Genomic DNA, 131,301 nt, shown 5'->3' with positions numbered 1-131,301 from the left:
GCTCTTTGCAGCAAGCCGGGCTTGGAGCAGGACGTGCGGGAGGCAAAGGACTCCTCCGCGGTGACCCCCTGAAGGGATTCACACCCGCTAAGGGGGCTGGGAACTTGTCCCAGCGCTTTCCCAGTCAAGCTTGGCCCACTGAAAGGGATGGAGCACGGGGAGGGAAGCTGCGGCTGCACATCCCTGTGTGGCGGTGGCTGGGGCGCAGCAAGGGCCCTGCTCCCCCAGTAGAACCTGACACGGCATCCAGCCCCCGCCTGAGGGAAGTCGGTGGAGATGGACGCAGCTGCATTTCCTCTCACAAAGGGCTGTAAATATCCTTAACAAACCCTTGAGCTGTAGCTTCTCCCCTGCTGTGTTTAAATACCCTGTCCTCATCTGACATCTTCCTTCCACCAGCCAAATTTGGCTGATGTCTCTTTTAAGTGGTTTATATAACAAGTGCCTGTTTGCACCGCAGCCCTTGCTCTCCTGTCAGGAATGCCTGTGAGAGTCAGTTTGACAGAAAAGCTGAAATAAACTCAGGTGGAGATGGGAGTCTGGAAACAAAGCTGGATCCAGAATGTTCCTTCCAAGCCCACAGGCCAGCAGTACAGGCGTCACCATAAAAGAAATGATTCAAGGACACTTTTAAGGTACCAGAGAATCCCTTCAGAGCTCCAGGACACATATGGTTATGCATCCTGTGGCATTCCAACTCCATTTTTGGGAAAAATGAGAATCGGCTCCATTGCAGATGCTCTAAAATTTTGGGACAAGAGAACTGACAGGCAGATGCACAGAAGCAAAGCCCTTTCAGAGCATGTGTGGCTGCTGCATTTTCCTGCAGGCTGTTCCTCAGGAACTCACAATCATGCAATTTCAGATTGGTTTGGCTGAGATCTTACTGGGGAGGAAGTTGCAAGGTGCGCTTCCTGCTTTATAAATGCTATGTCCCAGCAAAGGGTGGATTTTGAGACAAAAGCCAGGAGTCAATTTAGAGTAAGTCTCTGAACAGTAACTAAATAGACCTTTGTCTGCATCAAACACACTGGAGTGTAGGGGTAAACACATGTTCAGTTACTGAGCAATGTAGTTTAAAAGCATAAACTGAAAGGACAAAGTATGCATGACAGAGAGAATTAAACTGTGTTAAAGCTTCAAGGTGAATGAATCACTTGCACTGTATTTTAGGGTGTTGATCTGAAACTGTTCTGAGCATGAGCGTGTCTTTGGCCCCTGGGCTGTGGAAGCTGCTTTTCAGAGGTGGCTGGCTGTTCCTGATGACATGCTGAAGCCCAAAGGCTCTGCATCACATGCCTAGAGGGAAAGAAGAACGTGAACTTCCATTATGCCAAAATGGTTGCAAAATATGTTAGGAAAGATGAGCAGACTGTTGTTTAAGCCAAGGGAGCCAGAGCCCTACCTACACTTATTCTGTCCTCAATTTCTCCAAGAGAGCAGATCTGAGAGTGAAAGGGAAGGCATGACTGCTAGCAGAAAACTGTGCTGGTAAATAATGATGTGTACACTCCACTCAGACTAGCTCTGGGTGATGGGCTGGCGGGAGCATCAGCAGTATTTTCACACCTGTGGTCCTGTGAGTGTACGTACTCCCTGAGTAAGATGGTGGGAGGAAAATGCTTATGTAGGCAAAACCCACTTTTAAGTGTGTCACAAGTCTCCTCCAGCATTTGTTCTAAAGGGTATAAATGCTGGTGCTACCAAGCAGAGGAGTTACATCTTTAGCTCCAGTGGCAGCAGCTAATGCTTTTAGTGCTGCAAGTCCTGGATTCATCCCTGCGGGATGGCAGCTGTTACATAAACAAGGCTTGTACAGTATTAAATCTTGATTCAAGATCTGGGATTTGCCGTAATCAGCCTGGACTGCAGCAAGAAAAGCACAGCCAAACCAAAGAGCCAGCGGCAGCTTCAAAGCCAAGGCCTGCAGACCGTGTGGGCAAGAGGCAACACTTGACAACTAGTTTTCTTAGAGGTGTCCAGAACATGTTCTCCTTCACCCCAAAACAAGCACCAGCAACAAATTTAAAGCAGTGCTTGAAACAAACTGACTTGAGTCATTTGAGCCAATAATGGAGTTGACCACGAAAACCAAGGCTCAGTTTGTGGGAGTGATGGTCTTTATTTATCCAACTCTCCTAATATCTCTTTCCCCGTAGGATCTGAGGACTGGATTCTGCCTCTCCAGGGAATGTGGAGCACGTGCTGCCCAGGCGACTTATAACTGAGCTGAACCTTGGATGGAAATAAATGGATATCCATTCAGGAAAGCTTCCAAGCTTGAGGAGCATTGCAGCACTAGTTTGGATTTACAGCACTGCAATTAAGACCAAAGTCTTAGCCACACAAAACCCTGTTACACACACAACTGTGAAGCAAAGATTTACTTGTGTGCTGATGGGATCCAAATGTCCAGCAAGCCCAGAAGACACTGGATGCACGGGTTGGGTGGGGAGCAAGGGGATGGGGGAGCAAGGGAATGGTGGCAAAAAGTTGCAATGAGATGTTAGGACAAAATATCTTAATTCAAGAGAAGTTATGGTATCTAATGGATTTGGTCATGACTTGTAATGAAAGAGCAAGAAAAGTCACAAATATACCTTACACATATTTAGTGCTGCTAGCACCCGAGTTTTTCTAAAAACCCCTGCTGCTGTGCACAGGGTCAGGGGAGGCTTGTGACTGCTGCCCTCGGAGCTGCCTGCAGCAACATCTGGTTAGACACGCCTGCTTATGCTGTGCCGGGCACCTCCCTGCCTGCTGGACCACAGATGCTTGTCTACAAGACAATGCATGCACCACCATACATGATTCATGCCTACCTGGCTCCATCCAAACCCACAGCACGGAGCTAATAACCCCCCCACATGAACGTGACCAAATCCCTCTCCCCCATCCCAGTCATAACTGCACACAAATGGGTTAGCAGGGTTGGAGCATGGAAGACCATTGCCATGAGCCAACATTTTCCTGGAACTCAGCATTTTCCATGTGGCTGCTCTGATTTTCAGGACATGTAGGACACAGGACTTTGTGGGATACTCAAGACCTAAGCAATACCCCAGGGGCCCCTCTCTTTGTAGCACAGACAATCTCTGAACTCCCACCTTTTCATTACTCCAGTAATGAAAAGTCTAATTTCCAGTCTCATTACACTTGCAGTTCTGCAAATGACTCATCAGACATTCATGTCCTTGTGCTTTATATTGCTTCGATGCTGAACAAGCTGTGTTGCTGATCAGCAACTGGAGAGAGTGGAGGCCAGATCACCCTGTACAGCAGGGAGATGTGATTTCACCACCCTTTCCCCGGAAAAGTACAGAAGAGGGATATAATGCTTTGAACCTAGAGAAAAGATGAATCTTTCGATTTCCTCCTGACCTGTTTTAGGCAGGAGTTCATTAATATCTTAATACACCTGTCCATTCAACTTTCCTGGAAACAAACTATACTTGCTCGATGTTTGTGCGGAACTGTTAGCAGTGTGGGCATTCACACTGCAATTGTGTTTCAGAGGATAAGGCTTCCAGGCTGATCCAGGCAGAGATACCACTCCAGGCTACAGCAGTACCACCCGTTGCCTTCCCTTCAGCTCATGTGGGAGGGTGAACCTTCCTAACCAAGCTAACAGTGTTTTGTTCTCAAAAGCTCCTACAAATAGCTGTGGTTTTGCAATAAATGCCTTTCAGTGTTGTTTTGGGTTGTTGTTTTTTTTTAGGATTTGATCATCCTGCTCTATTTCTGCAGCATTTATGCTTGTCGGAGTACAGAAGTAAAAGGTGCGATACCGCGCTGTATCACGCAGGGTAAATTTGATTTGTAATTCATCATTCAGGTTGGGAGAAGAGAACATGGAAAAAGTGCACCATCTTATTTGATATGCTGCTTTCTCTGGGCTTTGGGAGGGTGGGGTACAAATAACACCCTCCCAACACAATTAGCAGCAACTAATTCAAAACTAGTTGTTTTCACAGGGAAAAGTCAGCAGCTTGCAAAGCTGTTGCAACATTTAAAGTGTAATCCAGCGCAGAAAACTAGTTCTAAGCAGTTCATCTCTAGAGTGATTGTCCGATCTTTTTCTATAAACCTGATGATTCAGAGGACAAGATCCTCTGATTCAAGGCCAAAGTACTGCCCAGAGACCAGAAGGTGGTGCAGACCTATGCATGGGAACAAGTTGTGTGGTTCCTACAGTTTGCACTGCGCCCACGGTTAATGAGTAATCGACAGAAATTGGCAGCACAGGTCAAGCTGGAACATGCCTGCTCTCCCAGGCACAGCAGACTCAAGCCTTGGCTGTGTTGTACAGCTGGTTATTAGATGACGTTAGTGAAAAGGCCAAACAATGCTACAATAAAAAGGCTGGAGATGTGTCTGGATGAGCATTAACAGGCTGGGATGCATCCTAGCTATACCACTCTGGCTGTGGTAGTTACCTCCTTTTGGCTGTCCATTACAGCAGTGGCTTTGGTTAGTCTGCAGCACTAAGCATGTGGGGAGAAACTCCTCTAACCCCTCCCTGAGAATAGCTCAGGACTGTCCCCAAGCCACAGCAAAAGGAGAGGACAACAGCTACATCAGAGTGGTGTGTTCAGTTCAGGCTCTGGAGCTGGCTTTGGGTTGGCAAAGCAGCCATGGCTGGACCCATGCTGGATGCAGGCTGTGGCAGGGGAATTGGTTTAAACCTTACAAAACCCAGAGGTGGAGTCTGGGCATGAGGCAGGACGACCTTCGTATTGGCTCACAGGGACACGGTCACAGCACACTGAGGTGAGGGCACACTCTGTTCACTCCTGCCTCTGTGAAAACAGAGCTGTGGGCTTACCAAGGTGAAGGTGTCACTGCTTCCAGCTGTGTGGAAACAGCAGAGAGGCAGAGCAGCAAGGTCACTTGGCTGGCCTGTATTGGGATGTGGTTTTCTTTCAGCTGGCTGCTTATGTGGCTGTGCAGGGCCGGCTTGATGGTCACCATCATGGATGTACAGTGGAAAAACGATGTGTGGATGAAGCTGTGACAGTCCCATGTACTTATGCAGTGTGCTCCCTCCTGCTGCTCTCCCAGCCAGCACCCATAATGCTGCAGCTCCTCTGAGAAGCTCCTGGTTCATGAGGTGCACATCAGGCATGGACAAGAACCACCTCTTCGATCTTCTGGCAGATGATGAGCTTGCCAGTAGCAGTGTCTTCCCTCCCATCCCCCAAACCCTCCCCATTTCCATTGTGAAGTGACCATGTCAGCATCCATCCAAGGTCTCGGTGATGCTGTGATGACATCCAACCTTCCTCTGCTGCTCTCTCCTGCCCTAGGACACGGTTTGTGGGTGCCATTAGCTGTCTCACCACCTGCTTCCATCCTCTGTGGAGATGCTTGTTGATGTAGCTCAGCTAGTCATTATGTACCTCACATCTGCACCAGCTGCGCTCCTGGGAACACAGGATGTTTCCCTGGTGCCTGCCAATGGGTCCGTAAGGAAGGCAACACTGCAGGGACTGCCACTACTGTTGGAGTCAAGGTCTTTGTTTCCCCATGTGTTCTCAAGCCCTTGGGCTTTTCCATAGTGCACCCTCTGCCCACATCACATGCTACCAGGGAACCACCAGCCTGCATTTACCCCTGTGCTCCCAGGTGTCCCTCCAAGGTGCATGGCAAGGATGAGCCAGCCTCAGCGAGCACACAGCAAGCAGCCTGCAGGGAGAGGAGCTTTCCGTCCCACTGGAAACACCACATGCAGCATGAATGAAAAGGGCTTCAAAAAAAGGCAGAAAAATAATTAAAACTGCTGGGAGTCCCTGGTGGTGCCTGGAATCCCATGTGGCAGAGAAAAGGCCATCTGGGATGCCAATTTTGGAGCTCACCGGTGTGTACAGCCAGTTTTAGAAGCAAATGAGGACAACCAAGGTCAGAGAGCGTTGGGCCTCTGAGGCTGTCACTGTGCAGCTGAAAACTGGGAAAAAGGGGAAACCGCAAGTGAAACACAGCTCTGCCTTTGCTGCTGCAGCTGGTGGTGGGGCTTTCCCAGGGTGGCCAGGTCCCAGGGGCTGGCCCTACTGCACACAGGGGTGATGGGGGCAGGCAGTTGTTTTTTGGAGTCTCCTGCTTGGGGTTGCAGGGGAAGGCAAGCAGCTTTGTGTCCAGACAGCGAGGGGATGGAAACTCTGGGCAGCAGTGAGCAATTAGTAGAGCTTGGAAGACTTGCTTTGCTCTGTTGCTGGGGGAGAAAGCAGCAGATACAGTTGTCTCCTGTTTTCTCCCCCCAGGAAGAGCAGAACTGGTTTCCTGGGGGGTCCTGAGACAGCCCCCCTGAGTGCATCTTGTTTTGCTGAGCTAATTGCTTTTGGTTCCTTGGTAAGTCCTGCCTGAGCACCAGCAGCCATACTGCAATACCCAGGTCCCCATGTCCTTGGGAGCCCCACGCTTCCCTCCGTTAGCATGGATAATCCCAGCCCTCCCAGGGCTCTGTGTAGGTCTGGCACAGTGAATGGTGTGTGAGTACATGTGCCCTCAGGAATTCTTGGCCCTTCAGTGATGGATTAGAGCCACAGTGGTAGGAGGATGGGCCTCAGTTCAGGTGGCCACAGCACACACTCACATCTCCTCATTGCAACTGGTGGGACTATGGGAACAGGATGGGGGCAGGGTGATGGTGCTCAGTTCCTGGTGCGGTTCCAGCTTGTTCTGTGACCACAACTGTATCTCATCTCCAATTTGTGGCTCAGTTCCTCCTCCTTAAAAATCTGTGACTGCTGGAAACCATGTGACAGAGGCAAAGGAGAGTCATTGTACAAAAAGCAGAGCAAAGTCTCGATCCACTACTGTACAAAAGATCCTCCCCATCACTGAGCAGCATCTGTCTTCCTCTTAAAGACAGAAGATTGCACCAGTTTGAACTAATGGAAAATGTCCTGTTCAGACTCAGCTCGCTGTTGGAGTGAGGCACATGTATCAATCACCAGCTGCTCCTGCTTCGAAAGTACAGCAGCTCTTCGTGTAGGTGGGAAAAATGAGCTCAAGCATTGCACGGTCTTTGTGAATCCTGTTGCTGCCTCCTCTGTCTTTAAAGAAACTGGGCCTGCTCTCTGCAGTGCACTTAATATGGCTACAGTCTGATATGAATTAAGTCCAACTTGCAGTGTTGGTTTGTTGCTTTTCTGTTTCCTCACTGTGTTTACAGTGTTTTGCACAGAGATGATTTAAAATACATTTTACTGCAGGCATTTGTCAGCTCACACTGATGTCTGGTGACTGCAGGCAGAGTACAATTTAGGTCAAGTTTCTAGCTTAACACCTGCGTCACCTATAGGTAAGAGTAGATCTGGTGATGTCTCTGTGCAGGGATGATCCCTCTGCCATCCAGCTGCTGTGGGGAGAGTTGAGCCCTGCCTGTGCATTTAGAGCTGTGTGCTCTGGACTCTCTTCTTGCATCAGTGCAGAGTTACTATGGTCATGGTATTTTTGTGCTTACCTTTGCCCTATTTTGCACTTCACATCATTGTGGACAGCCCTTCAATGTCCAAGCCGGGTCTATGACACATGCCTCTGCCCAAGAGGTTGTTTGTGTATCTGCACTGCAGGGATCAGAGCAGTCAGGTTATCTCTAAGGGCCAAGGATCCAAGCTGAGTATTACAATCCTGCTAAGAATGTTCATTCCCATATATAGTATTGGCACTGCAGCCATGCCTGGAGTCCCTGTTTGGAAGCAGTGGCCCTGTGATGGGGACAGACAGCCCCAGAGGCCTCCAGCCCGTCTCTGACAGCATGCATCTCCTGGCTGGGTCAGGAGCTGCCTGACTGCCAAGGAGGCTAATGTTAGCACCGTGGAGCTAATAATTTCATTTTATTGCATTTCAGGTAGCTGCACCAAGCAAACAAGTTTGATAACTAGAAGGTGGCAGGTATCAAACCTTGTGACTGGTGGCGTCACCAGTGCTTCAGAGTGTGGTTGATTGCAAGAAGATGAAAAGAAGTAGAAATAATACATCTGTTAAGGGCACCCAAGCCAGCAGCCCAAGGAGAGGGCTGCAAACAAGTGGAGTCTGGGAAGCTGCTCTCAGGGACAAGGTATCTCAACTGCCTGCGCCTAAGACTCCCATTGATGTGACAGAAAAGTGGTGGGAGCGCTATGATGAATTCCTCACCATATCTTAAGTATAGACCCTCATCACATGGCTTAGCACATTGCATTATAACATTACTAATTACTCTGACTTGGAAGAAACAGAAAAATGAGCCTGTAATCCAAGAAACTTCATTTTTTTCTGGTTTCCAGTACATTACCTTTTCTTTGGTATCTATTACAGCTGGAACCAGCACATCTCGCTATCAGGAAAAAGGTCATTAATCAGTTACTTCCTTCTACTTTTCTGCAACCATGTGCATATTAAAGTTTGAAATATATCCTTGACAAATTAAAAGAAGTGTTGAAATGAGTCCATGGGAAACATAAGTTCAGTAACCAGATCTGTAGTGTACAACATCTGTCAAGATAATGTGATGTCCCACCAGCTTTGATGTTCCCCTGAGAAAGTTCCCCTTCTCTCTTTATTAATTAGATCTGAAGGCAGCCCCAAGACAAAGCTTTTCTAAAATAAAATTCTGGGTGCATGAGCAACTGAAAGGATCCTTAAAATGGCACAGCTACTGAACATCACTCAGTTCCCAGCCATCCCTGGAATGTGGGGCACCTTGGGCTGAGAGCTCTAACAAATGTGTCTTTCCTGTGGAGCTCCAGGCTCGCAGGGAAGGAATGGTTAAAGGAAATGTGCCCTCTCCTCTGAGCAGGGCCCTTGCAGGAAAGGCAGTGATCAGAGCACAGATAGCTGTGTCTTGATCAAAGCTCCCCCTTGCTTCTGGCAGATCCGGCGGTGGGAAGCAGGGCTGCCTCCTTCCTGAAATGATGCATCTGGTGCTGGCAGCAGATGGACAACTCCTCCTTCAGCCTCTCCTCCAGGCAGAGCTGGGACTGCTCAGGGAGGGGATGATGGAAGAGCCTTTTTCCTCCCCCGGCCAAAATGAGGGATGAGGAATAACCCTGCCCTTTGCCCCCACACAGGAGAGGGGAGCAGCCTCATCTTGGAGCAAGGGAGCAGGAAGAGAGCAACAGTTCCTGCTGGTGGCTGCTCTGTGTTGGTGGCATAAGGCCCCTAGGTGGAAGGGAGTGGAAGGATGGGCTGGAGACAGCTAGGGAGCTCTGGAAATGAGGCTCTGGGTCAGAGTGGCCAGCCATCCTTCTCCTGGGTATTTTTGCTGGCTGTTCAGAGCCTGGGAATTCCCTCCTTGCCCCTGGCAGCCCTGGGTTCCCTTCTCATGATGCAGGCGACACCAGGTCCTGTCCCTGTAACCCTCTGCATCATGGCATTTTCCTGCCCATCCCCACAGTCTCAAGGGTGCAGTTATGCAGCCCCATGTCTTGCTCAGCCCTTTGTCTTTCCAAAGGAGACGTCTTTTTCTCTCTGGCTCAGTCCACTCATCCCTTCCTGCAGACAACATTTATTATTGAAATGCAAACTGCTCTGGGCAACACTTATACCTGCTTGGGAAGGGTCATTCCCAGCATCTTCTGCTACAAGAATCTACATGGATCAAAGCTGGAAGAGTCAGCTGGGAAAACAGGAGCTACCTCCTCCCTTGTGCACCACTGGACTGGAAAAAAATCTGCTTGTAGGCTGCTGTCTCATTTCACATGGCCCAGTGCAGGGCCAAATGGGAGTGCGAAACTGTGGGTAGATCCTGGACTAGTGAAAGCTTTGAAGGCGAGGGATCCCAGACAGGGAGGTGTTACCAGTGTAGCAGTGTTGCAAAAATTTGTATGTGAATAAGGAACATAGAAAGGGCAAGGGAAGTATCAGTCTGCAGACTCATGAGCCTTGCTTAGGAAGAAAATTATCTCCTGCATGCTTATGCTCACACAGTCCCCACATGACTCGAGTGCTGGTTCCCTGCTCCAGCACTGTCCCTGATGGGAAATGCGTTTTGCTTTTCAGCCTTGAGCAGCTTCTGGGGTCATGCAGGGTGGCTGCCTCCAGGGGCTGCCCTCCCCGGGGGCTGGAGCTCATGTCAAGCCCATATGCCCACTGACTCATTTCCACCTCTCAGCAGGGTGTCCTCCCTGAGCTGACTGAGGAGCCTGCGCCTGCCATGCCAAAAGCCTCGTCAGTCTCTGAGAGTGACCAGAGAGATGAATCAGCAAAGGATGGAGCCAGAGCAATAGCGGCAATAGCAGAAGAGCAGCACACTCATGCCCTCGGATCTGCATGGTGGTTATCTGGGCAAGACCATGTCTGTTAGCTGGACATGAGCACCATTGCTCTGGGGCTGGTGTTCCTCCTCGGGAGAGCAGCTGGTGAGGGATGACGGAACCAGTGTCCTGAAAGGTGCATCCCATCACACAGACTTCATCCAAGAGCTACTTGAGGAGCCTGGAAGTAGCCATTGCTTACTGAGGTCATAGGGAGAGAATAAAACCATCGCAAGGGAGAGAAACTGGAGCAAGGCTTGTCAAGGGCCAGAAACTCAGCTAAAATATCCAGGGCAATATAGCCTACAGTCCAGTCTGTGTCTGTGAGGAGAGAGCCTGGGACAGGAAAAGCCCTGAGGAAGAAGTAAATTAGAGAGAGGTTTACCGTGGGACTTAGCTGTGCTTTCCCTGCCTCTCCTCTCATTCCAGGTGCCTGAGCTCCAGGCAGGGGAGGTCAGCGGCAGACAGTCACATAGATGACCTTTCTTTAAGCAGTAGGGCTATCCCTCCAGAAGACCTGCGCCACCCACAATAACCTGCTCAACTTGGCATTCCTACATGGTACCCAGCAGCACGGAATGACCATCCTCCAGCAGCACCCTTCTGCTGGACTCTATTCTATGAATGCTCTGCTCCTTGTAGTGGGATACACACATTCCCCTCCTGCCCTGTCTCCCTATTTTGGCATCTGAGGAAGTGATGGTGCAGCAGCCGCCTGTCTCATTGCACTTCCCATCTAACACAGGGGCAACATGTAACACAGGGCAGCTGTGCTACAGGGCAGCCCAGAGCTCAGGCAGCAGCAATGCATCCTCCCTGATAGCAGGTGAATGATGCTGTGCCCAGCATCTATCTCACTGGTGGAAAGGGCCACCAGGGAGTCCTGCAAGTGGCACCCGAGGGCAGGTGGAAACCCAGTGGGATGCACACAGGGTGGCCTCTTGTTTTTGGGTCCTCTTCTCAAGGCTGCCAACCCAGGAGCAGCAGAATGCCAAAGGAAGCCCAGCAGTTCATCTGGCAGAAACCCTCTGCTGAGAAGGACAGGAGAGGCTCAAATGAGCAGAGTGGAGGAATAGCCTGTGAGTCAGTGCCCCTGCTTTCAGCTTGGCCAAAGCCCAGGGTGTGGGAGGGAGTGATGTGGAATGGTCAGGATGCAGATTCTATCTGGCTTTCACGTTTGCTGACTTACTTGTGGTCTGCAGTTTTCTTTTTATCGGCAGGATAAAAGGAGTTCAGTGCTCAGGTAAATCTTGTGTCAGGCACAGAGCCGTTCAGGCGTGTAGGAGGGCTGGACAATGTAAGCACATCCCGGCTGTTGCCTACCCCTTCTACCGGGGCAGGCAGACCCTTCTCTACACCTGACAAGCGCACATCAGCTGTGCTGAGTAAGTTCAGGACAGCCCCCTGAGCCCAGACACCCTGCACCAAGGTTCATGGCCTGTCCCTGTCACCTCTGACACTGTGTAGGGACACCCCCAACCAAATCCTGCCAGCACAGAACGGGCGAGGAAGAGCTGAGTTTAGGTGCTAATTGCACCCCTGACCTGGAGTTCAGATGACATACATCCCATAGCTCTGCTGAGGAACCATGGGTGCTCCAAGGGCATCAGAGCTGCTGGCCACCAGGCAGGACATGTGAGGGGAAATCAACCTTGTGATAGATACATGGTTCCTCCATGCAGACCTCCTCATTGCAAGTCTCACCACCCTGACACAGGCCCCACTCAGCCCTGATGAATGGGGAGCCCCAAAGCTGTCTAAAATTGGACCAAATCTGGAGATGCCTGCCAAGGCTTAAGAATGCCTCATGAGCCATCGTCTACACAGGGGAAAGCCAGGGAGCAACCAAATGTTCACAAAGGACAACAAACAGAAAAGAGACAAGGGTTAAAAATGTAGGAACAGGGACCAGGAGGATGCCTGAGAAAGCAGAGCATCCCCACCACACTCGTCATTCCCAGAGCTGGTGGATGCTGCTACATGATGCTCTGTGTAGGGATATCCAAGGATGAGGGAGTAAGGAAAAGCCACAGTGTATTGGTCTTCCCACCCCCCTTTCCCAGCCACTGTGGGACAGTGGGATTGATGCACCTGCAGTCTAACCCAGTCCAGCCTTATTCCAATTTCTTGAGCTAATACAAATTTTAAAAGCTCCCCTGGAATTACATTGCTTTCAAAAAATGTTTGGCCTGGATGCTACTCACCTGCAAGTCCCCTGTGCAACCAAAGAGAAATGTGTGTCTGAAGCCCAAGGAATATTTATCAGGCTGATTCTGAGTTCAGTTCATTAGCAATTACCTTGATTTGTCTTCCCCTGCTCTTGCCAGTTTACCAGGGCAACGTCTTGGAAACTCGCTTCATTTGGAGAGAACAGGATGTAATTAGCCAGATAATCTGCTGATTCTCCTGTTGAGCTCTGTGTGCCACGGTTGGTCTCGACATGGGCAGTGGCTGTGCAGGCTGGATCAGACCTGATTTCTGATGCTGTTTATGCGCTTAGTGCTATGTAGGCAGGAAGGAAGATGCTGTCCTGCCCTCAGGCAATGACAAATCCACCTCTTGGATCATTCCTCAAGCTGTAACCCCTGGGGTGAAACCATCTGGGAGCTTTTGTTCCGGGGTTAGCTTCTTTGCCAAGGCAACAAGATTCCCAAGGGCATGCAGATACCTATTTTTGAAAAGGATGAGGATGATTTATTTCCCTAGGGCAGCTCATTTCTATTTTCTCACTGTGTCCATCCTTGCTGCTTTATTCCAAACCACTAGCTAAGGTCAAGCAACTCAGCTGCAAGGTGCAGCACAGCAAGGGCTCAGTCACAAGCTATTGGTGCAGATGGCACCACATAAGTAATGCCTGAACGTTTTAACTGGTAAGGGAAATTTCAGGGAATACCCGATGCTGCAGAGTCCTTCAGGAGACAGAGGAGACTGTTTTCTACTCTGTCAGTCCTGAACCTGCAATTCAAATAGTGGGAAGGAATGCTGCATGTTGCAAATTATACCCTTCTCCCCCTCACCAAAGACCCCTCAGCACTTCCACAGGGGCCATACAGGCTGCCTATGACACTGGGACAATACTGTAGGTCTACGATTGAGTTGTGCCTCCATTAACCTCCCCCCTCACCAGGATGGAAACGCCATACTATGTGCCTTGGGTTGGTAAGTGCACACCACCTTTCATCCTGGGGAAGGGCTCTACCTCAGCGGCAGGGGTGCAAGTGCCCTGTGTTTCTTTCTCAGATTACAGTTGAACTGTGTATGAGTTCCTTGAATCTCCAGCTGGTCAGTCAGTGGATAGGTGCAGAGTTGCTAGCAGATGAGAGCAGCAAGGACCAGCGCAGGGTGTCACAGATGGTCAGTTTACATGGAGCAAGGGACAAGAATCCAAGAGAGGCTGGTGAGGTGACAGAGCAGGGGCTGTGAATGCCTGTCCCATGTGGAGAAGGGCAGAAGCATAGCGATGGGGCTGGGCAGTGAGCACCAGGTCCTGCAGCAGCAGTGCCGGTAAGGGTCCTCCAGCCACCTGGCTTGGGGCTCTCCACAGCCCTCCTGCTGCCAGCCCCTGAGGAGCTCCCTGGGGAAGTCTCTCAGCCTGTTTTCCTGGTTTAAATGCAGGGGGTATCGTGCAGCTTTCTCTTGATGAAAAACGAGCAGGCAGCAGTGCTGTGTGAGCTGTGCCAGGTAAGAGGGACCGCAGCATTGTGACTGGCAGCAGGGAGAGAAGGGATTCAGCCGAGGGCAAGCTTTTTATGCCGATCTGCTTCTGAGGGCCAGGCCAATATTGAAGCGCATGAGGAGGGACACCCAGACCTGCATGAGGGCAGAGCCTGGGCTGGGGCAGGGGTGGCCAGGAGGACCAGGATCCACAAAGCTGACAGTGTCTGAGCAGACACCACCAGCTGCAGCACCCAAGCAGGAGCCACTTCGCTAAGCTGGGAGGAAGACAAATGCCATCCTCACCCCCAGAAAACACATCTTCTTTCCTCCCCCCCTCACTGGGAGGGTCTCCGAGAGGTCCCTCAGGGGCTATGGGTTTTGGGGATCACTCCAGAGCTGCTCAGCCCTCCACCCTCTGCCTCCTCGGGGCGTGAGGATGAAACCGCCGCTCCTGAGGCGCGGGCATGGCGGCCAGCGGCTGCCTCCATTTGGCAATGACGGATCTTCCCCATGCCGGTACTGACGGACGGGCTGAGATGCCCACCCGGGGAGGCACCGAGGAGCTCCTGGAGCTCTCCCCGGGCCCCGCTCTCTGCTAGGCTGCCTCACGCAACGCAACGCAACGCAACGCAACGCAGCGCAGCGCAGCGGGGCGCGGGCAGGTCCTGCCTCGCTCTGCCCCCTCTCCTCTGCGGGGCCGGGCTCCGCCGAACCCCGCACCCGCGCCCGCAGGAGCAGGGCGAACGCGCGCCGCCGCACCACGCTCTTCTGTCCCCGCCGAGCTCCCGTCGGCGCTTCCGGCGCGGCCCCGGAAGCGGAAGGTGGGCGCTGAGGCAGCGTGAGGAGATGGCGGCGCGCGGCACGGCGAGGCGCGGGCCTGGCGCCGGGGGGTCCCGCGGGCCCGACCCGCAGGAGGAGCCGCCACCGCCGCTCCAGGCGGTGCTGGTCGCCGACAGCTTCAACCGCCGCTTCTTCCCCATCTCCAAAGACCGGCCACGGGTGAGAAATCCCCCCTGCCTGCTGCCGCCTCCTCCGGGCCGCGGCCCCCGGACCGCCTGTCCCGGTCTACCCCGGAGAACAGACAGCTCCGGGAGACCTTAGAGCAGCTTCTGGTACCTAAAGGGGGCTGCAAGAAATGTGGAGAGGGGCTTTTTGCAAGAGCATGTGGGGACAGGAGAAGGGGGGATGGTTTTGAACTGAAGAAGTGTAGATTTATATTAGATATTAGGAAAAGATTCTTCCCTGTGAGGGTGCTGAGGCGCTGACAGAGGTTGCCCAGAGAAGCTGTGGCTGCCCCATGCCTGGCAATGTTCAAGGCCAGGCTGGACGGGGCTTGGAGTAACCTGCTCTAGTGGAAGGTGTCCCTGCCCGTGGCAGGGGGTTGGAACTGGATGATCCTTAAGGTCCCTTCCAACCCGAACCATTCTGTGATTCAGTAAAAGGCAGAGTGCTGGCTGGTGGTGATGGTCAGGCCCACGGTCATGGTGTTACCTGCTGCGAGAGCCCTGGGCTGGGCTGGGAGAAGGTGAGGTACCTCCAACTGCTCTTGGTAGATCCTGGGGTGTGCCTAGGTGCCAGCATCTGCCCAGGGCTCAGGCTGTCCCCATTGCCATAGCTTTTCGTGCCTTTCCCTGTGCTGTGGAAGCCTTTGGCCAGTTCTCCTTGCTTGTAAGAGTTTATATTCCCTGCTGGAGAGGCAGTGAGGATCTAATTGCTGCACTGGTTTGCTTTTCCATATGGCGGGGCAAACTGCTGTTTGCTTTTCATCTGTTGCAGATGCAGGAGTGGCAGCAGTTTTGGGCAGGCTTATTTCTAATAGGGGAAAGAAACAAAATCCTTGTCCTTGCAAGCAGTAATGGGTAAAAGAATATGGCCAGGAAAATGGATGGATAAAGCACTTTAATCATCCAGCTCGGAAGGCTATATGTTAAAAGAAAGAGCACTTCTGGAGAATTTAGGTCTGAACAATTATCTTACCTCATTTGCTGATTAAAAAAATGTTTCTGGTAGTCATAATTATACACACAAGCTCAGGCCTGAAACACAACAGCACCAAAAATGAATTAAAGAATAGTATGAGGTCACTCAGCTGTGCATCAGTAACTCAGTTTAAAAGTGTGGCTTGAATCTCGAGTCAAGAAAACTCAGGTCACTGTTGGTTAGAATTTTTTTCCTCTTGTTTAATTTTGGACACTCATGTTCCTGTGGCTTCGTCAGTCATGTCTGACAGGTTTTTCTTGAAGCAGTTAAAGCCTGAGTGAGGGAATCAGCACTCTGGGATTTATTTCTTCTCCCTCCCCCCCTCCCCGCCCAATGTCTCTCATTTATCTGCGTCGTCTTGAAGAGTTTTGTGTGTAATAACTTCACTTTTTTTATGCCTTTCTCTCTGAACTGAGGATCTGCTCCTATAGAAGATCAGAAACCAGCTCTTTCTCTTCAGACCAAATCTTTTTTTTTTTTTTTTTTTTTTTTGTGAAAGGTAATGGAGAAGTTACTTGTGTTATTTTCTTAGTTCTACTGATGGTGTTATATCCTCAAGTTGGAAGGGGCTGTTGCTGATGTAGAGGTACAGAGTATTTGTTCAGCTTTCTATATCTTTGGTTTTGGTTTGGTTTATTTTAGGCTCTTTTACCTATGGCAAATGTGGCTATGATTGACTATACCTTGGAGTTCCTAACAGCAACTGGAGTGGAAGAAACCTTTGTTTTCTGCTGTTGGAAATCAGCTGAGATAAAAGAGCATTTACAGTAAGAATCTCTTCTTCTTTTTAGCTTCATTATGGAAAGGATTCCTCTGTCATCCAACAAGCCACAAAGGTCTTGCTGATTCTTCTGATGAAAACTGTGTGCAAAAGATTCCCTTTCACCAGTTGTCTCCTAGCATACCTCAAAAAAGACCATTCCTCTTGTGATGGAGTGTGGTTGTGCAGTGTATTAAAAGGGTTGAGTGATTTGGGACTGCATTTATATTGGCATTTAACTTTTCTTGTCTAAAAGCAGGGGTTTCCTATGGGTAGCCATGTAAATCAGAGTACCACCGTTTGTGTTACACCCTGTCTTGGTACTCCGTGCAGCATATGGCAACAGCTCTCTCAGCACCTTTGCGTCTGTATGCTGCAGGTTTGCAGGCTAAAGAGAAACATGTGGTCTTTTCCCTGCTTGAGGTACTGCTTTCCAAGAAAAAAAGTTTGGGTTGTGTGTACTTTTTCCTTCTCCTTTGTCAAAATGTGGCTCAAAGTGGAGTTGGGCTTCCTAAGTTTCCATAAGCTACAGTCTCAAGGTCTAACCCTCTTCAGTTACCTGCTGTATGCAAATGAGCCTACCCAGGCCTGTCGATAGTGAGGTCATTGTAACAGGATTCTCCTTGCATTCACTTACAGATGTGGTGTGCACTGGGGCACTGTGTCCTAGTGTGTTCTCTACAGGAATATCCTCTTTACACTTCTCTGATATGTTTTCCCTCTTCCAGAAAATCCAAGTGGTGCCGCCACACCTCTCCCAACACGGTGCGCTTCGTGACTTCTGACCTGTACCGCTCCCTTGGTGATGTGCTGCGAGACGTTGATGCCAAATCCCTTGTTCGTTCCGACTTCATTCTCGTCACTGGAGATGTGGTGTCCAATTTCAATATATCCAAAGCCCTGGAAGAGCACAGGTAGGTGTTGAAAGAGTGTATGCTTGCCTGGTCTGCTGAGACTCTGGGCTCTAACACTCTGAAGAGTGATTTTAAAGTTCTGCCCTTCTGTTTCAGGTTGCGTCGTAAGATGGAAAAGAACGTTTCTGTGATGACGATGATATTCAAGGAGTCTTCACCTGGTCACCATGCCAGGTGCAAAGAGGATGACATTATTATTGCTATGGACAGTGCCACAAACCGTGTCCTTCACTACCAGAGAACCCAGGGGCTGAAACGATTCCGCTTTCCTATGGTACGTCTGGAATCTAATGGGTGGAAAAGGGCTGTGGTAGTGAAGTAGCCTACCCCAAGGAGGAGGTCCTCCTTGATTGAGAGCTGGGGAACTGTGCTTGCTGCTGCTTTTGGAGGAGCAGGTGGTAGGAAGTAACTCTTGGTAAACTGGCTTTTTTTTTTTTTTTCAACCTTTATTTGAGGCTTGATGAAGTTGTGCTGGGACACATATTTGGGGCTCATTTCAGAGTCTGAAGATGAGGGAGACATATTTCTCACAGTTCAGTTCTTGCATTTATTTCATTCCTTTTCTCTACGTGAAACGAAGGAGAATGATTTGTGCTTTTGCAGGAGTTCCCAAATTGGGATGCATATACTGTTATCATACACAAACCATTTTGAAGCAGCACTGGACCTGACACAGGCAGTTGAATAGCAGCATGTGCAAGGGTAGTACCTCCTCTTACTTCTACCTCTACTGTTCCCGTAATCATGTAGTAATTGCTCTGTAGGTGTCTGTGAAAGGCACTTTCTCCAGTTAGATGGGTGGACCTTTTTTTCAACTCAAAACTAAGGCAGTGATTATATTGCATTTTCATCCCTAAATCAGTAATCAGATTTTTTTTTTACCTTTATATGAAAGCATTAATCACTGTAGGAAACCAAAAAGGAAAAAACCCAAGACAAATAAAACCCATCAATGGCAGAAAAGCAACCCACAGCTGTAAAAATCCACAGTGGGTAGGGAAGCTATGAATGTTGCCAGGAGCCTCCTGGAAGAAAAATGATTGTTTGAAGTACAAGCTGTTTCTTGGAATACTGCAGTGTGTAAAGACAAGGGCAGTCTCTGCTGCTTGACACATAGGTCTGTGTATACCAGGCTATGCCTGCTAAGCTAGTGTCTCAGTATAGATTTCTCTGATCTTCAGAACTTCAGCTAGTTCAGAATTCAGCCAGTACTGCCCCTGGCTTATAGAAGGCTTTTGGGGTTCAGTACTGCATGAGGCATGTGGATCATCTGAATTTTTTCCTCCTTCAGAGTCTGTTCCAGAACTCGATTGAGAATGTTGAGGTGCGCCATGACTTGCTGGATTGTCATATCAGCATCTGTTCTCCACAGGTGAGCTCTGCCCATCTGAGGGTCCAAAATTCAATCTGAATTGCTCCCTTTGTCGTAGTGGTGTGCAGGGGGTGCATGTGGCGTGAGGGTAATAGGTTTGGAAATCAGAACTCCCAGCTATCCTTGGTGACTGAACAGAGAGCCTGAGTGATCATGTAGCGCTGCTCTGCAGGCTGTCTGGGTGCTCAGTCTGTATCTGGCATGCACAGCTCAAGCCCAGGCAGAACTAGGCAGTGAATGCATCGGTAGACTGGCTGATTTGGCACAGGATGAAGCTATTCTGGAAAATACGTGATTTCGCTTCGAGTATAGTAACTGGAACTGGAGCAGAGGTGATGGCTGTGCTGTGGAAAAGTGTCACTATTTGCAAGCTGGTAACATTCAGGGTTATTCCACCATAGGCTTGCTAATGTCTCTTCCACGTCTGAAAAAGCTGGTCTGCAGCCTTCCTTTGGGAGTGAAACTGCAAAGTGAGGCTGGGCAGATTGCTTGAAAATGCAATGTTTTGCCCCTTATGTAAACCAGAGTCTGTCCATAGTCTCCATTAGAAGGAGGAGATGGGACGGTCAACACTCCTAGGAGAAGGAATCAAAGCTTTATTCAAGGCAAGAGCATCACTTTCCTATACCGTGTAACTCAGCTCTCTGAGAACCGCTGAATAGCCATTAATTATCTGGCTTCCCTGGCAATGTGTTCTGCTAAGTATGTTATTTCCTTATATTTTATTCCTGGCAGGTGGCTGAGCTGTTCACAGACAATTTTGACTACCAGACACGGGATGACTTTGTGCGTGGACTGTTGGTGAATGAGGAGGTAAGGAGAGGGTTGTTACAAGGCAGATCCTATTACCTTGCGTTAGAAATGTATGTTAGAAATCTACTGATGTGCTCCTGTCTGTCTCCCAGGTCCTGGGGAACCAGATCCATATGCATGTAACAACAGAAGAGTACGGTGCCCATATATGCAACTTGCTAATGTATGAAGCTGTGTGCTTTGACATCATCCGGCGCTGGGTTTATCCTTTGACTCCAGAGATGAACTTCACTGATGACAAGAATCAGAGTTATACCCATTCTAAACACAACATTTACCGAGGAGTCGATGTTAGCCTTGGCCATGGCAGCGTGTTGAAAGAGAACGTACTCATTGGGCAGGGAACAGTCATTGGCAGCAACTGCTCCATAACAAACAGCGTTATTGGGCAGAACTGTAGGATAGGTGAGTACAACAATGGAGATGAAGCTTTGCCAGGAAAGGGCACAGTTTGTTGGGATTTAGTTTTTAAAGTGTGTTTGTCTCAGAGAGGATGATAAGTGGGTGCTGTTTGAGTTCTAATGGGAAGAAAGGAGAAGAACTTGGTTTTGCAGCAGAGGAAATAGGTTAAAGTTGTCAGGGTACCATAACGATGCTGAAAAGTGGAAGGCACTTCATGCAGACAAGTTGTTTCAGCAGTAGAGAATGCATAGCCTTTACTGATCTGGAGTTATCACCCCCCAATATCCTACAAATGAGGGACATCTGTCCCTGGTTTTGTGAGCTGTCTGGTACTCCTTCTTCCTAGTTTTGGCTGGACTTTTTTTGTGATTTAGTTGTATTTGGGCAAAACCAAGATGTCAGTTGTTACTGTAAACTGAAGTCTTTGTAGAGAACAAACAAATCTTTTAGCTTTAGATAAGTAGTGGCCATAAGCCCCTAAGAAAAATTTTCACCTTTCATCTAACGTCCATCGCGTATCAAGGGCACTGGGTTTCAGTAAGGTACTTTCTAGTGGACTCAGCAGTGTGGGAGAACAGCAACTGCCTCGCTTAACATATTTGTGCTTGGTGATGTATAACAGGTGATAAAGTCACTTTGGATGGAGCTTTTCTCTGGGACAAAGTACACATAGCAGATAATGTGGAGATCTGCCATTCTGTTATCTGTGATGAAGCTGAAGTGAAGGAGAAAGTAAAGCTAAAGCCCCACTGTGTCCTCTCTTCTCAGGTGAGCTCTATTCATGTCTGTTCTGCTTTCTGCCTTTCTCAGCAGGTTACTAGACTTACACTAGACCATACCAGAATACAGGGCTGCCACAGGCCTTTTTGCAGAGAGGGGGATAAGGTACTGCTCCCACCTTTTTCTTCCTTTTGTTTGGCTAGGGTAGTATGGTATGTGATTTAGCAGTACTGATGTCTTCAGTTATTCTTGTTAGTATACAGCTTGTCTTGAGCAGCTGTTGTCCCTGCTGGTGGAGGTACGAGGGGGCAATCAGCATATTTCTTCATTAAAATATGTTACATGTATTTGCAGGTAGTAGTAGGTCCTGGCATCACTCTTTCTGAGGGCACAGTGATCTCTCTGCACCCACCAGATGAGGAGGAAGAGGATGATGACCAGTTCAGTGATGATTCTGGTGTTAACAAGGAGGAAAGCAAAGTGAAACTGAAAGGTATGAGAATCTCTAGCTCCATGCACTCAGGCTGCGCAGGGGACTTTGCCTTCCATGATCTTTTGGGGTCTTTCCCTCCCCCATTCTAGACTCTGCAGTGCAAGGCTGGAGCTTTGTGCTGCATACAGCTTGGACCATGTGTGTTTTCAGTAGGGCAAGCAAGGATATTCAGCTCAAGTTGGACAATGAGATGTACCTCAATACTGCAGTAGTAAAATCTTTGGAGACTCAGCTGTTTTCTGTGGGTTTTTTTGTTTTGGTTTGGGTTTTTTTTGAGAGTAGGAGCTTTGTAGGAGGTAATAAGCTGAAGTTGGAATAGATGTTCAGTTCAAGGCAGGTTGCAAGATCTATGTCCTTGTACCTGGACTGTGTCCAAGGACTTTGTCCTTGTGAAATACTATTTCTACCAGTCTGGATTTGCCAAGGGATCTAAACATGGTCAGCTCAATGTTGCTGCTGTAGAGAGGAGTAAGTCAGTCACTTGTCAAGGCAAGTGAGAAGATAAAAGCTGAAATCTGTATGCATCTGCAGGAATCCCAGCTCCTTCCTAATGAAGGATATTTAAGGGGCAGTAATGTGCAAGTTATACCAGACTATATCAGGTTTGCCTGTAAGCAGATCTGGTACATCTACCTCCTAATCTGTTTCTTTTTCAGGTTACAATAAAAAGGATGTAGGCTCAGAGGGCAGAGGCTATCTCTGGAAAGCGGATGACAAGAATGAAGAGGATGAAGAAGAGCAGAGGCAGAGCCTGTGGGGTGAGGAAAAGTGTAGTATGGTCATCTGAGGATGGACAGACAAGCTTGTGTCACGGAAATTGGCTGAGTGAGATGCTGATAACTTTGCCTAGAGTGAGACCTGGGCTTTGTGAAGCAGTCTGGCTGTAGATATCACATGTGCTTGGAGGCAAGGTGAGAGGTGAAAGCAGATGGTGGACCAGATTCTCTCTCTTCCTGTGCTCTGTGGAAGTTGTTTGTTATATACTGACACACTGAGCTGTCTGTGCTGTGAATGGTGGACTATGTGATACCCTCCCTTAGAGGGGAATATGCTTTGGCTATTCTGGGTACTGCTGGCTTTCTTCCTGCCAGTGACAGCATCTGCTGACATTGCTCCATCATGAGTCAGCAGCCTGCTCAGAATGCATTTGCTTCTGTCCCTGTGCTTTGTTGTCTGCCTGCATACTTTTAAAAGTCCCATTATCCTGGTGGCAGCTGTAGCATTCCCTCTGCAGCAAATATAGTCACGTGGACCTATAAAGAGAAGCTTCCTTGCAAGGACAGATAGTTGCTGACTTGGCTGGGACACCCCTAAAACACCTGGTTTCTCATGCATATGACAGCTGCAGCTTTTGAGTGTTGAATGCTGCATCTTCTCTCCTTCATCAGGCCCAGCTCTGCATTCAGAGGAAGAGAGCGAATCAGACAGTGACCTGAGCATGGGCTCTGAGGAGCTGGACAGTCGGGCAGCGTCCCCTCAGCTAGATGACATCAAAGGTGAGAGATGGGCTCTTAAGAAGTATGGTGAGCTTGCAGATAATGCAGTGAGAGTGAGATTTGTGCTGCTTTCTTAGGTATATGGGAAAACTTGTGGATATCTATCTAGAATATGTTTCTTTCCTGATCTCACTTCCTGCATTTTCTACTTTTTTTTTTTTTTTTTTTTTTTTTTTTTTAATATTCCCTGTATTGCTGTGTGTTAACCCAAGGTAGGCAAGGATGAGAAGCTAGAAAAAGAGCCTCCATCTTTCTCACTCCTGATCACTGGACCTTCAGAAAAGTGACCTCCATGAGTTACCTGTTTAAATGGCAGTGTCATTGCCTAAACTCAGAAATAGTGTGAAGGTCCAGCAGAGTTTCCCTGTGTGGACAGCTCAGTGCTGTAATCATGCTGGAGAATTAAATGTCCTCGTAGGAGCTGCCTCTTTTGGCAGATACGTTTTGGTTTTCTGTTTTGTTAAGTTTACCTGGATTTGAGAGGGGCTCAAGCCAAACTGGGAATAAAAGCCCTTTTCAGGTTAAAACATCTCCCCAAAGGAAATTAAACCAATAAATTTTAGGTTTGAATTCACATCTTTAGGGGAAGATGAAGTTTTTCTGAATAGGAAAGGCTAGATTGTGAAAGTATAATAGAAACCCTGCTCTAAAAAGTTGCAAAGGTAAATAGGTTTGCAGTGGTTTGTGTGGCTAGATCAGTGATATCTAGGAGGTTGCCTCTGTGTGAATTATATTCAACTGTTTATAGTTGATGTGGGTTTGTGCTAGGTTATAAAGAACAAATAGACATTTGTGTCAGAATGCTTCCTTTAAGGGCATAGTTTCTTCAGTAATGAACAGTTTGAAGAATCTGTGCTTTTCCCTCTCATGTCTAACTGCCTGTCCTTTCTTTCATTAGTTTTCCAGAATGAGGTTCTGGGTACATTACAGAGGGGTGAAGAAGAAAACATTTCCTGTGACAACCTGGTCCTGGAAATCAACTCCCTCAAGTGAGTATTTCCTTAGGGATGCTGCCCCTTACGCTGAACAGTTGGGTTTGACAGTGGATCTAGAAAAAAGGAGAAACCATGTGAATATCCGTATATGATTGTTAAACATCAGTTTCATCAGTACAGAGCATGGGAAATGCAGATTAGAGATCATGACTGAATGCTGACAGGAGTTGATGGAAAGCACCAGCTGCTTCTATAGCATCCTTAGTGGTTAGGCTTTTCCTGCCCCAATTCTGCAGTGAGCGATTGAATTGCTATTAAGTAACTGTAGACTGAAAAGAGCAAGCCAGTTTTTGGCACAGACTGCCTGTAAGTTCATGCAGGGGCTCCTGCTCTGTGCATTGCAACATTCAACCAGCTGCCTGCAGCTGGGGCTGTGGTGTGGTGTGGCTTGTCCACTCTGTTTTTACAGCAGCAAGTCTAGAACACGTAATCAGAGTGCCTTTTACCTAGTATTTCTCAAATACAAACCTGTTTCTCTTCTCTTGTGCAACAATATTCCTACAACACTCTCGTAAATGTGAGGGTGCTGTCCCTGCAGCAGCTTGTTCCACTGTGATAGCAGATTTTCAGGATTTGTGGCCTTCTGCAGGGCCTGATGTAGTCCCAGGTGGTTTTATTGCCTGAATATTTGGAAACCCAAACAAACAAATAAAAAACAAGTCTGGAAGATGAAAATTAAACCTTCTGCTGTATCTCTGTGAAGAGATGTGGTCTGCAGAGATCAGATAGTGTGAAATGTTGGGGGGGTTTTGCCTTCTTCGTTGCAGGTATGCATATAACATTGGCCTGAAGGAGATGATGCAGGTGCTCAGTAAAGTGATCCTGGAGTTCCCACTGCAGCAGCTGGATGCAAACCTGGACTCCCAGAACTATTTCTCAGCGTTACTTCCTGTGAGTTCTGCTCCATCTGACTTTTTCTCTGGGCTTGCCTCCTAGTGTGTAGGTGTCTGTCAGGGTGCCCCAGGTAGTTCCTGGCTGAGAAGTCTTTTTGATTAAGCCTGAAGCCACTTGAACTCTTTGAGTTCATGAGCCTTTTTGTTGTCTATAGAAGTAAAAGTGAACTGAAACTATCGTACCTGCTCAGAACTCATCTGAGACTGTAGGTGTGGGGAGCTCTTCTTCAGTACCTGTGGTTGGTTGTTTCCTGTGTGTGATAATACAAGTGCATCACTTGCAGAAATAAAAGAAGGGGGATTGTCAGAGATGCCTTTACAGGCTTGCATTCCAGGAACCCGGCTCAAATCTATCATAAGTCCTGTCCCTGGGGCAGCAGGGAGTGCTCCTCTCCCAGGGGAATCCTTTCCAAGGTCTTTCTAGTCTACATAGTGAAATTGGTGCCAATTTTTTTCCAGCCAAGTGCAAAGGCATGATATTGTCATCTTTGAGTGAAGATACGGAATTCTGTTAATGTCTCTAAAGGGGTTGTATAATTGGGTGAGGGCAATTTCTATTTCCTGACTTAAGGGAGACAAAATAGGGTAGGGTCCGCTTTAAAAAGCGGGCAGTCGTATCTTAATGGTTTTGTTGATCCGAGCTGGAGCCATTGTAGTATTTTTGTCTCTTTGCTGTAGCCCATTTATATATTTGGATTTGCAGACTCTAAAGGTTGCAGAGGTGATCTTTCAGAATGAATGGATCTGACACTTGTTTCGGAAGGACTAAGTTAACTTTTTTAGGAGATGGAGCTAAAGAGGAACATTAGACATCCTCATAATACTTCCTCTGAGGAAGTATGTGCTTTCTATTGATGGGGAGGGGTGAAAAACTAATTCTTCATTATGTAGGTGTAAGCATGGCACTTAATTCATCTCCTGGACGTGTAGAAATGCCTTCTGTAGAAAACATCCATGTGAACTGATCTGTTCATCAGATGGCTTAGTGAGATTTTGCTGTTCGCTCTGTTGAAATTCTGCTTGCTTTTATTCATTTTTCGGTCTGTTTTCTTGAATAGCATGTGCTGTCCTGGGAAGAGAATTGAAGGAGGAGGACTGAAGAGATGTTTAGAGCAGGTGTTAGAGTCTTAAGTGGAAAGCAGTACCTCTGGACAACAGGTTGTATGGAGTTGGTAGCTGTGTAGGATGGTGTTGTGGTGTTTTTTCTTTGGGTTTTGTTGTTGTTGTTGTTGGTTGTTTTCCAGCTAGGATATGGCATCTCTGTCTCCTAGGTTGGGCTTCTAATCCAGCATGAGTAGGACAGGAGAACTTCACTGCAGCACCCAGTCAGAAGAGGTTCTAGTCTGGAATAAAGGATACTGTACAAATGCATAATGATTTGCGTAATTGTCCAAAACCCCTTAGAAGCTGAAGACAATGGAAGTACCTGAAGAAGAGCTTATCTCTGGGTAACTTTGCCCATATTTATTTCATCAAAGAAAAGTTGATGCTCATGTTTAACAGCAGAGACAGCACATCAACTCACCTTTAGTGCAAACCAATAATAATCTGAACGTAATATTGAGGGTGACCATGCCCCATGTCATGGTCAAGTGGAATTTCTCTAAGCAGAGAATTGTGTGATGTGCATTTATGAAACCCAAATTATCCTTAGATTTATCATTTATCAAACCCATTGACTGTTGTGGCAGCCTGTTTCTCCAGGTGCTCCTTTGTAAAGAACAATCAGAAAGCTTCTTTGAGACTCCTTCTCTGGGGCAGTTTTGTGCCTTGGTGGTTTTACTGTGTGCAGAATTGTGCTGGCTTTCGTACTAAAACCGGCAGGAAGGCAGTATCCTGGTGAAATATACTTAATTTTCAATTGCACGCATGATGTTAGTCACTGTTACAATAACCCAATGCATTTGAGTTGATATGCCTCTAATGGAGGCAGTGAATCAGCCCTCAAAGGCTTAGAAAACAGATATCGATGGTCTTCCTGGCCAGCAACTTTGTGTATTTACCAACAGTGCTCTAAAGAGAAGAGACCAGTTCTTCAGGCAGAACATGCATGTTTGTACAGCACCTGAAACAGTGGCTTTTCTGGAACTTGTCATTCTGTAGTTAGTAGAAAGTACACTCCATTAACTTACAAGCATTTACTTACTTACACCCTGGGAATCCCAAACACTAACTTGGTATATGTTAGTATATAATGAAAGCATGTAGCTGAAGTGTGTAGCTATGCAGGTAAAAATGCCTCAGTCAATACTGGTATTAGGCTGAGAGCTGCTTATGACTGTTTACATATGGCAAAGTGTGATTTTGCACAAGATGGGAATATTTGCATTCTGAAAGCGATGAACATCAGAAGCCCACTGAATTTTACAGAACTGTTTTATGTTTCTCACTCTCTTTGTAGCTCAAGTCTAAGAGATGCTGAAGGAAGATGGGTTGCTTGTGTAAGAGTGATGGTAGAGAGGTCCCAGCAGCTCAGGAGGGGAAACTGTGGAAATGCCATAGTTATGATGTATAGTTTGACTTGAAACCACAGTATGTGCTCTGAGATGCTGGCCCCTGAGCATGAAGCTCTTAAGTCTTGCAGCAATTTTAGAAAACAAGCATCCGGTAAAGGATATGCCCATGGGTATTTTTCAGATGAAACATGGAGGCTTGAGAAATACAGCTATCCACTTCGATGTATGTCAGGCATCTTGTTCAGCTCTTGTACAAGTTGTAAAGCAGAGGTGGTACAGAAAACCAGACCTCTGCTGGAACTGTAGATGTGGTTTGAGCAAACATGGCTGAAGCTGCTGATAAACTGAAGGCTGTGCTTCTGTTGTCACTGAAGTAGCATCAAACTGCTTATATAGGTGAGGATGTCTAAAGGGAGCTGGGGGAAGCAATATAGCAGTTTAGTTTGCGGAGCTGGCCACTGTCTGCACTGCTGCCTGGCAGCTAGCATGTGTGGTGCATCTCTTCAGGTTTTCATTAGGGAGCCTTATTCTTTTGTAATATCATGCAAACTCAATAGCTTCTTGTTAGAATTGTGTCCGTTCACGATTTAAAGGCTTTAACAGAAAGGTGTTACAAAGAACTAACTTGCTAGTAGCTTTACTACATTTGAGGTGAAGAATTCCAAAGGATAATAAAAATGCAGGAGGTGGTTGCAGAGGAGGGACGAGTGTTTAAGATTAAGCATGTTGCTGAAGACTTTCTGGAAATACACTATGCAACCCTCAGTTTTTTTGTTGTGACACCATGATGATTAGGATCATTCTGTGCTCTTACTATTGTTCCTTGAGCCAGTCGATGTACTACTATACAGATCAGTTTGTTTGTACTAATCCCCTTCTTAGTTTCTACTTGAGGCATGCAAATTCTAGCATGGTCGCATAGCAAATGTGTCTGAAGAGGTGATGGAGTGTAGCACTGTGGAGTAGTTGAGCACTGTTTCCTAGTACAGGCTACCTTTGGTAGTCCATGCTAGCCTGGGTTCCAGCTCCACTGCGTGTTCTGGAGCAATCCCTCTGGTAGGGCTATTGCGTGTTAACAGTTGTCATGGACGGAATAATGCTGACTAACCCTGGATGTAGGTGAGTCTGAGCTTCTTCAATTACCTGTTTCCCTTCAAAACAGACCAGGTGTGTTCTGTAAGAAGCCATTATTGAAGGCACAGCAAAACAGTGTATGTGTATGGGCATGCCAGGGATGTAGTTGCAGGAATGCCTGCTGTTGAACTAATCTGTTTAAAAAGATATGGAACTCTGATTTAATTTCCTACATTGTTTATGTAGGATGGTCTGGTCATGATGTGGCCAATGAGGAATTTTTGTATCCTGGTTCTCATACCTTTTAAAATTGTTCTGGACAGGGTCTAAGTATCTTTATTACCTCCTTTCCCAGATTCAGGTAAGTCTGTGCTGATTTGCAGAGCTTTCCCTGCTGCTTGCTTTCCAGATGTGTGTAACAAGTGAAAGAGCTGTGGGGGACTCAGGCAGAAATACTGTTTGATGAGGCAGCACCAAAATCATTAAACTAAAGACTTGATAAAAAAATAAGCCTTGGAGGAGAGAACTGAGATCAGCTAATAGTGTAACAACTTCTTGCCCTTCACCCTTCCCACCCATTTCCTGCAGCAGACTCCAGGATCCAAACAAGGCTGTAGGTGTACAATAAATATGTGACTTATACTTAGGGGCTGCTCCACTGTGTTCCTGTTTTAGGGGTGGCTATTTTGCACTGTCCACTTCTACTCGGCTGGAGTAGAAGTGTCTTTTTCTTTTTTCTTGTTTGCTGTTCTGCTCTGAAGGAAAGTTCCAGTGAAATGTCAGCTGCTCTGTGGGGGGAAGGTTTGAGTAGCATCTATGTACCTCTCCTTATCAGTCTGCTGTAAAGTGATTTTCTTTGAGTACCAGGCTCCATTAACACATTTGTTGTGATAATCAAGTATTCCATCCAGAGAAGCAAAACCGAGAAAGCTAACAGATATCCTCAGAGCGTCTTAATAAAACCAGGTCCTGTCTGCACATGTGAGACAGCATCTGTTCTATGGACTGAGCGGGGCAAATATATTAAGTGGTCAGCTGAATGGTTTCTTAAAATGCTTCCCTGTGTCAGTTTCTTAGTGCAACACAGCTGAGGAACAGGGCTGAGTGCACACATCCATCTCCTAGCTCAGGAACTTTTCTGTGTTTTTCCCCTGCAGCTGTTGAAGAACTGGACCCCATTGTTTAAGAACTACATAAAACGGGCATCGGATCACTTGACTGCCTTATTTGCCATTGAGGAATTCTTCCTGGAACATGACAGTCTCTGCACATCGATAGCTAAAGTGAGTATCTGCTCCCAGCTCTGAGGATCTTGTTTTGCAAGTTCACAGTGAAATTCATGGTGGTTGCATAATCGGCCTGTCTGCTTTAGAGGAGAGAATTTTGGGGTCTCAGTGGAGAGGGCGTATAGAAAATCTATAACAATTGCTTTAAATAAAAAAAGTTCTGTGTCTGCCTGTGCTTCTGAGGGAGCACAGCTGAGTGTGAGTAGCAATTGCCAGCATGCAGCCTGAAGGGAACTATTATTTTGTAGTTTCTAACCTAGATGCCCTTGTTGTGTGACACTGAAAGAGGTGAGGCCAGAGGCCTACTTTAGGAACAGCTTTACTTCATTTGTCTCTTCATGGTCGTTGGGATCATGGTCATGCCAAATGGCTTATCCTTCTTTAGAGTGCAAAATAAGCGAAGCTGGGAATAAGGATGGGATTTCTTTTTCAGGTGGAGCTAGTTATGAAACTGGGAATAAAGGGGAGCTGATGTGGCTTATTATCTATCTCCCTGCTTCTGAGGGTTTTCAGTACCTTCCTCCTCACCCTCCTTTACAAATATTTATCCCTGTGTTCTTTCTGCCCTATCATACTGAGCACATTTGACTTGGACCACAGCAGTGTCTCAGGAAGCCTCTGTCTCTTTTGGAGGAGCTCTCCTAGAGGCTGCTTAACTCTTGGTTCCTTAAGAAAGAGTAATCCTCATTTCTGCTACCAGTGCTTCTGGCTAATGGCAAAGCACTTAGGACTGGAGCCAAAAGCCTTCAGTTTGGTCAGCCAAAATGTCCTTGAATTACAGCAATTGTTTGGCATGTGTCCATTGTTCTAGGGGCCTGGGTTTCCCTGGAGGCTGGGAATTGAAGTGATGCTTTATATTTGGAGTTGGCAGCCAGCTTTGTCAGTGCTCTGCCGCAAGGAGACCCAACTGCAAAGTGCCTGCTCTGCCTCAGCACAAAGGCACCCTGAGAAAGCATGATTGTGTCTTAGCCTTGCTGCGCAGGAGTTGGAGCTGATGAATGACCAATTGCTTTGACACCTGCCATAAGGCACTTCTAAGAGAACTGGCAGAAGGAGGGAGCTTGAGGCAGAGCTGGAGAGCTTGATGCTCTTCTCTGCACATGTCACCGTTATGCATATGTAGGCCTGCCTAAGAGGTGCTTGTTAGATCTGCTTTGGGAGTGGGTTTTGGATGGTTTAAAAGAGAACTTAAGTTACATCTTGAACTGACGTCCTCTGTGGCCCCTTACTGCCCACAGCTCTCAATCATACCCTGTATCTACAGAGCTGAAGCTGATGAGGCTTGAACTTTGACTCATTATGTGTCACAGCATCTAACTGTCAGGAACATAAGGCTTGGTAGGAGAAGCACAGTTATTTTTAACAATAAAAGCAAAATTAAGCAGACTGAGTGCCTTCTGTTGAAGGTAGAGCTGGGAGACACAGATTATGTGCAAACATTGTACTTGGACATGATCTAGCCCCAAAAGAGTTTATAGAGAGCCCTGTTGCTCTTTCTTCATCGATGCAGGTGTTGATGACATTTTACCAGCTGGAAATTCTGGAAGAAGATGTAATTCTCAATTGGTTCTCCATGCGGGACACGTCTGACAAGGGAAAGCAGCTTCGTAAAAACCAGCGGGTAAGTCCCAAAGATGTTCAAAGAGGCAGGATGGGGAGGAGGGAGAGAGGGGGAGACAACAGCTGCTAAAAGAAACTTTGAGTGGAGTTTGGTGCCACTGTCACCTTCTGTGGAGCAGCTGCCAATACATGGTAGGACACTAATGCACCAGTGCACTAAACACTAAGCAACACAACTTTGTTCTCCAGAAGAGACGTTTCTGTGCCTTCTGCCATAATCATCCTGTTTGGATGAGGAATGGAGTTAGTAGGAGGAGGAGATAGTTTTTAGTGGGGTCTCTGTAGCACGAGGCCAGCACTTTCTGGAGCAGCAGCATGGCTTGTTGAAGCCAACACCCATTTGAAATGGGCTTTAGGCCAGTGCCCTGTGTGCTGGCCCCATACAATTCCTTTGAAGCTTTCATTCCTGGCTCACCAGTCCCTTCGCATATATTTCTAAGCGTTTGCTTTACTGAGTGGTTTCATTTGGCTTGTGTTGCAAGGAGCGTATAGACTTCCCCCCTCCATCAGGCAGAACTTTGTGCTGCAGTTTGGCTGAGCCCTCTCCCAGTCCTCCTCCCTGGATCTGGAAGAGGAGCAGGGGAAAAAAGCCATCTCTGAAGGACTCCAGCTTTGTTTAAAACCTTTGCAAAGTCAGCTCTTAGTATAGGTCAGCAGTGCTTTCAGCTGCTTATTTGAGCTCAGTTAAAAGGTAAAATGAGCTGCCGCCTTTATAGCTATTTCTCAGGGAGTAGGTTTTTCCCAGCAGAGTTTTCCAAGCATGTCTCATTTAAGTTGCAGCTGTCATCTCTTCTCCCTCAAGTTCTGAAAACTCTTAAACTTTTGCCTTTTTGTTGCGGGGATTGTCTGACTGGAGGAATCTCCCTCAGGAATCTAATCAGTCTGGGTTTGTCCACAGCATCTCAGTTGGTTTTCGTCTAAACTTTTGTCTCTTTCTCTCCCTCAGTCTGCCTCTGTTTCCATGTCTCCTAGAAACACTCTTTCTCTTTTTTGTGTGTGATACTGGTGCTCATTGACATGGTGTAGTTGTTGAGTGCTCCCCAGCATCTGTTTGGTGTCACTTGTCACCCAATTACATTTCATTGTCTCTGCAGCTCCAGAAGTTTATCCAGTGGCTGGAAGAGGCAGAAGAAGAGTCGTCTGATGGCGACCAAGACTGACATGGTGGCTTAGCATGAGAAGAGGCACTCTCACTGCCTTTCTGGGCCAAGTGGGCAGGGCAAGATCAATGCCAGTGCACGGTGTGTAGATGTAGGGCCTGACATCGAAGTGACTGACAATCCCATCATTACTTAAGTTGTGTGTTCCCAACTTTGCCACTTCCCTCCCTCACTTGCCCAGTGGCACCTTATCTTGGATGGTTGCAACCCAGCATAAAAACCATAGGGAAAAGCAGGAGGTGGTAATACCTAGAATCCCTTTGGAGCCCGGATATGATATAATATAAGCTATCCTTTGGGAGGTCCTTGTTACTAATACAAAGGGAGCAAATAGATGCAAATGCATACAATGCCCTTATAAATCTAACCATGGGGGTTGTGGAAGAATGGTCATACAGCTAAGTTATTTGGAGTCATTGTTGCTTCTGGACCTAAGAGAACTCCTGCTGAAGAGACACTGGCAAGGTTGGTGAGTAGGAGCATGTGGATTAGGATCTGGAGTGCAGGACTGAGATTCAGGAGTTCGTGTGCCAGGAGAAGATGCAGTTGTCTGAGGATGCCCAAGGCATTTTGCAGCCTAGAAGGCACTTCTGTGATCTTTCCAAAAGGGAAAATGTCTTGCCATCTGCTGTGCTAGGATCTAACACAGGGTTGTACAGTAGACCTGGTAAAACTGTGTGTTTCCCCCTTCTGCAGAACGGGATAGTATGTGCTCAGTTCCCCTGCAGGGGTTTGCTAATAGTGGATGTGCACTGGTCAGTGAAATGCTGTATGGATCACCAGATCTTAGACGTGATCTGTCTTCTGTGCGTCCCCAGCTTAGCAGATGTTTTAGGAAAGTGTTTGTTTTATAAAATGGGAGCAGAGGTGCCTGGCTCCTCCTGCTGCACCAACTACACTTGTGTTCTGCTCTGGGGCATTGACTGCACCAGCTGCTTTGAGGAGGATGCAAGTTGCTAAATTCTGCTCCAGTGTGAAAAGGAGCAAATGGTATTTCCTTCAACAGCATGTGCTTCATGTTTCCACATGATTTCAGTTATACAATCATGTTATTCAGTTGCTTACTTCATGTCCTTTTGTTTATTTGAAAACTTCCCTCAGACAGCAGGGAAAGTGCTGCAAACCCACTGTAAAGTTCTGCAGCCGCAGAGCAACTCAGCATGCAGCAGGGAACAAGTGTGCCTCTGGCACTTTGTTGCCAACACAGACAATGCGTGGCAGCAATAAGGCCTTTAGGAACAGCTTCTTGGAAGTGTCACTATGCTGTGTTCTTCCCTGCTTTCCAAGAACAGAGGGGGAAAAAAGACACAGTGAGAATTGGCTTGTGCTCCCAGGTGGGTTATTTGTTGGATGTGCTGACCTTGCCTCTGCCCCTTCAGGAGGAGCACGGAATAAATCCTTTGCAGGGGGAAATGCACTGGAGCTGTCCACTCAGGATATTTACTTGGCCGTTCTGTGGTGCCACAATTGTCAGTGAGGGGACGGCATTGAATGCTGGAGACCAGGGATACTGCCTCTTAAAAACTGATGGTCAGGCAGGACGATCTTGTGCACTCACACTATCAGTCGCCAGGATTGTGCATAAATGTGCTTGTTTTCTGACATTGCAAACTCAGTCTCGTAAATGTTGGGGAAATAGTTGGTATCTGAATTTTCTGTATCTGCCAATATTGAATTCAGGGAGCAAATAAAAACTATCCTGGTGTTACCAGCTTGTTTGCTTTGTTTGACTTTGAATTGTTTGTCTCCAACTGTGGCATGTGCCTGAGCAGGGTTTAAGGGGTAAGCAAAATAACTCATCACTACTTTTTCCTCAAGAGATTTTAAGCACAAAATAGGCAGGTAGGGAATCAGCACACCACTGCATTGCTGTAAGTGTGCAGTGATCACTCATGACCTCACTGTTTACAAGTAGAGAACACTTTATTAAAACTTCTGAATATAGAATCCTGGAATGAGCAGGATTTGGTTTTGTGCAGGATTATATTGCAAAGATTAACTTTTAAGTTACCATGATGAGAATTAGTGGGAATGTTGGCTGTTAGGTACTGTGTCGTGCCCTCCTCATGCTGGGGAGTAAGAACTGGCAGAGAGGGGAAAGGACAGCTACAGGGCGCTTGGTAAAACCATTTACAGACCAGCTGCAAGACTTGGTAATTTTAAAATCCCTTGGGACATCTTAAGTAATTTTTTTTTTTTTTCCTTCTACAGTGTACAGATGGCTTAAAAAATGGGTTTAACATGTAGTTCTGTAAATGTCTGGATTTTGCCAGAGGCTCTTGATTCTTTGTGCCAAATAACAATTCCACTTTTGTTTTTTCCATATTCCCTCCTCCTTTGCTCCATAGTAGCCAACTTCTTCATGATGTGAGCTGCTTTTTTATCCAGGGGATAATGTTCTGTGGACAGATATCCTTACCCTTCAGGCCTTGGTGGGGTGGGGCGTGGTTTTGCTACTTTGCTGGGATAGAGTAGCAAAAAGGAGACAAAATAGGACTCTTGATATTCTCCAAGATGGAATTCTGGCATGGTGCAGCATCCTTATGGGCAGGTAAGTGTAGACTTTTTAAAGGAGCATAAATTGCATTGCTTAAGAATAGAGTGGGCTTGATGCTTTTTATTGCTTTCAATCAAGATTTATATTTGGCTTGAAGATTTGAAATGCCTTTGAGAGCAACCTTGATTGTGCAATCCACTTTTTTGAGCAATGCAAGCATAAAGTATTTTTATTTTTTCTGAGGCCATAGTAGTCAACTGTCTTGACTTCCCATCTGATGAGGATGGATGGATGGATGTCACCTTGTGTTCCTGTATCAAACCTATAACTTCAGTTAACAAGTGTGCCTTTTAGAAAAAGATAGTAATTTTGTGTTGCTTAAAGGTGTAAATGGTGGAACTTGAGTACATTCGCCTCTGCTTTGCGCTGTTCCGGGATGCACTAAAATGTCTGGAGTCTGTTTACTCTGTAAGGAGAAGCAATGCTATCAGTGCTGCGAGTTTTTAAATGTAGGCATAGGCCAACAGGCTGTTCAGAAACTCTTGTGGACCTGGAGTGCTCGGCACAATCTCCTACCGCTAATTTCTTTGGCTCTGTGTTTAACCTCCATTCATTAGAAGTGAGTCATACTTCACAAGACCTCTGTGAGCAGTTAAATCAATCTGTTGATTAAGTCTATTCAATCACTTGGCCTGTTCTAGAAGAAAAGACAGCTGTAGCAATGAGACTTCTACACACTGGGGGTGTGTGGCACCCCTCCTCTGGGCTGCATGTGCTCCCTCAGGAGCTCAGCACTTCAGAAAATTGCCCTTTTGGTAACAAAGGTGTCTAACGTACAGGCTCCAAGGTGCATCCACAGCTGTGTTGGGAGGTGGGCAAGAAAGTGGCCTGTCAGGGGAAAACTATAATTCTTCCACACAGGCACAGCTTTTGGGTCAGGGAGGTGTTGCAAAAAGACTCAGGTTATCTCCATCAGGGTTGACACAATAAGCAGCAGCTTAAACTAAACTTTTCCATTCCTGACCTGGATTCTTCTTTCCAGGTACGCCGGCTTTTACCTCAGAACTCTGAGCATGAGGAAGTGACAGTCTTCCAAGAGCTGATGTGGAAACATGAGAAAGCCTCATGCTTCTTACAACTTGTGCTTACCTGAGGTCTTCCCTTGATTATCTTTTTTTCTTTAATCTCATGTCAGAGTCTTCACCCAGTCAGGCAGGTGCTGCCTAGGTAATTGCTAGCAGCGCCTAGAGGACTCTTTCATGTATGAGAAGGCTATTTGGCTCATGCCAGCCTGCCAGCCTGAGGAGCTTGGCTCTGTTCCCTATTAGATCTCTCTGGCTCCTCTTCTTACAGCAGGTGAGTGTGTCGCTGAGGGCTGGTGATCTAGTCTCATGCCCCATGCAGGCCCATGGTGTGATTCTTCCTTTGCATTTGTTCCTTCTAATCCAGGACGTTGCAAGGCGGTTCTTGCCCTTCCTGGTGGTGGGTGTTCCCCAAGCTCTGTCCACTCCAGCTTTGCTCTCAGCCACAGCTCCATGAAACTGCCAACAGAGATGGTTCCTTGGCACCCCTTGGGTGCTGCTGAGGTTTCCAGAGAGGAAGACAGCCAGCCTGAGACTGCTGCAGCACAGAGGCAAGTCCTAGGGGCTGGGGTCACAGTGCTGATGACTTCAGGGAAGAGAGTTGATGGGTTCCAGGGAGAGAGAGGATGGGGGATAAACCACAGAGCCAGGGGACTGTTGGAGCAGATATGTGTGCAGTTGAAGAGGCATCGTGTGAGGAGTTCAAAGGGGCCTGGACATGGGAGGACAGGGTAGAGCAGGATACACCTCATGTTCTGTCATCTGTACTTGAGGGACATGTAGTTGTATGAGAGTAGAGAAGACTAGGAGGTATGTGGAAAAGGACCAGGGCTGCCAAGTCGGAAGGGGAGGCTGGGGTGGGTCCATGAGAAGCAGTGGAGGTTGCAGGACGCAGGAGCACATGTGGCACAGGAGTGACCATGTGTGTGAAGCAGCATCAGTGGGTGCAAGGGGTTGAAAGCTGAATGGGGATGGGAGCCTGGAAAGGGTATATGGATGCATGCCGGCTAGGGCTGGGAATGTGGGTGTGTGAAGTATGTAAGGCAATATATAAAGGGATGTGGATATAAAGTAAAAATCTGAACCTATCCACAGCGAGCGGGGCTGTGCATGGCTGGGAAGGTGCTGAGGGGTGCAGTCCCAGGGGGGAATGCACCCGGAAGAGATGTGGTGCAGCAGGAGCAGCAGTGGATGTATAGCCCTGGGAAGAGGGGAGGAGGGGTGCGTGTGGGGGCCAAGGGCTGATGGGGGTCAGATCTAGCCGGTGGGGGGGTCGCATATCAGTGCGGGATCCAGACTGGGGCAAGGTGCGGGCCTGTAGCGCGGCAGGGCTCTGGGTAGAGGATGTGCGGGTCCGTGCCGCGCACACGGTGCCCGCTGAGCCCCGGTCCACGCTGGGGCCTCGGTCGGGGCTGGGTGCGCGGCATGGCCCCGTGGGGCGCCGGTTCCGGTTCCGGCGGAGCCTGAGCCGGGGCGGCGGGCGGGCTGCTGGGCGGGGGAGGAGCCGCCGGAGCCCGAGCTTGCGCTCTGGAGCCGGGCGGCGCTGGGACCCGGAGAACAAGGGGCGCGGGAGGACTGGGCGTACGGAGGCCGCAGCCGGGCCGGGGCGCGGGCGGGGGCCGGGCCGGGCCGCGTGGGGGCCGGGGCCGGGGCGGCGGCCGGGGGTCGCGGGCCGCGGCGTGCCGGGGGCGGAGGCGCAGAGGCGGAGGCCTGGTGGCCGGGCAGGGGCGCCATGGCGGCGGCCGAGACGAAGATCATCTACCACCTGGACGAGCAGGAGACGCCGTACCTGGTGAAGCTGCCGATCCCGGCCGAGCGCGTCACCCTCGGCGACTTCAAGGGCCTCCTCAACCGCCCCAACTACAAGTTCTACTTCAAGTCCATGGACGACGACTTCGGGTGAGCGCGGACCTGAGCCCGGCCCGCGGGGGGAGTCCCCCGTGTCCGCGCCTGGAGGGCGGGCTCCCGCGGGGCCTGGGGGCGTCCTCGGCGGGGGGAGCGGGCTGCGTGTGCCTGGCTGGGGGAGCGCCCCCCGGTGCAGCGGGGCTCGGACCCACGGGTTGGGGGGCGCCCTTCGGGACTGGCGGCCCCTCTCGAGCCCTGCCTGGGGAGGGGAACCCACATGCATCCTCCACCCCCGTTGCCTTGGAGGAGGCGGGGTGGTGTCCCCCTTGGGCTTTGTCTAGGAGGGATACACGACTCTTGTGTGCGCCCTGTCCAGCGGCGTGTGCACCCCCTGTTACCTCAGTTGGGGGGGCTGATGGTGATACCCCCCGTGCACCTTCTCTGGGGCTGGTGGTCCCTGTATGGTGCCTCAGGGCTCAGTCCCCCATCCTGCCCTTCCCTGATGGCTCTGGGGGAAGCTGCCCCTTGTGAGCTGCTCTGTGGGGGAGCTGGTGGTGTCGTCCATGCACCTTTTCTAGGGCTGCACCCCCGGGTCTGCCAGAGGCACCTTGGAGACCATTGCCGCACCAGAGGATCACCACTGCTTGTGATGTCTGGGCAGCACATTGCCTGAGAGGTTGTCTCCCAGTGCAGCCCCCTGTGGGGTGCATAGGAGAGGCATCCCCCTGCATATCCCATTGGGATTGTCATTCCCCATATAAAGGACCTGGGTATCTCCTGCTGTGCCTGCCTGGGGAGGGTGCCCCTTATTCCCTCCACCAAGAGGATGCAGGGGCAGTGCTCCTCTATCAGCACTTCCCAGGGAGTGGATCTGGGACAGTTTTGTTCTCTTACCATCCATTTTGGGGAGGGCCATCCATTTTGGCAGCTTTGTGCTGTGCATGTCATCTTTAGGAACAATGGGGAAAGGGGACCAACTTTCTCCTCCCCTGCCTCCATGGAGAAGGAGTGAAAGGTCTCCATGTGCTGCTCATCTCTGAGTAAGGGGTGTGTACAGGACCTACTGTACCCATGTATGTGTCCCATCCTCAAAGTAAGATGTCCCGGGCTTGATCTCTGGGATGGGTCTGTATAGAAGAGGGGTACAGCCTCACATCCCATCTCCTGCGGGGCAGGTTTCTTCCAACGTTGGTATTTTCATCACTTCTTTTGTGATACCCTTTGATTCCTTCCATCACGTGTGGCTGGTTGGAGGTGAGGAGGTGTGTTCTGTCTCGTTTGGACGGCTGTACTGACTCATCTTCTGGGGGGAGACCCTGCTGTCTCCTGCCTTCGTAAAGTCAGTGACTGTTCTGGGGAGCAAGTACCATGTGAAGCCAACTCTATGTTAGACTCTTTGTCCTCACTGTTTTGGCTGGAGTCTTCCTACATGTGACTCTCCTCTCGCATTTTGAGGACCTCTGTTTCCATCCTGGGAACACAGCTTCTCTTGGCTTCTACAACATGTGACTCTTTTCCATCCCTGTCTTTGGTATTTGAGAGAGTTGCATGATCCTCCTTCCTCTGGATTACACCTCCCTGAAGATTCAGTGTTTACAGTAGGTCTTGTGTGTGGAGGCTGGGACTGCAAAAAGCCTTCAGTTTTATAGTCTTCCTAGTGTCTTCTTATTGCGCCAAATACCTCCCTAGGCTGTGATTTTGGCTTGTACCCTTCATTGAACAGGGCTGGGCCTGTTCGGGGCTTGGATGGAGATCGGTGTGGCTGCCTCTGCAGGGGTTGCTCTTTCCTCTGCAGCCAAATTATCCCAGTGCCCAGGTTCCCGTTAGCTTGGGAGGTGCCAGCTTTCACATGAGGCTTGAAATTTGGAGTCACTCCTTTGACCACAGTCTGGGACGCTTTGCCTCCCTAAATTCCTCCTGACCCAATGGAGAGCTTTAGTCCTCAGAAGCTTCCCCGTTCTCTCCAGGCAAGTAGAAGCCTCCAGCCCTCATTTTCCATACATTTCCTCAGCAATATCAGTTGTCCGTGAATCGTTTCCTGTCCCTCAGCTGTTGAGTAGTGTTGGGTGCTATGAAACAGCTGCCTCTACCCATCTCGAAGGGGACCGTGTTCATTGGTGGGAGAACTGACTTCTCTGTGCATGCTGTTTGTAAACAAATGCTTTGGGATCCTTTGAAATGTTGTTCTTGAAGTGAATTCAAACTTGTCTTGAATGAAACATTGCCATGTGGGTGGGAGAGTGTCTGCATAACTATAAACAAAGTTTAGTAATAAATAGCAGTGTCTCACATTGGGAAGAGGGGTCTGGTGGCAGTAAAGTTCTGTGCTGTGCCTTTTCATCCTTCTCTGTTTCTTTAAGGCTCCACAAGAGGAGGCAGATGGTAGATTAATGAAACTCTACAATAAAGCAGCATAGAGAGTTATTGTGGATGCTAGCAGGGAGATGGGAAAATCACTCAGGAAGAAACAGCGAGTTTAGTTGCGTCAGAAATGCATGGGATGAGGTTTTTGTTGGGACTGATTCAGATAATTCTTCTGGGAAGTGTGAACCTCTCTGGAAGGGAAGGTGCAGCTGAGAGGGGTTGGAGGCTGCATGTGGACAGCCTTTTCCTCAGGGAAGTCCTCTGCGATGAATTGTGCAGTTAGAGCAGCAGGTAGCAGGGCATTGTATGAGACAGAGAGGAGAAGGGGCATCCATGGTGGCACCATGAGAGGCTGTTAGGAAAGCTGTCTTTGCTCATTTCCAGAGAGCTGAAGAACATGCTGGTGGTTGGCTGGAGCACTGGGAAGGGAACAGCCAGAGCAGTCCAGCTGCAGCCTTGTCTCTGAGAAGCCCTGGAGCCCCAGGCACCACTTGAAGTAGAATCATAGAATCATTTAGGTTAGAAAAGACCTTTAAGAACATCGAGTACAACTGAAATATTTCGTGATCCCTGGTAACTGATGTCCAAGACAGAGCAAGCCATTGGTTTGCAGGGACCAATGCACGGGGAGACAGGGCTGGACGGTCAGGAGGCACCTCAGCTGCTTGACTGTAAATGCATGGGCAATTAGCGAAAATCAGGAGGAGATTAATGATGGCTGTATTCAAAAGCTGTGTGCAAAGAAGGGCATTGCACTCTCACACATGTATCTTGGTCCCTTCCCTCAAGATGCCCTCTGCCCAGCATGGAGGATGGTCTGGCTTGCACTGACAGTTTCTCAGCTGGGCTGTGTTTTGTCAGTTGGGCAGTGTATAGAAGTAGCACCTAGGGTAAAGCGCCTTTGTGAAAGACATGAGCTATTAACAGTGGATGGCCTGTTCAACAAGGCAGCTGATCAACAAAGAGGAGACCTGCAGATCTGATGGCTCGTGCTTTTCATCAGTGATTGGACCTTTTGCGGGATCCCTGTGGCATAAGGCTAAGTTCTCACATCTTGTTGGGAACAGAGGCATCTCACCTTCCAGGGTCAGCTGGAGTAAGATGTGGTCCAATGTTTCCTCTCACCTCTGTTGCCCAGACTGAATCTGTTTCTCCCTCTTCCTCCTCTTTCCAGGCTGTAGATCTCCAGCCTGGCATTCCTATCCCCAAGGCAGTATTGCAGCTGCAGTCTTGGTGTGTGGGATTTTTCATTCTTTTGTTTATCTTGTTAATATTTGTTTGCTCTGAGAATCAGGGCCGTGATGGAGCAGCTTCAGTGTTTACATCTCCTTGGAAATGTGAACTGAGGCTCCCCTGGGTGGCTGCGGAGTTGTCAGGCTATGCCAGGAGCTAATCCTAGTCAAAGTACTCAGCCCCAAATTAAGAAGACCCCAGAATGGTGTCACCTCTAGATGGGAAGGAGGAAAAAAGAGAAGATTTCATGTACCTGAGCTTGGGGAGAGGAGCTTTGAGCAGGAAGGCTGCAGGTTTCATTGCCTCATGTACCCGCCATGTAGTGGGTTACAGCCACAGAGAATCCAGCCTGTGCCCAGTGCTGCAGAGCAGTAACACAGAGTGCAGAGGTTTTGTGCCTTTGTTGGCTTTTTGTATTGCTAATTCCAGAACTGGGGACATGCGGAGGAGCTAAGGAGACTGATAGTGGAAGTATGGCAGTGCATAGATGTACTACACTCTTCCTGGACCTGAGATACTTTGTGTGGATATGCCTGGCTGTGAAGTGTGGAACTATCCTTAGCCTGCTAACCTCACCCTCATTAGAGAAGGAGGTTTGTTTCTTTGTCTACAGCTTGAGTCTTTTTTATTCAACATTTTACAGGTAAGATCTGTGTGCTGCTCAGCAGGAGAGAGCCTTAGATCAGTGCAGTGCTACGACTGCTCATGAGGTGTATGTCCTCCATCAAGGGTTTTCATGGAGCAGACTTTAATTTCTGTCCTTCTCCACTGGGCCACCTCTCATCTTCTAGGCTAGAGAACAGAAAGACCTACTTCTCTTGCAAGGGGACTATCTCTTCCTCCCCATGTCACCTACTTGTTCAGCGTTGCCGGGAGGACACCAGTGATTTGATTTGAGGTACACTGGTGAGATGGCAGTGCTCCTCACACCGCTGCTGGTTTCTCCCTCTGGCAGATCTCTATTCCAATTTTAACTTCAGAGTTGTGGTGGGTGATTTGTAGGTCTCAGCTGTCAAGTGCAAATTGGTATCCAACTAATCACTAGCCCAGTATCTAATCCAGACCTGCTTAATTATCACCTGCTCTCCAAAGCTGAGTATGAGGCAGTGATTAGGGCGATGCTTTGGAGGCAGAACAAAGCGGGCGCTGCTGGAATTCCCAGCGCAGGGGTCAGATGCCGTTGGTATTTGGCGACCTCATCTCCTGCACATGTGCATGGGGAAACGCGTTGACGTTCACTGAAAGGCTGAGTGATTTATTTTTATTGCAGGGTCTTTTTGAAATTGATGCCAGCAGTGACTGTCCTGGCTGGAAGAGTTTGGAGCTGGGGAAGGGATCCTAAACTTAATAAGCAGTGTCAGTCCCTAAGCAGTGGTGAGCCTCTGGCATGGTGCCGCTGCCTTTCCTGCCAGCTCTTTGTAGCATGAGTTGGGGGAGTTGTTTTGTTTTTATTTTTGGAGCTTTTTATATTTATTTTATTTTTAATTTGAAACTTTGCTGTCTGCAGAAGACCTCTGCTTGTCCCATGCCCCTGGTGGAGAGTGCTTCCATGTCAGCGTGTTTTTCATGCAGGGAGAGGTTAGCAAGAGGTCTGTGAGTGAAAGGGCTTTCGAAACTCCATTGCATGCTCGCCTCCTTTGTGGTGCTTCTGTCCCAGTGACAGCACTGGTCCTGCTGTGAGGTGCCCATCTCCAGTTTCTGGCCAGTCCCTGTCTTTTCTGTGCAGAGGGCATCACTTTGCCATGTGAGAGGCCACAGCACCCAATCTGTTGTGCTCCCTACTCTGGAGGATGCAGGTTCCCTGCCTGCTCATGTGAGATGTGCTGCCCTCGTTAGCTAGGGTCCACCAGAGGTTATTTTTTTGACATTTTGCATGTAGGTTACTGCAGCCTGTGCTTCTGTCTCCTGGGCTGCAGAGGATTTGGCAGAGAGCTGATAACCACTATCTGTGCTTGTGGTGGGAAGTTCCTGTAATGCTGCTCATGCTGAGGGGCGGCCCATCGACACTGGAGCTGATGGTCCTGGCTGTAGCTGCTGCTGGAGGCTGTTTTCAAGTGTCGTGGTGGTGGTGGTGGGCTGCAGCAGTGCCAGGGCTGGGGTGCAGATGGAGAGGGTTGCTTGGTGTTATTCGCCCCTCCACTGGGTTGTATTGCCTGCGCCTGGCAGTGTGTGTCCTGCTGTTCAGACGCAGCTATAACTCACTCCGTAGGTGTCCGGCTTTCTCTGTTGTGGTTGGAGCTGTGCTCTGAAGGCCACATTGGATGGCAGTCATAGCCTGGTTTCTTTGCCCAGGGGTGGCATTCGGAAAGCTAAGTTAGCCAAATCGGGCTGCAGACCAATTTCCCTAAGGCCTTGTCTGTACTATGCAAACAATGAAGCTTTACAGCAGCTATTGAACTTGTTTGCAGCTAGAGCTGGTCCGAATTTCTTTTTTTACTGGATGTATTTTCTCTCAAAATATGGTGTTATGTTGAAGCCAGCATTTTTCTTGGAGAGGTATTGTTTTCAATTATGTTTTTGATGGGAATGTTTCTTAATTTTAAGCATCTCTTGTCATTTCTGGAAAAAAGAGAAAGAAAGGTCAAGAAACCTTCACTCATCCATGAGAATGCAGCTGTTTTGATGCAGTTCTGTGTTTTGAAATCACTTGGAGTACTCTGGTCCTCCAAATTCCTGTACAGAGCAAAAATCTACCTCGATGTCTCAGGAATTGCCATGAAGTAAATCTGTGTGCCCTGACTATGGTACAGCTGTGTTCAACATGGCTCAGTCTCTGAGGTCAAGGCCAAACACCGTTAAAAGTGGCTCATAAACCACCATAATCTGGGTCATGACCTGAACATTGTTCATTGTTACGGGATGGTAGTGGTGGCCCCACTGCTCAGTCTTCTGGTTCCTGCTGAAATACAACTTCTGAGAGTTTCATCTAGAACTTGGCCCTTCCCAAATCCCAGACCTTGGCTCACCTGCGGAGTGAGTATTGGATCTTCTGGGTGGTGGCATAAGGAGTGATGTTCCTTCCTATGTGGCTGTGGTGAAAGCAGGATGGGCAGCTGGGCAGGCAGTGTTTTGTAATGGACTCTGAGAAGGAATATGCTGGCTTGTAGGGATGGAGACCCAAGGCCCATGTGCTTGGAGCACTGAGCCTTCAGTAAGTCCCTCTTCTCCAGCATGCTCCTGGCCTCCTTCACCTGTGATTTCCCCACCTGGTCTCCCAGCAGTCAGGGATGTATAGGTCTGCAGCCTTGTGGCCTGAACTCTTGAAGGCGGAGGTTGTTATTCACCACCATGCACGTGGGGATGCTCAGGGAAGAAGGGTGCTGTGCATATAAGCAAAGAAAATCTGGTTTTCCCCACAGCTTTTCTGCTGCACGGATGTGTTTGGCTTTGGTCCTCTCTCAGGGCGGGCACCAGGCCCTCCATTTAGACTTGAAGGCTGTATATCTTAGAGGTGTGGGGAGCATAGTTAGAATTCCTCAAGTCCTTTTTGAGCTCATGATACTCAAAGTTGTGGGAAGCCTCTTGCAGTTGCTGAACTGTTCTAAGCTGAGGGTATCTGCTGTAATGAATGCTACTCCTCCACCCTTGTCTGCATCCAAATAGATATAACAATGTTGTGGTTTAGGATACTTGATCTGTGTAAAGGCCCATGAAGGAGCTCTGGGCTTGCAGAACACAGCAGTGACTGCGCCTGCAGGAAGCTGCCTTCATGTTGTCACACTAGCTTTGCACTGCGCTGCACATCTGACGAGGCAGCAGTAGGGGCTGTGTGTTTTTGGTGTTTCCTATTGATTTCCTCCTCTCTCCATCCCTTGTTTGTTATTCAGAGCCTGCCCTTCTGACCTGTGCTAGATGGATGGTGGTTTTCCAGAAGGGGGATGTGGCACCACGTGGCTGTGTTACTGTTTGTCCTGGTGGTGCTGGCTTGTTAGGCAGCAGCTGGCAAGTTAAGTAAAACTTAATCCTGCTGGTGGCTGCCGTTGGAAATTTTTTGACAAAATCCTTTTGTTAAGGCTTTTTGGAAGGCGTTGAAGTAAGGTACAAATCTGGGAATTAGTCTAATCTCTGTAACTTTGTCTGCTTCGTCCATGTGCTTATCTATGTAATGCCATGGTGGCCTTAAGAGAATATGTGAGCTCTTGGGCCATGAGTGTCACTGTCTCCAAGGACTGCATTAGCTGAAGTATTAGTATCTTCCTGAGCCCCTGCTCTGCAGCTCTTGGTTTCACTTTTTTCCATCACTGTGTTGTTACTGTTACAGCACTAATATCGATTCTGTCCAGGAATGGGCTGGAATTCTCTGGAGGCCTTGGCAGGGAGAGATGCCTGCTGCTGACCTTCCTATGCTGTGTGATTCTGTGTTGCAGTGGAGGGTTGGGACCATTGTGGTGGTTGTATCAATTATTTATTAAAGGAGACGTGCCAGAGGCATTGTTTTTCCAGTCACAGCTAGCTGTTGAAGGCAGCAGAAGCAGCATTTGGGTGCCCTGCTCCACCAAGTCCTCTGTGTTGGTTGTCCCCTCACTGGGGCATCTATTGGGTAAAATTTGCTATCTTGCAAGAACTGGAGGAAAAGAAGATAAAATGATCAGTGACTGAACACTGTAGAGGGAGCTCATCCTCTGGTCCTGGTTGAAGACATGCTGAAGGGGAGAAGGCTTCCTCGCGTGACTTGGAGCAGAGATCTGTTTCTGGGAGAGCTGGCACCGGCCGCTGTGTGGGAAGGTTGTTCCTCTGCTGGTTATTGACCTGCCCCTAGGGTTTGGAGAGGAATTTATTTGCTTCGTGGCCTCTCTGATAGCTGGCAGCTGTCTCTGTGATAGGCTGGGAGTTCCTGGTCTGGGTAACAGAGACCGTGGGCTTTTCCTTGTTTTCTGAAAGCTGGCAGCTCCTGCCATGTACAGGCTGGTTCTGAGGACAGTAAGGGTTTGCCAGAGAGGTCTGTGTTTTGGGAGCTCTGGCTCTACTGATTATCATAGTGGGGAAGCTGGTGCTAGCGCATTAGCCTGTCCACTCGCTGGGCTTCAACTTTTTCCCTCAGCATTGCTCTAACCTATTCTGACCTGCTTGGGATCCATGGTCCTTTTGTGTCTCACCATGTGCGAGCAAATAGGTTGTGCTCTGTACACTGTGCCCTGCCACCATTGCTGCCAGCCAGAGCAGCGTAGGGAGTGTGGGGACAAACCTGGCTTTGTGGCCTGACGGGATAAGCAGGGCAGGGGCAGGGAGAAGGCTGCTGCTGTGCTGATGGCTGTTAGCTGGTCGGCCCAAGGCGCAGCAGCTTCTCAAACTGCAGCTTTTTTCAGGAGCTGTGATGGATATGCAAACTCTGTACCGCTGTTTGCATATGGCTAACGAGCTGTCCCAATTCATTCAGCCCAGCCTAGCCCAACCAGTATTTTAGTGCCATTCTCAGAGAGACTTGCCTGTGGGCCCAGCAGAGGCTGTGCTATACTGGAAGCCTATATAGGGCCTTAATGCAGGAAGTCTTGGCATTGCACTGTGTTCATTTGTATTTTTTCTTACTGACTTTTGTAGCTCTGAGGATGGGAGACTTTTTGGATCTAGCTGCACAGCTGAGTCCCTGGTGGCAGACCTCCCAGTTGCCTTAGACCTGGAGCTGATAAATGCACCTTTAGGTCCTGAAGGGGCTTCTGTGAGATGGATTTTCCTTCCAGAATGAAAATGTTTTGTTTCAGCTGGGGCCAAAAGTTGGGTTAGTTTGGGAAAACTCTTAAGATTATTCCTTGCCCTGCCATCCTGGAGGCAGCAGAGGACTTCCAGGGTGGCAACATCTGCTTCGGCTTAGGATACGCTCTGGGTTTCCTTGGGGCAGCTCTGACTTAATGTAGAGGAATGTAACATCTACACAGGGTGTGCACGTTGAGTCTCTTGTGTCTGAGCTGGGTCAGGCTCGCGCAGCGTGTGTCTGTGCTTCTGAATCCCGCACACACAAACATGGGAGCCTACTGCAGCAGTCTTTTTTGATGCACTGTTATTGCCAATGTGGCATCTTTCAGTGCCTTCATATTACATGACTTTTGGTGTAGTCGGTGCCTGTGCTCTGGTAGGAAGCTGCATGGCACATGTGCTTTCCCCTGTAGGGGGGTGCGTAGACTTGAGGTGGAGGCTGTGTCTGGCCATGATATCTCTAAGGACCAGGTGAGCTCCTGGTCAGTCAGCACATGGTGCTAACACTGTTTGTGGTGACTTTACATGTGACTAAAGGAGAGGTGCTTTGATGTCAGTATCAAAGTCAGGGTCTTGTAACTTACCAGCAGATCCACAGACATAGGAAATAGCCCTATTGCAGTAATAATGTGTGATGAGTCTTTCTGGGCTGCTGTTGGGAATAATTTATGTGTAGAGTGACCAGTACAACACAGTTACTGAGCTCATGGGATATTTACAGACTGCAGGCAGGTTGTGCTTCCTTCCACTGCACTTCTCCATCCTTGGCAGCTGTGGCTTTGAGGCCCTCCACAAGAGGAACACTTCATGTTACATGTGATGGTGACTTCTGGAGGTCACTGGCCATTATCCAGTCTTTGGAGCAGTTGTCAGAGATGGCAGGTGGGAAGGTTTTGAATGGTACGTGATAGTTAGGCCTGGGAGTTCACGGTGTCAAGGAAGAGCAGCAGCTCTGAGTTGGACTTGGTCCTGCAGAGGAGGACCTCTTCTGTCCTCTTCTAAAATGTGGGGAAACACCCTCTTGTTGGAAAGGCTGCTGATCCCTGGTGCAGAGGTGAGCCCTCGTAGGATCTGGGCTAAGTTCTGTACATGGCACCTCCTGCAGACTCTGGACTAATGCCGGCTATCACTTATAGCTGGGCTGGTGAAACAGAAAAGCCTGTCTGCTTGCAGAAGATGCTTTCCTTCCAGATTGAGACCATGGCCTGTGCCCCATTTCAGTAAATTTCTGACAGGTCTTTGGAGGAGTCCTAGGCAGGTGATGGTCTCCTGACTGCCTAGATACTGCTTTGTCCAGTGGAACATCCATCAGATGTCAGGAGGAGTGCCATGGATCAGGGCTTTCAGAAGGAAAGGAAAAAGAAGTGACTATTTTCATTGCTGAGAGTAAACCAGCAGCAGGGTGGAGACAGCTCACATTTTCCCTGTTTCTTGGCTAATCTGATTCCTCTTAATTTACAATAATTGATTGTCTCCTGCTTTATGGCTCTCATCTGCTTTCTGGACCTCTAGTTGAGTGAGTTGTGTGCCAGCACGTTTGGTTTGGTTATGACTGGAGCATCTTTTTGTCTCTTTCTTCCAGCAGTTCAACAGTATTTGTTTGTTTACTGGGTGGTGGGCAGCTTAGCTGGCCTGGCAAAGGATGCTTGGTAGGAGATTGCTCCTTGTACTGTTTAATGGCTTAGCCCTGCGTTTTGTAAGGAGTTTGCTGAAGATGACTGGTATTAGCTGAAATGGATGAAGTATATAAAAGGCTACTAAAATGTGCTCTATTGCTGTCTCTCTGTACGGAGCTTTCCTGTGCCATTCCTTGACACCATCCAAAGCAGGAGACCAGGTGAAATGGTCTTTTCTCTGCCTTTGATTGGTTTTGTCTACTAGTAGACCTGTGTAGGAGCTGGTAAGTTCTTCCTGGCTTGCCACCTATTCGCTGAGGGTGAAGCAAGTATTTCCGGTTGTGCCAAAATTTATCCAGAGCCCAAAGGTGCTGTCCTAGCAGTGGTCAGAAATTGTTGTCAGCGTTCAGGCCCCTCATGCTGTCTGCTGCATCCTGAATTTTAGGACCAGAGGGATGTAGTATCACTGTTTGCCCCTTTTTCAGAGTGCTGCAATAGGCTGGGATCAGGTACAAAGTTCTTTCTTTGCCACCATGTGACTGTTGTGGCTCTGAAATGCGCTTCTTTGCATGAGTCCTTTTCATTGTCTTTGGCAAATGTTTTGCAGCAGAACTTAGTTTTGAGCTTTATTAGCTCCCTGTTGGCTTTATAGGTTCTCTGTATGTTTTACAGACTGAGTTAGCAGAGATGTTGCTGATGGTAGCCCAGCTGGATGTGAAGAGTAGGTGCAGTCATCTAGAGCCTGTTATTCTTCAAGGCCCCTTCCCACCAGCTAGGAGGCTGGAATGGTTTCCTTGTGAGACTCTAGCAATCTTTTTTGTGCTAGGAGAGCGTAATGTGAGCTGGTCAGTGTCTTGAGGGTAGGACATGTGTGGAGGCTGCTTTGTCATCTCCTGGTGGAGATATGTCATTAAATACAAATTAATTGTTAACGTTATGGGGGAAACAAACCTTACTCCTCCTTCCCACAGACATCGCCTCGGTGTGTGCCTTCCCAGGCCTTCTCTGGAGGAGGCTGGCCAGCAGAAAGGTGCACCAAAAGCAGAGGGCTGGTGCAGGGCAGTGCTGCTGTGCTGGCAGCTGGGGACAAGGGGGTGCTGGCGAGCAGACTGCTCTGCGGCAGCTCCCTGCTTCCCCAGGTGTGGAAGTCCAGGCTTTCAGATTTTGTTTCCCACTCTCCCCCTCTTCCCGTTTCCCCCCTCTTCTCCTCTCCTTGCTCTCCTGCTGAGTTGATGCTTTTCCAGGAATGAGCTGTACTGCTGGCCCAGCACATTCCACAGCAGCAGCGCTTTCTTGGCAGGAGTCTCACTTGCTGTTAAGAAAAAGCAGGACTGACTTGGCGTCCCTCAGCTGAGGGCCAGAAAAGGAAGGCCTGGTCCTACCTTACTCATGGTAAATGCAGAGCCTTCACGGGCATCATGGCCCTCTCCCTTGGCTGTTGTGTATGCATCAACATCACACTGTCTCCCCAGCAGACCTTGGAGCCTTTTACAGCTCCTTGCTGTTGTCTTAACTACTACTACTACTTGTACGGGGTCCTGGGCATTGCAAGGGCTGTTGCTTTTCTAGCCAGCCTAGGAAGGGGTGAGTGACTTCTGTGGAGAGTTGCAGGGAAATCCCTGAGGTCACAGACTCCTCATCCATAAGCTTCTTGGTAAGGTAGTGTTGAGGCCTTTGTGTTTTGCTACCAGCAGTGGCCGGGTAAACCCATTTTCCACCTCTCTGCACAGTCCCTTTCCCTCTGTTGGCTTCTGTGTTGCAGCTCTGTGTTGTGGGCTCTCCCTGCTGCCCGTGTCCAGTCAGAGCTAAGTGTCACAGCAGACCAAGCCTGCTCCAGTTTGCTTGCTGTCTCTCAACATTGATTTACCCTCTTTCATATGCATGTCTCCAACTGGAGAGAAATTTGGGCCTGTTTCCTATTCCACCTTAAATATAAGCCCAGCTTTTGGTCACCATTGAATCTGTGGATTTGTCTTGGTTCCCTGAAGGTCATTTCTGCAGATGTTTAACCTCAAATCCATCTTTCTCACAATGAGTCCTTGCACTTGTCTTGTGTCCTTGAGTTGGGCTGTGCAAGCTCTTAGAGTTAGCTACCAGGGTGAAGAACCTGGCTGGGCTTCTGCTGGGAGTTCCTGTTTGTCCTGATTTCCAATTCAAAGACACTTAAAGTGTCACTGAAGCTTCGGGGGCCTGGAGAATGCTTCCTTTGATGATGTCTCTAAATGTCCTTCTGGTGGTTGGAAGCATCGCTTGGGCAGGGCAGGATTAATTAGTGTGGAGGTGCCTGCAGTCCTTGTGCAGCTTCCTCCTCCCATGGGTCGGAGGACAGGCTTGTTGGGCTTGTTCGCAGAGCAGTGCTGCAGCCAGATGGTCACTCAGTGATCAGGATGAGAGGGGCTGCCACAGCCCTTGGGCTGGGTTCGAAATCAACCAGCAGCTTTGCTCGAAATCAAAGTCTGCAGCTTTGCTTTGATAAGTGCTGCTCCCAGGCAGGCCTGTGATGTCAGGTGGCTCATTCCTAAATGCCGTTCCTTTGGACTAGATGGATAGGAAGTTTGTCGTTTGGCATCTCCCACCCAGGGATACCTGTAGGACTGAGCACAGGTCCACAGAGCCAAGTGTCTCCTGGACAGGGGGGCTGTAGTTGTCCTGGTGTACATCCAGTGGAGTGATTGCAAATGTGTTGATGAGGGGTTCTTGAGGAAAGCAGTAGCCATTTTAGATGTCTGTTCAGCTCCTGGCTGACTGATCCTGCAGGGGAAAGCACAGCATGCTTGTGGGGTGCATGGGGAGGCAGTGGTGAGCACTGTTGAGGGAGGCTGTAGAGATTGCAGCATGAAAACGAAAGATGGTGTTCCTGTGCTTTCATTCATGGGCACTATGTCCCCACTCCTGGGCAGAGCTGTTAGTAGCTTGAAATGGGGTGACCTCCTCCCCAAGCAGTCCTTGTAAAGCTCCCTTGATGTGTTGGGAGAGCAGAGGTGGCCTCTCCCGCTCAAATGCAGAGCTGTGTTATTGTGTTAGCAGGACAACTGGTTTGTAAAGACAGTGCTGCAAGGGAGCTCACGTTCACACGGGGTGCAGGGGCGATGGGAAGACAGCAGCTCCTCTGGGAGCAGGGTCTGACAGAGCTAAACCGCCTACAAATCTATGTTTCCCTTTCTATCCTGTGCTACAGCATAGAGGAGCAGTGGAGAATACCCCATCTGGGGGCTTGGGAGTGAAATTAAATGGAAGAGTGATGGTCTCTGTTCACACTCCAAGAGCCCTTCTCACCCCAGAACACCGTGCAATTTGTACCCTGTGTATTTCTCCTCCTCACACAAAAGGTAAAAATACAGTGAGGAAGACCCAAAGAATGCCTTGGCTTACTGAGACATACAGCTCAAATCCTCTAATCCTGTTTGATGCGTGCTGTTCGCCTGCAAAGCCCAAGGTCTCGCCAATACATGTGTGATTGCTGGTGTGTGTATTCTTTGGTTGGGCCTGTAGCCCTTGGGGGGATTGTATCCCCACAGGAAGCACACATGTCATATCTGGGCTTAACAGACAAGTAATTCCCATCTGAAATCCTAGCTGTGTCGGGGAATTGCCTTGCCCAATTTTCTCTTCTGGTGAAATGGCTGCAGAGCTCATCCCTGTGGCCTCAGCATTTAATCTTGCAGAAGAGAGGAAGATTTTGCTCTAGAGCTAGGAGATGCTCACATTGGGATAGTCACACATGAAGGTGCTTCCTTTTGCTATGCAGCATTATTAATCTATACACTCATTTGGAGACAAGTCATCCCTGCCCTAAGGGGTGTGTACTACAGGTCATGAAAATGAGATCACATTTCTGGTGTGTAAATCCCCGAAGCTTGTGCCATTGGGTAAAAGGTCTCCTGATGGTTTTCGCTTGCTTGTTTTCTTCTTTTGCAGGCTGTAAGAGATAAGAGGCTGTTAAGGTCAGAAGAATGACCTACCTAATCTGTGCACTTTTGGGAGGTTATAATAGAGGATTAAGTTTAACATTGAATTTCTGGGTTTTGCAGTGTTGGAAAAAATTGTTCTGTAAAGGTTTCCTCTTAATAATTGAATTAAATGAAGGAAAAGACCATTTTTTCATCTTCTTTCTACTAGCTTTACATCTTTTTAGCATGAAATTGTCACTGCTCAATTGTCTTCTCAATCTTTGCATCCTGTCTAGTAACAGACTCCTTTTCATCCTGGCTATCAAGCTAATATGCTTGATGGGTCCCCTTCCCTCACCTCCTTTCTTAGTACTGACCCCCCAGTGCCAGATCCAGTTTTTGTGATCCGTGCCACATCACATGGCTGCTTCTCTCCGAGCATCTTCCCCATTGTGAGCCCTTAGATAGGTAAAGTTGGGGGCAGGTCTGACAGAGATGGGCAGCAATCGCTGCTGAGCTCTAGCCTGCATCCAGAGCTGAGGTTCAGATCCTCCTGCCAGAGTCTTTGTCTGTGCCTCTTGGATTTCTTCTTTCACTGGGCTTGTGTTACTCCATACGAGTTCTTTGCTGGGACCTCACTATAGTCAGCAGGTTCCACTCAGGAGAGACCAGCGCTGGCTGAAGCTAGAAACTCCCTTGTATCCGCAGCCTCGCCCGGGCTGGAGGCCACCAAGGGGAATCGGGGAGGTTGGGAGCACAGCAGCTGCGCTTGGTAGTGTCTGTGCAGCCCAGGGTCTCTGACACAGCGCAGCCGTCTCCAAGGCTTGGGGTTTATGGCCTCCTTTCTGTCCTGTGCATGCTGTCTTGTTTCCCCACCTTCCCTCATTCCTAGGACATGACTCTGTGATATAAAATACCCTCTAATTTCCTGAAGCCGGGTTGGGGCTCCCTGGAGAAGGCAGCGTCTGCCTGCCTGTCCTTCGCCCGCCTCTGCATCCTTGTTCCAGGCTGCCAGCTGCTCCCGCTGGCAGGGAGCAGGGGGGAAGCTGGGAGCGTGGCATCTTCCCAAGCCGTGGGGAGAGGGTCTGCTGGCTCTTCCAGAGGAGCTGGTGGGAGGGTAGGGATGGAGCCAGGGTGTGAGCTGGGTTTCCTCCCGTTTTCCTCCCTGCTGCCCCTTCCCTTCCCCCAGTTGCATGGGAGCAGATGTGCTGCTTGTGTCAGCCCTGGCAGCCCCCTGTGCACATCCCAGCTGGGCTCCTGCGGCAGCCAGAGCTTTGTCCCCTCCTCCTCCTCCCCCCAGCTCGGCCAGTCGCTGGGGATAGGGATTGAATTATCCACCCTCTCGGCCTGCCTCCTCTGTAACCCTCCCTCCTTCCTCCTTCCTCCCTCCCGCAGGTCTCTTTGTTGGAAAATTCAAGGCAGATGAATGCTGGGGAGCGCTGGGCCTGCGGGCCAGGCGCTGAGCCTACAGCTTGGCCTCAGCATGTCTGCCTGCCCCAGGGACGGGACAGGGGCCGGCCAGCACCTTGTCTGCCGGGTGATTCTGCATGCGGAGCGGCAGCGCTGAGGGAACTGGACCCACGCTCGCCAGGGCAAGGCATGGGCTGCCTCTCCATAGAAGGGTTTTTCTTGGCCCCTGTTCTTGGCCGTGTGGTGCCCAGCCCCCAGCAGGACTCAAAACATGGGAAAATCTGAAACCAGGCTGCCCTGGTGGATGGTAAACTAAAAGCAGTCCCTTTGAAATTGGCCGTGGGCAGATGTTTTCCCTGGGCTATGGTGGCTCCTGCCAAAAGGAAAGGCTTTTAGAGAACCGAGAGAGCCTGAGCTCCTTCTGGGTCTGCTCTTTTGGGATTCCCGGGTTCAGACCCTGTCATCTGGGGCTCTTCCCAGCACGTTCGCAGGATGGTTTTCCCTGCCAGCACATCCATGGGGCAGTTCCTTCTCATGGCTGCTTCCCCATGCATCCGCGGAGGAGAAACGTGGCACTGCTCACAGCTCCCCCAGAGGCTGCTCGGTTGGCGGCTTCTGACGTGAACCTGCGGTCTCGTTCGTGTGAGAAGTGTGACTTGAAGAGAGTGGTGAGAGGTGGGGGAGGAAGGCTGCAGCTCAGGGTTGAGGCTGAGGCTGGAGAGGAATGCAGGGCATGAAGAGCTGGGATGGGATGAGGAGTGACAGACATGAGCAGGACTGCAGAGATATTCCTGCTCGGCATGTGCCCAACTCCAGCGCTATCAGTTTTTACTCTGTAAAGTCTAAATATATAATCCATTGTGCTTTGGCATCTGGGTGATAAATACCGGTAAATAATGTAGTGGCTGGGGAAGGAGAGAGCAAACTGCTCTGGGGTGGAGCTGACCCCTGGGATGTCTGGGGCAACAGTGGGGTAATAGGAGTGACGAGGGACCTGCTCTCAGCACAGAGAGAGCTTGTTCTGCACTGGGCATTGCAGTGGAGGGTGGGTGGGGAGTCTTGGGGGTTGGTTTCGTCTATCCCCAGAGTGGAATAGTTCATTTGTGTACTGAGAGTGGAATAGTTCATTTGTGCTTAGCAGTTGGTCACCCTGACCCTGCAAATAGATCACCCTGTCCCTTCACCCACAGGCAGGTCTCTGTGTCCCTGAGCAGGCAGCACACAGCACTGAAAATTGGCTCTGCCTGAAGTTCTCTCTAGGAATTGGGTGAAGTCCAGGCTGCTGGCGACAGCATGAATGGATGCTAGTGCAGCCAGGCCAAGTGTGCGTGCACTTGGAAGTGAGGAGACAGCAACTTGCCTGCATCGGAAAGGGTTGAGATGGGCATCAAAGAGGACAGGTCCTGGGGGGATTGCCTGTGTTTGACACTCAGCCTAGGCTGCAGGGGCTTTCGGCAGAGGCTGGCATAAGGCACGCTGAAGAAGTATTAAGCCAGCATGGTTTTAATCCATCCTCACTGCTCCTTTCCTGCTTTTTCCTGCTTCTCCATCTGTGCAGGAGGAATTAACGCACATCCTGGGAGTGGATTAGACTGCTCAGATTGTGACCTCCTCATCTGTGCCTTACAGGGAAGGATAGCATTTGTCCAGTCCCTTTACTGGCTCTCTAGTTTGGGCAAGGATTGTGAATGCCAGCGGCCAGCAAAGACGTAGCAACATGCTGCCTTTCACCCCATGGGACAGCCCTTTGCTGAGCGTGCGTGACACTGGAGCAACCAGTGCGGCTGGCAGGGTGGAGCGAGCCTGCTCCCCGGGTTTTGGCTTCCCAGCCCTGTTCATTTGCCTTTTGCTGATGCCTTGCGAGTGTTGGCAAGCTTTGCTGCCCTGTTCTCAGTGGCAGTTTGGGCAGCTGTTGGTGCAGCAGGGAGTGCAGAGTTTCTGTTTCTCCAAGCCGTAGTGTGCTGGGACTCGATGGCAGTGCCTGGACAGCCCAGCAGTCTGGGACAATGGGTCACAGCTCTGCATCCCACAGTTGCATCCTCTTCGATTCTTCGTGAGTTGGGGACTGGCCTGGGGACTCTTCAGAGCTGTTGATGGGATCCCACCTCTGTGTACTCTGTTAGTTACTTATAGGCTTCTACCTTTTAATATATTATTTCCCTTGGTTTCACATTTGTTCTTTTGTTCTTTGTCTGTTGGATTCTTCCCCCCCCCCCAAAAAAAAGAAAATTACTCACTGTTTCATTACTGCATTATTCTTTTTAAGCACAATATACATCAAGCTACCTTAGATATAGCTTGGAAGGGGAAATTAATATCACAAACTACGTTTGAGATATTTTTGTATTTAATAAGAGTGCTTAAAATGTCATTGAGTAGAAAAGAAAATGAGCTTGTTAAAGCCTGTTTTACCATTAAATTTGATCAAAGATGGTATTAATTGAATCCGGTGAATTAACAAGTTGTTTTGATTGCATACTCAGTGTGGAAAAAGTATTTAGGTGCCAGTGATATGTAAAATAGAATAAAACTTCTCTCTAAAGAAAAATGATGCTTTTACTATTGGGAGGGAAAATTATCAGTAGTCCCTCCATTATGAAGACTGACAATAATGTAGCTGTTTGTGTAATGCAGGAACATGACATTGTGGCACAACTGTAAAGCTTGAAGTGATGTTGAAATATTATGTAGGTAGTTAAAAAGCAACAGTAACATTTGGGAAGCAACATGTTTAGTGTATTGCACTTTCATCTATTAGAAATCTCTGGCATAGGTTGTGATTCTTTCAGATTGTTATAGAGAGGTTTAAATTATGTATTTATTTAGAGAGAAGCAAACTGATGGAAGTGTGTCTGCTGGAAATGCAGAGACAAAGCAGTCTAGGAGGTTCCTGGAGTGTGTGGAAGATAACTTGCTGACACAGCTGGTGAGGGAGCCAACTAGGGAAGATGCCCACTGGACCTGTTGTTTGTGAACAGAGAAGGACTTGTGGGTGATGTGATGGTCATCGCGGGCACAGCGAGTTTTAGATTCTCCTGAGCTGGGAGATGGAGACAGGGACAGGAAGCAGAATGACGCCCCCGTAATCCAAGGGGAAATGGTCAGTGACCTGCTATACCACTTAGATACATACAAGTCTATGGGGCCAGATGGGATCCAGCCAAGGGTACTAAGGAAGCTGGCAGAAGTGCTCACCAAGCCACTTCCCATCATTTACCAGCAGTCCCGGCTCAGTGGGGAGGTCACAGCTGACTGGAAGTTAGCAGATGTGACACCTGGCTACAGGAAGGGCTGGAAGAAGGATCCAGGGAACTGCAGGCCTGTCAGTCTGACCTAAGTGCTAGGGAGGGTTATGGCACTGATCATCTTGAGTGCCTCCATGTGGTATGTACAGGACAACCAGATGATGAGGCCCAGTCAGCATAGGTTTATGAAAGGTAGGTCCTGCTTGACTAACCTGATCTGCTTCTATGACATGGTGACCCGCTTAGTAGGTGAGGGAAAGCCTGTGGATGTTGTCTACCTGGACTTTAGTAAAGCCTTTGACACAATTTCCCTCAGCATTCTCCTGGAGAAACTGGCTGCTCATGGCTTGGATGGGTGTACGGTTCTCTGGATGAAAAACTCTCTGGGTAGCCAAGCCCAATGAGTGATGGTGAATGGAGTTAAATTCGGTTGGTGGCCAGTCACAAGTGGTGTTCCCAAGGGCTCAGTACTGGAGCCAGTTCTGTTTAATATCTTTATCAGTGATCTGGACAACTGGATCGAGTGCACCCTCAGTAAATTTGCAGATGACACCAAGTTGGGTGGGAGTGTTGATCAGCTGGAGGGTAGGAAGGCTCTGCAGAGGGATCTGGACAGGCTGGATCAATTGGCTGAGCCCAATGGTATGAGGTTGAACAAGGCAAAGTGCCGGGTCCTGCCCCTGGGTCACAACAACCCCATGCAATGCTACAGGCTTGGGGAAGAGTGGCTGGAAAGCTGCTTGGCGGTAAAGGACCTTGGGGTGCTGACTGATGGCTGAACATGAGCCAGCTTGTGCCCAGGCAGCCAAGAAGGCCAATGACATCCTGGCTGTATCAGCAATAGTGTGGCCAGCAGGGCCAGGGCAGTGATCATCCCCCTGTACTCAGCACTGGTGAGGCTGCACCTCGAATCCTGTGTTCAGTTCTGGGCCCCTCACTACAAGAGAGATATTCAGGTGCTGGAGCAGGTCCAGAGATGGCCAACAAAGCTGGTGAAGGGTCTGGAGCACAAGTCTTTCAAGGAACGGCTGAGGGAACTGAGGCTGTTCAGCCTGGAGAAAAGGAGGCTCAGAGGGAACCTTATTGCTCTGTACAGCGACCTAACAGGAGGGTGTAGCGAGGTGGGTGTCGGTCTCTTCTCCCAAGCAATAGGACAAGAGGAAATGAACCCAAGTTGCGCCAGGGAAGGTTTAGATTGGATATTAAGAAAAATTCCTTCACTTAAATGGTTCTCAAGCACTGGAACAGGCTGTGCAGGGAGGTGGTGGAGTCATCATCCCTGGAGGTATTTAAAAGATACGTGGATGTGGCACTGAGGGGTATGGTTTAGTGGTGGATTTTGCAGTGCTGGGTTAATGGTTGGACTTGATGTTATTAAAGGTATTTTCCAACCTAAATGATGCTATGATTCTGTGATAAGCATCTGATTTTATTTTTTTTTCTTTATTGATTAAAATGTGAATTGGGGATAAAACAGCTGGATGCAAATGGGAGAGCCTGTTTCTCCCATCTCTTCTCTCCAACCTGCCAGTCGTAGCTGTGGGCATAGAAAGCCGTAGCCCAGCAGCAGGAGGAAGCTGCTGGTTCTTTCCCTACCCAGTCTCCAAGCCTGGGCTGCCTGTCGTTGGGTGCAAACACCTGCCTGGGAAAGTCTCCTTTTCTTCTCAAGTCTTGGACCCAGCTCTGACTGCCTCCTCTCCCCTCTACAGGGTGGTGAAAGAAGAGATCTCTGATGACAATGCCAAGCTTCCTTGCTTCAACGGCCGGGTGGTGTCGTGGGTAAGCAAGCCCCTTGCTTCAATATCTCACTGCCTGTTTCTGCCCTCCCTGAAAACCACTGTTTGGTTGCACAGTGCCAAGTGAGGCACGGGGACTGCTACATACTGTCGGTGTGCTGAGTGCTAATGAAGCTGATGAGCTGGATTACCACGCTCCAGTCCCTCATCTGGAAAGGGGCTGCATGGTGCTGGGTCCCCCGTGCCAGGGGAGATGCAGGATGCCTCTGTGGAGAGCTCGCGGTAACCGATGGCTGGCAGAGGCGGTGGTCCCAGCCTGTCTGCAGCATAACCCATGTGCCCCTATGGCAGGGTCAGCTTTCCAAGAAAAGTTCTGCTCCGGTGACTGGCGCAAAGGGCTTAAGTGACTTTAGTGCTGGTGAAGTGGACTGGATTTGGCTGCCCTGAAGACTAAAGGTACTGCCTGGGCAGCTGCAGGACAAGCTTCTCCCTCTGTGCCATGCCATGCACATGCTCTGTCCCCTGCTCGCATGCCTCCCTCTGCCCCCAAGGGGACCCTCTGGTGGGGAGAGGGTATTCAGTCTCCATAGTCCATTATCCCTTTTCCCCTTCTGCTGAGCTGCAGGTTGTGCTGATGGGGACGCGTGGATCTACACCAGGAGAACCAAGAGGCCACCAAATACCCCCTAAACAGTGAAAATCCTCAGCAAATCAGGCTGGGTCAGACCTAATGCTTCTTCTAGCCCTGCATCAAACAGCTAGGCCCCAGCTGGGGGACTGTGAAGTGACTGTGTTTCAGGAGGGAGGGCAGGGGTGATGGGACCAAGCGGGTGGGTGCCTTGCTGCCGCTCAGGCTCCCGCTGGGGTGCTGGCAGCACGCAGGGTGGTGTCCTGCCCGGGTACCCGGGAGGAGAGGGCGCCCCTGGCTCCGCACAAAGAGCCATATCCCCAGCGCGTGGACGCCTGCCGCCCTCCCTCTAGCGGTTATCAGGCCCTTCTGGAAACAGCCTCTGTCCCAGCTGCTGCTCTGTCTGCCCTGACACATCTCCTCACCTTTCCCTTTCCAGCTGCCTTTTTTTCCCCACCTGCTTTATGGGGAGTCCCAAAGTCTCTGAACCCTTTCTGTTGCTCTTTTTTCACCTGGTGTGCTTTTCCTTGTAGTCCACGCATCCATGTAGCTGCTGGCTTTCCTTGTAGCGGCTCTCTGGTTGCTCAGTGTGAGTGGCACAGCTCTGGTGCAGCTCTGTCTGGTGTGACCAAAGTACGATGCTGCTGCTCTGTCGTGCCGGCTCCTTGAGGGGAGCTTATGCCTGGAGTTAGCACTGACCGATACTGGCTCTTGCGCATGAAGGGTGACAGCAGTCTCAGAGACCTTTATGCACAGCTGATGATCCCTTTTTCTATCTCTGCTGATAGCCTCCTTGTCCATGGGTGGTTTGGGGGCTGAGGGGTAAGGGGAAACACTCGCTTTACTGCTTCTGCCAGACAGGCTGGGATGAGGCTATTTTAGGAACTTGGTACTAATTTTAGCTATAGGGAAAGACAGGAGCTTGGACGCAAATGTCTATTTCCTGACAGTGCAAGAGGCAGGAAAAGAGCAGGGTGCTTATCAAAGCCTTCCCTGGAGGAAATCTCAGCCCCAGGAGTGTTAGAGGAAGGCAGCATCAGTCCCCCTGCCCAAGAATCTCCCCTCTCCTTTCCTCCTCACTGCTGTTTGACAGCTGCCTGTGGCTAGTTTGCTCTGTCCAGATCTATTTGCATGGTTTTGCCTTGAAATCTTCAAGCATAGAGCATTATATGACTTTTCCCTGGACAGTGCTGGCCATGTCAAGCATTTCTTCTCCCCTGTGCTCCCAGGCAGTGGCTGCTGGAGCAGGGATGTGGCCCTCAGGGAGTGGGATGTGTCTTGGGAAGGTAAGTCACCAGGAAGGTGCCAGAAGCAGAGCTGGGCATGTGCCTGGGGCTTTCCGGAGGGAGGGAAGCCCAGCGAGTGTGAGACAGGAGCTGGTTAGACAGTTGTGAGAGCAGGAGCTGTTGGGCTTGTCCTGGGGCTTGTGGGACGGGCTCTGCAGCTTTTGACACCCCAGGGTGCCCTCTGCCCTGTCTGCTGCCTTGGCTGTGGATTTTTCAGGGTTGCTCTGTCTTCCTTGCCCCAGCTGCATCTCTGTGCCTGTTCCCAGTGACTCCCTGGCAGCAGACCTCTCTCCCCCTGCCCTAATCATGGCCTGTGAGGTACACACACACCCTCCTTTATCATGGTTTCCCCAGTTCTTGAAGGTGGGTTCATCCCAATGATGCTGGGAAGCACTCAAGACCTGTGTAAATGGGCTGTGTCTCCAGCACCTGGCTTGGCATCTGCTCCTGTCTCCATGCAGATGTGGTCACCTCACCAGCAAGCAGTAGAGCTGCCTCTGCATTTGTACTGGGTGTTATGGTTTGTGCAGCAATCAGCTCCTTTCTGGCCTGTGTTTCATGTTCCTTCTATCCTGACCCACAGTGGGCATTCCTCACCTCTGATAGACTTGACCTTTCCTGTGATGGCTGATGGTTTGGCAGTTGGTTCGGGCGCACAGGCTGAGACTTCACCTCTGTCCTGGTGTCCTCACCTCCCTGGACTGGCTCCAGGCTGACCCACAGCCTCTTTTGTATAGGGCCTGGGCTATGTGGTCCCTCCCTGACACTGGGAGAGAATCAACCTTCCTGTTTGTCCGTGCTGTGCAGGGGACAGGTGTGGGGCAGATGTGAAAAGCACGTTGGAAGTGGGGAGAAAGCAAACCTGGATAGGGAGCTCCTTTGAGCTATCCTGTTTCATCCCAGTGGTGAGCCCATTCTTCCCAGAAGAGGCTCCACCTCATTCCTTGAGCCCTGAAATTGGTGGTTTATCTTGGATCCAGAGGCACAGATGTAGGTGTGCCTGGGCTGTCCCAATGCATGGCTGGTATAAAGAGTTCCTGGGGTTTGACCCTTGAATTTCTGCACTGGGGAAACTGTTGAGTCTCCCAGAGGTTGGCTGGGGGTAGTGCCCAAGACAGTTAACTGGGCACAACCTGAACGTTTGTGAAGTATGTATGGAAGCTGGAAAATGTTGGAGTCTCTTTCAAAGCCAGTCTCAGTCCTGAGCTGGTAAAATTGAGAAAAGGAATGACTGGTAGCTGCCTCTTTTGATGTAAGAACAACCAGGGAAATCCATTCCTTCCTACAGGACATGTGCTAAAGGTTACCTGAGTGGGAAAATTGTGTGGTATGAGTGTGCAGATGATGTCAGAGTCTCCAAGCAGGGCTGTCAGCCACCCGGATTCACCGCTGGGTCAGGGATTCCTGAGCCACAAATAGCCGGTGTCTGGGAAGGTGGTGTGGGGGAATGTTGCTACATGCTTGGCGTGTTCCATACCCGCTCCTGGGCATCTGCTGTTGTCTGCTGTCAGAGAGGAGATCTTGGGCCAGGCAGGCTTTTGGCCAGCTCGTTTGGCCACTCTCGTAAATGTTTTCCCAGCGCCTCAGCCATTTCATTCTCTGTCTGTCATCCTTCCAGCTGGTGTCTGCAGAGGGTTCCCATTCAGATGCCGGCTCGGTCTGTGCTGATAACCAGACGGAGCTGCCACCCTCCATGGAGCGCACAGGAGGAATTGGAGACTCCAGGCCTCCCTCTTTCCAGTAAGTTACCTGGACACCTAGCCTGGTTTCTGAGGGACTCAAAGTGACTGCTGTAAATCCAGACCAGAGTCTGGGACACTCCTACCCAAATTGGCAGCTAGAGGGGAGGAGGATGGGGCTGGGAGCAGATTTGAAGTGGAGCTTTGTTATTCAACAAGCAAGGGCATGCTGAAAATAGTGCAGGGAAGTTGGCAAGAAGCTGGCACAGCTTCCTCCCGTCCCTTGCCCTGCACTCATAGATGTGCTGTGGTTGTTCCCCACCACTTCTACTCCTGTCTCTCAAGAAGCAGTTGGCTGATGGCTGGAGGCTTATGCTAGCCAGCACAGAGGTAGGGAGCCTGCTTAAGTTGTTCCTACTGGACATATTTGTTCCTTGTATCTCATTGCAGCCCTAACACTGGGGGGAGTCGAGAAAACTTGGACAATGAGACAGAGACGGACTCGGTGGTGTCATCCCAAAGGGAACGACCTCGTCGGACAGATGGCCCTGAGCACGGTGAGTGTTGGTAACACAGCAAGAGCTCTGCAGGGCATGGCTGGGTCATGGCTCCAGCTGTGGGGCAGTGCTCTGCTCTGCAGAACCATCCCAGCTTAGAAGTGCTGTTCAGTGATCTGAGGCCATAGCCTCACACTGGAGGCAGAAGCTAACACATATGTTGCATCAGAACTTGGTGTTGAAACCTTTGGGGGCAAAGGAGATGTGTCCTGTAGAAGCCTTGAGAGCAGGAGGCAGCAGTGCCTCAGTCCTTCTTGGCTGAAAAGCAGAGTGTGCTGTAGCCTTGCCACTCCATGCTGCAACTTGCTCTGCCAAGGAACCAAGAATGCAAGTCTTCCATGAGTTTAGCAGCATTGTTCCTAAGTGGCCCATCAGCCCCTTGCCCATTCTATAGTGATAGAAGAGGTATCCCACAGAAGATGGATCTAATCCCAGGGTGGACTCAGAGGACTCAGATCTGGCTGGCACCAGATGGGATTTTCTAATGGACAGATTCATGTTGAGAAGGTTGCTGTGAGCCTTGTGTAGCAGAAGGGGTTTCCCTGTGGCCTGTCTTAAGCACATAATGTCTTGTCTTTTCATAGCACCCAGGGTGAATGGGACAGTAAAGGGAGAGCGGCGCCGAGACCTGGGCGGGTATGAGAGCTCCTCCACACTCATGAGCAGTGAGCTGGAGACCACCAGCTTCTTCGATTCAGATGAAGATGACTCCACCAGCAGGTAGGAGAGCTTGGGTCCTGGAGGAACACTAGTTTCCCCTATCCTCCCAACAGAGAGAGATGTCTTTGTAAAGCACAGTAATCCTGGGCTCCAGGGTCCTTGCTCAAGTCTCACTCAGCAGCCCTCTCTGCTATTGTCTGTCCTCCACGGACATGTTCTGCCCCTGCAGTCCTCTATTCCCTGTGCCATTTCTGTGGCTCCCTTGCTGCCAGAGCCGCCACCCTGGCAGCAGCAGATCTGACTCTTGCTTTTGCCTCTAGGTTTAGCAGTTCGACAGAGCAAAGCAGTGCTTCCCGTCTAATGAGGAGACACAAGCGACGCCGGCGGAAACAGAAAGCTCCACGCATTGAGCGGGTACTGAGGGGCTGGGTATCTTGGGGAGGGCAGTGCAGGGCAAGGTGGGCTGGCTGGTGGATCTCTCCACTCAGTGCTCCAGGGATGGTCAGGGATTCTGTTGTGTTTGCTGTGGGCACAGCTGGGGACAGGTGGTGTCCAAGTGCTGAGACTTCATAAAGTGCTGTAAACCTTTCCCAAGCCAATGTAGGCTTGAAATCTGGGACCACAAATCTTGTCCTGTGCAGAGGTCATAAGGGCAATGGCTGATGCCCTCTGGCTCTGCAAAGCTCCCAGCGTAAGGCTGGAATTGTGGGTTATGGCTGTGGTGCCACAGGGAGTGTCAGGGTGCAAAGTAGAGGGAGCTGGGGCGCTGGGAATGTTACTGAGGCACAGGAGGTCATCTCGTGTTTCACTTATGTTTTGCAGTCATCGTCTTTCAGCAGCATCACAGACTCCACCATGTCCCTGAACATCATCACAGTCACACTGAACATGGGTGAGTGGGGAGTGTGCATGGAGCCTGCAGTCCTTCCAGAGTGAGACTGGGTGGCGAAGAGGGAAGTCGGAAGGGCGCAAAGAGAACACATGTGAGGAGGGGTGAGGAGATGGATTCTGTAGGAAAGTGGCTTGTCTTGAAGCACTGTTCTCTCAAGAGTTTCTCTGTGTCCCAGGACATTTCTCTGAGACAAGGGCGCAAATGACCATCATTAGCATGTGGGTTGTCTGAGGTTAGGGCTGCTTGTGCCTTCTGCTTGATGGTGTCTTACTTCTTTCTCTTTCCATCTCTGCAGAGAAATACAACTTCCTGGGCATTTCTATTGTGGGACAGAGCAATGTGCATGGGGATGGAGGCATTTATATTGGCTCGATCATGAAGGGCGGCGCTGTGGCAGCTGATGGCAGGATTGAGCCAGGAGACATGCTCTTGCAGGTACTTCACACCCACAATACCATCTTTGGGCCTGGGAAAACAGTAAGAAAAGACCCAGAAGCCTCCCTGCACACTTTGGCAGGCTAAACCCAGGAAGCTGTGCTTGGAAGAGGGAAGCTGAGTCACAGCTGAGCTGAGTGGGGAGCTCAGCCTCTGATCACATCTTAGGGACTCACCTCTTTGCATTGTTTGCAGGTAAATGACATCAACTTTGAGAACATGAGCAATGATGATGCTGTGCGAGTGCTGAGGGAGATTGTGCACAAGCCGGGGTAAGTACTTGGGGTGTTTCTTACTTCCATGGGCAGTTGTACAGTGTGTGCTTGGGGTGTGCGAGTCATGTCTTCCAGTCACCTCTGACAGTGGCTCTGCAGAAGCTCAGAACTTAACATTTTTGGTGTTGTTTTGATTCCTGGGTTTTCATTCCCAGAGCAAGAATTGCAGCCAGCAGAATGGTGGTGAATTGAGGTCTGTGCCCCTCTTTTTTGTGGGGATACCGTGTCACCAGGGGCATCAGCAACCCTCAGTGGGGTTGCATCCTTTTGTCCATGCTGCTAAGGAGATCCAGAGCTGGAGGGCGACAAGGGCACTTTACTGGCAGCTTCTCCCTGTCTTGCAGGAGAGAGCCAGCATACAGCATCCACTCATCACGCAGAGGTTTGTGCCACTGGGCTCTTGTTCTAACTCTTGCCTTTTTGTTGCAGGCCCATCACCCTGACCGTGGCCAAGTGCTGGGACCCCAGCCCCCGGGGCTGCTTCTCGTTACCCAGGAGTAAGTGGATAGCTGACCCACCCTTAACGCTGGTGCCCAGCTCATGTGAGAGCCCTGCCTTAAGCACTTCATTGGTGGTTGTCTTGTTCCTCCCCTGTGTGTGTGACTCCATGTGGCACTGAATTGGGGTTTGGTGGGTTTTCAGCTCTCCTATTAGGAGGCTGCTATGTCCTATTCTCAGGCCAAAATGCCCATAAGCCCAGCCCTCCTTCCCACATCACGCTGGGGACGCGTTTCACTGGGGCAGGGGGGTCACTTGCTCGGGGCGCCAGAGGAAAGAGAAACCCCTGCCTTGAGCCATAGGGGGATCTCTCCCTCTGCACCTGTCCTGCTGACCCTCCCTCTCTTCTTTCTCTCCCAGTTGCTCCCCAGCGGATCTGGGCTGGGCCAGACTCTCCATGCTCCGATCCGGGTGAGTCCCGGCAGATGCTGGGAATGGAATGGGCTGTGCTGAGTCCCTGTCCCTCCCCAGAGGCTGATTTGATAAGGGGATAATTTCTTATAGCTGCTGACTGACTCTTTCTTCAATGCAGGTGAGCCCATTCGGCCCATTGACCCGGCAGCCTGGGTGTCTCACACGGCAGCGATGACCGGCACCTACCCAGCGTACGGTATGAGTCCATCCATGAGCACAATCACTTCCACCAGCTCCTCCATCACCAGCTCCATACCAGAGACTGAACGTAAGTCCTTGTGCCTCCGTGCTCCACCCACTGCACAACTTCCTCGCCTCCACTGTGCCGTAAAGGGAGCAATACATCTGCTTGGGGACAGCTGGGTTGGGCAAGATCTGCCCTGCCAAGGGACTAGGAGGGAGGCAGCTCTCACCAAGCAGGCACTTGGATCAATGGAGTTCTGCCTGAGTGAATTAATAGCACATTTTTCAGCCTTCTATGTAAGGAGAGTAGAAGAGCCTGGGTGCAGTCTGGGGGCTGTGGCAGGTGCAGAAGAAAGGCTCAGAGCAGCCAGGGGTTAGCAGCTATGAGTGTAGGACCAGAGGGATTCAGCTTGTCCCTGGAGCAGTTGCCCTTCCAGACTGCAGATAGGGCAAGATGGAGGGGCAAAGAGCTTTGCAGTGTGGCAGGGTCCTGCTGAACACAGGGCTCTTCTGGTTGCTTTTTGAAGATCTCTGGCAATTCTGGTATAGAGAGCCCTGAAGCAAGGGCCTGGGAAGCTCAGATGGGGCAAAAAGCCAGGAGTTTGTTGTTCGTTTGTGAGGAGCAGAGAATTCTCTTGATGTGTGGTGTAGGCTCAGTTGGCAGCCTGTGAGTCTCAGCTGCTTGGGACTGTCTGGTAGGAAGGAGACTCTGGCCTGGGTTTTGCATGAAAGGAAATGGCTGACCTGAAGGATAACGTTGGAAGGCTGGAAGGGGAGTTACACAGCGTGTGCCTCAAGGATGTTTGCAGTGTATTGTTCCCTGACCCATTCCTCCTTTGTGTGATGCTTCCATGCAGCCCTGTTGTCTTTTCTGTCCTCTCTCATCTCTGCCTCCCTTCCTTCATCCACACCACAGGCCTCGATGACTTTCACCTGTCCATCCACAGTGACATGGCCACCATTGTCAAAGCCATGGCCTCACCAGAGTCAGGCCTGGAGGTGCGTGACCGCATGTGGCTGAAGATCACCATCCCCAATGCCTTCATTGGTAAGAGACTATGCTGCCTACAGCCGAGGCTGGGACTGGGGAATGGGTGGCCTGTTTTCCAAGCAGATGCCAAGCGAGCATCTCTGTCACCATAAACTAACTGGTTGACCAGATCAGAGTCACAAATTGAAGCTTCAGCTGTGCAGTCCATTTTCAACTTCTGGCCCAGTCTTGGTTCCAGCGTGGCCTGCTGCCTCAAGGGCCACTGTCTTTCTCTTGCTGTACTTAACTCAGTGTTTGGTGGCAGGTTCGGATGTGGTGGATTGGCTCTACCACCATGTGGAGGGCTTTACAGACCGTCGTGAATCCCGCAAATATGCCAGCTATCTGCTGAAGGCTGGCTACATCCGACATACCGTCAACAAGATCACCTTCTCGGAGCAATGCTATTACATCTTCGGGGACCTCTGTGGAAGTATGACACTTGGCATGGAAAGGAGGGAGAGGATGGGGAGGGGTAGAGGTCCTGCAGAGCCCTGCTGACACAATGGGGACATAGTTACAGCTGTCGCCATCAGGCTGGGCCCCTTGTTCTACAGAGCCTGTTAGAGAGTGAAGAAGTATATCCCAGCTTCTTTGTCATGCTGCTGGGGCGGTGAAGTTGGAAGCAGAGTTGACAGCGTTGTCACCTACTATGTGATATTTTCTCCCAGGCAGCCTTAGTGGAGTCTTAGTCTGTACCGACTGTCTCCAGGCTCTGAACTTCCAATGGTGGCAAGGGGGTGGTGTTCAGACAGCTGGGTTCTGCTTAAATAAGAGGGATGGAGGAAGTAATTGACAGGGTGAGCTGTAGCTCTGATGTGGTCCTTTCCCACCAAGCTGGTCTCTTTTGTTAGACTGGCAGCTTGGACTTGCACAGCCTGGTTGTTGTCCAGCCAGGAAGCACAAATGGTTACACTGACAGGGAGAGTGCCAACTTCTTGTGTCTCCTCATGGACCCCCTCCATGTTCACCAGCAAGCGTGAACAGGGAATTTCTTGATTACATGTGGTTGTCTTTCCACTTGGATTAACCACTTTTCTCTGCTTTCTTGCAGACATGGCGAATCTGTCTCTTCACAATCATGATGGCTCCAGCGGTGCCTCTGATCAGGACACTTTGGCTCCGCTCCCCCACCCAGGAGCCGCACCCTGGCCTATGGCTTTCCCATATCAGTATCCACCTCCTCATCCATACAACCCCCACCCCGGCTTCCCTGATCCAGGATACAGCTACGGAGGGGGCAGTGCAGGCAGCCAGCACAGTGAAGGTGAGTGAAAAGAACTAAAACACACCTGCAGGTGGCCAGATGCCTTATTCAGTACAGGGAAGCAGCAGGAAAAGGCAAGGTCTTGCTTAGGCTAGGCCATATGTGTGGTGGGAGCCAGGGCAAAAGCCCTCTCAGAATGGTTGTGGAACTTGGAGCTGAAAAGAGACTGAGAGCATGCACTGTGCTGGTGGATAGCTGTGCTGCAGCATGCTCTAGTACTCTCTTGGCTAGAGGAGCATCCTTTCTTCCTGACTGGTCTGAGCTGTCACCTAACCTTGCCTTGTGCTTATTGCAGGGAGCCGGAGCAGTGGTTCCAATCGCAGTGGCAGCGAGAGAAGGAAGGAGAGAGAGAAGACCGGGGAGTCCAAGTCAGGCGGCAGCGGGAGCGAGTCGGACCACACCACGAGGAGCAGCATGCGGCGTGAGCGCGCAGCCAGCGAGCGCTCGGTGCCAGCCAGCCAGCACAGCCAGCGCAGCCAGCACTCGCTGGCTCACAGCATCCGCAGCCACCACAGCCAGCAGTCGTATGGGCCGCCCGGCCTGCCCCCTCTCTTCAGTCCCCCCATGTTGCTGATGCCTCCACCACCTTCAGCCATGGGACCCCCTGGGGCGCCACCGGGCCGTGACCTGGCCTCTGTGCCCCCCGAACTGACAGCCAGTAGACAGTCCTTCCGAATGGCCATGGGCAACCCCAGTGAGTTCTTTGTGGATGTAATGTGAAGCGCCCGTCCCTTGTCTGTCTGCTGCCCTCCTTTCCCCCTCCATCCCCGTCGTTTGTCTCCTAGGACCAGCCCTGGCTTCACCCCTTGGTTTTTTGGTTTCGTTTTGTTTCGTTTTTCCCTTTATTCCTTTTCGTTACCAAGACAAAAAAAGAAATAAATGAACTAAACCTTGATTCTAATCCCACCTCGAGCGGGGTGGACAGGCCTGGCAGGCCTGCTGGGTGCCGCCAGTCCCTCCTGCCACCAGACTTGTGTATTGCCGATGGTAATTCCCTCCTGCTGTCCTCTCTAACCCCATTAATCCGCATCCGTCCCAGCACCCTGTGCTGCTTGCCCGTGTGTCACTGCTGCCTCGGTCCTCCCACCCTAAACATCTCTTCTTTCTTTTCACCCTTTTGTGTTTCTTCTGTCAAGCAGCAAAGAATTACGGGGTGTTTGACTTTCTCTGAGCCTGCCGCCCATAGGGGGGAGAGCTGGAGCGCGGCGTGGCCCGACAGGAGGACACGGAGCTCCAAGGGCGCTGGGCACGCGTGGCGCTGAAGATGGCTTCTTTCCTCCTCCTTGCGAAGACACCCTGCCCTTCCTGCAGCCCTGAGAGGGGAGCAGGGACCAGCCTTCCCTAAGAGTTTCAAATCCCCTTGTAATTGCCTTTTGGCTAATGCGTGAATGTTGCAGGGCTTCAGTGCCTCCAGGCAGCGGAGAGATGCTGCCAGTTCCCTCTTGCCTTCCTTCTCTTGCCCACACGCTGGGCCAGGTCCAAGCCTGGCCCTGCCTCATCGCAGGACCCTCTTTCACCTTGCCCCTGTCTTGGGGCCGTAGCTCTGCATTCAGCCCGGAGCTGTGCTTGGTGCCTGTGCACAGTCCTGCACAACTCAGGGCCCTTCACCTGCCCTTGGGTACTTGGTGGGGTTTAAGGGCAGAGTTCTGCTCCCTCTGGTCGCTCTTTGCCCCCCTGCCTGCGACACGCTGCTGCCTGTCCCGTTTGTAGGGGCTGTCCCATGCCTGGGGCAGGCGGTTATAGCTGTGGCCTTCTCCTTCCTGCTGTTGAGCAATGTGACATCTTTAGGGGCCAGCATGGACGTAGAAGATGAGAGGGGCACAGCTGTTTTGGTTTCGTGCTTTGGGAAAATGTGGATGTTCCCTATATGTGCCCTATGAAGCATATGAGTCTGCCTCCCCTGTTTCTCAGTACCTTGAGTGCTGCTGGCCTGGCTGTTGGGAGGGATGAGTTTCTGGGACGGAGCTGGGATGGCCCCGCTCACTCTGGGCTGTGAACTGTGCGCAGTGGCAGCACAAGCTCTCCAGGGAGGGCGGCAGCAGCCTGGACTGTGCCTCTGAGCTCAGGGCCTGCAGATACACTGGGACAATTGAATCCATTTGCTCCAGCGCTCCCTACCCTTTTCTTCCTCTTCTGGGTACTCAGAGACATGCCCTGGGTTGGGGGCAGCCCCCTTCCCATGCCCAGGTACAGTACATGCACGGTACAGTACAGACACGCTCCACCCTGCTCCTGTTGGTGCTGGTGCCCGGCGCCCTCTCCTGCTGCTGCGCCGTGGCTTTCTCTGCAGGCGTTGCCTCTGTTTGTCCTTCCTCTGCGGTTTTTAGATGCTGGAGATTAAATATATTTTACTCCTCTGGGGTCAGTGTTGCCCCTGTAACACCTCTGCCAGCTCTCACGTGCCATCAGTTCATCTCTTCATGACCCCTAAAGCCTCTCCTTTCTGTCATCCTGCCTGGAGTTGCGCTCTGCCATCCATCTATCACTGAAATACAGGAAAATAACCTCTCCATTATGGAGGACAGGTTAGAAAGCTGACATTACGGTACAGGGGGGATCGCTCTGCCTATCGTTCACACCGAGAAGGGACAGTTTACAGCTTACATACATTTATTATATATATTTATTCATCATCATTCCTCAAAGTGCCCACCCAATTCCCATTACTCATTGCATGTGATAATCTGGGTAGATAAGGCCGCGGCGCAGGCGCTGTGAATTCAAGGAATGGTCTTTGGGCGCTGTTTCGGGAGAAATACCCGCACTCTTTTTACCCTTTTATGGAAATCCCTTATTGAAGAACATTGGAATACTTGTTTAGTCTCGGCAATTAACTACATGTTCTTGTTTGGGCAAATTCGTGACCCTGAGAGGCTTCTTCAGCTGTTTTCTCTTGCAGCTGTTTACCTGTTTCTCAGGCCTTATTGAAACGAGGAAGGCCCACATCCATTTAAAGGAAAACATCTGGTCCTCTTGTTGCATGCCTGCCTTATCTTGAGAGTCCCTGTAGCCTTGTCCATGACTATGTCTCTGTACACAATGCAATACTTGTTTAATTCGGTATCAATTCCCCCCTTTGGAAGTATTAGCTATTTCTCAAATTACTTCCACAACTGTTTTTCTGTTTCCCTCTTTGCACATCCTGTACAAACAGGGACTATTAAAATTGCAACTATTATCATAGTAAGGTAGCGAACCATTCCTTTAGGGACCACGCTCCAAAGGATTGTAAAATTTTGTTTAACCAATTAGTTTCGGCAGAATATGTCACTGCCTCTGTCTACAGCTTTGTTCTTTGTCCAAAAAGTAGGATGCGTTTGCTGCTTCCAATGTTTTAGTCAAATTTTCAAAATGCTCTATGACTCGAGATCTTTGACTTAAATCTATGAGAGATTTAAGGAAATGATACCCCATGGGATAGGTTCTCCTGCAGCATGAAGGATAGGTAAACAGTCTCTCTAGTTAAATTATGCATTTACCCAACCCCCTGTACCAATTTCAGGATCAAGTTATCTCTTGGTTGGCTCGCTGAACAGGCCTCTGCAAATAGAAATTAAGCGATCCCAGTCAATGTCTGGTCAGCTTTAGGCGCGTCGGTCCTGTGGCTTTGGCGGCCCATTCTGGTGTCAATGAAGGTTTGACCCAACTGTAATGAACCCATGTGTCTACTCCCTGTACTTCGACGGCAGCGTTAGTTGTCAGCAATACCAGGTATGGTCCCTTCTTATTTCTTGAAGGGGTTCTTTGATCCAAGTTTTGATGTAGATGCAGTCTCGGGGCTCGTATTTATGAGCAGTAATGTCCAAAATCATGGGTGCCACCAATACAATGTACCTGTGGAGAGAGGACAACACCTTCCATGGGGACAGAATGTATTGGTTAGGTAATGATCTCCAATAATCTGTTCATTTACTTTCTGTGATTTGATGTGGTTGCCCATATAGTATTTCATATGGGCTTAATTTTTCTTTTGACACCGGTCTGACTCTAACTCTTAACAAGGCTAGAGGTAACACATCTGGCCATTTCAGATATGATTCTTGGCAAATCTTACTAATTTGTTTCTTCAAACTCTGATTGATTCTTTCTACTTTCCCACTAGACTGGGGCCTCCAAGGGGTATGCAAATCTCAATCCCCATTACCTTGGATAGATTTTGTACAATTTCAATGAAATGTGAAGCCCTATCAGATGGCATTGCTATAGGTACCCTAAATCTTGGAATTATTTATTTTAACAACATTTTTACTGCTTCTCTGGCCTTATTGGTGTGACAAGGGAAAGCCTCCAGCCAACTAGAAAACACATCTACTAGTTCCAATATATACCTGAGCCTGTTTTGCCATGGCAAGTCTGTAAAATCTACTTGCCGTTAGTGTCCTGGACAATTGTCTTTCTTTGTTTTTGCAGGTGGGCATCTTTTAGCATGGTAAGAATTGTTTCATAAGCAAAGTTCACACTTCTTTACAAGAGTTTTTATAATTCCCACCATTCACACACTCAGAACATGGAGTTTTAAAGCCTCAGTCATTGATTCTGTTCCCCAATGAGTTGCCTGGTCTTTTTCCTCAGCTATTTTTCTTGTAAGAGGCTGAGGAATTATTACTTGCCTGTTTGGTATAACCCACCATCCTTCATTGTTCTTCTTGGCTCCTAATAGCCTTCCCAATTTCTCATCCTCTGTTTGATATCTTGGAACTTCATTATGCAAGCACTGATACTTATGGGGCAATATTAATGAAAGGTCCATGCCTGCAGCTTCTTTGGCTGTTTTATCAGCAAGGCAATTGCCATTATTCACTGGAGTATTACGTAATTGATGTGCCTTGCAATGCATTATTGCTACTTTCTGGGGTAGCTGGACTCCTTTTAACAATTCTTGTATTATTTGTCCATATTATAGGGAACCCCTGAGAAATTAATAATCCCCTTTCCTTCCATACGGCCCAATGGGCATGAACAAAGAGCAAATTTTGGCTCTGTCCACATGTGAATGGTTTTACCTTCTGGCAATTCCAAAGCTCTCAGCAGCGCAATCAGCTTGGCTTTCTGCACTGATGTGGTGGGGGCCAGGGCTTTGCCCTCTATTACCTCATGTTGGGTTACCACAGCGTATCCTGCTTTCCGGTTTCCATTTTTCACGAAGCTGCTACTACCCACAAACAGCTCCCAGTCCATGTCGTTCGAAGGGGTATCTCATAAGTTGGTACGAGTGGAATACACCTGCTCTCAATAGTCTGTAAACAGTTGTGAGTCAGTTCTCCTGCTTCTGGGTCGGTTGTCAAAAACACTGCTGGGTTCAAGAGGTTAGTTACTTTCAATTCTGCATCCTCCTGTTCCAAAAGCATGGCCTGATATTTTAACATCCTGCTTGGGGAAAGCTGATGTCTGCTTTTCTGTTCCAGGATGCTTGTTACCATGTGAGGTACAAATACAGTCAACTTTTGTCCCAAAGTATTCAATAAAATTTTCTATTAAAGGCTCTAGTCCTTTCCTTGCTTCCAGTTTGATAGGATATTTTTTCTGTCTTACCAGTCTGGCGTTTGGTTTCAGATGAATAGTTACTGGTTCCACATTTCGTGATCAGCCCAGGGCTCCAGTAGCCCATACCAGTGGAGTGACTGTGTTCTCCACTTCCTCTGGTATATCCAGCTCAGTGGATGGTTTCTGTAACATAAGAACTTGGGCCTCCACAGCCTTTTCCTCAGGGATATGTATCTGGATTTTAATTTCTTTAATCATAATTTGTGCATGTAATTTACTCAGTATATCCCTACCCAATAATGGCACGGGGCATTCAGTCATGTAAGGAAATTGATAGGTCAACATCCATTTGCCTATTTCAAAGGTTGAAAGAAAGGCCGGTTTTCTTTCTGCCCTGTGGCGCTAATGACTGAAGCCGTTTATTTGCTTAATTGTCCTTTGCAAGTATTCATAACAGAATAGGTAGCTCCTGTATCTGCAAGGAATTTTACCTTATCATTTCCCAACCTAGGTAACCAAGGGCTCTGTTGGGGAGGGTTTTGAATCTTCCCCCACTCCTCCTTAGTCTTCATCTAAAATCATTGTTTTTGCCGCCTGTCCAGACATTTCACTAAATCCTTGGTGTCTATTTTTACCATGAGGGCATTCCCTCTTCCAGTACCCCCTCTGTTTACACATCGCACACTGATCCTTTTCTAAGGGAACTCACACAGTCTGTTCACAAACATTTCCATGTAATCCTTCCCTCTGACCTTTCCCTCCCAGGCTGTTCCCCCCTTTCCTGGTTTCCTGTGTGATAGCTACAGCCAACAATTTTCTTTCCCTACACTTTTCCTTCCTTTCCCTCTGCCTTCCAACAACCTTTCTGTTATTGTATGCTTTCCAGGCTGTCTACAGCAGTTCCTTGAGAGCCCAAGAATCTGTCCCTTCCAGCTTTTGCAGCTGGCATTTAATGTCTGGATTTGATTGACCAATAAAAATACAAGATAACTGTGCTGCATCATCTTCTTTTTCAGGCTCCAAAGCAGTATACTTCCTAGCTGTTGCCATAAGTTTTTAGTAAAAAGCAGGCGGAGTTTCCGCTTTCCCCTCTACTACTTGATGTAATTTTGACCAATTCTTTGCTTTAGGAATCACGTTTCATTCCAAACAAACTCAACTGTTGGTACCAGGTTAATAAATACCGCTGGGCCGGAGTATTTGGATCCCAGTTAGGATCTGTGGAAGAAAAGTGGTCGTCCACTGACCCCTGCTGGGCCCCCTGCAGAAGGATCCTTTCTGCCTCTTGCTTTTGCCAGCACCACGCTTTTGTCATCATATGTCACTAAAGTATCCAGTATTACCTGTAAATCATTCCAGTCTGGATCTTTTGTTCTAATAATCGTCTCCATTACCTTAGAGACTTGCTCAGGATCTTCCCTATAGGTCCTGGCTAACTTTTTCCAGGCTCGTAAATCTGACACAGAAAACAGCATCTTGATAGTCACCAGTCCCTTCGCCCCTACTCCCTGGTGTAAGGGAGCTCGAATGTTTAGGGGAGCACTTCCCCTTGTTCGCCTTGCAATGAGGCTAAAGCTTTCACTCCCAGCATAGTGGCTTTCCTCCCCCTCTGAGCCTGAATCTGCCCCCCACCCTCGTTCCCTTTGCCCTACTCTACCTTTTTGCCCAACCAATAATTCCACATCCTCTTCTTCCTGCTTATATTTAACACACCGCCTACCAATACTACATGCAGAACATCTCTTGAGTGGTTTCTTCTTACCCTTTTCCAATGCTAATAATATGGGGTCTTTAGGTATATGCATACATTCCTTTCACAAATCTGAACTGTTCTGCAAATCAAAGAATAAATTCATCTCACTTTCCCTTCCCTCAGCAAAACAGCATCAATTGCAAAATTGTAACACAATCAAACAGTCCCATTAACAGGCCATTTCTTCTGACCTTCTAACTTATACAGTGGCCACCAGTGATTACAATATTCAATGAGCAATTCGAGATCCCTTCTCCCAGGGATTGCGAAGATTGTCATGCACCCATTATGATGCCCGAAATTGCAAAACCTGATCTGTACTCTGGGCATCCCTGTAGTAGCATACAGCTTTACCCAATGCTGGCAGCAAACCTGTACCAAACCCTTCTAGCCCAGCACTGCATATTATCACCAAGAGCAACTTATGTGCAGGCAAAAACCTTAAAGTAATGTCTTTACCTGTCTCCCAGAGGGAAATGTGCAGAGTATTCACCAGACCAGGGAATAGGAAAATCTCCCCAAAAAACTTTGGTGTGCGCTGGAGCTCTGGCAATTCCTCTGGTCTGCTGAAATCCTGACACAGGTTCCCATCTGGGTCACCAAAAACTGTCACCAAAATCTGGGGAATAATCTCTCCATCCAGAAGGATCATCCATCCAGGTTAGAAAGCCAACATTGCTTTATTATGGTATATAATATATTATATAATACTTACAGGGGAGATCACTACGCCTATTGTTCACACAATGAAGAGACAGTTTACAGCTCACATACCTTCATTATATACATAATCACTGTCATTCCGCAAATTGCCTACCCAATTCCCATTACTCATTGCATATGGTAATCTGGGCAGATAAGGCCACGGCGCAGGCACTGTGAATTCAAGGAATGGTCTTTGGGGGTCGTGGTGGTGAGCTGGAGAGAAACGCTCTCACTCATTTTACCCTTTTGTGGAAATCTGTTCTTTAGGGATATTGGAATACTTGTTTAGTTTTGCCAGTTAACTACATGTTCTTGTTTGGGCAAATTCGTGACCCTGAGAGGCTGCTTTAGCTGTTTTCTCTTGCAGCTGTTTACCTATTTCTCAGGCCTTATCGAAACGAGGAAGGCCCACATCCATTTAAAGGAAGACATCTGGTCCTCTTGTTGCATGCCTTCCTTAACTTGAGAGTCCCTGTAGCCTTGTCCATGACTATGTCTCTGTACACAATGCAATACTTGTTTAATTCGGTATCACATCTGTTGTATGGGCTGCCCGGACTCCCCCCTCTCTTCAGCCCCCCCATGTTGCTGATGCCTCCACCACCTTCAGCCATGGGGCCCCCTGGGGCACCGCTGGGCCCTGACCTGGCCTCTGTGCCCCCCGAACTGACAGCCAGTAGACAGTCCTTCCGAATGGCCATGGGCAACCCCAGTGAGTTCTTTGTGGATGTAATGTGAAGCGCCCGTCCCTTGTCTGTCTGCTGCCCTCCTTTCCCCCTCCATCCCCGTCGTTTGTCTCCTAGGACCAGCCCTGGCTTCACCCCTTGGTTTCTTTGGTTTGGTTTTGTTTCGTTTTTCCCTTTATTCCTTTTCGTTACCAAGACAAAAAAAGAAACAAATGAACTAAACCTTGATTCTAATCCCACCTCGCGCGGGGTGGGCAGGCCTGGCAGGCCTGCTGGGTGCCGCCAGTCCCTCCTGCCACCAGACTTGTGTATTGCCGATGGTAATTCCCTCCTGCTGTCCTCTCTAACCCCATTAATCCGCATCCGTCCCAGCGCCCTGTGCTGCTTGCCCGTGTGTCACTGCTGCCTCGGTCCTCCCACCCTAAACATCTCTTCTTTCTTTTCACCCTTTTGTGTTTCTTCTGTCAAGCAGCAAAGAATTACGGGGTGTTTGACTTTCTCTGAGCCTGCCGCCCATAGGGGGGAGAGCTGGAGCGCGGCGTGGCCCGACAGGAGGACACGGAGCTCCAAGGGCGCTGGGCACGTGTGGCGCTGAAGATGGCTTTTTTCCTCCCCCTTGCGAAGACACCCTGCCCTTCCTGCAGCCCTGAGAGGGGAGCAGGGACCAGCCTTCTCTAAGAGTTTCAAATCCCCTTGTAATTGCCTTTTGGCTAATGCGTGAATGTTGCAGGGCTTCAGTGCCTCCAGGCAGCGGAGAGATGCTGCCAGTTCCCTCTTGCCTTCTCTTGCCCACACGCTGGGCCAGGTCCAAGCCTGGCCCTGCCTCATCGCAGGACCCTCTTTCACCTTGCCCCTGTCTTGGGGCCGTAGCTCTGCATTCAGCCCGGAGCTGTGCTTGGTGCCTGTGCACAGTCCTGCACAACTCAGGGCCCTTCACCTGCCCTTGGGTACTTGGTGGGGTTTAACGGCAGAGTTCTGCTCCCTCTGGTTGCTCTTTGCCCCCCTGCCTGCGACACGCTGCTGCCTGTCCCGTTTGTAGGGGCTGTCCCATGCCTGGGGCAGGCGGTTATAGCTGTGGCCTTCTCCTTCCTGCTGTTGAGCAATGTGACATCTTTAGGGGCCAGCATGGACGTAGAAGATGGCCCCACTCCCTCAGGGCTATGAACTGCACCTGGTGGCAACAGAAGTTCTTCAGGGAAGGAGGCTGCAGCTTGGACCGAGGCCTCTGAGCTCAGGGCCTGCAGACGTGCCAGGAGCCAAGCATGATACAACACAGACACACTCCACCCTGCTCCTGCTGGTGCTGTTGGTTGCTGCTCCTCCCGGCGCCCGCTCCTGCTGCTGCGCCGTGGCTTTCTCTGCGGGCGTTGCCTCTGTTTGTCCTTCCTCTGTTTGCAGTTTTTAGATGCTGGAGATTAAATGTATTTTACTCCTCTGGGGTCTGTGTTGCCCCTGTAACACCTCTGCCAGCTCTCACGTGCCATCAGTTCATCTCTTCGTGACCCCTAAAGCCTCTCCTTTTTGTCATCCTGCCCGAAGCAGAGCTCTACCTGCCAGCTATCCATCCTCCACCCCCTGATATCAGCACTTGTGAGCTGCCGCCAGCCCCCCCCTACCTCCCGATGCCCAGCAGCAGCCTGCCTCACCACTGCTCATGCCCTTGCCCCCCCCACCCGCTGGGTTTTATAAAAACAAAGCCAATCTCCTCGTTTTTATTTATAAACACACTTTTACTGGACTCCTGCCTTGTGGTGGTGTTTTGTTTGCCTTTTCCCCCAGCCTCTTTCCTGTCCTCCAGCCTTTCACTCTGCAGCGATTCCAGCACTACAACGGAAGGGCGCCCTGTGTCTGTTTTCCAACCACCTCTTTCAGAGGTGCCGAGCGCCGCTGCGGCCTGAACACGGGCCAGGCTCGGCCTCCTGCGGCAGCTGGGGGCCCGGCCGCGGGCGGTGCGGACTTTCGGCTCCCCCGTTTCCCGCTCCCCATTGCGGACAGAACGAGGGGCAGCCCCGGCAGCGCTGGTGCAGCCGCCCCGGCGGCGGTGCAGACCGCGGTAGCCAGCAGCCCCGTGGGAGCGCACGGAGACTTCAGTCCTTCGCGGTGGAAGAGCAGCCCCTGCCCGGGCGCCCCGCTGCGCCCTCGGGCGGTCCCCCCCCGCGGGCCGGCAGGGGGGAGGCCGCACGCCCGGCGCTCTGCTGCTGCCGCTCGCTCCCCTGTCACGGCGGCCATGCCGCGTCCCACCGCGGCCCCGAACCACAGCTCCCAGCGTGCACCACGCCGCAGGACTACAGCTCCCGCGGGCTCCGCGCGGCACCAACCTTTCTCGCCCCCGCCGAGCGGCGCCGCCGGCCGCCCAACCCCGCCCCCCCCCCCCGCGGTGGCGCATGCGCGGCGGCGGCGGGGCGCGGGCGGGGCATGCGCGGCTGCGGCTCTGCAGTGATAGGGGGGGCGCGGAGGGAAGGGGGGGTGGCAGCCGCCATCTTGGGCGCTGGGCAGTGAGCGGCGGCGGGCAGCGGCAGGTGAGTTGCTCCGAGCCCTCCTCCCGCTCCCCGCGGGGGGTGCGCACCGCTTCTCTTCTCCCGGCGGCTTCCCGCGGCGGGGCTCGCGCTGCGGCCGCGCCCGGGCGGTGGCCGGGGTGCTGCGGCTGGCGGCTCCCTCGGCGGCGCCGGGGGCGGGGGTCCGCGGGCCTACCCCGCGGGGCGCGGCGCGGCCCTGACAGGCCCCTGACAGGCCCTGACACCCACAGGGGGGTGCTCCTGCAGGGCGAGGGTCCCGGCTGGCTGCCCCCGGGGAGGGGCACGCGAGCGGCCCTGGAGCCGCGCTGGGAGAGAAGCGGGGCTTCCCTGGGACGGCTTTTCCTGAGACCCCTGTGGTGGGGAGCCGGGCGACCCCAGCCCCGCCGAGCCTGGCTCACCCGCTTGCATGTTGCTTGGGGTTGAAGGGTTTATTAATTGCTTCTGTTAATCAGCTAGCTGTCTGGCATACGTGGGGTGACAGCCTTGCGGTGCTGAACCGAGTGACGGTGAGGACGGAGTCAGACTCTGTGTGGCACAGAACGCCAAGGGAAGGCTTGCACTGATGTGCTAGGTCAGCCTGAGCAAAGGTCTTGTCATTGCATCGGACAGGAACTTCCCCGAAAATGATTTGCCTGTGTTATGGATATAAATGTGAATTAGCTGGGTCATGGCTTGGCTTCCTCCGTGGAAAACCTGCTGAGGTAGAATGTAGCGCTGCTGATGGTAAACTGTGCTTGTTCTGAGGCTTAAAACAGGCTCTTATCCAACGGCTCTTCTACATGCATTTCCACTTCCATTCTTCCCTGGGCTAGGTTTTTGGATTCAGTAAAGCTGCACAAAACACAGCCTGTGTTTATCATCCAGTGCAGTTGACTTCTTTCCCCACTGGGAAATGACTTGCTTATGATCTAGCATTCTACCCATAAGCTGTGTGATTCCATGATCTGTTTTCTGCTTGCTTTAGTATGACAAAGCTGCTATCAAGCTTTAGCCTCAGGCTGCCAAAATCCAAGTCTGGAACTTTCCCAGATAGGTGAGTCTGGATGGCTTCTGGGGCTTGGAAGCCCAGGTATTACAGGTTTCTGACTGCATACAGGCTCATGTGGTGTCTTGTTGGGCAGCGTTTGCTTGAACGCTATCAGAGCTGTAGCTGCTGGTTTTTGCTATTGTAGAAGCTGTACTTTTCCCTGTGAGTTTTGCCTGGAGGGACAATCTAATCTGAAGAGATGCTGCCAAACTGTCTGCTTCCATATTTTCCCTGTCAGAAGGGAGGCATCACTCTTCTATAGGAAGTGCCATGCTACTGACATCTAGTGACAAAGATACCTGGCCTTCTTTGGGTTGCAAACTGGCCATGTTCTAGGGAAGAGCATTTGAGATATTTTTTGAAGGGGATTATGGCTAGCTGCTTCCTCCTCCTGAGAGAGCACAACTCTGGCCTTTGAAGAGTTGAGTCTTGGGGCTGTGAAGGGTTATATCTTGAGTTCTTTGGAACACAGATGACTGGAACTCGTTTGATGGTATCTCTTTTTTGGAATGGGAACAATCACTAAACAAAATGAGCTTTGTAAAGAAACTTCCTGTGACCCTAGTTAAACTTTTCTTGTATCATCCCTGCATCAAGAAAGATAAACCCAAGACTGTTGTTTGCACCACAGTGTCTTGCACTGGTTTTCTAAGCTTGTACTACTGAAGGCTATTAGGGTATTTAAAAGCTCTTCTTAGGGTTACCTGGCGGATGGACAGAAGTATAGCCTGGGGTGCCAGAATATAGTTGATCTGTATGGCAGAGTCAGCCTCTCTCCTTTAGCGAACGACCTACAGAGTCAAAAGTTGCCAGCAAGCCATATATATTATTTTGATCTCAGCAAGAGGTTGGCAGCTTAGCTAGAAGCTTGCAGGTTGAGGCACAGGATGTGAAATGCAGTTATCTGCTCTACAGTAACAGGAGGGAGAGAGAAACACTAGGGCACCTAGACCACTACTGGTCCATAGAATATAAGCTCTTACTCAATGCTCAGTCCACACCTCTAACCTCTTCTGTTAGAAGATGAATGGAATGCAAGTTACTGTTCAGGTTTCTAGCTCAAGAGTGAAAAGCAAGTAGAAGATGCTTCAGACTGACTTTAAAAGTGCTTTGGAAGAACTAGTAAAAATGGAAGAAGGCATTAGGGCTTCTCAGGTAAGGTTGGACTCCAAATAAGGTGGAGAGGTGTGTTAAGTATTGTTCCTGTGATGTTTTACTAGAATAAGGGAGCTTTTCATGTTTTCCTGTGTCAGTATTTGTGTCTTGCTACTCTATAGACTGGCTGTGTGCAGTATGGCACGCAGAAGTAGACCGTAGGAGGAGAGCCTGGTAAAAGCTGAACGTGCTTCTCTTCCTGCCCACTGGTTGTGGGGATTTGTGGGATTGGGTTTAAAATAGGAACAGTTTCTTTGAAACTGATGGGTTTATCTCAGTAGTTCTTTAGCTCACGGTATGCCTCTTAATTAAATTATGCAGCCTGTCTTCCCCAGGATGAAGTGATTGCAGCTGCTCTTGTTGAAAAGCAAGTGCAGCCCATGGCCTCATGGAAGGCGGCTAATGCAGCCCTCTAAGCAAAGCTTAGATGCTTGGATTAGCTGGTGGGGTGATGACATCGTTGTAAGCCATAAGCCTTCTGGTTTGATAATGGCTAGCCTGAAAGGACTGGTTTTCTGAATAACTCCAGTTTGCCAGTGCAGCCTGACTAATCCCCCTCCTGTTTCAGTTGTTGTGGCTTGTCCAAGATCATACTGATTTCTGGAATGCAGAAACTGTTACAGTTGGTGGTTTACCCTCAGCCCTCTGGGCAAGAGCTGCAGTACCACTCGTGGCTTCTTCCTGGATGGGAGCTCTAGCAGCTAATGTACCTTGAACTGCTTAGTTAGCTAAGCTCATTAATGCACAGAAGTCTTACTTACTGTTAAGTCAGAACTCAAACTTTCTTTTAATAGACTACTAAATGGGTTGGTTGCTTTACACCAGCTTATTAACTGACTTGTGATTGCTTTTCCTAGGTGTGCTGCATAGAATGGAGAAATAAGCATTCCTGGTTTTAATCAAAGTGATGTCCGTACTGTGGAAAGCTCCCGGCCCCTTAAGGGGAGTGACAAAGCCCAAGTAGCTGTGTCTTGGGCTCACTACCGATCATCTTGTGCTTGTTTGTATTCTGTACTTGATGGCACAGGGAATGTGATGATGCTAACAGTGTCTCACAGTGAGGCTGTGGCCAAAATGGCTTCACAGGTGAGCAGGAGTCCTGACAGCTCTGCTGATCAAGCCTCAGTGAGTTGCTCTGTCAGTGACCAAGTTGAAGGCATCTTCATCTTTCCCTGGACTCTCTTGGTTATGGTCTCAGCTAACCTGCTGCAGACTGGCTTCTGGGGCTTCGATATGTCGTGGTTTGCAAGAGAGATACTCCCTAATGCACATCACTTGCACAGCGTGAGCAGGGACATGACTTGAGTATGCTAAATTCTTTTAAGAGGGTGTGTGGTACCATTTCCATCATTGTAGATCCAGCTAATCCTGCTGCTTTTGAGTGGTGTAAGTGCTGAAATGCATTCAAATCCACATCCCGGTATTTGGCTTTTATACATGTTCTTTTTTGTAGCTGCATGTTTTAATGTTGTTACTTTGTCACAGTTGCTATAAAGGTGTATCTTAATGCTCTGACTTTTACTTGAGTGGGAAAGCATTTCCATGTAGCCTTAACTCTTAGTGGGTTTATAAGAATGTCTAAGTATGTGGTCTGTATTTGATGCTCTTCATGATTCTTTTTCTTTCTATTTGTGGGTGCAATAGAAGTTACGGGAATGCAAGTACTTGGCAGCAGGGTAGGAAGCCTTAGGTATTTGTAGGAGCAGCATTCAGATGTTGGAGCTCACCCCTACCCCAGTAGCTAGCTGCTTGAAGAATGCTGAGTGTATTGGGAGAGGTCTGTTCCTAAACTAAGGTGATTAGTCACCATTTGGTGTGAATTCAACATACATGGGGTCTTCTCTGTACCTTAACTGGAATAAATCCACCCATACTATAACTAGAAAACAGGGCTGTAGTGTGGGGTGGGTTGCCATATGTTCAAGCTAGTGAAACAGAAGGAGCAGAGCTGGAAAGCTCTGGTAATGCAGTTCCTAGACCATTAACCCAAAGGCTTCGGCTAGAGTTGTCTCGTTTTTCAGACACTTAGTGATCAACAGTTGAAGAAGCTATGGGCTTTGCTTTTAAACTATGTCTTGCAATCAGCTATTAGCCTGAGGAAACTCAAAACCAGTGTAGGGCAGGCTCCCTAGAAAAGGCTGACTGTGGAGAGGAGCAGAATGAGTCATTGAAAGCTGATTGAGCAATGCTGTGAGCTTTCTGACTCACATTGCTTATGCACAGTGAGCAGATGAACCCATCTCCTGTGGTGGATTTCATGTTCTGGGGCCTTCTGATTCCAGCAGCCATGAGTCACTGAATGACAGTCTCTAATTAATTTGGGCCCTTTTCCCTGCAGTTCTTAGCCATTGCAAGCACTAGGATCTTTCTTTTTCAAAAAGAAAATTAGAGGAAATTACAAGATCAGAAAACAAAACTATTCATTATTTAAAATGTGTGGAAGATCATACCCTAAAAAGAAGATCATACACTAAAACCCTCATTCTGGTTGTAGTGTAACCTTGAAATTCTTGAAATACTTGAAATGAGTCGGTGAAACTTGTACGGAAACACAAATGAGGATCAAAACAAAGCAGGCTTATTTTCACTGCAGCCACTTCAAGGAAAGCCATTGTCATCTTAAAGAGCCATTCTTCTTGCTAAGCTTTAAGCAACTTTCTTTTGCATGCTGCCCTTTGTATAGATTTCCTATCATCTGTTCATATATCTCTGGGCTAGTCATTCCACCTCTTGAGTATCCATCTGTGTGGACACGCTCCCATTAGCTGATAGAAGTATCTCCGTAGTGGAGAGGCAGTGTGGTTGCTCTCATCTTGTGGATCTTGTGCCTGGGAGGCATGTAATGCAAGGCTAGAGCAGAAGACTGGGCTGTTTTCAGTGTTCCCTGAACTTCCATCGTGGGCAAACTTGGTGAAGGCTGGCTGAGAGAACAGCGCTTACTGGCTGCCATTTCGCTGGCTGTGCTTGCAATGCTTGGAACTCTCAGGGTGCTGGACTGCAGACATTGAGCAGAGCAAGGAGCATCTGCTTATAATTGAGTTCAATATCTTATGCACTTGAGACTGCTATGGTCCCTGATGTCATTAGTGGGAATGCAGCAAGAGGTTTATACTGCATGTGTCCTTCACTGCTGCGGAGACCTGACAGGTTGCTGGTGGAGTTGGATTAGTCATCTGAAACCATTTCCTTGTCTCTACTGTCCTTAGCCCACATGGCTTTGCTTGGTACCTGGAAACACTTTTTCAGTTGTCTGATGCAAATCAAGTTAGGTAAATTGTGCTTAAATATGAATTCAGGTTTAATCTGCAGAGCTGTAGAACTGTGGAGTTTTCCCAGGCTTGAGAAGAATCATAACTGGTATGGGGGCAAGCCCCTACTGCATGTGAAATAATGCTAGTGCATATCTCCTGGGTATATTTAAGCTGGTAGGCTGCCATTCTAAAACAAACTGGCAGAATGGTCCTGATCCTGTGGCTAAATCTGTAGTAAGTGAAACTGCCACCTCAGGTGTTAGGCAGGGGTTCGCACAGCATGGAGCCGGTTCCTTTTTGACTTGGAGCAAGTTGCTCAATACAGAGTTGCGTTACTGGTGTAGCACAGGTAGTACTTGGCCGGTGGCAAGCCTCTCTGTGTGCTCCTGTTTTGTAGCAAATGAGGATTTGCATTAAGAGCAGTCCTGGTCAGTAGTCATGGCGTGGGGGGGGGTGTGTAGATAAGAAGGTATTCACGCTAGTAAGGGCAAAATAGGTCAAAACCAACATTGAGGTGCAGTGATGGGGCTGTAACATGGGACACTAAATTCAAGGTATGTAAATGAACAGTGGTACATATAGCAGGTGGATGGATTAGGGAGCAAAGGCAATTCTTGCTTCACCTGTAATGTGGTTAATCACCTTGAAGACAGAATTCAGTGTGATCTTAGAGTTATGATAGGTGATGAAATGATTGGCTTCTTGCTGAGTGGTGGTTTAAAAATGTAAGTCAAATACCAGGAACCACTAGGGAAGGATCAAAGCAGGTTATGCATGATTGTAATATTGTCTATATCGTGGATTGCTGACATCTTGAATAACTTGTGTAGCTGTATGCTCACTTTCAGAAGGGAAATATTTAGAGGAAGGCACTGAGAAAGATCAAAGCATAAAGCAATTTCCCTGTGAAGGACAACTGAGTAAGCTGGGTGGGAACATCCCATTCTGGGAAAGGAGTAGTGAAGGCATTGGAGAAGATCTACAAAATCCTCAGTGGCCTGGAGGTATAGTATGGGGGCTCATTCTTAATTGCTTCTTCCTGCATTGAACTGGAAGATGTTAAACAAAGCTGGAGGAAGGAAGAAAAATCAGGCTTAAAACAAAGAGGATGTTTTATACAGTGGTTATAAAACTGTAGACTCTGGATTTTGGTTTTCTTTTTTCCATAGGATACTGCTGATGCATAGATTTAAGAGAAAACTGAGCAAATACTTGTAAGAGATCCATTGAGAGTTCTAAAATAAACAAGCCAGTACAGGGGGATCTCCTGGAGAGTGGTGGTTTTTTGGTTTTGTTTGTTTGTTTTGGTTTTTTTTTTTTTTGACCTGTCCTTACTGTTAATCTGACTGTCCTTTCATTGCTGATGTTGAAGACAAGACGCTGAGCTAATGGATCTGCAGTACGAACCCATGTGGCTCTTAAATGTGCAAATTAAGCTGGTTAGGTTAGGAGCTAACTGTGCATGGAACGTTTGAAGCCTGAGCTTAGCTCCCAGTGTGTTTGTATAAATGCTTCCGCAGCCCAGCGTTTTACTTACATTGACAAATAATTTTTTAAAGACTAAAAGCACTTGAATCATTTTGTATCCACTCTCCATCTAACATGTTTTTACTAATGTACAAGATAAGCAGTTGACTCTGCTGCCGAGTAGTGTGATGCAATTAAAAATGCTGATATTTTCACCTGAAACTTAAGTGAAGCTATTAGAGTATGTTCTAACCTAAGCAATGAGAAAGCATAGCCTCATTATCTCAATCAACCTTTAAAGTTTGTACATCTTCCCAAGAGAAGGCTTTCAATGTTCAACACGAAGCTTGATCAGCAGTCTTCTACGTGTTTTGTAGTAATGTAGTAAATATTCAAATCAGCACTTTTTCAACAAGCAGTTGGCTTGTCATGCCAGCAAGAGGCTTTGTCTTGTATATGCTGTGTGTCTGATCCTGTTGCTCATCAAAGCAGACATTTACTTTATGCTAAAAATAGTGAAACAAATAACTTAAGCAGTATTAAAACCCAAGAGGGAGATTTTTTTTTTTTTTTTTTTTTTTTGACTAGGATATGCTTTCTAGGAATCTTCTGGAACAGGTTTGTAGGATTCATATGATCCAGCTTTGACCAGTTACATAAGCTTCCATGGAGTTATTCTATACAATGTAAGTCTTAAAGAGGATGCGAGAACTCTTCTTCACGTTTGGTTACAATAGTCTCTATCTGAATGTGGAAGCCAGCAGTGTAGCAATCTGAAAAGACATCCTTGTCTCTAATGTGGAATGAAAAAATATTAATTAGGAAAGAATTTCCTAGAGCAGGCAACAAGTTGCTTTTGTTGTCATAATGGTTCTAATTCTTTTTATCACTTGGCCTGTGTGAATGACCTGACAAATGTTTGCTGAATTACACCTTCTGCATCTGCCAGACATGTTGGGCAACTATATTTGGACAGACATTCCCTGTGTTTTGGGGTTTTGCCCTCCATGTTAACCTTTCAGTGGTCTCCTGCATGCCTGTTAGTGCTGTGTGTATTTCATGTCCGTAGTCATGAGTGTGTGGTACAGCCACTTCCTTACATTTGAGAACCTGGTCTTACTCTGTTGATGAACTGGATTGTCTCCATCTTCTGGCATGGAGATGCTGGCCTTGCTGCCAGCTACACTGTGTAGCCTCAGTCCCCCTATGTGGTGCAGTGAGCAGCTACAGGAAGCTTTTCCCGCTCTGTAACTACATGGGAATCTCAAACTGTGTGATGCCTTTGTCTTAATAGGTTTGGCTACAGAGTCTTATCCTGGAAGGAAATGAAATGCTTGTATCCTGAAGTTGTAAAGTGTCACTAATGGGAATGAAGGAAAAACACATTTGAAAGCCTCTTCTGTGCTAGATAGAGTCTCAGACATCAAAAAATGTTGATGACAGTGCCGCATGAAGCCACTGACAGTGGCAGGAGGCAGTCTGTTAATAGCCAGAGACACTTGGTCAACAGAATGTGGGAGGAAAAGCCAGGAAGTTCACTATTGAGCTCTGGGAGAAAAGTCTGTTTGTCTGTTTCTCACTATTTTGACTTAACAACTGACTTTTTGACTTAGTTCGCCACACCCCCCCACCCTTTAATGAGCAGAAGCAGCCATCTGGTAGCTGAGGACCTGTAGCAGAGAAGTATGTGTAATGTTAGTCTGAGGACTCACTAGGTGTAGCTAAAATTGTTGGTGTAAAGGCTTATGAAATTTAAAGTTCCTTTGTTGTTTTACTGAAAGTCAAAGTAGAGGCTGCACTGTAAATCTTGTTTTAGTACAGAACTCATGCCTGCAGTAGTTCTTTCAAATGGGCAGCTAATTTAGTTTCTTGACCATAACTTCTAGAGGATATATTACTCTTAATGTTCCAGGCTTCCACCCTGGAAGTCCTTTTGTCCCTTGATGTGTATTGCTTTTGTATTCTTTCTTCCCTGCACCCCCCCCCCCCCCCCCCCCCCCCCCCCCCCGACCTTTGAGATGATCTGGGGCTGGGTCACTTTGACTTCGTTTTGCAGTGTTCCAGAGCAAACACATATCAGGTCACTGTCAGCAGCCATTTGTAGGCTGGCCTCTCCCTATGCTTTCCACCCACCCCAGACAAGTGGGTGTAGGCTAACCCACCCTAACAGCAGTGGGGAGATGGTTGGTTATCTAATGCTCTGCAGTGCCAAAGCTGAGAAATACCTATGTGATCGCTCCAGGACCTAGTTAGGAGGCTTGCCCTGTCACATCTGTAGTGCTCTTTGGACTGAGCCAACCAAGCAGTTGCTAGAGCGTTACAACTTGGACCTAAGTGAATAGGATCGCATATGACTACAGGAATGGGCTCTGGTGGAGTAGCTGTGTATTTAAATAATCTTCTGCATCAATAATGCCTACCAGCTTTATAGCTGTCTTCAAAACAATCTTCTTTTGAAGAAAAAGAAGATTAGCAGTTTAAGAGTGTAACCTCTGAGGCATTAGCCCCCAGCTGGAAGTGGGTCATGGTTGAGATCTTTGTTCTGATGGCTCCTTGTGGCCAAACTGCTCTCAGTTTGGGCTCTGAAGTGTTTCTCAATACTAGTGCTAGAGATCAGCAAAGGCTGCAATGTTGGTCTATAAAAACTGTGTAAAAGCAATAATAAACCAAGGTGTACTTGCTGCAAAGAACACCCTGCCCTACAGTGATAGGTTTAGTGACACCTCAAACACTTGTGTGAACTCTCTGCAAGAAGATTGACTGTGGATTGCGTCTGATCTGTATCTCGGTCACTGCGGAGATAGACGCTTTATAGTAGAAGTAAAGAGTCTTTGATTTGCTTGTTTTTCCAGACCTGTTTTTTTCTTGCATTCAAGGAATAGACCAGGTATTACTAATACTTGAGGCTTGATCCATCCATGCTGATGAGTGGAATGAGAAGTAAGCCCGCATATATGTTGGTGCTAATTTTAAGCTTCAGTCCCAGCTACAAATTGCTGTCATGTTCAGACCCTCATGTATTACAGGATGCACGGTAGCAGCAGGTACTCGCCTAGACCTCAGCTCTTGGCTTGCTTCAGACATGCTCAGGAAGTCACTCAGCTGGGTCTCTGTCAGGATTCCTGTGGTGGCTCCTCAGATCTTGAACAAGGCAGTTGGTTCCTGGTGGGTTCCTTCATTGGGTCCCTTGGTGTGCCCCTGAGAAGCAGGTCTGCAGCAAGCATGAGGGAATGCTGATCTGAGAGACTGGCTTGCAGTTAGGACTTAGGTCTGTTGTGGTATTTAAACTCTCTACTGGGCACTGGGAACACGCACTTTTCCATCTCAAATCCCAGCAGATCAAAAAGTATAATCTGTAACTGCAGCAATCAGACTACTTTCCTCCTCTCCAAAGTAAAACACTGTTTCTATAATAGTCCTTTATAAGGAGCCCTGTACTCTGCTCTCCAGGCTGTAAGCACGAGGCAGGCAGGCATTTCCAGCATCTGAGCTGCTCCTGAGTCTCTGGCTGCCCTACTGGGCCTTATCCATAGGCTAGCATGGCCAGATATAACAAGATAAATTAGATGAAGTTAGCCTACACCATCAGGCTTTCAGGAATATCTCTCAGCATGCCCTCCACTTGTCCCTCCATGCACTCTGCTGGAGTTCATTACTCCTGAGGCATCAGGGTGTGTACTATGGGGTCAGTACCATAGGTACTGTAAGAATCATCTTCTGGTTGAGCATGTGTGTGACAAAAGGTGTCTGTGCTCTGGCTAGTAGCCAGCAGGTGTCAAAGTCTGTGCCTGCTGTACTGCTTGTTGCCATGCAGCTACTGATACACGCTCTCTCTTGCTTCAGGTCTTAAGCAACATGGGAAGAGAAGACTAAAGTTCCATCATGATCGGAGGCTTATTCATCTATAATCACAAAGGAGAGGTTTTAATCTCTCGAGTCTACCGTGATGACATTGGGTAAGTCCTTCTGTTGCATCCCTGGTCTTTGCATTTCTGTCTCATTTTGGTGTGGATAGCAACCCAGAGCTGCTTTATTATGCATTAGCTGTGCATGCATGTAAGACTGCAACTCAACTTGCTGCTCTAGGCTTAGTTCAGAGGCAAAAACCAGTTTAAGCTCTGGTTACCTACAGATGGTAGTAAAGGATGGCCTGCAGGCAAACCTGGGGCTTTCTTTTAGATGGTAGAGATCTGGTTGTTACTCCAAATGCTTCAGCAGCATGGACTGCCACTGTGGGAGTCTGCCAGCCCCACTGTAATTGTTAAAGCTTTATGGGAGCAGTAACGTGGCATCTGTCTGCCACACACTATAACCAGGGCTCTGAGTTAGTTTCAGACACCGATGTCTAGCATCAAGTACAGGCATGCAGAAGACCGTCTATGGCCTGGGGAAGTTGTCTGCAAACAGTCTCATTGTAACCATGGCTGTACACTTAAAGCTGACATTCTGTCCCCCAATTTTGTATGGCAGCCTTTTATGTGAAGAGCTTAAATTCATGGGTAGTTAAAGTTGTGAGAATCACTGAAAGCCTTTAGTAGGTTGCAGGGGTGTCATTGCACTTCTCAAAAGTGTTACAATGCTTACGTAGACTGGATCTGTGGAGTCCTTAGGCTGTTAGTTCCCAGAAGGCACCTGACTAAAAATTTGGTGTCTTAAGGCAGTGGATAGTGCTATAAGGAGCCCAGTATCAAGCGATGCTGCTTCTTGGACTGAAGCCCTGAAGTGGGCTTCTTGCAGAATGCTACTTTTCCTAGTGGGTTTTCAGTAGTGTTAGACATTAGGTGGAAGTTAGTAATTAGTTAATGGAGTTAAAACATAGCTAATGGAAGCTATGTTTTAACTGCGGTAGGTGCTAATTCAAAGTCCAGTGAGAGAGATCCTTCTGGCCAGTTTAGTTAAATATAGTTTGTATCAAGTCTCCAGAATGAATAGTAGGAGGATGTGCTGTGAAATAACTTGTTGCCATATATTACAACAAACTGTCAAGCTAGTCTGCCTTTGGACTGCTGTAGTCTGAAGAGTGTGTCCCTTCTTGTTACTAATTGTCTAGTGGAGGTTAGAAGTTGAGGTAGAACTAGTAGCTATTCAAGGCCTGTGCTGGTTCATTGACGGAGTAGCAGTCAACACAGTATTTGTAATAAGGAGTCACCTAATAAGCTTTAAATCTCTCTACTTGTTCTAAGTCAACTTAGGCAAAGTAGCTGCTCTGAGGTTGCCTAAGTTACTCCAGGACTTCCATATAGATCTGACCCAAGAAACCATTGTATTTCTGAAGCAGAAAACTACTGGCTACAAAGTTTTGCCTCTCCTCTGGTGTACTAATTTGTTTCAGTCTTGATTACTTGTTAGCTGAAGATCTTTGAAGCAATTCGTATGCTAGATCTGACTTTGTGAAGTTCCCCTAATGAATAGGTATCACAGTGATCAAGCCAAGCCAGTCTGGATTATAGATAAATTTTGAATTTTGAGAATATATTGGGGGAGGACAGGGATGGGTTTAGGGATACTGTTACTGCCATTACTAGCAAAAATTTGGGGTGCTTCTTGTTTGCTTAATTGAGGTTTGGGGTTTTTTTTGGTTGGGGGTTTGGGTTTTTTGGGGGGGGTATGTTGTTTTTTAGTGGCTTGCAAACTTAAAGCACTTAAAGATAGGATTGGGCTCAAAATGATATTTATTCAAGAAGGCCTTTTAACTTAAAGGGCATTCTGGCTGTGGAGATGTAAACTGGCGAGTGAGGTAGCTATTTTTAATGTAGTTATTTTTAATGCACTGATCTTTTATTGCTTTTTATCTTGGCTCACTGCTCTTGCAGAGTGACTTGTGTTCAGTACCTGATAAAGTACTTCCTGCTGGCTGGCCAAATGAAACTAGAAGAAAGGGTTTCTTGCCTGATCCTATCTTAACTTTGTCATTTGGCAAAAGGTACCAAAAAGAGTCAAGTGTTTTCTCGAGGACTTCAGAAGTCAGTGTTCCCTTGAGTGAAATCCTCCATTCGGTTCTTGTGAAAGTGTCAGTCTTGTGGCTTAATAGCCAACACCAGCTCCACCTAACTAAGCTTCCTTCCCAGAGTGCTGGATTCCTTCTGAAACAGGCCTTCACACCTTGTTTGGAATCTTTTTAGACATGTAACCTTGTAAAACAAGTTGTCCTAGAATGCCTGTGTCTCATCTTGTGGTGTAATCTGCACCACAAGTAACTGAGGATCTTGTCATTTCCTAGTGTGAACATTAGCATCAATACCAGGTCTACTTAAAAGCTTTTAGTATCTTGACCTTCAGAAGGAGGTAGGGAAAGGAATAGCCATGATACTGTAGCTTGTAGTCTGTAGGAGTTCTGTCTCCAACCAAACAACCAGGTAATAGACTTACAGAATACTATACGGTTCTTAATTCCTATGTGATAGATCTGAAGTGCTGAGGGCTGAGCCCATCCATCTTACTGGGAAGTAGGTTGAATGGGAAATGAGCATAGCTGCCTGTCTTTGAGTAACTGACCCTTAAGACTCTTTCCTTGGCCTTGGCATTTTTTTGGCATTCTGAAACCTCAACTGATGTGCTGGGAGAGATTAAACGTTAACTGTGGTTTTTAGAACCCCTCCCCTTGCATAGTGTAAGGGTCTAAATAAACACATACTAGCTCAAATGTTAATGAGCAAAGTGATGATCGATGAAGAAACCCTTCCATTGACGTTGTTAAAGGCAGGAGTACCACGAAACCTTTCTTTGCTTGCAATTTAGAATGGCTTTAGTGCATGTAGTGCATCTGTCCATACAGCAGCTAGCTGCATGTATAAGCAGCCTCTTAGGAGAAAAAAAAAGAAGGCAAATCACTATGCATTTAAATCGGGATTCTTTGGAGGGCTGTACTGAGATCTACAAGTGGCTTTTTCTTCAGTGACATGGTTATTGGGAGAACCTACCTGCATTTAAGAATGTAGCTATCTAATAAAAATAAGCTATTTGAAACTGAGCAGCTTACGTGACAAACTGCATGCATTTTAAATGTAATAGGCGTTTGGTTTCTGAGCTTCTAATACATCACTTCGGCTTCGTGGCTCTTGATCCTTAAGGAAAAAGTGCAAGGTGGATAGAGCAGTGTCTGAATCTGCAGGATGTGCCATATCTCTCCAGATGTGCTCCAGCTCTATCAAACTTGCTGTATTTCCTGTTGGCTGGACCAAGCCAGAAAGCATCAACCCAAACAGCTTCAAATGAGAAGTATTGTCATAGAAATGCCCACTCAGACTTGCAGCCCTGTTCTGAGGCAGACTGGCAAGAAGACACCTGATGCTCCACGGTCCCCAGGTGACGCCTCAGTCTGAGGCTTTGGGGTTTTTCCCCTCCAAGGCCTGCTACATGTATTAGCAGAGCAGACTGGGTATTACTGATGTGATAAGGATGCAGCTCATCTGGATTAAACTACCACATAGCCCTAAAATTCAGCCACACACAAGTCTGTCCACGCTGGCAACCTGACCATGGCATGTCAGCGTTGTGCCTTGCGAGGGCTTCGTTGCTGCCACAGCTTGTTACTGTCCATCCAATACCACCTTGGCCTTTTGTGCCTAGGGCAGGGGGAGGGGGTGCTGTTTGGTCTCTTCTTATCTCTTTGGATTCATTGTGCCTTGTGTGTGTGTTTCTAACCCTTTCTCTTGTTGCTGTCACTCCTCCTTTCTCCGCTGGCGCCATTTCTGTCCATCCCATCTCATTGGCTGCTGTAGCAATAGGTAAGAGACGCGTGGTTAGGCCATGACTGGCACTTCATAGTGGGCAACTGGTGTGCTAGAAAAGCTTCATCAACCTGAGGCTTCTCCTCTAGCGTGCACCAGCCTGATTGCTGGTTCTGATACTAGTTCTAGCGGGTTAGAACTTGAGGCTGGGAGGGCCAATGTTCCAGAACAAGCTGAACTTTCCTTCCAAAGCTTTCTGGAGGGGAGGAATGGGGCTTTTAGATACTGTTATTTTATAGTAGATTAAAATACTTCCCTTTCTACCTTTGTTTTTCCATAACAAATATTAATGTAACTCCGACTTGCAAACCTTCTGGAGCAATAAAATTTTAAGTATTTGAAGGCCAGGCTTTTGCATATGGGGGAGCATGTTTACTGATGAAGCTTCTACATACATATCCAGATCTTCAATGAGCAAACACCTGCTGTGGTAGCATATGTTCCTTGAATATTCTTTGTTTTCAAACTTGGAACTGTCTGCTGGATTGTTGACAACTCTCAGTGCTTACATGCATTTGTATGCCGGTATCCTTGCTTGCAAGGATGATATTACTGTCTGCTCTCTATTGTGGTTCTGTATAGTAAGTACTATAGCCTCGATGCTGCAGTCAGAAGCCCCCTGTTCTACTCAGTGTCTGAGAGTATGGGCAATAAAGCACAACTGGATGAGTCTTGACTCAGTGTGTAGACTATAGCTTTAAGTCTTGGTCTTGTCGTGTAAAGCACTTAGGCTTCCTTCCTGTGTTCTTAGGATTAGCAGACTTTAATTTGGGGAGTTTATCCTGGCCTGCATTAAAGGTCCTTATCCTACAGGATAAGGAAACTCTCATGTGAAAGAGATGTCATCCAGAATATTCCTCGGACATCCCGATTTACCCAGGAGGGATTTGTTCCCTGTCACTAATGTATAGACAGTGTGGATTGAAGATGGCAGCAGCTGGGAATTTTGCACAGCACCTTTTCAGCACTGTGCAGAATCTCCTTACTGTAAATGGTACTGCACCATCCAGTGCATGTAATGCAGTGCAACTAGAACGTTGCGCTGTGGGGACCCTAAGTCTGTGTGCAGGAGACCTTTTCTGAAGCCTGCCAGGCTTGAGAGGATGTATAACTGGAAAGCCAAAGTGCTCCCAATCTGCTTCCTGCTTTGAGCTTGCCCTCCATGGTGTGTGGGGGTATGAAGGTGAGGCGCATCTGAGAGCTAAAGCTCCCTTTTGTGGTGTACCCGGGCACTGACAGTGTGTCAAGTTTTGCTTTTTCCTCAGAGGTACATCTGGGAGGAACTGCCATTGGTATTATCTTGGGAGAATATAGCTTGCTTTGGGGCAAGAGTAAGAAGGCCTGAGCATGCAGAATAGACAGTAAATAGGTGTTTGGTCAAAACTGAGCTGCTCTTTGAGCTGTAAGCTGTTACTCTGCTCCCAGCTATGGCAATCAATCAGGAGTTCTAGTAAAATGAATTGAAGGGATTGTTCCTTTGCTGTCTGACTCCTGATGGAGGTTAGCTTCTCCTTCTGACTACAGTTACACTGTGGTCCAAAGCTCCTTGGAGACCAGTAGCACTCTCTGTCTCCTGTAGTTTATGCAGAATTTAATGTCCAAGTCTGCTCAGAGCCTTCAGTTCTCCCTCTTGGAGACAACCCCAGGCACCCTTCCTAAGCGAGCTCGGTATATGTAGCTCAATGTCTGACTATAAGTGCATAAGCAGAACTGTGCAGCAGCTTGTTTTCACATCCCCTGTGCTAACTCCTCTTTGGTGCTGATCTTGTAGGCGGAATGCTGTTGACGCCTTCCGTGTCAATGTCATCCACGCACGGCAGCAGGTGCGCTCGCCTGTCACCAACATCGCCCGCACAAGTTTCTTCCATGTCAAGCGTTCCAACATCTGGCTGGCTGCTGTCACCAAGCAGAATGTCAATGCTGCCATGGTATTCGAGTTTCTCTACAAGATGTGTGACGTGATGACTGCCTACTTTGGGAAGATCAGTGAGGAGAACATAAAGAATAACTTTGTGCTGATCTATGAGCTACTGGATGGTGAGATATGTCCTTTATCCTCTATGTGATATTGCACTTGGTCATTCTAAAAGCCTTAGCTTAGTTTGATACAGTAATAATCCTTGAACTATTTTTAACATGTGGTGACTTCAAAATTACTTGCTCTGTTTTCTAATGCCACCTGTGCTGTACACTTGGATAACATCCCTAGCCTATAGCCTTGCGTTGGTTGTCGCTCACTTTGCTGAAGTGTTGGGAGCTGTGCACTTGTATAAATGAGGCAGCTGGTACTGGACCCCAGCTTCTGAGTACATCCTGTGTAGATGTAGGGCTGTTGTTATACTGAGGTATATAAAAAGGGCTATTATTAGCGCCTCTAAGGCCAGCCATCCCAGCTAGTGCCCAGGTGGCTCTAGCACTGTATGGCAGCAGTCACCCAGGCTGCAGTTGGTTGCCACTCTTAGGTTGCTTCTTGGAGGCAGTTCTGAGACAGAAGGAAATAAATAAAACCCAACTTGATTTGTCCCAGCCCTACCTCTCCCAGTGATACAGGTCCAAATTTTGCCAAAGAAGAGTAAGTGTCCCTTCAGCTGCCTGTGGCATCAGCCTGCCTGTGGAGATTGCCCTTGAGCTGTCCCTCTTCCGCATAACACGAGCATTTTGTTTTAGCTATGCTTCAATTTGTTTTCCAGACAAGGCACGACTTGCATGTGTCCTGGGATTCTTAGCCAAGGGTCACAGTGACTGGTGTGTTCTCTCTTCCCCCTGGGCAGACCAAGAGGCTGATGTTTGTCTGCTTTGGTCAGTTACTGCTGTCCTCTAGTACGTGCAGTGAGATCAAACCCTGCCACTGTGGTGTTACACAGTATTCATGTGTAACGTGAAGGGCTCTTTTCTCCCCTGTGGGTTGTCTCTCCTGTGGGTTGTTCCCTTTCTCTTTGAGGGGACTGGGTACTAAGTGCACCATCCATAAAACATCTGTTTCTCTCCAACGGTGATCATCCTGCAGTGCCACTACTCTGCTGGTTTTTTTAGGGTTTGATTTTTATTACATCTTCATAAGAAAATAAAAACCTAAAGAAAATGCCATGAAGATAGATTGTTCTGCTGTTGGATAAACCCTCATTATTGTCCCTTGGATTTTTTTTGGAAAAACTACTCTGTGTGCTCTGTGCACATAGCTAAGACTAGTTGCTACTTAGTCCTGAAGTGCAGTTGTATTTAAAACCCAGCAAATTCATCAGTTGGACAGCTTTCCGTTGCCCCTCCTCTCCAAAGTACTGCACCAGACAGTCAATTTAGCAAGGCTGTTCCTTTTCTTTTGTTAAGGAACTCTCCATCAATTTATCCAGAAATCTAGTGTGTAAGCAGTGTCTGTGCACTATTGGCTCTGTCCTTATAGGAATGGTTAGCATGGTTGGCACTTATATACCTTGCAGCTCTGGACTAACTTTCTTTTACTCTTCTGTAGAAATCCTGGACTTTGGCTATCCTCAGAACTCTGAAACAGGGGCTCTGAAGACCTTCATCACTCAACAAGGCATCAAGAGTCAGGTAATCAGAGGAATTTGGGGTACAGCACTTCTCTGCTGCTAAATTATCTGTAAGCCTGTTCAAGAAAGTACAGTCTTAATTACCAGCTAACCATTTGACCTATGCTGAATGGAGGTGCCCGAGTAGATTAAGAGTACCCCAGCAGGGGTGTAGCTCAGTAGCATCTTGTTCTGGGTGTCTCCACGCTTGCGTGACCTCATGTTCTCTGGCATATGGTGCAATGTGTGAGTAAGGGCCCTGAGCTAGAATAATGATGGTCCCTTGCATGTAGATGATGGCGGTTTCAGGCTCTGTTCTGTGTCAGCTTCTGACAGAGGATAAACAAATCTACCTGCTGAACCAGAAATAGCTCTTCTGTGTGTATGGATCTCACTGAGCAGGTCTGTTCTTCACCAGCCTTCAGTGTTTTTAGCTGTCAGGGCCTGTAATGAAGTATCATTCAGCCTTGTGAATCTTCCTGTCAGTCACAGGAAGCTGATGTTATTCTGTCACTGCCCATAACATCATTGCAGATCAACATCAGTACAATCTGAGCTTTCTCATGTTAGGGATTAGAATCTCTGCTGTGCATTTGGCACAGTATTAACTCTTGCAACAAATTTTACATGGAAGTGCACCAAAAGACACTTAAATTGGACTGTTCTTGGGAATGTTTTAAATTAGCTCTAATCCTACTCCAGGCAACAGCCCTCAAAACTAAGCTTCCCATCTTAAACAGCTCATGCTCAACCTCAGAAACCAAAGGACTGTTATAGTCACTGTTTCTCATTTCCCCAAGGAATATTTCTCACCTTGTCCATTTAACACAACTGTGCAACTCATAATGAGGACTTAGCCTAAAACTTGCTCTTCTCCCCAGTGTAGCAGGTGAGTCAGGAAAAAAGCTGGGAGTCAGTTTGTACTGGAGCTGTACAGCAGAGGTCTGGGCGAAGCTTCAGCCCCAAGGTACAAACAGAAGCAAAGTGCTAAGCGAGAGCCTGCCTGGCAATTATTCCTGTTTAGGATAAGCAGAGGTCAAAGTCTCTGGAGGTTCTGTTTCAACTCTGTTCATCAGCACTGACTTCTGAAGATGATCTTTTAAAATTTTTAACCTACTAATAGCAAGGCTAGCTACATCTCGAGAAGGAGGTAAGAGAGAAGCTGCCCCTGAGCAGCGTATTTCCTGCCAGAACAGCAAACAGTGTTTTGCAAGAGGGCACGTGTATCAGTGGCCAGATGTGAGTGCATCCGGTCTCAGTGCTCCATCCCAAGCCCTAGTGTAAATCACTCTGGCCTTCTGCAGTGTGACACTTTGGGCAGTCAGCACTCAAGCTAGCTGAGTCAGCTCCTGTTCCTAGGAAAACTCTAAACTAACCACCACCCTCACTTCCTTCTCCAGCTCTTTTGCTTTTGTCTGTTTTAACAAACTCTAATGCTGTTTGTGTGCAAACCACTGTCACAGCATCTTGCTTCATGCAACAGCAGGTTTAGTCCTTTCCTCACAAAGCGGAGTTTGGACTTCAGCTTGGCATACGGAGCAGAATGACTGCTTACTTGTTGGAATTTTGGGCAGCCCAGTTTAAAAAGCAGAAGTAATCCTTTCCAGGCACAGTATGGCAAAGAGCAACAACTGGAACAGTACTTGCAATCTTCTGTTCTTTACTCTGGTACACCTAGCCTCCAGCTCCTCTTTCACTTACAGCCAGCTTCTGGCAGGTACCTTGAACCAGAATCTGGGACTGGGTGGCCTGTATTACATGTTCCCTTATGCCTGCTTAGTTCCTGATGATGCTTTTCTTGGGCTTGTGTCCTTCTGCATTTAAGGAGCAAAATCCACAGTTAGGGCAGACTTTCCAAACTCAGCTTTTTGACTTTGTTCTCAATGAAAGATTTTAGGCATACTGAGCTGCTGTGCTCTGAATGCCGTCCCTATATGGCTGCAGTGGCCTTTCGGGGCCTGGTGATTGTGGAATAAAAGATCTGTCCTTTTTTAAAAGTGTGTCTGATATTGCTGCATTGCTTGCCAAGGGAAGCGCCCCTGTGCTCTGTGAATGGGGTGATGTGGCACGCAGGTTTTAAAATGTGCTGATGCACTATGTGGTTTCACTTCTAATCTTTACCCATGAGGTTCCTCACTACTCCAGTAGCAGGACTGCAGGCCGTGCCAATGTCCTGTATCAGAAACTGATGTTCCTACAGCAGAGACTAAACCTGCTCTTACAGTTCAAGGTGTGCTCTCTGTACTCATCACTCTTTGAATCTGGCCTGCATCTGTCCAGACTTCATGAACTAGATGAATGCTGTAATTTTCTTCCCCTCTTAAATGCTTTCCGGGAGCGTGAGTTGGTCAACTCTTTAGTTACAGCATTTCCACAAACCTTAGGCGTACTTTAGTGCTAAAATGCTATTGTTACTTTTTGAAAGTGAGGAGAGGGCTGCCACCAGCTGCAGAAGCCTGGAAACCTGCTCGTAGCTGTCTGCCTCATCAACATGCTGGCAACTATGTACAAGTACAACTGGGTATTTCTTCCTGTAGTTTAAAGCTGGCCTATTGGTCCAGCTTAGGGAAGCTCCCAGTTCTGAGAAATTTCAGACCCAGGTGCCTTCAGTCCTTCACTCCCTTAGGGAACATTCATGCAGCTGGTTGCTCTTAGCTTCAGTACTTTCCAGGTGTCTGCTTCCAGATCTATCCAGTCACTTTCTGTAGCAGGCAATAGAGGTTCATGGCACTGATGGTGTTGCAGGAGATGGGGAAAGTCAGCACATGAGCAAGTGTCCCTTTGGAAACCAGAGAACTGGGTGTTATATCTATGTGTGTCTTTTGTTCCTCTTGAGCCTGAACAAAGCATTGAACAAGGCAGATAAGGAGGCTTTTTTTTGTGGGACAGACAAGGGAGGTGCTTTGTGCTGCATTGAACGCTCACCTAAGCAGTTCCCAGGGGAGTATAAAACTGCCTCTTCGATGTTACAATAAAGGCTCTGCTTGCTCAAGGAGTGATCACATCTGTGGCAAGAGCATGTGTGAAACCAAGCCACTCTTGATTTAAAGCTGAGATCATGTACTGCCACCCTGTGGGCCCAGTGCGAGGCTGCTGCAGCAGGACCCACTTCTGTGTTGCACAGTTGTGGTGGAAGAGGCAGAATTAACCAGGATATAACTTCATACAGGACCCAGACTTAGGATGCTGCAGTCCTGGGTTCCTGGTGCTTCCCATAGTCTGGGCATCTCTGCCATAGTAAATAGTCAAGGCTTGCTTTAGGAACGGCAACATCAGCAGTTCAGTCTGTGTGGGAACATTACTGGGAGTGGTACTGGCCTGTCTGTTACTCCCTCTGCTCTACCTTGTATTTGGGTGGTGCCTAATGGGTCAAGTAACTTGGGTACAAGTTACTCCCAGGGAGATTCCAGTTGAACACTAGAGGGAAAATTTTCACAACGAGAACAATCAGCTATTAGAATAATCTCCCCAGGGAAGTGATAGATTCCCCAATGTTGGACACTTAAGATTTGGCTGGACAGGGTGCTGGACCATCTAGTCTAGGTCATGGTTTGCCAAGAAAGGTTGGATGTGATGATCCTTGAGGTCCCTTCCAACCTAGGATTCTGTGATGGAAGTCTGAAAAGCTATTTCACTGCTAGGAGTGCTGGCTTTCCTGAGGGGAGCTAAAGGGCAAAGCCCCTCGTTTTGTTCGTGGTAATTTGCTACCTAATTAATGATGAGCTGGCCTGCTTTGTTCTTGTCCTGAGGTAGCCTTAAGCCTAACCTGCCTCTTTCTCCCTTCCTCCCTTTTCTTGCTACTGACCTGCTTGCCTGTTAACCCTGTGTGTACCACACTTGCTGCTATACATCTTCTTGACTTTCTGCGTGTGACTGGACCCCGCCTGTAGCATCAGGTAGGAAACCTCCCCGTGCCTCTCCAGACAACCCTTAGTGTTTTTAGGAGGCTTAGAGCCTGGATGCTGTTAGATGCATGCTAGGTTAGTGTTGGTATGTAACTGACTGCAGTCATTAAGAAGCAGTCCTTGGGGACTAGCTGTCTTATGGCCCTAGGGTTTCCTGTTGGATAAGGGTGTGAACTGCTCTGTCAGCTGCTTCCCTACTTAACATGGATTGATGCAATAGTCTGAGACATGATTTGGGTGTTACTGGTGCAGCCCATGCCTCCCTGCACCTACATGTAGCTTAATGGACTAGCTAACAAAATGGAAGAACCTTTCTTGCTGTCATTATGACCAATTTTTAGTTAGGCATAGGATTTGCTGTATTGAGGAGAGAATGACCAAATTGTGGGGGTTGTGACAGCACCCATATCTACCTGTCAAAAGCAGCTGTGTGTAATAAATGGCAAGTGGTTGCTCTTAGATTTAGTGCAAGGTTTCTTCGCCTTTGAATTTACCTAGATGTTTAAGATGTTATTTCCTCCCTTCAGACTAAGGAAGAACAGTCCCAGATCACCAGCCAGGTGACTGGGCAGATTGGATGGAGACGTGAAGGGATCAAATATCGTCGCAATGAACTCTTTCTTGATGTGCTGGAGAGTGTGAATCTTTTGATGTCCCCCCAGGGTGAGTAGGAGGTGTTGAGCTGGCATCCTTCTCCCCTTCAGGGTTTGTAAGTGAGCACTTGTGTAAGTGTTCCAAACTGTGTTTTTCTCTACACCAGGTCAGGTTTTGAGTGCTCACGTCTCTGGCAGAGTGGTGATGAAGAGTTACCTGAGTGGAATGCCAGAATGCAAGTTTGGCATGAATGACAAGATTGTAATTGAAAAACAGGGCAAAGGGACTGCGGATGAAACGGGGAAAAGGTAAGAGACACTGGGGTAAAAGCCACTGCCACTAGGGACTCTCAGGGAAGGGCAGCAGTTAATAGCTTTTCTGATCTCATAGACAAAGCTGATCTCTTCTTCCTTCAGATGTTACTGCTAATTTTTCTCTGGGTGGAGCAGTTGTCTGCAAGCTACCAGCCTGAGGGCCTCAATACAGAGGGCTTCTCTCCAGCTCTTCAAGTATTAAGATTCAAATGTAGTGTTAAGTGTGGAGTTCTTGCAGCTGGAAGCATTTCCCCAAGATGGATTTTTCCCCAGAATTTGTGTCCCTAGCAGTTCTAATCAGCACAGAGACTCTTATTCATAGGATGCAGTAGTAGTGCTCCTAAGGAACAGTAAAGGAACCCCTCTGACCATAGCCTGCTCTACCTGTACTGTGCCCAAACTAGAACAGCTGACAAACTCTGGGTAAGCCCCTCCTGCTGACACACATGGGGTCAGTGGCTCTGTGGATTGGAGGGAGGCTTATCCCTTCTGGGAGCTCAGCTGCGTTCCTTCCCAGCTGTACCTCAGTCAGTACACACAGTGAAGCTGAAAAACAGGTCTTATGCTTTTTGCAGCCTTCCTGCTTGGAGTGAAGAGAGAAAAGCAAAGGGACTGCCACTTTTCTCTCACTAACGATTTTCAACTCAACTGTGTTTCTCTTGGTTGTTTTCTTTTGTTTCGCTCTTTTTGCTGACCCCCAGTGAATTGGGAAGGTAGATAATCTGCTTGAGCTGTGTGTGCAGTCTGCTCTCCCCCTGTCTCTTGCTTCATGTTGACTTGTGCATGTAACTTGGATCTCAGACACTTTCCATGATGGTTCCTGTAAATGGAGCTGAGCTGCTATTTGCCTTTTCTCTCAGAACCAAGCCAAGAGCTATCACTTCACTGTCACCTTTAAGCCATCTTTCTTACACCTGAATCTACACAGTAAAATGGATGAGCCTCAGGTGGCTGCCCAGCGTGGATATGTACTCTAGTGAAAATGTCACTTGCATAGGCCTCTGAAGAATCAGTAACACTATCCCAGAGCTTCTGTGCTGTGACTGCCTTTGCCTTTAGATGTGCTATTTTCTTGAGTTACAGAAACACGGGCTCTTGCTAGGTGGTTCTCCCTAGCTGTTGTTCTCTCATTGGCAAGAGCTTGGAGATGTTGCTCTTCAGAAGCATTTAGTTATGAGGTGACCAAAAGGGACAGCTGCTGCTGGGTTTTTTTGGGTTTGGTTGGTTTTTTTTTTTGGCGTCTAGTGTGTGGTAACACCAAGCCCTGAGCAGTGCTGCCTGAGACCTTGTCCTGGGTTCAGCACAGACCTGGAGCAGTGCTAGGCTGCAGGGCTTTCCCAGCAGTTTTCAGAAGAAACAGGAACTTCTGAGCTAACAGTGGCTGTCATCTGGGCAACAGATTAGGAAAGAATAACTCCCATTTACGAAGCACAGGCTATACCACTGGGTTGTGTAACAGAACAGCCAGTCAGCCTGGGGTCACTCTGCTTCCTGTTTGTGCAGATAATGCTGGCTCCTGGGACAGCTGAACCTGCCTGTAGTGCTTATACTATCTCAGCGCACTTGCATGGTTGTCCTGTTCCTCCCAGCAGTTGAGGCAGCCTAGATATCACAGTGCTACACCACTGCTGCTGCCTTATTTTCTGGTCCCTCTCTGGATCTGAGATTTCTCAGCTGACCTCAGGACCTGTAGCAAGGAAGGTGTTCTCAGAGACCGGAAGCCAGCCCAAGTTGAGTGCTGGCAGGTTAGCCTAGTGCGCCTAGAAGGACAGGTGGTAGCTGTGCAGATTTTTAGAGGTGAGAGATGCAAACTTTCATGGCATAATATTGTCTTTGGCAAATGGGTTCATAATCAAACCACCTGCTAGCAGTGTGGGACTCAACAGCTGTGAAGAGATTTCTGAGCAGAAGACCCTGAACCTGGCATGTCCTGGCTGTGTGGCAGTGGGATAGCTTTGTGGACAGGAAAGTGTTTTCTCTCCTTTGAACTGTGCTGTGAGAAGACTTGGGCTAGCAGAGTTGCCTTTGCAGTTCTGAGGTGCTGCTGGCAGGCAGACCTAAGCATTGTGTTGCTGGCTATGACAGAAGGGTGCTCCTTTAATCTCCCTCCTCTCTGAGGAGAGGAGGGAGAGAATTCTCACAAACAAGCTTCCTGAAATATGATTTTTTGTGGTGGTGTAACAATAGAAGTCTGAGCCAGGAGGCTGCTGTCCCCTAAATCTCCCTGCCTCCCCATTTCCTGGACACCTGTGATGGCAACATGCTCTGTAGAGTAGTTTCTGCCTGGGCAGACTTTGCACCAAGATACCAGGGCTGCTGCTTGCAGTTGTTTAACTGTGTCTTGTGTTTTTAGTGGCAAACAGTCAATTGCCATCGACGACTGCACTTTCCACCAGTGCGTGAGACTCAGCAAGTTTGATTCTGAGAGGAGCATCAGCTTCATTCCACCAGATGGAGAGTTTGAGCTCATGAGGTACTGTGGTGGGGGATGAACAGACTGGTGTTGGCCATTTGCTTGCTGCTACAGTAATGTTGCTGCTCTCAGAAAGGCCTGCAGCCCTTGAGCAGCTAACAAACATGCCCTTGCTGCCTTGTTTTCAGAGTGGAATCTGTAGGGTGTCCCACAAATCCTTCTGTTGAAAGTGTAGTAGCAGCCCAGCTGCATGGTTTTCTTTGCCATAACCATAGTGTTGGATGTGGGTTTCCTTACACTTTAGCCTGCTGTATTTTTTTAGTGCTTAGAACTGGTGTTCTTGAACAGGGCCATTGGAAGGAAACAGATATAAAACTTGGGACTCAAGAAATCATCACTAATCAGCATTAGATCTCGCTGTTGCTTCTTCCTGGGATGGCTCCCTTTGTGGCTGATGTTTCTAAGCTCTTCTCTGTATGCAGAGGCTGTACTACAATTTGAAACTGTAAGGGAATTAACTCTTCCTTAGAGTTCACTTGCTTCCATCCCTGCAGATACCGAACCACTAAGGACATTATCCTTCCCTTCCGTGTGATCCCACTGGTGCGGGAGGTGGGTCGGACCAAGCTGGAAGTGAAGGTGGTGATCAAGTCAAATTTCAAACCTTCCTTGCTGGCCCAGAAGATAGAGGTAAGAGAATAAAAACTATGGTCTCTTGTGCTTGAGAATTGTACCTCTGCTTTGTCCACTGCTGCAGAGTCCTTATAGGTGGTTCTATGAATCCTCAACCTTGTACAGGACTAAGAGTGAACTGGAAGCCTCACAGATGTGTGGTGCTGCTGTGCTGTGGAAGGGAACTGCTGTAAAGCAGGGAGGTGGAAGTTGTTTTCAGTTGCACAGCCACACTGGCAGAGGCCTCATTCCCTGCAGCAACTGTTCACATAATGTCTTGGCCACTGTGAAAAGTTCCTGTTCTTATCTCTGTGTGATCTGATGGTGTGTCAGACAGGCAGCAGGCTATAAGCTGGGTAAGACAAGCTAAGGGTGGCTTTGCAGCTTAGTGCCTTCTGAGAGAGGCTTGCTGCTGCAAAGCTAGGCTGTCCAGAGCCTGGTGCAGCCAGGCCAGCCTTCTGAGCTCATCTGCCTGCCACTAGGCAGTTCAGGCTGCAGGAAACCTGGCCTGTTCCTCATTGACTGTTTGGATTCTGAAAATGTGTTTGAACTTTTAACTTCAAAGCAAGAAACCAGAGAGTTAGCCTAGGATGCCCTGGAATGTCAGTGGTAGCTGGTGTTCTCTTGAGATGGGAGAGAGAAAGGAGAGGGGTCCAGGGCAGGCTGGTCTTGCTCTGAGACTGCACAGAGTACCCAGGCTGCAGTCTTCATGCCCCTGCTCACCAGACTCTGCCTTCCAGGTCCGGATCCCAACACCCCTCAATACCAGTGGAGTGCAAGTCATCTGTATGAAAGGGAAGGCAAAGTACAAGGCCAGTGAGAATGCCATCGTCTGGAAGTAAGTGAGCGTGTTGGATCTGGGGTGCTGCAGGGGAAGAGCTTGGGGAGGCGGAGTCTGTTTAGTGCTCCTCTCTGACCTGAGCACACGTAGCGAAGGGGAGAATAAACTCTGGCACCTGCTCACTTCTGGGCTTTCCCTGATAGGATAAAACGAATGGCTGGAATGAAGGAATCCCAGATCAGTGCGGAGATTGAACTGCTGCCCACCAATGACAAGAAGAAGTGGGCTCGGCCCCCAATTTCCATGAACTTTGAGGTGAGTCGCTGTCTGCCTTCCGGGGTGCAGATAACCTTGGAGAAGCTTTGTCAGTCCAGTCCCTTCTGCCCTCATAGGAATTTGCCTGCACGTGAGTGCTCCCTGTCCCAAGCTGGCATGTGACTCTTCCTAACATGAGGCCAGCCTGATGGCAAAGCTAATGGGTAAAAATGGCCCTTGAAGCCACTGGAGTCTGTCAGCATGCATGTAGGGAATAGGAAAGGGAGCTGTGGCTCTTGGTGTCCATTTCTAGATGCATAACCCAGGGGTTCTAGGGCATTTGTATATGGAGAACATCTTACCCCTCAGTTCCAATGCTCTGTTGCCTTTCACTTTCTCAACAGGTCCCATTTGCACCCTCTGGGCTGAAGGTGCGCTACCTGAAAGTCTTTGAGCCAAAGCTGAACTACAGTGACCATGATGTGATAAAATGGGTGAGGTACATCGGCAGGAGCGGGATCTATGAGACCAGATGCTAGCCCCAGCAGGCTGGCGGGCTCCCTCTTCTCCAAGCCATCTGCCGCCTCTCCTCAGTCATCAACTACATTCGGAGAAAACATCTGCCTGGCCCCTCTACGCAGATTGAAAGACCCTGTGGCTCACCTTGGGAGCGGACTCGCCTGCCTGTGCTCAGTTACCACCCTCGCTGCAGATGAAGTTCAGAACCCAGTCACGTGCAGGGGTGCAGCCAGCCTCCTGCCCCCCGTCCCAGGGTGAGGAAGGGCTAGTCTAACTCCCATCCTCGTGATCTTTCTAGGGAACGTCCACCATTAAACTCTCTTCTGTTGGTGTCTCACTACTTGCATCATATCCTAGTATTTTTGAAGTTCTTGTGCATATGTACCCGTAGAATAGACCTAAACATAGACTGGACAAATCTGAGTTGAAGTTACTCTGGCTTCTGTACTAGCTATTGCTGTTGTGGTAGATGTTGCTGGCCAGTCTGAGATGCCTGGGGTGGTGAGTTTGTTGGGCCTCGACCAGAGGAGATGGTGGGCTCGCCAGATCTTGTCACCGCCTTCTATTTCTTGCAAAGTCGTCAGTATAGAGTCCTGCCGTGGGAAGGTTTGTGACCAAAAAGGATGAGGGTTTAGGCTCTTGCTGGTGTGTATGTGGGTTGCACGGCATTTCAGGCCCTTGGAGCACTTACCCCCCCTGCCACCCGCTGCTGGCTGGAGCCAGTCTGTCCTTTCCAAACCAATTGGGAACGTGGCTGCTCTGTTGCAGGGACTGTGGGCCAGCTGAGCTCTGTCAGGATGTGAACAGGGTCTGTCCTCGGGGAATCTAACATGTAGTTGGCAGTAAGAGCCCCCTCCCCCAGCCCACCCTCTCCACACTTCTACCAAACGCTTCTGGGCCATAGGAATGCTGCTGCTACCCACAATCCTGCTTCTGGTAGTGTGGTCTCCATTTTGTACACTTTGTGATTTGTCCAGCTCTGAATCTAATAAAGTATGTAGAATGGAGAAGGCTACCTGTGCTGCTGTTTGGGACTTGGGGGGTGAGAGCCTGACCTGTGCCCATGTCTCGGGGCTTGTGCCTGTGGCTTCCCCAGCCTCTGGGTTAGTGAGTGAACAACAAGTGATGCTTTGGATTCCAGCTGCTGGTGCAACCCCCCGGCGAAAGGAGGGTTTTCTCCACGGCCGGCTCACCGAAGCCTCCAGTGGGGATGAACTGGTCCTTGCTGCCCCGTTCTGGCACATGCGTGAGTGGGGGGAGCCGAGCACGGACACGGCCCCAGTCACAGGGACTTACCCCTCCCCGGCTGCCGCTTCCCGTGCCCGGAGGCACCCAAACCCCTCTCTCCCGTTCCAAGCGGCGCAGAACGGTCCCGACCCGAGCGCGGCGCCGCGCACGCGCGCCCCGCCCCAGACTCCACTTCCCGGCAGCCCCCGCGCGCGCCGTCCCTTCCGCCTCGGCCGCGGCGCCGGGCTCCGAGCGGCGGCGGCGGCACCGGCAGCGGCGGCGGCGGGGCCCGCTCCGGCTCCGCCATGGCGTCCTGCGCCGACATCCTCCGCAGCGAGTTCCCTGACCTGGACGGCGAGGTTTTCGCTTACGTGACGGGTGAGCGGCGGCCACCTCCTCGCGGCTCGGCCTCCCGCCCCGCCGCATGTCGCGACACCTCCCCGCTGTCGCAACAGGCTGCCGGGGAGGGAGGGGGGTGGTGGGAGCGGGTGGGTGCCACCTGCCGGCCGCATCGCGACACGCGGCCGTCCGTCGCGACAGCGCTCGAGCGAGCGGAGGGGTGTGCATCGGCGGCGCGGTGTGCCCGCAGGGATCCTGCACGGCGGCGGGGCCGACTTCGAGTCGGTGGACGACCTGGTGGAGGCGGTGGGCGAGCTGCTGCGGGAGGTGTCGCAGGACACCAAGGACGACAGTGCCATCCGGGAGATCTGCCAGCGCCTCTTCAACACCCTGCAGCTGTAAGGGTCACTCTGCGCCGGCCCCCAACACCCTCACCCCGTCCTCACCCCCCGCCGCCTCTTCCTCCTTCTCCTCCTCTCTCGCAGGGATGAGGCCCAGGCCCAGCGCTGCAGCCAGGTGCTGCTGGACACCCCCATTCAGCTCTCCCAGATCGCTGATGGATGTGGTGAGTGCTGCCTGGGAGGACCCCTGGCCACGCACATCACCCCCCCAACTCCCACACTCCGTCAGGGTGCCAGCAGCAGGGATGGGCTCGGGGCACTGAGCGTACATGTGCTGGCCTTCAGGGAGCAGCTTGCCGCACCACTGTGTGGCTCGGGCTGTCCCTCAGAGGTGTTGCCCCTTTTGCTCTTCCCGCTGCTGAGCTGTGGCCAGTGGCAGCCAGCTGCCTGCTGGGTGTGGGGAGAGGAGCCACCCTTTGGTACCCCCATCCCATGGGGAGAGGGAACAGGCATGTCTGGTCACAGACAGACATTCAGGCAGCACTTTGTGGAGCCTCTCTGGAGCAGATGCTCACCAGCCCAATCATCTTGTTGCAGCCGATGCCAGCGCGGACGTGCTGCCGGGGCTGCTGCTGAAGAGAGGCCAGACCTCGGTAAGTGGGGGCCATGCCCTTGTCTGTAAGGCAGCAGAGCTGATGGGAGCAACTGACGTGTGAGGCTGCAGGTGCCCTGCTCGCGTCAGCTTGGGCAGGCAGCCGCCCTGGTTAGGGACACAGCTGCAGGGGCTACTGCTCCTCCTTGTCAGGTTCACTGTGAGTTGGGAAACTCCTGACCTTGGTCTGGTAAAGAGGCTCAACAGGAGATAATGGTTTATTAACTTGACAGGATCTATTTTGCTGTGATTTCTTAATGAGCTTCAAAAGGTGGTTAATGCAGCGGTGGTGCTCAGAGTGCAGCTTCTCTGGCTCTCATGAGGACATTTGGCTTTTACAGCAGGGTGTTTGGTTGAGAAAACAGGAGGTATCTTGCCATAGTCAATGAGATAAAATCCCAGCTCACAGTTGGATATTGGGATGTTACCGGTGGGGAGTTAGCGGGGAGCAGCTGTTTTCCAGAGAGCTGCTGTGGTTAGGTTGTACGCCCAACTTTCGCAATGGCTGTGGGTTGTCATGGTTTGAGAAATAAGAGTAATAGCAGAGAAGTTTGGAAGCAGTTATGCTCCACGACCTGGAGGAAATTGTAATGTCTTTACTGACAAAATGTGTAGCTGCTCACTCAAGAGCACCCTGGCTTCCCCTCTGCGCTGGATGTGCCAAAGTTTGAGTACAGGTGAGGTGTGGTGGTGCATCTGCAAAGCAAGGGCGGGTGCAGCTGTACAGGGTGGGCAGTCCCTCCACCAGGCCTGTCTCTTATAGAGCTCTCCCTTCCTGGGGTAATGTATCGAGGATGAGAATTCCTCGCTTGGAGGCTGAGACCGAACGTGATCCCCGTGTGTCTGAATGGAGCCCTAAGTGAAAGCTGGCAGCTGTTGCTGGTTTTGGCACTGGAGTTGTTGCTGCTGGGTTCGCTCTCTGGCTCTCATGTCCACAGCTCAAAAAGGATCTTCAGAAAAATTGGAGATGGTTCAGAGAAGGTCTCGGGAGGCCTCTCAGGTTTTGGAGGACGTGTCTTACTGGGAGATCCAGGGAGGTCGGTATAGTTTACAGAGTGACTCGACTAGTCTGTGGGTATGGGGTCACAGCTCCAGTAACAAGATGCTCTTCAGTCTAGCATGTAGGTCTGTAGTGTGCTCTGGTGGCTGAAGAGTTGCCTAGAAATATCTAGGAGTGTTCTTGGTCAGCCACAAATATTTGACTTGACGCAGGAATAAGCTGGAGTGGGTGAGAGCCTGGCCAAGACCTGGGGCAGGTTAAAACACTTGGCTCCTTCTTGCCTCCAGGTTTAATTAAATGCCTTTTGTCTCTGTTGTGATCGATCCGTTGTGTAAGCTGAATTTTTTTCTAAGCTGGCTAAAGTTTAACGTGTCAGGAAGGGAAACACCTCAGGATCTAGGGAAAGGCTGGGTGCAGGGATCGCAGGTTGCTGCTGTTGAAGTGACTTGGCTGACGCAGCTCCCTGGAACTACAGAAACTGGCTGTACCTTAGGGTCAGCCAAGCCCTTCACCTTTCTGTGGCAGAACTGTTGTCTGTGAGCCGTTGATTTAGGACTTCATTCCTGCAGCGACTTCTTGGCCTGATTAGCTTCCTCAAAATGCGCTTGAATGCATCACAGTTTTCCTGTCCTACCTCCCTCCTGTCCTCCCTCCTTTCCTTCCAGGCTTGAGGGCTTGACTGATCTCTTCTCCTGGAGTTGGGTTTTTGCTGAAGATGCTCTCTCACCTTTAAACTCTGTTTTGCACCCCAGATGGTGAATGCCAAGAAACTGGAGAAGGCAGAAGCCAGGCTGAAAGCCAAGCAGGACAAGAGGATGGAACGGGATTCCTTGAAGTCATCAAACCCCCTGTGAGTACAGAGGGTGCCTCGAACATTCCCATTCCATTCTGCTGGGATTGGGCTGTACCAGAGCTTTCCTTTTGAGCCCCTTTCTCTGTCTTCTGCCTGCCCACAGGGTCCTTGAGGAGGCATCTGCCAGCCAAGCTGCGAGCAAGAAGGAGACTCGCATGGAGTCATCAGGCAAGAACAAGTCGTATGATGTGCGCATCGAGAACTTCGATGTGTCCTTCGGTGAGCGGTGAGTGCAGGTGGGGAGGTGGGAAAGATGCTGGCTGGGGTTTCGGACCGTGGGGGTTTGAGACTGGATTGGAGAGTGGTTGAGAAATTACAGAGGGTATGGAAAAGATCAGAGAGCAAGGTGGGCACCTACCTTCTTGCCTTTGGGCAGGAGAAGTCTGTGACAGTTGCTTGGCTCCAGCGCAGCCTGAAATATGCTGAGGGCAGGTGGCTGCTGGTTATCTCCCTCTCCATGGGCAGTCTGACCTCTACGTGCCTGCTCTCTTGCTTTAGTGTCCTGCTGGCGGGAGCAGACCTGAACCTGGCGTTTGGACGGCGCTATGGGCTGGTGGGCAGGAACGGGCTGGGGAAGACCACACTGCTGAAGATGATCGCCAGCCGGAGCCTGCACATACCCTCGCACATCAGCATCCTCCACGTGGAGCAGGAGGTGGCAGGGGATGACACGCCGGCGCTGCAGAGCGTGCTGGAGTGCGACACCACTCGTGAGAGCCTGCTGCGGGAGGAGAGAGACCTGACGGCTAAAGTTAATGCTGGCAGGTGAGACGTTGCCACAGTATTTCCAGCCCTTCTGTGGCCTCTTGACCATGAGGTCCCATTCTGAGAGAACCTTCCTTCAAATGAAGGGCTCCAGTAGGGCTGGACTGCGTCTTGCCCACCTTAGTCCTGCTTGGGGAGATCAGCCTCCCCCAGCACTCAGACCCTGACCCTGGTCAGTCCCACATGCTCCTCTTTGTCCTGCCACAGAGGAGAAGGAACAGAAGGTGCCAGGCTATCGGAGATCTATGCAAAGCTGGAGGAGATTGAGGCAGACAAGGCCCCAGCGAGGTGAGATGGTCCTGAGGGCACTGCTGTCCGTTGACATGGCCAGAGCTGGGGAGTGGTACAGGGCATGGAAGGGTGATGCTGTGGCCCTGGGATCCAGCATGTGGGGACAGGGGGCTCTCCCGACTGCTCTTCTTGTCTCTTCTTCTGTCACAGCTCTGCTGGGTTAGGAGTAGTTGAGCTTCCCCCTGAAGCTGGAGGGATTTTTTTTTGCCCCAAATGGCTTGCATTGTTGCTGCTGCTCCTCTCGACCTCCCCAGGTTCCTGGTGTCTGGGGAACATTTCTGGGATGTTGGTGGTAGTGAGTCCCTTCTGGCCAAAGAGCTGAAAACTCCTTGCAAATCATCTGGGACTTCATGTGGATGCTGTTCCCTGCTAGGCTGCATTTCCCACCCAAGCACTGCTCTTGGGTGTGCAGGGAAGTTTTCCTGCACCAGAATGGCTTTAAACCAGGCAGTAGAGTCCCCTTGGTGGCCATGGGTCCGAGACCTTGGACTGTGCTCTGCCGTTGGATGCTGTAGCTGGATTGCAGTTCTCTCCCCTTTTCCCCAGGGCATCCGTCATTCTCGCTGGGCTGGGTTTTAATGCAAAGATGCAACAACAGACAACCAAGTAAGTCTCCAAAGCCCTGGGCATTGAGACAGAAATGGGTCTGGGGAGATGTTCCTGGTGAACCCCCAGGCACTGCTGTGGCTGTAGGGGAGGGGAGCCCTGTGGGAGAGCAAGGGTCTATTCGTGCCCATTTGATGTGGTCTCCTGCCCTGGAGGTGCCTGCTGGGCCATTGATCTTGTGCTGTGCCCAAGATCCCTGCAGGGACAAGGTGTCTCTGGGTGACAGCAGAGCCAAAGGGTCATGGGGGAGCAGAGAGCCTGGCAGGCGGGTAAGCTTAGAGGGGTCCTGCATTAAACAGTAACCCCTTTGCAACCTCTTCTCTCCTCAGAGAGTTTTCTGGAGGCTGGAGAATGAGACTGGCCTTAGCCAGAGCCCTGTTTGCCAGGTTGGTGTCCAGGCCTTCATGCTCTGGGGTTAACCCTCCTTGCTGTCTGTGCTGCGAGTTGCAGGGATGCTGCCTGGGGGTCCCCTCAGTTCAGACTCTTGGAGTGGGGAGCACTGGAGTTACCGCAGCTCTTTGTGTCTGATGAAATGTGCTTTTCATTACTGACCCTGTGCTCTTTTTGCTTCTGATACCTATGTCTTGGTTTTCGTAGGCCAGATCTCCTTCTCCTGGATGGTGAGTCGATACTGCAAGTCACTTCCGACACCGCTGCTGGGCCTGCCTGTGCCCTTGCTGGGGTTGAGAACACGCTGTGGCCTTTAGCTGCCTGCTCAAAATAGCCCTGTGTGACAGGGCTGGACTGGCAGGGCTGCTGGTGCTCCCCTGGCACGGCGGTGGTGCAGGGAGTTCTGCTTGGGCGGCCGCTTTCACTGCACCCAGCAGTGCTGCCTGTCACCCTGCCCAGAGTGGTCCCTGTGATGTGCCCTGGCAGCCAGCCCACACTGGGGAGTGTCCCTTCACTGCAGGGGGTGACCCTGGGGCCAGGAGGTGCCTACCTTGGGAGGAGGTTCTGGGCAAGATGCTGCTGCTGCTGGGCATCAGGGTCTGGGTGCTGGTATGGTGTTGGGGGAGCATCCCTGCCCCCATGCCCACACTCCATCACATCCTACATTTGTGAGTCCCCTGAGCTTGGAGGGGAAAGGTCCTTACGCAAGGTCTCTTCCTCTGTAATGCTGACTGCTAGTCTTTCCTATGTAAAAAAGCATAATCCAGCCATCCTCATCCCGCCTGACCTCAGTGCTTCTCTCCCTTCCCTCAGAGCCAACAAATATGCTGGACGTGAGGGCCATTTTGTGGCTGGAGACCTACCTGCAGGTAGGGGGTGGCGGGAGGCCCCAAGGCAGAGCAAGGATGAGGGATGGAGGCGTTCTGCAGGCTGGTGTCTCGCCTCGCTGGGTGGTGGGGCTAAGCCATGTGCTTTGTGGTGCTCAGGCCTCCCTCTCGCTGTCTCCTTCAGACCTGGCAGTCGACCATCCTCGTGGTGTCCCATGACAGGAACTTCCTGAACGTGGTAGCCACAGACATCATCCACCTGCACTCGCAGCGGCTGGACATGTACCGTGGGGACTTCGAGAACTTCATGAAGATCAAAGAGGAGCGGCTGAAGAACCAGCAGCGAGAGTATGAAGCCCAGCAGCAGTACCGTGAGCACATCCAGGTACCGGGAGAAGCCAGTAGCGCTGGGGCGCTTTTCTCCTAGCCTTGTTCCTTCCTCCATGCTTCTAGACCCATGATGTCCGTATTGTTGCAGGAGGTCTGGCAGCAGAGCAGGGTGACTGGGGCTGAAGGGGACATAGAGCTCTCTGATGCTTTTCTGTCTTGTAGGTGTTCATTGACCGCTTTCGCTACAATGCCAACCGGGCGTCTCAAGTGCAGAGCAAGCTCAAGCTGTTGGAGAAGCTGTGAGTGCCTGTCTTCTCCTTTCTGGAGGTGGGGAAGGGGCAGTGCTCATGGGAAGTAACAGAGGTTCCCAGGGTGCCTGGGGGTTACAGCAGTGGTTTGGGCTTTGGATGCTCTGTCTCAGTTACAGAGGCTTTGGCTAGGCTGAGGTGTCACAGAGCTGAAGGCTCTTATCTGGGCTTCTGGTGTGGGAACAGACCCCCAGTGCAAGGCACCTCAGTTATGTGTCTCCTCTTCTTGTAGACCAGAGCTGAAACCTGTGGACAAGGAGTCTGAGGTGATCATGAAGTAAGTGTCCCCTAAGCCCTTGCTTGGAGAATGCCTGACTCCATTTCTGATGTGAGTGCCTCCTGGGTCCTGTCCTGGCTGGAACAACCACCCCTTCCTGTGGGCCAGCCTTACTTACTCTGACAGGGAGCCCAGACAGGCCCCTTCATTCAAGCTGGGATCCCTCTTGGGGCCAAGGCTGCAGATCTGTGTCCTTTTCTTGTGACCATCCTTCCCAGAGGCCCTGCATGTCAGGGAGCATCCCTTGCCACATGGGGAGTTGCAGAGGTTGTCCCAGGGGCTGGAAGCAGGATCTCTGAAGTTCCTCACCATCTCTCGCCTCTTCCTTTCTTCCCAGGTTCCCTGATGGCTTTGAGAAGTTCTCCCCACCAATCCTGCAGCTGGATGAAATAGACTTCTATTACGACCCAAGTCACTACATCTTTCATTCGCTCTCCGTCTCTGCTGACCTGGAGTCCCGCATCTGTGTGGTATGTGGGGTTGCAGAGTAACGGTGACTGTGAGGGACCTTGGGAGGTCCCTGCCCAAAGCAGGGCCAGCTTTGATGTTAGGTCAGGTTGCCCAGGTCCTTGTCCAGTTGAATTCTGGGTATCTTGGGGGAGGACTATTTCTCCCATTCCTCTGGGTCCCATTGCAGTATTTGATCACCCTCGTTTTGAGGAACATTGGAATATTTTTCCTAATAACAGTTAGAATTTGCGACTTGTGCCTGTTGCCCTTTATCCCATTACTGGGTGCTCTAAGAAGAGACTGGCTCCATCTTCTCTGTAACTCCCTGTTAGCTGACAACAGTGGGGGCTCCTGCTACATTGGATGGGGCAGCAGAAAGACACTGTGGTTTGGAAATGAGTCTGGGACCGGGTAGGGTCCTTAGGCTGAAGGGTTGGGGAAGGAACATCTTCTAGCACTGCTGCCTGTGCTGCTCATCAGTGATAGAAATGCAGCTGCCAGGTAGCTGGTGTCACTGGTTGGAGTCTCAACCTGCCCGCCTCTGCTGCATGATCATCCAAGAAAGCTGAGACCTCCTGATCACTGTCCCCCTCTCCGAAGTACCTTCATGGGTTTCACGTTCTCCAATGCTGCTGCTGCTTCTCTAGGTTGGGGAAAATGGAGCTGGCAAGTCGACCATGCTAAAGATCTTAATGGGGGAGCTGGCACCAGTCAGAGGGATCCGGCATGCTCACAGGTACCTGGTAGGAAGGGCCAGGGGACTGGGAGGAGTGGTGCAGCTGGAGGGCTTCTGGGCTGTGCTTTGGAGCAATGGGGTGGTGGGGATGGGTCCTGCACACCCATGCGTATGCCCCCTTCCTGTAGCTGCAGCTGTGAGCTCCGGCTTTGCAAGGCCCGGTACCAGCTCCCAATCTCTCTTATTCTGCAGAAACCTAAAGATCGGTTATTTCAGCCAGCACCATGTGGATCAACTGGATTTGAACATCAGTGCTGTAGAGTTACTGGCAAGAAAGTTCCCAGGTGAGTCTGCGAGATCCCAGAGGATCTGGGACATTGAGGTCTCTTCTGCTGTGTGTGGAGCGGCATCGATTTGTTCCATGGCCCTGGGCAGAAGGCTGTGTTGCATCAGTGCCTGAGGGACACCGCCTGCTCTGGGTTATCTCCCCACGTCCAGCCAAGTTCAGAACACCAGCCATGAGAAAATGGGTAGCTGGCAGCCTGCAGACCTCAGGCTGGTGCTTCACCGTGGCCAGGTTTTGGGGACAGGTGACCCGCTTTCCTGCTGGGCACGGAGTGAGCACTGGCTCGCCTTCCCCAGCTGCCAAAACAGCTGGCTTCCTCCTCCACTGTGACATGGTGACAGGGAACTGGGTGCACCATCACTTGGAGTTGGTCACCAGCCCTGCAGCCCCTGTCCTGATTGTGTCAGTCAGGTTTTCCCTGCAAACCCCTGCTAGGGAGGGAATTGCCTGGAAGCAGATACTGAATTCCTCCACCGCCGTGCTGGTCTGGCACAGACTGCCCAAGCACATGGCACTGGGCACCCTGTGTCACATCGGGTGTGCCATAGCTTTGTTATGACATGTTCCACAGGGAAGACGGAGGAGGAGTACCGGCATCAGCTGGGGAGCTACGGCATCTCGGGGGAGCTGGCTGTGCGCCCCGTGGCCAGCTTGTCTGGAGGTCAGAAGAGTCGCGTGGCCTTTGCCCAGATGACCATGTCCTGGTAATTTTCTCCCAGATGCTGTTAATCTTGGCATGGCTTCATCCCTGGAGCTTCACCAGGAGGAAGGCAGACATACAGGGACTTTCCAATGCCTTGTGGAAGCCTTGTCCTTGGCACTTTGTGGAGAGGGAGGTTGTCACCCTGGGGGGACTGTGTGGAAGGAGGCAGGTGGTTTTCTCCTGCTGTTTTGGGATAAGAGGCATCCCTGGAGCTCGGCAGCGTGGATCGCTGCGACTGCAGGTCGCAGCAGTGCGATGGGTGCAGACCCAGCTGGGGCCTGTTCCTATGTGTGCTCAGAGCTGTCTTCTCTTCCAGTCCAAACTTCTACATCCTGGACGAGCCAACAAATCACCTAGACATGGAGACTATCGAAGCACTGGCAAAGGCACTGAATAAATTCCGGGTAAGGATCTCCTGTTTCTGTAAGGCTTCCTGCAGCCTCCAGCTCAAGTTCCTGGGTATCTCAGCCAGAGGTGGATGGTCAAATACAAGTAGTGGCTTCAAGTCCAGGGCAGAATTTGGGAAGTTGGTCGCATTTCAGCCTTAATCGTCCATCCTGGTGGTTTGTTTCACTTGCTGGCTTTGGCTGGGGTGGCTGAGGCAGGCAACAGCAGACCAGAGAGCACCTTGTCCCCCATCTTGCTGTGACTTATACGTGCTGTATGTGGCACTCAGCCCTGCCTCGGCGCTGCTCGGATCTTCCTTAGGCATGTTTTCTGGCTGATCTCCAGTGATCTCCAGTTACCTCTATGATCAAACTGGTTCTCACTTTTCAATAGTTGCTCAGGTTGGGGCAGTTTTCTTGTGAAAGAAAAGCTTAACTGAGGTTGCAGGGGGCCTTGCCCAGCCACATTTTGACTGTCATTGACTCCATCTGGAATCTCCATCCCTGAAGTTGTCAGAGACCTGGAGAGCCAGTAACAAACCCTGTGGTCACCTTCCAAGAGGGGAGGCTAAATATGTTTCTGCTGCACATGCCTCCTCTGTACGTGATCTGTCTGTCCCCCTGAAGGAAGGGAAAGCTGGGATTAGGTCCCTGCCAGTGAAATACCATTCCGTTTTCTCTGAAGCAAATGGAAACCCAAAGTCCTGGGCACAGGCTGGACAGGCACTCAGGATCTCTCTGCCACCTGTGCTGGGCCCTGGGTCGTGTTCCACTAAGTTCCCTTTTTCCCAACCTTGTTTATCGGCAGGGTGGTGTAATTCTGGTGTCCCACAACGAGCGCTTCATCCACCTGGTGTGCCGGGAGCTATGGGTCTGTGAGAATGCCACCGTGACCCGCATCGAGGGCGGCTTTGAGCAGTACAGAGACATCCTGAAGGAGCAGTTCCGGAAGGAGGGTTTCCTATAAGGGAGGCGGGAGCCGGACTGTGCTGGGGCTGGAGGGCGAAGCTCGACCGCCTTGGCATCCATCCCAACTGTGCCTGGCAGAGCAGTGAGGATGCTGCTGCCCGCATGGACCGTCAGCCATGCCATCAAACTGCCACCTGAACTGCTCTCCCCTCCCGGGGCCAGGCGGAAGGACAGCGAGGGAGCAGGAGCCCAATGCTGTGCATGTCCATGGGCACACTGGGGCCTCTGCTGCTGGCCTGGGCTGTGCCTGGTGCTGGGCACACTAGAAAGGCTGTGCCTGGAGCTGCAGCTCTGCCGAGAGGAGGGAAAGAGGTGTCACAACCCGACCCCCCGGTGTCACTCCGTGCTCTGGAGGGCAGGAGAGGAGCTGTTCTCCATGTTTCTTGGCTTCTCCCTCTGCCTTTTTTAGTTTTCTTTTTTTTTTCATGTTTAACTGGCTGAACACTAGTCACTAGTCCGGCTCCATCACATGCCACCATCCTCCTGCCACCCTGGAGGGAAACGAGGCTTTTGCTGCTAAAAATGACCCTGGCCTCTTCCTCCAGCCCCTGAAAGCTGGGGCTTGCTTGGTCCGTCCTCCCCAGGGGCTTGCGTTTGTAGTGCCGAGGGAGCCAGCGCCCGGCTCTGCCTGGGCCCCGCTTCCCTGCGCTCCTTTCCCTGCGCTGCTGCCGGTGCCTCCGCGCCTCAACGCCTGCCTCTGCTTGCAAACCGGCCCTGGGGTGGGCTGTCCCGGGTGGGCTGCCCCGGGGTCCCTCCTGCCCCCCTGCACAGAGGTTGCCGTGTAAATAAACCCCAGATGCAGTGGGTGCAGTGCTCTCTGTCCTTGGGGATTTGCGGGGTTTGAATGCGGGAAGAGGAGGGAGGGGTGTTTCTGCTGCCCTCGCCACAAGGCAGCGGGAGGTGGGGGGGGAGACGCTTTCTAGGTGGGTCTCGCAAAATTAAACCGCTCCTCCGTGGTGGGGGGGAGGCGGGTGCCCGGGCCGGGGTGTGCAGAGCCATGCCCGTATCCCGCTCGGGCGGGACGGGGGGCGGGCTCCGGGTGTCAGCCCGGGCGGGTGCTGGATCCGGTTGTGGTTAGGGGGCGGCGAGAGACCGGGGCTGAGGGCGGGCGGGAGGAGGGGGCAGCGCGGGCACCCGGGGCGGGGGGTGCCGGTGCCCCAGGGCTAAGTGGGGCGGGCCCGGTCCGCGGCTCCCGCCCGGCGCCGGTGGAGGCGCCCCCCCCGCTGGTCCTCCCGGGGCGGCCGGCGCGAGGCCCCGCCCCCGCCTTCCCCGCCACCAGGTGGTCCCGCCCCTGCGGCCGGGGCGGTGCTCGAGCCTCGGTCCGACCGGCGGCGGGCACCCATCCCACCGCACCGCACCGGGCACGGCACGGCAGGGCCCGGCGGGCGGCATGAGCGCCGGCGGGGAGGCGGCAGGTGAGGGGTGCGGGGCCGCTGCCCCCGGAGCACCGTTCCCCCGCGGCGGGCCGCGCTCGGCGGGGAGCAGCCCCGTGCCCAGCCCCGGATCACCGGTGTCCGAGGAGGTGAGTGGGGCGGGGGACCCTGAGGGCGCTGTTTATGTGTCCGGGGGTGCGGGCCCGCCATGGGATGCGGGGGATGGGGATGGGGGGGCGGAATGCTCTGTGTGCGCGGGGGATCGTGTGTGCTCGGGGGGGGGGGGGTCGAGTGTCGAGGAGTGCTGGGGCGTGCGCTCTGGGAGGGGTTGTGCTTGAGGGAGGCTTGGTTGGGAGGGCGGGGGGGGGTCTGTGTGTGGTGTATGTGCGAACGGGGGAGCGCTGTGTGTGTGCGGGGGGGAGGGGGAGGCGGGTGTTTCCGTGTGTGCCCCATGTGAACGGGGGGCGGGGGGGCTCTGTGTGTGCGCGCGTCCGCGGAGGGGGGGGGGGTCTCTGTGTGTGCTGGGGGCCTCTCTGTGTTCCCCATGTGAACGGGGGGGGAGCGGCTCTGTCTGTGTGCTGGGGGGGTGTCTCTGTGTGTGCCCCGTGTGAACGGGGGGGGGGGGAGTGACTCTGTGTGTGTGTGCGCCCGCGACGGGCTGTGCCTGTGCGAGGAGCCCCGGGGGGCGGTTGTGGGCACGGGCGGGCGATGGTGCCGGGGGAACGGGAGGGGGGGTAGCGGGCGGGCAGTGACACACGGGGTCCGGGAGGAGCTGGAGGGGGGTGCTGGCGGCGCGGCCGGGAACCTGCGTGGCCGGGTGTGGGGGGGTGTTTCGTGGCGTGCTTGTACCGGGGCGGGCCGGGGGCTGCCGGGGTGCGCGGGGTGCGCGCGCTGTTGTGTGCCGGTTCCAGGGGTCGCGTGCCGGGGCGGGTGGTGCTGGGGCGGTGGGCGGGGATGTCCGTGTGCGGGAGCGGGGTCGCGCCCCCCGAACTGCCCCGGCTTTCCGTCTTCCCGGTGTCCCCCCCCCCCACTCGGCGGCCGGTCGGGGAAGGACCGGGAGCGCGGCGCCATCTTGGGAGCCATCAGGTGCCCAGCGCGGGGACGGGCGGCGGCCGCCCCCTGCCCGCCCCTCGCCGGCGGTTCCGGCCGCCGTGTGCGGGGCGGGGAGCGGCGCGGCCCGGCCACAGGGGCTCCCCCCCCCGGTGCCGGCGGGGGTGGGTAGGGGGGTGTCTGCTCCTCCCCCCATGGCTCTGGGGGCGCCGGCGTGGGCATGGCTCTGCCGCGGGATCCCCGAGTTCCGAGTGCGGGACTTGGTCCCGAGCGGCGCCGGCCTCTTCCGGCTGAGCCGGGGAAGCCCCAGTCGCCCAGCGCCTTCTCCCTCTGGCCTTGAGTCAGCCGCTGCGGGCGGACATCCCTGGCTCCGAGCTCCCGAGCCTCTGACTCACGCCGTGCCGGGCGGCTGCTGGCGTTCCGAGTGTCCCACCGGGTCCTCACTGTGTGCGCCGTGTGTCCCCCCGCGGTGCGGGCTCTAAAGGGAAAGGCTGCATCTGTCGAGCCAGATGATGCAGATGGGTTACGGGATGGATGGATGTTTGGATGACCTAAATATTATGTGCTTGTATAATTGCCTGGTGGTCCAGCGCTGCCTGCCAGGATTGGTTGGGATACTCAGCTCAGGTAGGGGTGTGGGGCAGTTTAACTGACGCATGGTGTTCATTGCAGCCGTTGCAGAAACGACAAAGAACCGTGGAGGATTTCAACCAGTTCTGCACCTTTGTTTTGGCCTATGCAGGGTACATCCCCTACCCTGAAGAGGTAAGCAGGTTTACAGGGTGTTCCTCTATGAAAAGATTGGTTCCTCTGGGCTCTCTACTTTGTGCAGACCCAGCTCCTAATTCCTTTCCTCAAGAATCGTTCTCCATCCCCAGTTCCTTCCCCCTTACTCTTGAGTGTCTGCTTTGTGGTCTCCCATGTTAGTCCTGCATCTTCCCCTCTTGCAGAATGAGCCCTGGACCCATGGAGGCAGCATGAGTCCCCAGAACAGCACAGGGAGCACTCAGGACAGTGATAGCTGGGCCTCATCCCACTCCTCTGACTGCCATGTCCTGACGGATGATGGGAGGAGCAGGAACGCCATGGCCAGGGGGGCTGTGGACAACAGCCTGCTCATGAGCTGCCCATCCTTTCCGACCAGCTTCTATGATGTCCGGCCCCAGCAAACCAAACAGAAGAAACTACCAGCAAAGAAACTTATTTTGGAGCCAGAGGTGAAGAGGGTGCTGCTTAGCACTGGGAAGCGCTTTGGCGCAGAGCTGGACAGGGTGAAGGAGCCAGCTGCTCCAGAGGGACAGATGATTCCTGTGAAAGAGCAGCTCCTGGAGCCTTCCCTCAACCCAGCTGGGGACCCCCAGCCCAACTCCCTCCTGGAGGAGCTGATGAAGGAGGAGGAGGACTGGATGCATAAAGAGCAGGGTACCGAGAAGCCAGCAGGAGATGATCCTCAGCTAAAGGAGCAAAACCCCTGCTCTGGAGGGAGGAAAAGCCCCAGTTCTTGTAGTACCTTGGACCAAAATGAAGGAGAAGATGCAAGCAGAGGGAGCTCCCAGCTTAGTGGTGAGTACCTGAGGAAGTGCAGAGGGCCCTGTTATGCTGCAGCCAGTGATGAAGATGGTCCCTCGCTTAGCTGGAGCTACCTGTGCTGGCTGCAGGGAGGGCTTGTGGATGGTGCAAGCCTCTCCCAGCAAGGGGAATACCTTTGGGACCTTGGGGGACCTGAAAAGCAGAGCAGCTCTGTTTGGCAGCTCTGTTCTATGGAGTGTCTGAAGTGGGGTGCAGGGCTGTCTGCTCATCTTTTTTTCTTTTTTCCCCTTTTGCAACTTCAGCAGTCGAATTCACAGCAGCACCCAACACCAAAGCAGAAGGTGAGTGGGGGCTATCCTGTTTATGGCCAGTGGAACTGGCTAGTCTGGCTGCAGCTGGTAAGGTGATTTCTGACCAGTGTCTCTCTCCCTGACCAGACGACGATGCCTGGGATCTGATCACCTGCTTCTGCCTGAAGCCCTTTGCAGGGAGGCCCATGATCGAATGTAACGAGTGCGCGACCTGGATCCACCTCTCCTGTGCCAAGATCCGCAAATCCAACGTGCCTGAGGTTTTCATCTGCCAGCGGTGCCGCGATGCCAAGCAAGAGATTCGCCGCTCGAACCGAGCTCGGACAGTGCCCCGCAAGCGCTTCTGTGACTGAAGCTCCTCCAAAGCAGGGAGGCCGGGGGTCCCCTTTTCTCAACTGCAGACTGTAGCCTGGTTTGGCTAGACAATCAATGCACAGTAATGGCAGGGGAGGGGCTGGGCTGGGGGACTGGACTGTTCCCCTTGCACTTCTGACTCCTGGAAGCTGCCACGCCTGTCCTCCCTGAGGATTGTGTTGGCCACAGAGCTCGGTTACCCCAGAGGTGGGGGGGGGGAGAGGAGGGTGGCCCAGCCACGCACTAGGTCACTCAGAAACACCTCTGTCTTTGCACGAAGCTGTCCCAGTGCCTTTCCCCTAGGACAGTTGAAGACAACCTAGTCCAAGTAGTTTTTCTGTGGTGTGGTGGAAGCTTACACTTATCCTAAGATGTGATGCCCCTTCCTCCTTTCTCATCACTGTTTCCCTTCTCTTGAACCTTCAGGTGGGCTGGTGGGCTGCAATGGCAAAGCCCTGGTGATCCAAGTTCTCCTCCAGCAAGTAGGTGCAGCCCAGGCAGGCTCCCTTGATGTAGTATGCTGCTCTCCAGGGTGGGAAGGGACATTGGTCCTGTTGATGCCTGAAGCAGACTGGGGCTCTGCATCTTAGGGGTATTGGTGGAGCCATCCATCTCTGGCTCATCAGCCTTGTAGGCTGCACAGGGGAGGTCCATCCCATGGCGCTCTTGGTTTTGTTTGCTGTCCCCGTAGCCCCAGGATAGTCCTGTTGGGTCAGGAGTAGCAAAGGCATCCTCTAGTAGATGACTGAGAAGGCTGTTCTTGCTGAGCAGCCCTTCTTGGTTCATGTTCTCCAGCTGCACTGTCTCCTGTGTGAAGAGGGGTGGGATTCCTTGTAGGAGACTGAAGTTATCCTCAGAGCTGGCTGTGGCAGGGCTGGAAGCCCTTCAGAAAGGGATCAGAAGAGTGCTCTGGTTCGCTTTCCATGTTTTCCATGCCCAGTTTAAAACAACAGGAGCTTGTACCCTGAGGCTGTCTCCTACCTGCAGGGCTGCCTGGTGGAGCATCTGCTTCAATACCAGCTGGATGCTGAGACCTGAGCTTGGACGGAGAGCTGGGAGGGCTTTGCTTCCCAGCACTCCCTCCATCACTGAGGTTGTTTTGTTGGGGTTTTTTTGTCCTGAACGTGTAGAATGAAACTTAATGACTTGTCAAGAGTGGGCCCTGAGCCCCTTCTGCTATGCAACTGCTGCTCCGGAGACATGGGATGTGCCCTCTCCAGCCCCCTGGTTAAGTTTGGCAGTGGAAGGCTTTACCCTCTCTGTGTTCTCTGTGCGCGGTGTCTATGTGTGATCTCCCGGGGCCCCACGTGCACTTGGGTCCCACCTCCTCCTCCTCACAGCCCCTCCAAAGAGCCTGGCCCACGTGCCTTCTGCACTTTCCCTGGGGGACACAGCCCCTGCTCCTGTCCTGGTGACACTCAGCTCAGCCCCCGGTGTGCTGCTGACTGAAGCAGGAGTGGGACAGCCCCCACTTGCCAGCCCCCACGACTGTATTTCTTAACTGGGTTCTTTCCTACTTGCACATCTGGTTACTGTGGGACCACAGCTAGGGGGAGAGTGTGGGGCAGCCCCTGTCACTCAGCAGCCCCCAGGCTCATCTCTGTGCCTCTCCTCCTATGGAAAGCCTGGGCCCCAAAAGTGCTTTATGTTTTTATAGTTACTTTGTATTGATATGTAAAATAGTGAATTCTGGTCCTTGCCCTGTGGAGTGTGGCTGGAGTCTTATGTATATAATAAAGTACTTTTGCCATAATGGTGGTGGCTTTGGCATAGTTTGGTGGCCTTGGATCTCATGTCCCTCTGGGACACAAGCGCTCCCCTGCTCCCATTCTGCTGTGGCTGGGAGGGGACCTGGTGTGGGGATCCCACTCAGCCCTGATAACCCACCCCTCAACCCAGGTAAACACCAAGGTGCGCAAACAACAGGGAACGAGCAGGCCAGTGCATCTTGTATTTAATAGAGAGATGACCACCTCCCCACCCTGCTGCAGTTCACAGGGATGCTTCACAGGAAGGTCCTCTGGAAGTGCATGGGCTGGGGGATAACCTCTTCAACGGGCACCATCTTCCCAAGGCTGCAGCCAACTCATTGTGAACATCATGGGTTACTCCAAAGAAGCAGCAGGTCTGATGGCTCGAGGAGGAAGTGTCCCCACATGCCCTTGCTGTCATTCCTACAGTACATCACTATTTAGCTGAAAAGCTGTTTTACTCTTGGGCTCTGACAAAACTTCCCTGGCTCCAGAGCAGAGCTACAGTTTAGTCCTGACAGCAGTTGAGACGCCAAAGGATCCAGTTTTCTGCACAAAATAAGCCTATTACTCCAGCATGGAGGTATCACTGCCTTCCCCTGCAGATGCAGAGGTGTACCACCTTCCACCAGGCAGTGCTGTTGGGTCAAATGGGGGATACAGTGAGGGTGACAGGACAAGAAGGCACTAGAGGTCACTGTTCATGGAGACCCTTACCAAAGCAGGGTCCTGCTGGTAGCGTTTCAGTCCCGAGGCAGAGAACAGTCCAAGAACAGCAGCAAACCTGGGTGTATTTTCTATGCTAGGGGCCAAAGGTGGGTTTCTGTGGCAGATGAGCAAGACACGTCTATTCCTCCCTGGCCTCAGCGGAGCTGCCTGCCTTCCCCTGCAGGTGGGGAATCACTGCCTCAGTGTAAAACTTCTCCAGCTTGGGCACTGTCTGCCCCCAGAACTCGGAGTCGAACTTCACAGGGACCACAGCCGTCTCCTTGTTGGTGTGCACCACAAAGTCAGCTTGTTGGAAGCCGGTGGCTGCCAGCTGGCACTGGACTTGGGTGAAGTAGGCATGATCCTTCTTCAGGGCATAGGAGTCCCCATCCATCTTCAGGCAGAAGTCCTTGTCGTTGCAGGCATCGCGCACTGTCCTGTTCCTGTGTTTGTAGGGACACTTCACTTCCAGCAGCCCCAGGGCCTTTCCTGTGGCTGCCTCCTTGATGATGCCATCCGGGCTGGCGGCGATCCACTTCTTATCCCGGTCAATGAAGAGGCCACAGTCCTCCACCTGCACGGGCTTGCCCACTGCCTGCGACTTCAGCTGCTCATAGGCCTGCACGGCCACTTTCTCGTTGTAGACTCCCCAGGACATGGCTCGTGTCTGCACACTGGGGCTGGAGTTCACCACCGCTTTCAGGTAGGACTGGGGCACCTTGTCCGTCTTGCCATTGGCAAACTTGCTGTTGGCGATCCTGGGGGCCATGGAGGCAGTGATGCGGTTCTTACGCCACTCATACCACTTGGGGTTGCTCCGCTGGCCCCGGGTCTCCTCCTCCACACGCGGGATGTCCTGGCTCTCCAGCGGGGGCAGGAACCGGCCACAGGCCCCGCTCAGGTCATCCCCAGGCTGCTGCTTCTGCGGGCATGGGTTAGATCTGGTTGGACTGGCAGCTGCTTTGATGTTGGGCCTGGCTGGACTGGCAGCTGCTTTGATGTTGGGTCTGGCTGGACTGGCAGCTGCTTTGGCATCTGGCACCTTTTTCTGGGTTGTAGAACAACTCCCGGCAGATGCTCTGTGCTGGTCCCCAGCACCTCCTCGGGCTCCGTGGGATGCTGTGGGTCTCTGCTGAGAGGAGTCTGGCTTTGCCCCCTGCCCCCGGCTGGGGCCAACAGCCCTAGCAGCCGGAGTGCTCCTGGATCGGCTGCCCGCAGCTGCAGCCCGGGCCTGGGTACCCGAGGCGGAAGGCGGTGGTGCAGCAGGAGCAGTTTTGGAGGCGGTGGTGGCCGGCCGAGGGGATGATACGCCAGTGGCATTCTTCTGGGGTCTCCCCATCACTATGCGTCAGAGGGTGTCGTTCTGTGGGTAAGGAATGAAGTTGAACACACACCCCGAATTCCCTTTCTCTGGTCCTCCCTGCGCCTGCCCCAGGGTGCTGACATCACCTGCCCGTACAGGCTGCCAGCGCTGTCTGTCCCCATGTCTTCTCCCGGGCGACACAGCCCAGTGGTATGCCACCACCCCCCCAACACCCACCCCTGCGAGGGACTAGGGCAGCCCACGCAGGCTGTGCTCCTGTCCAGTGTGGAGGCACAGGGAGATGTTCCCGAGGCCACCTCTGCAGCGACCAGGGAGCGGTGCCCTTAGGTACCGCGGCCGCATCGGGGCCTGGCGGACTCCCCGAGGGACCATCGCGGGACGCGCGTGGGGAGGCGAACCCAGCACCGCCCCAGGAGCCCCAACCCGTGCTCTGGGCCGGGGCGCGGGGCCCGCAGACCCCCGGCGGCCGCTGCCCGCTCTCACCGCTCCGCCGCCGCTCCGGAAGCGCGCCCCGCCCGCACCACGTACCCGCGGGAGCTGGGGCTGGGTGCAGCCGGCCCGGCCAAACCGCCCCTTTCCTTCCGCCGCCGCTCCCCGCTAGAGGGAAGCAGCCGCTCGACCATCCCCGCCCGCGGGGATCTGCCCGGGCGTGCCCGCTCCGTTCCCTTCCCCCGCCGCGGGTGCCCCCGGCCCCGCGAACACCAGTGCGCTCCGGACTGGAGACGGCCTCCTGCAGCTTCCCCTGCGCCCTGCTTCCCCCTCCCCTTCTCCGCAGCCCCGAGCTTTTTGGGATGGTTTCTTTTCCCGGTTCTCTTATCCCGGTCCCTCTCCCTTCTCCCCGCCCCACCTCTCCAGCCTGACTCCCCAGCCGCCGCTCCTGGGAGGGGGTCCCAGCCCCCTGCACCCCATTCCTGCCTGCGGTCAGGGGTCTGAGCCTGGCCGGGAGGCAGGCCGGCACGGCCCTGCCTGGCATGCAGTACCCCAAATTTGCCTCTGGGCTCCCATGCAAAGGGACAGGCTGACATGATGGGACCCACCATGCTGCTGAGCCCCAATTGCCGCTGACACTGTGTTGGCCTAAGCTGATCCGAAACACCACAGTCCACCACCACCCAACCCTCGGAAGATGGTTAGCAGTGCGGAGTTGGAGCGATAATACACACCCTTGGGCACGCTGCTGCTGCTGCTGTGCAAGGAGGCTTTCCGTGGAACCTGCCTCAGAGCCCGGGAGAACAGTTCAGCCTCTGTACAGGAAGCAGAGGCAGGCGTCAGCAGTGCATCGAGTTTCTGGTTCCCAAAACCGAAGGAGTTTCACTTTCAGCAGGGAGCCTAGTGCCTCAGCAAGAGCTGCGATGAGCCAGGGTTAGGTTGCAGAGCGAGCCCAGCAGACCTATGGCGCGGATGCTGCGAGATCCCTGTGCCCAACTCACAGCTGCAAGCCCCGCTATTTTTGGCTGTGGAAAGAAAACCCGGCAGCCACCAGTGCATGCCCTGGGCCTGTGTCAGAGCCATGCCTGCTCCAGCATCCTGGGAGGGCTTCCATTAAGTCTGGGCAGGAGCACTGGCAGCTTTCCCAGCTCTTTTTCCCAGAGGTCCCTGATGTCTCCATATCTCTCTCTGCTGATGTTTCATTTCCTGCTGCCTTCTCCCTCCAGCCCCCCTGTAAATCCCTGCAGCTGGGCAGGCCAATTTTACACAAGTTAAACCAAGGTGTGCCTGATTTCAACCAGAAACACTACGGGCGTTCTCCTCCTCCTCTATGGCTATCCATCCTCAGGATCTCCTTTAATTTGTTCTGATCAATGAGCAGCAGAGAGCTGCAAAGGACACCCCTGCCCCTCTCCCTGCAGGCAGAGCCTCTGCCTGGCAGTGCAGTTGCTCCCAGCCTGACACTGGCTGTTATCTCCTTGGGCTTCAGGTTATTTCCTCCCTTAGCACTAAATTATCAGTGACTCAGGACCTGAGAGCATCTGTAAGAACATTGTGCTCTTACAGCGTTGTGCTGGAGGGTCCGTGCTTCCCTCCAGCCAGCCCTATCTCTGCATGATAATTCAGCTCAATAAACCCAGGACAAGGTACAGGTGATATGGGGATAAATACCTAGATCATGACTGGTCCCTTGGGTGGTACTGCTGCTGGTGAGGGCTTGTGGGGTCGCTGGGATGTGAGGCTGCTGAATGTAGCTATTGGGCTGAGCCAGGCCTGCGTTTGCAGTGTTTAACGCACGCCTGAGCTCAGCGCTCTGCTGAAAGGCAACGCCAAGCTCTCGGGCATCTGTTTGTGGCTGTGACAGCTGCTGTCAGGAAACTGTGACGGTGCAGAGCAGGGACACTCATGCCTGTTGTCTGACGCTGGTGAGAGAGCCGTATGGAGCCTGTTTGCATCTCTCCAGGGCTGCTGTGGATCATCGGTGGGGTGGGAGAGGCTCGGTGTGTCCCCAGCGCTGTGCACACCGTGGTTATTCACCTGCTGTAATGCTGGGGCTGCAAACAGTGTCTGACACCGTGGGTTGGCCAAGTCCATTACCCCAGCTGCTGGCACCAACGCAGCACTCACATTTAGATGCTTTTCTTCGCCTCAGCTTGGCCTAGAAACAATATCTCAGAGAAAAATCAAAGCTTGCAGGATTTATTCTGAGGCTGGAGCAGCTGTGGTGCTTGCCATGACGATGGGAGCAGGAGCCCCATGCACGCCGCAGGCTGTGTGGATGCACTGTGGCGCGTGCTGTGCCTCCAGCAGCTCACAGAGCTTCCGTCTGTCATGATGGGGGGGGGTAATATATGGGTTTGCATCCTTCTCCTGCGGCCATAAATGATGGGGAAGGAGAGCAGCTGCACACTTTAGCTCTCCTCTCCCCCCATGCAGCACAAGGAGGAAAGGCAGTGTGCCATAGGGCATCTTGAATGGAGAGATGGAATGGCTCAGCATGCTCTTGCAAGCACCCCAGAGACACGTTGAGTGCCTCTGTGCCAGATAATTGTGTTGGATGGAGCGCAGAGTAAGGGGCCGGGAGCGGGGAGTGTGCCCTGTGCTGCTATGTGCAGCAAGGGGTGCCTTCCTCCGAAATTTTCCTCCTTTGGTCCTGCTGCCACCAGTGAAACCTGTACCGAGGAGCCAAAGCTGTAGCAACGCGTGGGTCAGCTTAGAGGTGAGATCTGGTGGGGAGACGCTGATGTGCCAGGCCTTCTCGCTCTGGTGCCACTCCGAAATGCTCTGCCAATGACTGGGTACCGCCTGCCGGCATTGCCTGCTCTGTGTGCCCCGGTTCGTTCCTGCGTGGCTGGGCCGGCTCCAGCTTCGGCGGGGCTGCGGCGCCGGCAGGGGTCCTGCGGTGCGCCGAGGGGGTGGCTCTCCTCTGCATGCTCTATAAAAAGAGCGGAGGCAGCACAGCCCTATCTATAGCAAAGCGAGGGAGCCGCCTGGAGAGGCAGGGTAGGGATTTGCCCCAAATCTGACGGTTTTCTCCGGTCCCGCTTGGGAATGCCGGGCCGGCAGTGGCGGCTGAGGGATTCCCAGCACGCCCCGGGCTGTGAGATCCTCCCTGGCAGCAGGAATGTCCTGGCTTTGCAGGGTTTTCCTGACTGTCTGCACCCTCCCCGAGGGGGCTTATTGTTACAAGTGTCACCCAAAGGCTGGGGACTCCCCAGATCCTCCCTCTTTCCTGCTCT

General features: G+C 50.6%; 6 protein-coding genes and 1 long non-coding RNA gene across 21 annotated transcripts; 6 read left to right on the top strand and 1 right to left on the bottom strand.

Annotated features, from left to right (window-relative positions):
• The first annotated feature begins 14,689 nt into the window (after positions 1-14,689).
• On the top strand, positions 14,690-34,037 carry EIF2B5 (eukaryotic translation initiation factor 2B subunit epsilon). The gene is made up of 16 exons (XM_030496117.1): positions 14,690-14,891; positions 16,515-16,639; positions 17,361-17,546; positions 17,643-17,820; positions 18,838-18,918; positions 19,654-19,731; positions 19,824-20,136; positions 20,756-20,901; positions 21,208-21,346; positions 22,003-22,104; positions 22,735-22,842; positions 23,741-23,831; positions 24,605-24,728; positions 29,418-29,543; positions 31,057-31,167; positions 32,261-34,037. Exons 1-16 carry the CDS (start codon positions 14,739-14,741, stop codon positions 32,324-32,326), a joined length of 2,127 nt encoding a protein of 708 aa, XP_030351977.1. The 5' UTR covers positions 14,690-14,738; the 3' UTR covers positions 32,327-34,037.
• A 3,416-nt stretch (positions 34,038-37,453) lies between these two features.
• Positions 37,454-79,105, top strand: DVL3 (dishevelled segment polarity protein 3). Of its 4 annotated transcripts, XM_030496113.1 has the most exons (18): positions 37,454-37,804; positions 58,909-58,978; positions 62,468-62,589; positions 62,979-63,085; positions 63,670-63,805; positions 64,066-64,159; positions 64,568-64,637; positions 64,933-65,072; positions 65,268-65,344; positions 65,777-65,844; positions 66,206-66,256; positions 66,378-66,527; positions 67,359-67,490; positions 67,738-67,905; positions 68,527-68,739; positions 69,035-69,433; positions 69,879-77,393; positions 77,840-79,105. In XM_030496113.1, the coding sequence occupies exons 1-17, from the start codon at positions 37,638-37,640 to the stop codon at positions 69,908-69,910; spliced, it is 2,196 nt and encodes a 731-aa protein (XP_030351973.1). In that variant the 5' UTR covers positions 37,454-37,637; the 3' UTR covers positions 69,911-77,393; positions 77,840-79,105. The 4 variants fall into 4 exon arrangements, with proteins under 4 accessions (XP_030351973.1, XP_030351974.1, XP_030351975.1 ...); XM_030496114.1 differs by lacking the exons at positions 66,206-66,256; positions 77,840-79,105 and having other exon boundaries at positions 37,457-37,804; positions 69,879-74,243; XM_030496116.1 differs by lacking the exons at positions 37,454-37,804; positions 58,909-58,978; positions 77,840-79,105 and adding an exon at positions 59,049-59,391 and having other exon boundaries at positions 69,879-74,243.
• Positions 40,417-45,686, top strand: LOC115612159. The gene is made up of 2 exons (XR_003992901.1): positions 40,417-42,334; positions 42,618-45,686. It is a non-coding gene; the product is annotated as an uncharacterized LOC115612159 (long non-coding RNA).
• Positions 79,106-79,785: 680 nt separating the features above from the next.
• Positions 79,786-108,506, top strand: AP2M1 (adaptor related protein complex 2 subunit mu 1). Of its 3 annotated transcripts, XM_030496110.1 has the most exons (13): positions 79,842-79,886; positions 80,848-80,916; positions 90,627-90,739; positions 96,285-96,550; positions 97,983-98,065; positions 101,934-101,939; positions 102,476-102,611; positions 102,709-102,850; positions 105,210-105,329; positions 105,824-105,959; positions 106,682-106,779; positions 106,926-107,037; positions 107,382-108,503. In XM_030496110.1, exons 3-13 carry the CDS (start codon positions 90,666-90,668, stop codon positions 107,514-107,516), a joined length of 1,308 nt encoding a protein of 435 aa, XP_030351970.1. In that variant the 5' UTR covers positions 79,842-79,886; positions 80,848-80,916; positions 90,627-90,665; the 3' UTR covers positions 107,517-108,503. The 3 variants fall into 3 exon arrangements, with proteins under 3 accessions (XP_030351969.1, XP_030351971.1, XP_030351970.1); XM_030496109.1 differs by lacking the exon at positions 80,848-80,916 and having other exon boundaries at positions 79,786-79,886; positions 107,382-108,506; XM_030496111.1 differs by lacking the exons at positions 80,848-80,916; positions 101,934-101,939 and having other exon boundaries at positions 79,786-79,886.
• Positions 108,507-108,924: 418 nt separating this feature from the next.
• On the top strand, positions 108,925-120,039 carry ABCF3 (ATP binding cassette subfamily F member 3). Of its 5 annotated transcripts, none has more exons than XM_030496105.1 (21): positions 108,925-109,101; positions 109,313-109,460; positions 109,548-109,627; positions 110,001-110,056; positions 111,808-111,905; positions 112,012-112,134; positions 112,407-112,673; positions 112,881-112,961; positions 113,511-113,570; positions 113,900-113,956; positions 114,168-114,190; positions 114,774-114,829; positions 114,972-115,172; positions 115,340-115,416; positions 115,658-115,702; positions 116,040-116,172; positions 116,800-116,888; positions 117,081-117,172; positions 117,746-117,878; positions 118,194-118,281; positions 119,072-120,039. In XM_030496105.1, the coding sequence occupies exons 1-21, from the start codon at positions 109,029-109,031 to the stop codon at positions 119,228-119,230; spliced, it is 2,139 nt and encodes a 712-aa protein (XP_030351965.1). In that variant the 5' UTR covers positions 108,925-109,028; the 3' UTR covers positions 119,231-120,039. The 5 variants fall into 5 exon arrangements, with proteins under 5 accessions (XP_030351965.1, XP_030351964.1, XP_030351967.1 ...); XM_030496104.1 differs by having other exon boundaries at positions 108,954-109,101; positions 109,929-110,056; XM_030496107.1 differs by lacking the exon at positions 116,800-116,888 and having other exon boundaries at positions 108,954-109,101; positions 109,929-110,056.
• A 496-nt stretch (positions 120,040-120,535) lies between these two features.
• Positions 120,536-125,605, top strand: LOC115612153 (PHD finger protein 13-like). Of its 3 annotated transcripts, none has more exons than XM_030496101.1 (5): positions 120,536-120,754; positions 122,328-122,420; positions 122,606-123,218; positions 123,488-123,526; positions 123,623-125,605. In XM_030496101.1, exons 1-5 carry the CDS (start codon positions 120,623-120,625, stop codon positions 123,847-123,849), a joined length of 1,104 nt encoding a protein of 367 aa, XP_030351961.1. In that variant the 5' UTR covers positions 120,536-120,622; the 3' UTR covers positions 123,850-125,605. The 3 variants fall into 3 exon arrangements, with proteins under 3 accessions (XP_030351961.1, XP_030351962.1, XP_030351963.1); XM_030496102.1 differs by lacking the exon at positions 120,536-120,754 and adding an exon at positions 121,635-121,691; XM_030496103.1 differs by lacking the exon at positions 120,536-120,754 and adding an exon at positions 121,801-121,819.
• Positions 125,606-125,787: 182 nt separating this feature from the next.
• Positions 125,788-128,876, bottom strand: LOC115612070. 4 transcript variants are annotated; one of them, XM_030495894.1, is made up of 2 exons: positions 128,797-128,876; positions 125,788-127,672 (listed from the first exon to the last, which is right to left on the bottom strand). In XM_030495894.1, exon 2 carries the CDS (start codon positions 127,646-127,648, stop codon positions 126,449-126,451), a length of 1,200 nt encoding a protein of 399 aa, XP_030351754.1. In that variant the 5' UTR covers positions 127,649-127,672; positions 128,797-128,876; the 3' UTR covers positions 125,788-126,448. The 4 variants fall into 4 exon arrangements, with proteins under 4 accessions (XP_030351754.1, XP_030351753.1, XP_030351756.1 ...); XM_030495893.1 differs by having other exon boundaries at positions 128,671-128,853; XM_030495896.1 differs by lacking the exon at positions 128,797-128,876 and adding an exon at positions 128,162-128,194.
• Positions 128,877-131,301: the final 2,425 nt, after the last annotated feature.

The sequence above is a fragment of the Strigops habroptila genome, chromosome 8 (genome assembly GCF_004027225.2).
Source record: "Strigops habroptila isolate Jane chromosome 8, bStrHab1.2.pri, whole genome shotgun sequence".
Lineage (NCBI taxonomy): Eukaryota > Metazoa > Chordata > Aves > Psittaciformes > Psittacidae > Strigops > Strigops habroptila.
This window is presented reverse-complemented; position numbering and strand designations above follow the sequence as displayed.

What these genes read in the sequence shown, in the direction of transcription:
- EIF2B5 (XM_030496117.1), top strand. Translation starts at nt 14,739, where the DNA reads ATGGCGGCGCGCGGCACGGCGAGGCGCGGGCCTGGCGCCGGGGGGTCC. An exon ending in GCAGAGGCAGAGCCTGTGGG is followed by an intron (nt 22,105 to 22,734) that starts GTGAGGAAAAGT and finishes CTCCTTCATCAG; the next exon opens with GCCCAGCTCTGCATTCAGAG. An exon ending in ATTTCTCAGCGTTACTTCCT is followed by an intron (nt 24,729 to 29,417) that starts GTGAGTTCTGCT and finishes TTTCCCCTGCAG; the next exon opens with CTGTTGAAGAACTGGACCCC.
- DVL3 (XM_030496113.1), top strand. Translation starts at nt 37,638, where the DNA reads ATGGCGGCGGCCGAGACGAAGATCATCTACCACCTGGACGAGCAGGAG. An exon ending in GACAGATGGCCCTGAGCACG is followed by an intron (nt 63,086 to 63,669) that starts GTGAGTGTTGGT and finishes GTCTTTTCATAG; the next exon opens with CACCCAGGGTGAATGGGACA. An exon ending in AATGGCCATGGGCAACCCCA is followed by an intron (nt 69,434 to 69,878) that starts GTGAGTTCTTTG and finishes TCTGTCAAGCAG; the next exon opens with CAAAGAATTACGGGGTGTTT.
- AP2M1 (XM_030496109.1), top strand. Translation starts at nt 90,666, where the DNA reads ATGATCGGAGGCTTATTCATCTATAATCACAAAGGAGAGGTTTTAATC. An exon ending in GAGAATGCCATCGTCTGGAA is followed by an intron (nt 106,780 to 106,925) that starts GTAAGTGAGCGT and finishes TTTCCCTGATAG; the next exon opens with GATAAAACGAATGGCTGGAA. An exon ending in CAATTTCCATGAACTTTGAG is followed by an intron (nt 107,038 to 107,381) that starts GTGAGTCGCTGT and finishes CTTTCTCAACAG; the next exon opens with GTCCCATTTGCACCCTCTGG.
- ABCF3 (XM_030496104.1), top strand. Translation starts at nt 109,029, where the DNA reads ATGGCGTCCTGCGCCGACATCCTCCGCAGCGAGTTCCCTGACCTGGAC. An exon ending in GGGATCCGGCATGCTCACAG is followed by an intron (nt 116,889 to 117,080) that starts GTACCTGGTAGG and finishes CTTATTCTGCAG; the next exon opens with AAACCTAAAGATCGGTTATT. An exon ending in AGGCACTGAATAAATTCCGG is followed by an intron (nt 118,282 to 119,071) that starts GTAAGGATCTCC and finishes GTTTATCGGCAG; the next exon opens with GGTGGTGTAATTCTGGTGTC.
- LOC115612153 (XM_030496101.1), top strand. Translation starts at nt 120,623, where the DNA reads ATGAGCGCCGGCGGGGAGGCGGCAGGTGAGGGGTGCGGGGCCGCTGCC. An exon ending in GATCACCGGTGTCCGAGGAG is followed by an intron (nt 120,755 to 122,327) that starts GTGAGTGGGGCG and finishes TGTTCATTGCAG; the next exon opens with CCGTTGCAGAAACGACAAAG. An exon ending in ACCCAACACCAAAGCAGAAG is followed by an intron (nt 123,527 to 123,622) that starts GTGAGTGGGGGC and finishes CTCCCTGACCAG; the next exon opens with ACGACGATGCCTGGGATCTG.
- LOC115612070 (XM_030495894.1), bottom strand. Translation starts at nt 127,648, where the DNA reads ATGGGGAGACCCCAGAAGAATGCCACTGGCGTATCATCCCCTCGGCCG.